The 124,277-nt window shown below is 42.3% G+C and overlaps 9 protein-coding genes across 22 annotated transcripts; 5 read left to right on the top strand and 4 right to left on the bottom strand.

Annotated features, from left to right (window-relative positions):
* Positions 1-642: 642 nt before the first annotated feature.
* On the bottom strand, positions 643-39,340 carry exd3 (exonuclease 3'-5' domain containing 3). Of its 6 annotated transcripts, none has more exons than XM_047570168.1 (21): positions 39,231-39,333; positions 37,806-37,868; positions 34,153-34,217; positions 33,294-33,455; positions 32,969-33,154; positions 32,811-32,864; positions 32,581-32,720; positions 32,393-32,499; positions 32,240-32,313; positions 30,525-30,563; positions 30,239-30,405; positions 29,433-29,586; positions 29,109-29,307; positions 28,907-29,016; positions 28,347-28,530; positions 28,021-28,184; positions 26,613-26,831; positions 25,922-25,975; positions 25,646-25,777; positions 1,844-1,910; positions 643-1,744 (listed from the first exon to the last, which is right to left on the bottom strand). In XM_047570168.1, the coding sequence occupies exons 2-21, from the start codon at positions 37,834-37,836 to the stop codon at positions 1,362-1,364; spliced, it is 2,691 nt and encodes an 896-aa protein (XP_047426124.1). In that variant the 5' UTR covers positions 37,837-37,868; positions 39,231-39,333; the 3' UTR covers positions 643-1,361. The 6 variants fall into 6 exon arrangements, with proteins under 6 accessions (XP_047426124.1, XP_047426127.1, XP_047426125.1 ...); XM_047570169.1 differs by having other exon boundaries at positions 1,556-1,744; positions 25,922-25,971; positions 39,231-39,337; XM_047570171.1 differs by lacking the exon at positions 1,844-1,910 and having other exon boundaries at positions 1,524-1,744; positions 25,922-25,971; positions 39,231-39,339.
* Positions 39,341-41,887: 2,547 nt separating this feature from the next.
* cdc37l1 (cell division cycle 37-like 1) lies at positions 41,888-50,201 on the top strand. Its single transcript, XM_047569626.1, has 7 exons — positions 41,888-42,254; positions 43,156-43,455; positions 43,623-43,716; positions 44,467-44,582; positions 45,181-45,303; positions 45,493-45,663; positions 47,265-50,201. The coding sequence occupies exons 1-7, from the start codon at positions 42,150-42,152 to the stop codon at positions 47,379-47,381; spliced, it is 1,026 nt and encodes a 341-aa protein (XP_047425582.1). The 5' UTR covers positions 41,888-42,149; the 3' UTR covers positions 47,382-50,201.
* Positions 50,202-51,088: 887 nt separating this feature from the next.
* Positions 51,089-58,228, bottom strand: ak3 (adenylate kinase 3). Its single transcript, XM_047569627.1, has 5 exons — positions 57,857-58,228; positions 56,191-56,310; positions 55,793-55,965; positions 53,080-53,198; positions 51,089-52,302 (listed from the first exon to the last, which is right to left on the bottom strand). Exons 1-5 carry the CDS (start codon positions 58,002-58,004, stop codon positions 52,212-52,214), a joined length of 651 nt encoding a protein of 216 aa, XP_047425583.1. The 5' UTR covers positions 58,005-58,228; the 3' UTR covers positions 51,089-52,211.
* Positions 58,229-60,178: 1,950 nt separating this feature from the next.
* rcl1 (RNA terminal phosphate cyclase-like 1) lies at positions 60,179-69,237 on the top strand. Of its 2 annotated transcripts, none has more exons than XM_047569987.1 (9): positions 60,179-60,390; positions 60,874-60,945; positions 61,075-61,250; positions 61,831-61,905; positions 62,038-62,162; positions 62,748-62,873; positions 62,987-63,143; positions 67,927-68,030; positions 69,066-69,237. In XM_047569987.1, exons 1-9 carry the CDS (start codon positions 60,261-60,263, stop codon positions 69,217-69,219), a joined length of 1,119 nt encoding a protein of 372 aa, XP_047425943.1. In that variant the 5' UTR covers positions 60,179-60,260; the 3' UTR covers positions 69,220-69,237. The 2 variants fall into 2 exon arrangements, with proteins under 2 accessions (XP_047425943.1, XP_047425944.1); XM_047569988.1 differs by lacking the exon at positions 60,179-60,390 and adding an exon at positions 60,456-60,570.
* A 61-nt stretch (positions 69,238-69,298) lies between these two features.
* On the bottom strand, positions 69,299-74,764 carry anxa3b (annexin A3b). The gene is made up of 14 exons (XM_047569989.1): positions 74,637-74,764; positions 74,277-74,310; positions 74,132-74,179; positions 73,712-73,799; positions 73,016-73,110; positions 72,814-72,927; positions 72,554-72,644; positions 72,345-72,424; positions 71,859-71,915; positions 71,526-71,619; positions 71,038-71,133; positions 70,888-70,946; positions 69,807-69,929; positions 69,299-69,674 (listed from the first exon to the last, which is right to left on the bottom strand). Exons 2-14 carry the CDS (start codon positions 74,286-74,288, stop codon positions 69,618-69,620), a joined length of 1,014 nt encoding a protein of 337 aa, XP_047425945.1. The 5' UTR covers positions 74,289-74,310; positions 74,637-74,764; the 3' UTR covers positions 69,299-69,617.
* Positions 74,765-76,075: 1,311 nt separating this feature from the next.
* Positions 76,076-87,206, top strand: si:ch211-282j22.3 (ER degradation-enhancing alpha-mannosidase-like protein 3). Of its 2 annotated transcripts, XM_047570411.1 has the most exons (21): positions 76,076-76,383; positions 76,523-77,004; positions 77,116-77,161; positions 77,913-78,013; positions 79,143-79,182; positions 79,304-79,416; positions 79,562-79,715; positions 79,903-80,037; positions 80,172-80,277; positions 80,363-80,460; positions 80,638-80,763; positions 80,873-80,956; positions 81,625-81,708; positions 81,910-82,034; positions 82,121-82,286; positions 82,436-82,593; positions 82,677-82,794; positions 83,490-83,663; positions 83,851-84,016; positions 84,111-84,302; positions 85,074-87,206. In XM_047570411.1, exons 2-21 carry the CDS (start codon positions 76,841-76,843, stop codon positions 85,346-85,348), a joined length of 2,625 nt encoding a protein of 874 aa, XP_047426367.1. In that variant the 5' UTR covers positions 76,076-76,383; positions 76,523-76,840; the 3' UTR covers positions 85,349-87,206. The 2 variants fall into 2 exon arrangements, with proteins under 2 accessions (XP_047426367.1, XP_047426366.1); XM_047570410.1 differs by having other exon boundaries at positions 76,076-77,004.
* A 1,826-nt stretch (positions 87,207-89,032) lies between these two features.
* On the top strand, positions 89,033-109,314 carry npdc1a (neural proliferation, differentiation and control, 1a). The gene is made up of 9 exons (XM_047570209.1): positions 89,033-89,358; positions 99,329-99,469; positions 106,218-106,307; positions 106,477-106,665; positions 106,882-106,948; positions 107,556-107,646; positions 107,843-107,922; positions 108,040-108,139; positions 108,241-109,314. The coding sequence occupies exons 1-9, from the start codon at positions 89,244-89,246 to the stop codon at positions 108,310-108,312; spliced, it is 945 nt and encodes a 314-aa protein (XP_047426165.1). The 5' UTR covers positions 89,033-89,243; the 3' UTR covers positions 108,313-109,314.
* Positions 109,315-112,706: 3,392 nt separating this feature from the next.
* On the top strand, positions 112,707-116,590 carry pou5f3 (POU domain, class 5, transcription factor 3). Its single transcript, XM_047570308.1, has 5 exons — positions 112,707-113,873; positions 113,995-114,106; positions 114,473-114,603; positions 114,947-115,111; positions 115,191-116,590. The coding sequence occupies exons 1-5, from the start codon at positions 113,118-113,120 to the stop codon at positions 115,458-115,460; spliced, it is 1,434 nt and encodes a 477-aa protein (XP_047426264.1). The 5' UTR covers positions 112,707-113,117; the 3' UTR covers positions 115,461-116,590.
* A 905-nt stretch (positions 116,591-117,495) lies between these two features.
* On the bottom strand, positions 117,496-121,616 carry fut7 (fucosyltransferase 7 (alpha (1,3) fucosyltransferase)). 7 transcript variants are annotated; one of them, XM_047570313.1, is made up of 4 exons: positions 121,458-121,615; positions 121,299-121,349; positions 119,843-119,953; positions 117,496-118,973 (listed from the first exon to the last, which is right to left on the bottom strand). In XM_047570313.1, exons 3-4 carry the CDS (start codon positions 119,843-119,845, stop codon positions 117,906-117,908), a joined length of 1,071 nt encoding a protein of 356 aa, XP_047426269.1. In that variant the 5' UTR covers positions 119,846-119,953; positions 121,299-121,349; positions 121,458-121,615; the 3' UTR covers positions 117,496-117,905. The 7 variants fall into 7 exon arrangements, with proteins under 7 accessions (XP_047426269.1, XP_047426268.1, XP_047426270.1 ...); XM_047570312.1 differs by having other exon boundaries at positions 121,299-121,352; XM_047570314.1 differs by lacking the exon at positions 119,843-119,953 and having other exon boundaries at positions 117,496-118,883; positions 121,458-121,616.
* Positions 121,617-124,277: the final 2,661 nt, after the last annotated feature.

Genomic DNA, 124,277 nt, shown 5'->3' on the forward strand with positions numbered 1-124,277 from the left:
ACTCGTTAAACACCGCGGTGCAACCTCAGGGCGGTTATTCAGGATGCCGTGGCAGTTCTGGAGAAAATCTCAGACTTCTTCCAGCAGCTGCTGTGATTCAAGCACAGTCACAGAAAAAACACATGTACCTCAGTGATTCACAGTGCGACCTGTCTTTGAAAACCACTGTGGCTCTTTTGATGCAAGTTAAGCGATCAGTGAGGTAAAGCGCACATCTGGGTCACGTTAGTGACGTTTTCAAGAACGATCTGAACCCCGGCCTTCTTCTGATGTAGCTTCAACAAAGCGCCTCAGAAAGAAAATGTCTAATTGCAGAAGTTTCCACATTAGGATCCCTTTGAAGTCTTTCGGGGCGACCTCGTTTTTCTGCGATCACGCAAATTCAGTGCGGGATGTGCGAACAGGAGGGACGAGCTATGAGAAAATGAGGGATTCTGCTGGCATGCGCCGCGTTCTTCTGTGTCCCAACAACTGTGGAGCCTCGGGGTAGGAAACCCCCATGCTAGTGTTACACCTGACAGACATCAGCGAAGCTTAGATGAGCTCAACAATCTGCCCACCCTCTGCCTTTTTACCGTCTGCTTTGTGAATTTAGGAACATGCCAAAGAGTGAAAACTGCTCACAATTATCTTGTCTCCCACTTTGAAATGAAGATTTTTTTTTTATTTATGACCAGCTAAAAAAAAAAAGAAAGAAAAAAATAAGAACATCACAGAAAATGAAAAATTACAGTACCACAGACGCATGCTTTCTTCACAGCTTCCTTATCAAAATCATTTTTTAAAAATATATATCCGTGATATATCCCCACGTTGTGCTGACTGGGACACACTGAACAATGACGCATTTGGCGACTGCATGCGCTTTTACAGATGTGTGACATAAATCCCCATTAAGTAGTCGAGGGATTTGTTATACAAGGACCACAGTTAAAATGATTAAATCACATTTGATGCGATTTACAGCAATCTACAACAAAAACAAGTCAAAACGTAATGCAGTGACCCGTCTTTGGTTCACTGAAGTTAAAGCAAGTTTGAAACTCTCGATATAATTAAAACGGTTGAAAATATATACATCTGAAAAAAAAAAAAGTTTTGGGATTACAAACCCTTTAGGGCTTATCATCACGTTGCTAACAGTGCTGGCTAAAAGTTATCCAACGTCAGAGTTTCAGTTTTAAAAAAAGATGTCACAGAGGACTAGTAAGCTTACCATTTACTGACCTCTTACTTTTTTACCAAATAATCTTTTACTTAAAATGAACTTGAAGCTTCTCAACAGGAGCTTGTGCGGTCATCTTATTCTATTTCATAATTGTTTTGGGGGGTCTGGTGACCTGCGTACAGCTCTACATCAGTCAGCTGTGCTGCGCCGCTCTAACGGCCACCGCCGGCGAGTCAGTGTCCTCGTCCGTTACATGCAAGACCTCCTGAAACATGGAGAGGACGCGGCCGAAGTGGGAGCCTTCCCAGAACACCTTGCCACATCTGGTGCAGACATAGAAGAGCGGTATCCTCGGCAGGAGGCCAGGGGGCACGGTGTGGAGCTGAATGGGCGCCCCCCCGGGAAAGGTCAGGGTGTCGGGGTCCAGCTCTGAAAGGGTGGCCCAGCGACACTGAAGGGCATACCTGGGGAGGCCGGGGGTCACGCCGGAGGTCAGAATGTCACCGGGCCTCTCCTCTTCCTGTTGACAGGACTCCTTCAGTGTTTGGCCAGCGTCGTCGCCATCCTGCAAATATCCTACCAACCAAACAACAACATTATGACTTAAATCTCCTTTAAAAAAATGACTTTATTCATGATAATAAATATTAAAACCTTAATAATGGTTTAACACACCCTTCTCTTTAAGCATCTTGGCCATATCCTCCTGGGGAACAGCCACATACTGATCACTGTTACATGCCTGGACAAACAGAGGAACATCACGAGTAGCAGCATTAAAAGAAGCTCATACAAAAAAAAATCTTGAAGAGAAAAGAATTAGCAAATTTACAGTAATGAGGAAAAACTAATGGGTTCATTTAAAAAGAAACGTTGAAGACCCCTGATTTATTGTCCCCGTGGGGAAATTCTTTTTCACAGCACCGTCTCCATTCCACAAGCACATTTTAGTTCCACTGCGGAAATAGATTTTTACCAAAATAAAAGAACTTTGTTTCAAAACCAGCCTAGGAGAGTAACAATGCCATCACGTTATCCAACTCAGTCTCCAACAGAGATACATGCTAAGAGACTTCATAGATTGTTGAGTACAAGTCAGTGTAAACCCGTCTTTGTGCATATTAATGATCCTCTAAAATCCTTCCAGATAAAATAATAATTAAATTCTTAATCCTCTCATTCACGGAAACGATACGTATGAAAAGCGCCTTTTAGCAACGTCAAGGTGACTTGCGTTAGGTCATTCACGCTGACGGCAAACAGACATTTTCCCAGGTTGTTGCTTTGGTGTGAAAGGGCATAAGTGTTACGGAGAGATCAGATGAACGTGTGAGTGTGCGTGTGAGAATAGACGGCGTTTGCGCCTCACTAACGTTCGCATGTCCGTGCCGTCCTGCGTCTTCCCCATGGTAAAGGCCTCCCCGGTGGGACATTAGCGAGCTCTCGCTTGCCGGCCCCCAACGTGAACACACACACTTGTCTGTGAGCCATCCTGACAGCATGTCAGTGCTAAAAGCCTTGTCAATACACCTGAGCTCCACCCAGCAAACAGCATTCCACTTAGAAGAGGGTTGTAAATCAAACCACTCTCACAAGCCCGACCAATCCTCGACCGGCTCATTTAAGGTTGCCTCTCTTCACCTGGGAAAAAATCAGGAGCGCACACAAACCCCACACATCAAACCCTGTCCTGCTCTCCACGCGCACATTCATAGAGCGGCGTCTGGCTCCGCGGTGACGGAGGTCAAGACGGGAGAAAGCAGAAGGAGACAGAGGAGGTGTGGGAAAAGCAGAGGTGTAATCTCCTGTCTTGTCTATGGGAATGAAGCTCATCTCTCCCTCAGTACATGCTGTATTCTCCTCTTTGTGTCCTGCCTCGCACGCACGCGCGCGCGCACGCACGGGGACGCGCAAACGCGGACTCTGGAAAAGCTCGGGCCGCGCAGACAAAATACTTTGCGACGTGCACGGGCTGCAGAAACCGCATGCGTCCGAGGGCTCCCGGCGCGTACACATGGCTCGCATATACGAGCGCGGCGGCAGCCAGGAAAACAGACCGAGCTATTTGCTCAGCTCAAAGTTTCCCAGAGTAGAGCAAGCCAGAACCTGCTCTGAACTCTCAAGGCTAAGCCACGGACAGGCAGGCACACACGCACACCGGCTCGCACACACGCAACCTGGATGGAAATGGTTCTATAATTAACCAAAACACTCACAGATCCTGCAGTGGTCTATTAATATAAGTTGTGTACTGAGTGAACGGATTCACATGTGCATGGCAACGCCACTTGCTGTAAACGATATTAACACACTTAGCAGATGAAACGTGTTTGTTGAACGGTTGGCTCTTGTTTATTCTACAGCATGACTGAGGTACTAGAGTTTTCAGGCGTGCAGCTGTGACGGAGAGCGAAGTAGCACGAAGATATGCAGCTGCGCTCTCTGAAGCTTTTGAGGCTAACAATAGCGTCAAACCAATTCAACTAAAAAAAAATGCCCGAACCGTCGCTCGTATTGCATTTGAAGTCTCGTCAGTCGGCGCAGCCTGCAGCTCGGTTGGACGCCTCTGACATTGTGACGCCTGCAGCCGCTCCACGCTGCTATCTCATTGTGCTTCAAGGTGTGTCCTTCGGGCGCGCGTCTCCTCCACCTCGCCAGATTCTCCCTATGGCGTTCAATGTTATGACTAAGTTGCGGCGTTACTGGTTTTTCCTCAGTCTGACAGAATTCGTGAGCGTGCATCTGCCGCGTACGAAAGGGACGTATGTGAGCGAATAATGTTTCAACATTGGCTGCGAGTCGCCGTTCTGGCTTCAGGCCTGGTAAAAAAAAAACAATGAAGTCAGCAGACGTAACAAAATATTTAGCAGTAGGTTTATTTAACCCTACAAGGCTTTAGGCAGTTGCCACACTTCCTCGGCCCTTTGTTCTTTCGGAGTTTTTCTGAGACCCTCCTGCATTCTCACACTCCGATCGCTCCTTGCCGTGACAACAAAGGCTATCTAAAGTGTGATACTGTGTTTCAAAGGATGGGAGGTGGTGAAAAAAAAAAAAAAAGAGGAGAGAAAGGAGGATAGCCGAGAGGAGGTGGGAGGGGGGTGGGAGCCTCACCCCCCTCCCACCCCCCCAAACGTGCTCAAACACACACACACACACACACACACACACACTCACACGCCAACACTGCAGTGGCTTGGTAGGCAGCTCCCATGGGAAAATCCTAGACCGATCTCAAAAGGCGGTGCTTTTTAGGGCCGACCCGGGTCACATGGTTAGAGCAGCCAATTGGGCGCTGCTGATTTGATTCAAATTGTGGTTAAGTCAGGTAAGGGGCAGCGTGGGAACTGGAGGGAACGAGAGTGAGAAGGGAGCATGAACTGCACCATCGACTCCCTTTGAAAAGATTCCCTCGTGCGTCTCTTTGTAAACTTACGCGTCCAAATAAAAGGTTAAAAATACTCAAATGTCCACTGACCGAGGTCGCTGTGGTCGAAGTCACATACACTGCATATAAGATTTACTACAGCGTCCCTTCCAAGGAAAGCGAAAGAATATACGCAAAAGTAGAAATTCATTGTTTGCTGTGATCTTCCCACGTCTGGAACGTCTTTGATTCTCCTTTGATTCTGCTGGGCAGATGTAACATTTAGCCGCCGCTGGGAAATGATGTATGCTCGCTGTAAGTGGGACGACATGCTTAACTGGAAAAATCTGCCTCATGTTACCGTGCTCCGCTACCGTAGAAATAACTAGGCAGGAGCCATCGCGTCAAAAGCATGACGGTTTTCTTGCCTCGCCGCAAAGTTCATACTGGGTCACTTGGACGGACGTCTCAGGCGTGATACAAATTTCAGAAAAATTACGTGCTGGGATTTTCTTTGGCTGCGCGGAAGAAAGGAGTGGAAGAAGTGGAAACTCTCCCACAGGAAAAAAAATGTCATCATTTTGAGTGTTAATCATTAAATCTTCTTGTTCTTATCTTGCCGTGGAAAAATAAATCTTAGGCACCAGTCACCACCGGTGTGAAGTGCAGTGAACTACTGTGATGAGAGAATACCACAAAATTAATATGTTAATATATATATATATATATATATATATACGTATGTTAAAATTTCCAATATTATTGATTTAAATTGATAAAAAAAAGTATGTCTACAGCTAACTTTTTCACAACTTGCCATGCTAGCTGTTTTCTCTAACATTTGCTAGTTTAGTGGATCCTTTTAAAAAATACTCTTCTTGTATCTAGACACCTAGAATGTGGGTCACCTTACAGCTGCCACCTCAGTGAAACACTTCAGTGACCAGCTAAACGTACTTTCCCACAGTATCCTGAGGGTATCTGGCCAGCATCTCGACACGACAGTCTGAGGTAATTGCCAGCTCTGCTAACTAACCACTAACACCTGACAGCAACCTGAACTTGGACCACAGTGGAGCCTGCCCGGGCTTGACATCACACACGCCTTCCTCTGACTCACACACATGTACATACACACTCGCACATACTGCACAGACATGCAGACGATGTAAAAAACTCAAACGCAACTCTCTTGCACGCCCTTCCCTGACTCACGCTGCACCCACTCATTTTACCTGCTGAAGCGCAAACCATACAAGTCACATTATGTTTTTCCTGATTTTCCCAGGGATACAAATCATCGAATGCAACAGGGCTGCCTAATCCTGCCGTTAACTGTATATTGAGCAAACCCTCTCTGCATTTGAGCAATATGAGCTGCCGCAAATCCAGTGAATGTATTTTCCAAGTCAGCCAAGACTGATGTGCCCCATTGATTAAACCAGTTTGCTTTATTTTTGCAAAACAACCTAGTGCTGTTCTCAATAAATAGTTGTGCAGTCCTAGGCGCTGTTGACCCCGGAGGGGCCCGCGCAGTTCCACCTAGTCGGATCTCCGATAGCAGCTTTTCAGCTGATTCAGTGGAGCACATCGCTGAAAGAGATCACTTTGATTGTTGAGTTTAACAAACCGATGCCCAAGAAGAGAAATAGGTGGGAGGTAAGAAATGGACAAAGTCAAGACGAAGGGGCTTAAAGAGAACCTAGCTGCCCTTGCTTTAGTTTTTTTTTTAGGATATACCACAAACCTTCACAGACGTACTAGCTAGTTTTAGCTGCTCCGATGTTTCCCTTCAAATGTCGGACACAGCCTACCTCCAGCCGACAGTTGTTTGTTATTTCCTGTCATTTAGGTGCAGAATGTACAGTGTTCGCTGTCTGGCCATATGCTGCAGTCTTCAAGCGCAGCTTTTACAGTCCAGACACAGGCAACGTCACGGACGGCCTTCGAAGCCAGTACTCTGATGTGGGTTTGGTGTTTTCAGGGCTTTATGGGATGAGGTGCGGTGACCCTGTCCACCACCATCCGCCTCCTTCCAGATAGTTAACTTCTTTCTCAGCTGTTTCTCTCGCCATCTTTCTTTAAACACACCTTTTTATATTAAACTGCTGTTGAAGCAGCAGAAAGCTATGCATGCTTTTATCTTTTATTATCATTTAAATCACTCATGTCCTGTGTGATAACGTATCTACAGCATGCGACTAAAAATACTTTTTCCAGACCTTATACACATTTACGTTTTTTTTTTTTTGAATAATAATTTCAGTAGTTTACAGCTGTTTTATCCCATAAGTAGTTTTACTGCTTTATTAAATTTCTATTTTTGCACCTTTTTACAGATTTGATTCAGTGAAAAGATAAATTCCTTTATCCAGTTGTGTTTAATCTGACGGATCAACATTACGTTAAAGCTGATACTCTCTATGATCAAGTAAAGTGCGGAAATTTAATATATTCACGATATCGCTGCTTCTCTCCGCTTCATTATTTTTGACGTGGTTGTAATAAATCAGTAGCTTCTTCTGCTGTCAATCACAATATTCAGGGAAACCTCTCTAATTTTCTGTGTGTTTAGTCTCTCCTCATGTTTAACTCAATCTGTTCTTGTTTCTTTCTCTTGTCAACTTTGTTTTACACTTTCCACCAGTTTCTCACCCTTCACTTGGCCTCAACAATTCCTGCCTTTTTCCCCCCTCCCTCCTTTGCTCCCCGAGTCCGTCTTTATTGGTGTTCACTAAAGGGGGTAATGAGGAAGATAATAGTCTAGAGCCTAGCAGATAACAGTCTAGCCGTCGCACAAATAGCTCTAATGCTTTCCCTTGGCTTGGCACAGTCACTTCATTCTGTTTTTTTTTTGTTTTTTAACACACTCAACCTTCAATCTCAACCTCTATCGCTCCCTCTCTGTCCTGATGTACCCGCGTCTCCTCTCTTCTATGTCTTCCTTGAAGCTCCATCCAGCCCCTTGCAGTGTTTTCTTCATCCTCCCTCTTTCCTTTTTTCTCTGGTCGTCTTTCACCTCTCACCTCTTTCTTTCTCTCCTTCCCCAAATACTCCTTTTTTTTCTCTCTCTCTCTCTATCTCTTTCTCTCCAGACGCCATATAGCTGGGGCCGGCCTAAGCCAAACAGCTCAGGAAAACAAGGAGCTGAAAAGGTCCGTTGACAATGCTGCTCACCAGGGAAGGTGTTTTGAAGAGGGATAAAACAGCTCATCTTAAAAACATAAAAAGTTGGATTAATCCAGTGGCAAACGTCTATTGATATGTTGGCGTTTTTTTTTTCTAAGGACTTAAAAGTTAAAATAACCAGACTAAACACTCCAAGTTGGAAGGGCGATGAGGAAGGAAGGTGGAGCGTGACATAAAACACTTGGTCTACTGAGTATTAATGCTGGTTAATTACTACGTCTGTGTGGATTCATCACAGCTGGAATTTGCTCTGTGCTGCAGACATTCAGATGTTTCCAAACTAAAACAACCCTGCAGAAAATGATTCTGCAACAACTTAGCTTGACCATATCAACAGCAAAAATGTCAAAATACACTTGCTGTACTTCCTCTTGTTTCAATATTTGCAAGTTTTCTAATTTTTAAAAGGCAGTAAAATGAAAATTTGAGGATTTTCAAAATTCTCCTGTCATTAGAACAGACTCTTGAGATAAAACAAATAAAACCGCGACCACATGCAGCTAAAAACGTTCCTCTGCAAACTCTCTGTGACATAGGACTGAAAAGCTGCACATCCAATCCCATTCAAACCAAAACCAATTTACACAACGCAATCATTCGAAAGCTTCCAAAAATCTATTGGATTTGCAAGCTTCCCTTTATCTACCGCCATTTTAGTCGCAGCCCTCCTTCAAACATGTCACTGAAGCACTTTCAGTAGCTTGTTTGTAAGAAACAAATGAGCCGTACTACGCAAATACTAATATAAATATGCTAATACAAATATGCTAATACAATACACTCTAGATTCACTCTCTGATACAAACAAAAAGGCTCAAAGTCCGAAAAACCTATTCACATTCACATATTTGTTTTCTATAACAACACAAATTACAAGCCAGGGAAAAAAAGTGGGTCTTGAAGTTGACATCACATCTGGTTCACATTCTTGTAGCTGTTGTGCAAGCCGCTCATTTATGTTACAGTAACCCCAGCAACATGCTTTACTTTTCTGCCCATTTTCTCGTGCCTGTTGCACAACTGCTAAGACAAATGGTGGGTTCAGCAATGGTGGCGTGTGGGTCATCAAGACAACTGGCTGTGTGAAACAGAAAGCGTCCACGCTGTTGCGGGCAGGCATTTGTCTTTTGTCGAGACAGACCTGGCTGCTCCAAATGTTTTCACCCCGGTTCGCCGCAGCCGTGTGACGTTTACGCACTAAAACTGCCTAAATAAACTAATTTTTCCCATGCCTCCACTGCACCCATTCAGCCCCGACGTTACGACATCCACAGCTTTCCTCGACATGCGCTAACACTTCTCAAACTGCCACTACACCCACACACACGCTCAAACTGAAATTCCACCCGTCGAATCCATCAACCTGAACTGCATCTGCGTGCGCACACGGCCTCGTCATGGGAGAGCCACCGGCGGATTCCTTCGCTCGAAGTTTAGCGTCGCTGCCGCATATTTCACCCTTCCCGCCCCGCTCCTCACCCCTTCTCTCACTTTTCCTTTTTTTTTTCTAATCTCTTCCTGATGCAGAGGCACGCAGGGAATGTTATTGTAATGTTGAGTGATTCATCCAGGACTGTAAATATTGACAGTGGTGGCTGCCGTGCTGCTGGTCGGGGCTGTTCTCTCCCGAAGAGTTGTGAGGGAACGGAGAGAAAACCTCTCTCCCACGTGGCCCTTTATCAGATCGAGGTGTCAGTGTTGGATTGGGGTACCAGCAAATCATGTTACATGTCAGGACACGTGTCCGCCGGTTCGAAAATTTAATGCTCGCGTAAGCAGATGTGGGAGTTTCTAAGCTGCACACACACACAGACACACACAGACACACACAGACACACACACACACACACACACACACACACACACACACACACACTGCGGTGGACCGTGTACTGTCTCGACAGGTTTTAAGAAAAGCCCCAAATATTGGACGGCGGAGAAATATTACCGAGATGATCTGTGATGGAAACGCAAACACTGCCTCAGACAGAGAGCTCAGCAAACTCGATTCTCCCGTGTGTTGATTTAGAGTACAGTTAAGACAAGTGCCACTTCAAAAGTGGTTTATAATCTGAGTAATGTTGTCTCTCATTTCAGCGCAGTCTGACCGATGAAGGTGTAAACTGAGTTATATTTGTAGACTGTATATAAAGTGGATACGGCCTTCGAGTGTGAAGGGTGAAGTTAGTACAAAAGTGGCTTACGCCATTAATGGTCGCTAGGTGCCAAAAAGTCTCAGCAGACTCCCATTATAAGATCGTCAACTTCCATCATGAACAGAAAGTATTTTCCACGTCATTTTGCTGTCATTAACTCAACTACTAAATTCACTTATCCAAATAATCCTATAATTAGGCAAATATTAGGTCTCAAACGTAAGTAAGATTGGAGGCGTGCTTATAAGTAACAGACAAACCGCCCCCATCTCCTCCCTCTCATCAAAATATGGTCATATTTGGCTTCAGATTTGTTAAATCCTGCGAGACCTTTGGCAGCGTTTCAAGGCAAAAAACACAAGAGCTCTGCGGTTTCCAGTTTAGTAGGCACTTAATTACAACAGAACGTAATAATCAAAAGCTTAAATGTTTGTTTATGGTGCTGCGTAAGGTGTTAATTCATATCAAGTGCTTTGCACACAAAAATACTCTATGGTTGGGGCCAGACGACTGTAGGAGAGCTGTTTATCTTACCGTGTGTGATGTTCACCGATCAGGCATAACATTATGACCACGTTCCTAATATGGTGTAGGTTTCCCTTGTGCCTCCAAAGCAGTTGTGACTCATTAGATAATGTACATGGGCCTTTTGAGGGTGTACAGATACTTGATCAGTTTCGGATCTAGTGAATTTGGAGACCAGGTCAACACCTTGTTCTTCATGTTTTCTTTTTGGTTTAGTTGTTCCTAAACTGTTTTTGTGTGTGTCATTGCTATGGGGTGGGGATGCCTGGTCTAGTCTAGGTGGGTGGTATATATCTAATACCGCTTCCACACTGAAAATAGTGTGTCGCCATGGGATTTTCTGATCAGGATGAACCCGCCTTGGTGGGCACTAATGGGCTTTCAGGCCATGTCAACATACATACAATCTTTTTTTCTTAGTTTTTCCTTGATGTCGTTTTGAGAATTTCTCCATAAAGGTCGATCCATTGAAAAACTAGCATCTAGTTGCAGAAATGCTGTAGTACATATCCCAGGCCTACGCATGGCACTGTTTATTCTACGGAACGCAAGCAAAAAAGATAACAGTCTGTAATCACCCTGGGACCTCGATTCGAAAAGATGGGGTTCCAGTCACCGAAGAATCCGACTCTGTCATGACGGTCGACTTAAATGTACAAGATTTATGTGGTTTCGCTCGAAAATCTTATTCGTGTGGGCGTGGCCTCACACTGCCAGGAGTCACAGGTTTGACCTCTTGCTGTGAGAGCGAGTTTTTTCCTTCCCTCCCATACGTCATCGTCACACATTTAAATGCGGCAGAGCACTGTGAGGTAAACAATGGACAGCATGGACATCAGCGATAAAAATGGGGTGTATATAAACACTGTCATGCATGCCCAGTTCACATCAGGTTTCCCCGATCGGTGGGATTTCCCAAGCATCACGTATGTGATTCCACTAAAGATCGTGTAGCTACACATCTGATTTATTAGATTGAAAAAAATGGAAAAAAGAAATCTCTGCCCTTCAGAGAAGCTGATACATCAGTGTCATCAGGTAATTCTGTGGGACAACGCGGGATGCGTTTCACGCTGCAGGTAAGCCAAGCCAAGCCGCTAAACTCCCAGGTTGCTTGAAGGGTCATTTGACCTGGGAAGAAATGCCGGGGCAACCCTTTCACACTGCCGAAAAGACAATGCAGGACTTTTGAGCCGTGTAAAAGGGGCTTAATAACATCCACACCAATGCCAGGTCCAGAAGTTTCCCGGCAGAACATTGTGTTGTCACAAGATGGACAATGTCATTGGTTTTAATGTTGAGGCTGATAGATAGTATGTTATATGAACTGCATTTTTTTTTTTTCTTAAACAGCCCCAACAACACAACATTCAACATTCAATTAGCAAATTCAATTTTTAATCAAAATCTCAGCAATACCAGTAGATAAAAAAAAAAACTACAGCAATACAAAAGAAAAACAAAATCTGTATTGCAGAACAAAGGATAGAAACCAGTATTCAGGTGTGATTTTGTTGGGACCCACAATGGCAAACTGGTCCAGGAAATAAGGGAGTGAGATGCTGTGCAAGATAGCCTTATAATTAGAGCTTCAACCTCTCATCAAACCCCTGCACAAACACTCACACATCTATCACATATGTTATCAGGACGCACAACTCACAGTGGACGCGCAAGCTATGCGAGGGTGAGATAAAAGCAAATAAAAGAGGTAGAGGGCTCAGGGTTAAGTGGCAATAATGATACGGGATAAGGCATCTGTGTGCGTGGGTGTGCGCGTGTGTGAATTCAAACTCACTTCAAAGTGTCTCTGGGAGCCTTGTCCATGTCAACAGGAGACGCAGGAGAGGCTCAGAGCATTCGGAAAAAAAGCAGAGAGGTGCAGGGTGTGGGGGTAAAAAGGAAGCAGTACACGGTGGTGAACAAAGGCCGAAGGGAAGAGGAGGACCGAGGTGGAGGAGGGTAAAGAAGGGTTAAGCAGAAGTGGGTCGGAGGTGAGGTTGGGGTACTTGGGTAGACGGGAGGGGTGGGGCGGGGGGATTCACGGTTTCAGGGGTTCACCTCTAGCGTGAATGTGGTGAGGTAAAACCAAAAGACGACGGAGAGAGTTCCTGTGTCATCCACCCTCTTTAATTCCACCCTTCCTTTCCTCCTTCCCCTCCTCTCCTCTGTCCCCTTCCCTCCCGCCACCGCTGCACCCTCTCTGCGACCGGCCTCAGCAAATTCCCTAGGGCCAGGGGCAGTCCCCTTTCAGTCTCCAGTGACACAGTAATTAGAAGTGTGGGAACTGAATCCGTCCCTCTCTCTGAGCCCCGCACTCCCCCATCCCATCCTCCCTCCCATGTTCGCTTGCTCTCTCCTTTCGCTGGCCCTCACCCCCTCCCCTCCCTCCCCAACCAGCTCTCGGTTCCTACCCCTCCTCTCCACTTCCTTTGCCACCTCAATCTTTGCACCCCACCTAAGTTTTTGATCTCAAGAAGTAACATCAGCCGTCAAACATAAAAAAGAAAAAACTTTCACCGGAACAGACCTCAGAATGATAACGACCACAGATTAAACACACTGTCTGCGCGTACATTTTTAATTTTTAAAATGCAGCACGGCGGACGCCTTCTAACGGACCGAACTGACCTTTTAATTGATAATTAAAGAATAATGAAGATATGAAAACCACATAATGGCAGATTCAATTAAAGAGCACCCGCACTGGCTCAATCCTCACTGGCCACCTGTGATGTCGATGGGAGCAACGCATCGCGGACACTCACACACGCTGAACCCCATACCCTTCATCCACCCCCACCCCGACTCACCCCGACTCACCCCCGCCTCCTCTACAGCCACATAGTCCCCTATCTCTTCGAACAGAGCAACGCTGTCTCTCCCGCTCTCTGTCAAGCCCACCACCACCACCACCACCCCTTCACCACCCCAACCCCCATTCGCTATCTCCGCGGCGATAACCATGGGAACAGCAGCACTGTGGGAACGGGCCACCAGTTGACCAAAATAGACAGCAGGAAAATGGAGGGAAAGAAAGAAAGAAAGGGCTCCCTGGGTCCAAGGAGGCCTGTGAGTGTGTATTTGTGTGTGCGTAGGAGGTCCATGGGATCACTCAGACAGACAGGTACTCAGGCACTCCACTCACCTCTGGTTTCCACCAGCAACAAAGGGGACATCGGGTGGCTTCAGCTGTTACATTAATTACTTATTAGAGTTTGGCTTTGGGTTGGTGGGACACGCTGACAGCTCTCCTTCTCACACACAACGACGGCCCTTTAACGGTCATACAGTTACTAGATAGCAGTGTCCTACACAAAAAAAAGGCTACACCCTTACCACAAACACTCACACCCAAAAAAGCAAAGTAATATTGCGCTATCACACACCCAGTCACACCCACAACCACGCACCTCTAAAAGCACACGTGCACACGCAGGCATTCGGCCTGATGAATGAACAAGATCACTGGAATGGTTGGAATTCAAAAACTGTAAAGAACGCTAAAAGGACTACTTACAACCAGTAGAAATCGCAAAAAAAAAAAAAAACTAATTAAATCAAAATGCCAAAAATGACTCATTAATGACATCACAGCTCAGCTGTAATTTCGATTTATGTTGCTTTTTCTTTAATGTTTTGATTTCTCACCATCAGTTCAAAGCTCAGCGTAGGTGTCTGATGTGTGATTTACACTGACAACCATCTCATGACAACACGCTCGTAGATACCAGGAACACATTATCAAAAATTGCTCATACTTGGTGTTACTTGTGTTTTATGCGTCGCAAAAGCCTGCGGTCTCCAGAGAGCAGGCGCACAAACACGTGGAGACAAACAAACTCCTCTGGCTTTCTGGCTTCACTTAAAATGCGGGGATTCAGTTCCGATGAGAAACACTGGTTTTCCTTGGCTTCTGAGAGGAGGAGAAGGAAATGGGGAAAAGACGCAAGTGCTGCATCATTTTTTATTTATTTTTTACCTTCTGCGGGCTCTAATTTTCCATTCCATTTATATCCTGCATGCTTCTCGATAGCCCTGAAGACAACCGAGTCTCGGGCTCCACTCTTATTTCATCTCTCCCCCCAAACGTCCAGCTCCTATCTCTGTCTGATTATTAAGTTCTCTCTTCCCTTTTCTGATTTCGATCAGCCAACATGACTTATTTCCTCCCCCTCTTTCCCTCTGCGGTTTTGTTCGTCATATGTGCCTTCTTCTGTGCTCCTTTCCCGTTGGTCTCCTCTGATTTCTATCAATCCATTTACTCTATCTATCCATCCCCAGTGCCCCCCCTTTGCTTTTTCAGGCCGTTCCCAGGCCAAGCCGCCTGACCCCTCCAGCCTTCTACCTCTTCGCTCCCAGGGGTGAGGGGGTGTGTGCCTCTGACCATTCCCATCCCGCTTGGACTTTCACTTTAATCTGACTCTTTGAGCAGCAGAGGAGAAAGAGAGAACAGAACAGAGAAAATGTGGGTGTGCGTTAGTGTGTGCGTGTGTGTCCGTGTGCACGTCTAGGGCTGGAGCTCCCAAAGCAAACAGACTTCTAAACTCCTGATAGCATCACATCACGCAAACTGCTGGCTCTGGGAAGACCTACACCAAGAAACAGTTTAAGACGTTTTAAGGCTGAACCGGCCTCGCATTCCTCTCGAGACCTACACATGCACGTACAGGCAGCGTACACAGATCAGTCAGTTAAACGACGTTCACACCATCTGCGGATCTGCACTCAGATCAGTCACGATGATGACATTCGCAGGGACAAGTAAAAACACAACGGCACTACATCACAGGAGCAGCAATTCTCAAACACAACACACACATACAGAATGCTGTGGTTTTGTTCACAAAACCACAGACTGTGGGGGTTACCATCTATTATCTCTGTCTCCATGAGGTTTAAATTTAATTGTTGACATAACTCATTCATGGAAACTGCACACAAGAGCTGCACTAACACACAGCGTGCACGTATGTAAGGGATGGATGGGGTTATTGTAGTTAAGACATGTAGGTCAGCGGTTCCCTGTTTCGCTGGATTCCTATGCTAGCATTTACTTTAACCACGTTCACATGACACGATAAGTGTACATCAGCTGTATTTTTAGCTAATAGTTTGCATCAAAAATTGCTTTTCACACCAGAAAGTACTTTAGCAAAATACAAGTCTGGGAATGTAAGCGTCCACAGGTGTTTTTTTTAATATATATATATATATAACTTCTGTAGATTTCTGTGTTGTTTTTGTGTCTTAACCGTCCCAAAAGCCTATAAACAAGAGGCAGGAAGACACATACAACCACAGAATTTCAATACCCCTACTCCCGTCTGACTGTAAGACCAGACAACAGACCACACACACTCATCATGCAGAGAGACGGCAATCATGAGCTGAACGGCAGCTAAAATTATGCAGTTAGTAACCTAACATTAGGAAAACATAATAATTTGCTTCTGAGAATTTCTTCACACCGTAGGGGATGTTGTTACTGTGAGCACAAATCTTCCAAAGACGGGCTCCGTGTCTTTGGAATCTTCTCCGAGATTGTTGTATATTTGGGAAAAGGCAACTAGACCTAATACTGGCAGCCATGCACCAGTGCATCAGTGAACCTTTAGTTTATAATTTTGTTATTTGGAGCCTAATACATTGATTTAGTTTTGTGTAATACAATCCTTTAAACTTGACATCTATAGGGTTATAGATCCACCACGTGAGTCTGTTAAGTCAACAAGAAATTGTGCAACGTACAATGAAGTTGTTCTCTTTCCTGGAATTTGCAGCAATCAGACCAATCCCCCCAAAAGCCACTTGGGAAAAAAAAAACAGAAAAAACAAACAAACAAACAAAAAACAGGGTAAAATAATGTGCCCCAAAGAAGCAATTTGTCGCATGTCGAAAGCATATCCGCCTCACAAGGATGTGGGGGAGTCGGCCAGGCTCCTAAAGTGGGCCCGCGCGCCGCAGAGTTGTGATAATACAACCCTACACCTCTCAGCTATTTCTCACCGGCAGGTATTAGCGTTACTGAGAAGAAGAGTGTTTTATCGCCCCGTCTGTGTGCAGCGCAGGCAGAATGAGCTCGGGACGGTTTGCTGCGTGTTGGTGTGTGCAGAGTGTGGGAGAATGATCTATGATTCGCTAAGCTGCAAAGACCAAAGATCACATTTCACTATCACAAGGGAAACCAGTAAACCATGACCACAGACACAAAGGCAACCATACCAGCAGCATCTGGGAGAGGAGAACGCGATTGTTAGGGCCAGTTCTCACAACATCTCTCTAAAGTTACCTATTTGATTTCAAGTCCATTGATTGCAGCAAAACTTGCGGGTAACTCTCTAGACAAGATAATTACACGGGCAGACACATTTTACATAAACACATTCCAAGTGTTCATAAATACTACCAAAAACATCCCTGACCTACTTTTGCAGCTGGTTTCATATATTTAAGATTTCGGTACTTAAGTTATGCAATACTGTGTTTTAATGTAATTTTAATGGTGTAAGATCTGTTCTCTGTGTGGTATTGTGGTCATTAGCTGACCCAAGGTTTGTTATTATACTGCAAGGAATTCTGTCTCCCTTAGGAGACTATTTAGAAGCAGAGGGCAATCACTCACAGCAGCACAGTCTGGCTGCGCAGCTACTGTGCTCTGCAAAACATGAGAAACTTCCTCTTTCTCTGCGTATGTTTGAGAGGAAGGCATCAGTAAGTGGTTCCCTCTCCCCGAGCGGCAGGGGAAAGTAGACCCTCTCGAGTGCCTCTTGGCTTCCCCCACCTCCCCCATGAGCCAATAACGCAGTCAGACAGAGACACATACACGCACAGACACACAGTGTGGTTTCTCCTCTGGAGGGGAACATAAACAGGGCTGTCTGTCTGCAAGTGGAGAGCTAGTTCTCATGACATCACCACCCAGCAGGAATGTGCTGCTCTGCCACGTCAAAGCCCCTCCGCCGGCCAGCAACTCGTGCGCGCGCGCACACACACACGCGCGCGCGCGCTCGCAAAAACACATGTTAAGTGATTTATGCACGTCCACATTTTCACAGGGAAATGTGCCGCACACACAGCTCGCACCCAAACGGCATTCTGGGCCATTTGTCTCTCTTTGCCGCGTCGCTCTTCGCTTCCCACTGCTCAGACGTCCCCTTCCCCTGCAACCCCTTATCTTTATGTTTTTGCTCATCCTTCCCCATAACTCCTCATCCTCTCACATCTGCATCGGCCGCGCAGTGTGCGGCGTCAGACCACACGCAGACCGCAAAGACACTGACAAAGCATGACGGGGGAAACGCTGAAGTATATTGAATTCGCAGGAGAAACATTTAACACCTATGAGAAACTTTGTGTATTTGTGTGTGCATGTTGGTGATGAGGGTGGGAGGGTGGAGGGGGGGAGAGGGGGAGCATGGGAAATTACGCACTACTTCATTGTATTGGTGTTTGGAGGAAAAGCCCTATTGAAGCTCTCCCTCCTTCCTTTTCACCTCTCTTCCTCCATCTCAAACTCTCTCCACCCTTTTCCATCCCTCCATCACTTCCTGTCTCATCCTTCGCTTCCTAGTCATCTCCCCTTGCTATTTTTCCCCCTTCTCATTCCACCTTCTTCCTTCCCTCTCTCCATCCCAGTCCGTCCCTGAACTGTTTTCTCACAATTTCTCCCGCACACACCACCACCACCACCAACCCCCCTACCCCTACCCCCCTCCTACCCATTTTTCGTTTTTATCCTCTCAGGCTTTTGGGGAAAGCAGTGACAGGAAGCAGCTTGGCTCTCAGACAATGGAACACATCAAAATCAAAAAAGCAGCACCAGTCTCACCAACTTCACGCACACACACAGAGCAAGACAAACAGGACATTCCAGCTGCCGGCTGCACCGGATTCCTCGCCTTGGCTAATCTGAAACGGAGAGTGAGACTGGGAGTGGAGCAGAGCGGAGCGGAGCAGGGAGGCAGGGTGAGAACTGTGTGTGAGGGAGAGCAGGGGAGATGGAAAGTGAGAGGGCCAAACAGAGGGTGAGAAGGAGAAATTGATACAGAGAAGGGGAAGAGAAAGAAACGGGCCTAGGAGGGTACATTTTAAAAAAAGGAGCGGGATTAGGGAAGGTGAGGCGCAGCGGAAGAGGGATTCGGGACCGACAAACCTGAGTCTGTGTTACTCTAGGTAGAAGTTGCAAGAAGACATACGTTTATTGCGTTACGCATACATACCGTTATATGCAAATCAAATTATACCCAGAGTACTTGCTAATGGACAACAGATGGTGCGTTTCATTTAAATCTACAAGCGTGTAACTCCAGCTTTTTTTTTTATTCTTTGCTCCTCGGAGCAAAGAAAGGGGAAAGCATATTGAGAAACAATGTTAAGACAAAGAGGGGAGGTGGAGAGAATAAGAGGAAAAAAATTAGACAGGGAACAGATGAGGAGGGAAAACAGCAAAGTCAAACAGGGCTAAAGGCAGAAGAACTTCCAAAAAAAGGTGCCGTGCCGGTTGTTTCGTGTATTTTAGGGTGACCAGACGTCCCCCATTTGACCAGGCCTGTTCCCCGTCTAAAGCCGTCCTTGAAAATGTCCCCGATTTTAGCTTTTTATGAATGAGAAAAACATGTTGCACCCAGGCTACAACAACAGTTATTACGGTAGCTGGTCACGCTGCTGTAGCAGTTTAAATATGAATAAATATGTCAAAATAAATGAAAACGTAATAGTCCCCCTTAGTTTCTTCGTTTCATTTTGACAAAATCTATTATTTATTGTTTTACTCGTTAAATGTCCCCAGATTTCATTTCAGAAATTGCAAACACATAATTATGCATGAAACAAATAACTTGAAACCGTTAGAATTTGAAAAATACAGTGATATACATTTATATCAAACTACGTCGCTTGCTGTTCAAGCTGAAAGGCCTTCTTGTTCCTCTTTTCGATTTATTACCACCATCTTCATTAAAGTCCTTGTTTGAACGCAAAGCCCGTTCTGAAAAAAACTCCAGTGGATGACTATTCTGCCTAAGGGAAAGAGCTCAGATTTTTTTTCTCTGGGATCATTTGTGCTCAAATTACGCACTTATTTCTACACCACTGGAAAAGAATGACATGACTGACAGCCAAATACGCGCCCCCTTAATCTTGACTCATCTGCTCTTTTTTTTTTTTTTTTTTTAAACACATCTTGCAACAGAAAATTTGTCTGAGGTGTCAGGTGGTCAGCTCGCAAGTGCGGTTAAGTTGCCAAATCCATTCACACACTGATAAGCAAGTGTGTGCATGAGAGATAAAAAGAAAAATGGAAAAATGCTTTGTCTATTAACCCCAAATGCACCATATGATGTGCAACCCATTTATCATTCAGACATCACTAGAAAGTAAATCACCGCGGGGGAAACCGGAAATAGCACATATCTGGCTCCTTAACCGATTATTATCTCTGGAATCCATAATTAAACCTTTAAATAAAAAAATAAAAAAAGCGACCTATACATTCATCCACCCCTCTGAGTGAGAGTAAGAGAAACTTAAGTGGCGTTTCAGCAACTATATATTCTCCCACAAGCCCGAAAACAGACACACAGATACACATCATGCGTGCACCCGCACACACAGGTGTCATCAAGTTGCTATGCTATCCCGGGGCCAACTTGACTGTGGGAAAAGAGAGCAGGCCTGATTTCTTAAACGCTTGGTGAGTGATGGCTCATCTTCTTTCTTATCTACCCGTGCGTATGTGTATCTGCTATTGTGTCTGTCCAGACAGCTGCAGCTTTTTTTTTTCTGTGGGATTTTCACACCGCTTCCAAAAAAACTGCAGACTAAGTGCCTGTTGCGGTCATCTATTGCGGCCCAGATAAAAATATCTATCCCACGTAATTTCTCGGAGGAATAATGGAAGAACAACAGTATCATAAGGCTTCAACCTAATTCACATGGGATTAGCATCACGCGGGCATTCACACAGGATAACCGCACTCATCGTTTTACATGAATCTGCTGACGTTATCCTCTGATGTGGTGTCGAGGCTCTGCTACTTTCCACTTGCAATCCACATCATGTCAGAGTTAAAAACTGTACCGGACCGTATTGATTTGACCACCTGACAGTAGATAAATAATACACACATTAATGCATCAAAACCTGCATAGTTCAAAACCCTTCTATCTAAATGTGCTGCCGTGCACATCATCCCTCTCATCACTCATTGAGATTTTGCTGATGACTTCGAAAAGGATCTTTTTTTGGCGACTGTGCCTCCGTGCGGAGATGAGACATCCTCCTGAATTTCAACAGAAACTTTTCACCAGACTTTCATCTGTATTGAAATCTGTAGCCAAGGCAGCGTTCTTAATGCTTAAGAAAAATCCTTTCTAATCTTAAAACACACTCCAAACTACAGAGATCTGACTCGCACGAATCTAGTGTCACCTCTGTATTTGAAGAAATATGGTTTGTAATTTTTACAAAATTTTTACCAATTCGAATCATTTTTTTTTCTTTTTTCTTTTTTTACATTTGACATTAAGAAGCTTGCTCCAGGCACCTCAGGCTACTCAGCTGGGATCCACTGTGACAATAATGACTTCCATCACTTTGAACAATCTGGCTATACCATCACATTTAATTTTAAGCTAGTACTTCTGTACAGTATGAGAAATACAGTAGTCTGAACTGTAACGTTTCCTCTCGCATATGACTAATTACCGTGAACAACCGCTTCCCCTTTCAAGAATTTCTTTCAGTGAAGCACGAAGGAAAACCTTCAGACGAATAATGACTCAACTTTCTATTCCAGTAAAGAGGCCATAACAAAAGCAAATTTAAGCCTCTGGGTAAAGGAAAAGTTATATAAAATTTGTTGTCATGTCTGACTTCGCTCATTCATAAAGTTTCCCTCCCCCACCACAGACGGAGCGTCGCTCGTCAGGCAGAATGAAAAGTACGTCACTCACGACTGCACCCACTTACTGTGCAGACGTGTGTGTACACCCCAAAGAGAGATTGTGAGAGTGATATGTGTTATGTGTGAACATTTGCAAGTTCACTTCTAGCACTTTCTCAAACTGTGTGTGTGTGTGCGCGCGTGTAACAGGAGACGCAAAGCCAGCGCCACACACAGTGGGAAATATTTGGGATGGTTTCCCTCGGAATGTCTTGGCGTGCCTATGGAATGCCCCCCACCCCCTCCCCACCGCCCCCACCCCCCTCCTCTCCCTTCCTCGCTGTGGCTCCCCTCTCGTCTCTGGACAGGGGGGGAGGAGGGGGAGGAGGAGGAGGAGGAGGAGGAGAGTGGGAAACGGCAGGACGCACAAACGTGACCCCTGTTTTGTCACCAGAAAGGCCGGTACATGCACCGACACAGAAAAGCTGAACACATGAGAAGCTCATGCAGGCTTTATGACCGCCTTTGTGTGTGTGTGTGTGTGTGTGTGTGTGTGTGTGTGTGTGTGTGTGTGTGTGTGTGTGTGTGTGTGCGCGTGCGTGTGTGTGTGTGTGTGTGTGTTGGTTGCGTTTCGTATTCAGTTTACGTGACAAAAAGGTGACACTGTGCGTATTTGGGGCCACGTACAGATGTGTGTGAAATTAAATGTGGTAAATATGAACAAAGGTGTGAGAGTCTACTGTTCTCTATTCTAGTGGATACTTTTCTCATGTGGTGTGCACATCCTGACGCTGATTAACCCTATTTCGCTCATATATTCACGCGTGCGCACACAAAAAGACAGTGAAGGTTAACATTAGACGTGTCTCAACCTCTCACATTCCTACTGTTTCTCAGCCCGCGGCTGTCTTTGTAGATCAAAGAACAGACAACAAGTCTTTCTATCGCCTCGCTCTTTTCCACCCCTCCTCCTCCTCCTCCTCCTCGTCCTCCTCCACTCTCTCTTCCTCTAGCTATTCCTCAACAGTTGTAGGACTCAACAAACACTCAGATTTCGCCCGGATTTTTTTTTTCCTCCCCCCTTCGCACAATCGCTCAAATGCGCCTCAGCCACTCCGTGCCATTTTGGTCTTTCACCCTATCACCGCACTCGCCTGCTTTTTCTCAACTGCTTTAATTGCAGCTCCCTTTCTGTCTCTCATCTTTTTTTTTTCCTTTTTTTTTTTACCTCCTTGTCTTCACCTCTGTTCACACTTCTCTCTCTTTTTCCCTCCCTCTCCTTTTCCTCTCCATAAACCCCCCACCTCCCCCACCTCCCTCACCCCCCCCCCCTCTCGCAGTGTGGCGGTTCCTGTTGCTCTTGTTTTCACTTCCCCAGTAGTCTGGTGCGTGGGAACCAGCGTTTCGGCTGCAAGAGCGTCAACGACTGAGGCTGAGCGTGAACGCATCTGTGACCAAGTCTATGTGCTTTCAGCTGCAGGTGACTGCGTGCACGATGGTGTTCACTACGCGTCTGTCAGTTTGGGGTTTTGAACGCGTACCACTGCATATGTGAGAGTGAGTTTGCTTGCAACGCGTTGCCTCTATCTCTCAGGCGATCTCCCTATCTCTACATGTCTATAAAAGGCCAGAGTGGCACATCGGATGGAACTGTGCAAGCGAACGGAAGTGTGTGTGTGTGTTTGCATGCATGGATGGAAAGTATAGGCACAGCAGGCATTAGCGGTGGGAATAGGATATAGCTGAATAAGGAAACTGTAATGGACCAATAACCAACTCCACCCTGGAAGAAAACCTCCACTGGGATTCACACAGATTAAATTTGAGGACTACAACAATGTTTAGTTCTATTAAAAACATAAATAAACTGTGATAAATACATAAAAGTCTTTTTTTTTATTACAACTATAGCCTATTTTCTGACGTATGTGCAATATTCAAACACATGTGTCGCATGTTCCCACCTTGTGATTTTCACCGGGTGTCAGAGAGAAGTTGCTAAAAACTAGATTCTTCTCAGCTGACAAACTGTAAAGAAAGCTAAAAATAATTTAGAGAAACAACAATAACATAGTCACACTGATGACGAAGTTGGAAATTCATGTGTCAAACAACGTACGTGAGTTTCTCCACAAAAATCAAAACAAAAAAAAAGAAAAAAAAAGGAATTCAACATTTTTTTCATTGTGCAACTATGCAGACAAGTTCGGATATACACAGGAGGGCCTTCAACGTCTCGCTTTCACTCCTGGGGTCTCTATGGCGGACGCACATTCCTATGCCTCTAAAAATCTGTGTGGCCTATTGATACGCAGAGACAAACATTAACCCTTTCCCTGCACCGGCCTTACATGTGCACCAGCGCCGGCCTGCGGATAATCTCTTCTGTCTTTTTGTTTTAAGTCCCCTTTTCTCGTGACATTCATCAACGGTGTATGTGAATGAGGGAGAAACACAGAGAGACAATGGGAGGGAAACTAAACCATCCATTGCTAATCAGAGAGCTTTACAATCAGATAACAAAGGGGTTAACTTTGCCTGGGTGGGCTGTGGAGCAGCCCCCAGGGGTGAGACCCTCTCTATCACATAAGTATCAGTGAATGCAGCCATTTCAATTAACCACATACCACATTTCTCCTTTTAATATCAGAACTTGCACCTATAAAATCCAATCATTCGTTTTTAAACAGATATTTCTTCCCTGGTTGAGGTAGGACCCACATCACAGGAGAACGTTCTCTCAGGTTTACAACCCAAACTGGTTTTAAACATCTGTGACTAGTGATGTGAACCACTTAATTATTTTAGAGGACACATTTGTCTCCTCCTTTGGCCATAATATGACACAGTGTCTTCCCCTAGACGGGCTGTCAGGAGCAACCAAGAGCCAATATGTAGATGACCATTTGGCCAGTGGCCGCCAGTGTCATCAGCACGTCATCAAGACAGGAGGCAGCAACAAGGTGGTCCAGGTTTGTAGCTTTTTTGGGGTCTGAAAGAAATGCAGCTGACGGTGTAGCTTGACACATTTGGGGCCCCCCTACTAGGATCTGGCCAGAACACCCAAGTTTAGGAACTGTACTGGAAACATTCCCCCTCTCAGTCACCACCACCAACACAAACACAGCCGCTGTAGCGCACACAGTTTTCCTAAAAAGCCACCCACAGAGGTATCTACAGGTCAGGTGCCATAAATCACGTGGTTATTGATAGCAACCTCTCAACATATTTTCAAGGCACCACGAATTCTATCAAAGAGGAGTGTGATAAATTAAGGTTCTCGTTTTCGTGCGCGCATACACAACAATGCGATGTTTATGTAACTGAAGAAAAAGAATGTAATACTAGAATATTGCTCAGTAAATGAAATTATATACAGTTTCATTTCAGTTCTGGCTCCTTCAAGTTCCTTGTTTTACGTTGCATCATGACCGATATCCCCTGCTTAACTCTCCTTCTCGGTTTCAGTCTGTTTATTTTCTCATCAACCCATAACCCGCCTTTATCTTCTTATCTTCTACCACCTGTAAGGTCGAGAGGCTGCGGTGGCAACCCAGACATCCTACTTTCCTCCACATTCTCCAGGTCCTGCTTGGGGACCTGAGGCATTCCCAGACCAGATGGAATATGCGATCCCTTTGCGAGTCTCCCGGGTCGGCCCTGGGGTCTGCCCCCATTTAGACATGCCCAGAATACCTTCACAGGGAGGCATCCAGGAGGGATACTAATTACAATGGCTTCAATTGGCCACCTTTAACATGAAAGTACAGCGGTTCAACTTCAAGCTCCTCATCTTTGACAAAGGTGAAACCAGATACCCCCACCAAAGGAACCTGTATGGGGGCCGTGTATCTCATTCTCCAATCTGGACCAACATCGAGATAATTATCAATGCCACGCCAATCTGATTGCAAATTATTGCTTTTATGCAACACTCGAAATACAGAGCCAGTGTGGAGAGTAGAAATGAGATGAACTCAATAACCATATGGCCTTCCCATTATTATGGATTAATTGCTTCCTCTTTCACTCTGGATTAGACACTATACCACAGTTGCCATAAAAGAGGAACTTGAGTAGATCAACAGGTTTTAAAATAACAGAAATATTTCCCAGAGTATTAACATTGCTTGTACTTCTTGCCGATACAGAAACTAAAGCTTTTCCTCTTTCTCACTGTAAATAAGTGCGTAACTAACATGCAAAAACACAGAAGTAATATGTAAGTGAGTTATGGAAATCATTTTACCGAGAACAGTGTCAGATAACTCAGCTTGTGGTGAAGTTTATACAATTTCCTCTAAGAGGGTGAACTTCACATCATTCAAACAGAAACATTTCCACACACAGAAGTACCTGACAGCGGCTGAATATATCGCTGGGAGTGGGTTGGACGTTGAAGTGTCTGAGGACCCGAATAGCCTGGTCTCTGGCCTTTTCCGAGCAGTCGAGGGACAGGCAGCGACCCTCGCCCACCTGGGAACGCAACTATATTGGGAAACAGAGAAATCGGTTGTATACTAGCGAATAAGTACAAATGCACACAGCTAAAGGCAAATAATAATACATTGTAATTTACAAACAATGCACTGTGTAGATTTTAGATTTGTTCTTGTGTTCATTTTTACTTACACTTTGGAACGGCTGCCCACACGTGAGTATGACACGACCTTCAGCGAGTGCTAACTGACACACAACAAATTCACATTAGAATAAAAGAGGACAGTATATTCACACAGCATTGGTACTGATGGTTGCCTATAGTAAATTGTGTTGTGTCTTGTAAGGATGTCACAAGGACCAAAAAATGTGAAAACATGGCAGAACTTGAACATGTAGCAAGCTGGCAGCAAGTGCAGGTGCAAGTACAGGTCTGCTGGGACTTGTGTGAAAAGAACCCTAAGAGGGAATAATTTCAGCCGTGTGATCAGGGGCACGTATGTAGACAGCCAAGTCATTGAGCAAATGTAGAAAACACCTCACACTCCAGTTAACTTAAGATTAAGGAAACAACCGAGTCACTTCTGGATACTTCCCTCTGAAAGCAGATACAAGACCCTGGGGTGCAAAAGGGTGCACTTGGTACCTGCTGCCATAAAGAGAGTGACCCATTAAGGGAACTACACATGTTGAATGAGTTGGACTGATTCACTGTATTTGGTATCAAGAACTGCAGCGTTTCAGTGAAACTGCCTCCCACTACAACATTTCGTAGTATCCCTGCTGCTTTGACTAACTTTGTAAGTTCTTCTCGTATGTGTTTATTGTCCGTGTATTAAAAAAAAAAAAAAAAATCACATGTCCCGATGGATTACTCACTAACCTTTGCTGCTACTCTATGATCATCAGTGTTCTCCAACATGACCACGTCAACTCCTAAACAGCGCAGGTACCTCCCGAGTCCCTGCAGCATGTTGTCACACACCACCCTCAACTGCTGGGGGGGTAGCGGGGGGATGTCTTCTGAGGCCTTCTCACCACACAGGAGGCCTTTCTCTGTGTCAGAACAAGGGGGACTGCCCCTTTGAGCCCCCTGACATTCCTAAATGGACAGAGACAATAATGCGATACTTAACTGATCCCCATAGGGGGATTTTCTTTTCACTTGCACCACAGTTCAGGGAGGTCAAAGCACAGGGTGAGTTATACAACTGCACCCCTGGAGCTGATAGGAACTACTGAAGTGTCTTGGTCAAATGCATATTGTCCCTCCCTGCAGGCTGGATGCTCGAACCCTGGTTCTTCGGTTGGGAGGTTCTCACTATTCATTCACATGACATGCAAAAGGTCACAGGTTATCACAAATCTAAGAATTATTAAATTTTCGCAATAGCTCTTCATAAAACAAGGTTTCAGTTCATGGCTCGTGGTCTGTGAAGCTCATCAGAAATAACCCTGCCCCCTGGTGACTGAAAGCTCGGTTGTTACAGACACAAATTAAAGAATAAATCTCTGCAGCCTACATTGTATGTCTTTTTGAAATGTCATCTGCAAACAGTAGTGTGCGAAAGGTGAGGTCGTAATACCTTTCTGTAACAACTGTAAACTTAAGCAGGCATTAAGTTTTACATAATTGGGGCGTTCCTTCTGCATGTGTAACTAGCTAGACTGGATTTGGAGCTGGAGCATCACGATGAAGGGTCAGTTACATATTCACATTGTTGGTTTGTCTCTGTTGCCTTGACCAGCTAATGGTAGCGGCAGCCATTAATGCTTCACTGTGATGCTAGGTAATACATCAGACCCTAGGCATGTATTTCTGTTTAGCTTGATGGATGCTATACACATGCAATCTGCTACATAAATAAAAGACTAGTTACTGGTCAAGTGAACTGTGTTTATGTTTGAGAGCCAATAGACTCTTTTTCAGAATTACTTCATTGTTGCTCAAGCTAACCGTTGCTAAGCTGGTGTTGAGCATGTGTATGTGTTAAATGTGCCATTTTGAAACACTTTTGATTAAGGTGACCATTTCATATATAGATTTTATTTGCATAATTATTTATTTTATAATTACTTGTTAATTTTCTCGACACAGATTCTCACAATTTCCTATCTGAAGACTAGAGTGAGATTTCCCGACATGGAGTGTGTTGACAGGGCTTCTACGGTAGAAAAATTATCTTAGCATCTCAGACCTCAAAGCAACTCATGTCCATAAAAACTCAATGACAAGTTAGCACTTTCACTAATAAGCATGGATATGAAGAAAAAGACAATTGACCCCTAACCTCTTTGCCAAGGGCCTCTTTCGCCTGCTTTCCTTTCTGCTTCTTTTCTTTGCTCGTCTCCGACTGACTTGACGAGATGCTGCGCAGGTCGGCCGGCAGCCCAAAGCATGTTGGGTTGCTGGAGAGAACAGAGTACACATGCAGCAAACAGTAGGCATCTGCCACTAGAAGGTTCAGAAGCGAGAGAACGAGAGAGGAAGAGGGGGTGAATTTATTGGTTTGCGGTTTGTCAGGGGATATCAAAATAATCTCCGCTGCTCTATAGAGAGGCGAACAGGGGCCATCTGTCTCTGTCATTGTCTGTCTGTGCATGCATAATACCTTACCTGCATATCTAATTTGGCTGATGCGCAGTGGCCGCTTCTCCCAGTTGGACATCTGCTCTGTCTTGTCCAGGGGCCTTCCAAGGACCTGTTGTACGAGCAGACTGAGGCCTTTCTCTGCACAGTTCTCTCCCACCAGTACCTCTCTAGGGCCGTTCTGAGGCTGGTTGATCTTACTCCGTTGGATCTATAAGGCAATGCAAACACGTCAGAGTATTGAAATAAGAGTGTTTAAGAAATCTCTCAGATTCCCTGTGAAAAATATTAATAATGTAATAAAAGGAATCCAGCAGATGAGGAATAAACCTCGCCATCAGATAATATTTCAGCTACATTAAATTTACCTTTGGGAAACTATTATATAGTTTTAGACTGGAAATAGTGGTCAATTTCACATGAATCTGTTTTGCTTTGTTGAAAAATTGTTAAATTGGACATCATAACTGTAAATAACAACCATACTCTTGATAAATTAAACCTCTACTGATAAAGGAAGCTCTTAAATCTGGATTTAATTTCAAACTCATACCAGTGAAGGTATGTGAATGAAGAGATAATGTTACCTTTTGGTGTATACTAAGAAGATCAAGCATCCCCTCCATTTTCAGTGGCTCCTCTAATAACTGGTCCCAGGTGGCAGAGAGACACTTGAGATCCCCAGCTGTACCATAACCTGAATGTCAATAACAGGGAGAGAAGTGAGAGGTCGTGGTGTAAACAGAAAACCCTCTAATGTACTTGATTTTAGATTTGTCACTTGCTAACCTAGTTTCAGGATATTTCGTTCGGAGAACAAGTCTCTGATGAATCTAATAGTGTCTGGGTGTTGACAGAATCCAGTTGCACAGAGGTCTAGTAAGAAAACTTGGTCAGAAACTGCCAGCTGGATGAGGGAAACTCTTTGAGATAAGATACAGCCGAACGTAGGCTGCCACTCCATGTCAAGTCCTACTGTAACACCATCCTAGGAAAGGAAAAAAAAACAGAAGGTGACATGTCAGCGTTAACAAATATTCACTCATAAGTTTAACTGTAAAAATAGTGAAACTAAATTGTTTTCTTGATTATGAAGCATTTTTTCCTCAGTACCTTGAGCACAATGCTTCGACATGGTTGTAGAGATTCCGGCGTGTCCACAAAGTGAACCTTGTCTCTGGTGAGTGGCACCTGGTAGAACTTCTGACAGTGAGACTGCGAAGGCACCCATCCCTCAGTTTGTCCCGAGTTACTCATACAAATCTGTCTGAGCGGAGGGGAGACGGGTGTTCTTTGTGTGAGCGTTTGTGAGTTCAGGTATTAAAGACGGCTTGAAAAGAGGCACAAAGCTGTTTAATTCCTATCCTATAATACAATATGGGAGAGGTTCGACATCAGACAAAGGGTTTTTCTGTCTGTAAATATTTTAAATTAGAGCTTAACGTAAATGTGGGGACAGTGCTGTAGTCATCAGTCTAAAAAGCTCCTCTTCTCTGACTGTTTTTGACGATCAAAACAAACAGAACAGCTTGCGCAACTCAATCAGGTATTCAAATTGAGAAGTGAGGCAATGAAATATTGCCAAATAGTGTCAAAGTCCTTTATTTTCACAATCTCAAATTAAGTCTAATAGTGAAATAGAAACAAAAATGCAAACAGTCAAAGAAAAACAGTATAAAACGCTTATTATTAGTCAGCGCTGAACAGATGCTTCTGCAGAAGGACGATCAGTCTGTTACAGCATGTAACAACACACTGACGTGTAATGTGTGAGAAAGAGGATGTGGCAATGTCCAAATCGTACATTAGGGATAAAAACGCTGAGGCTCTTCCTGTTTATACTTGTACAGAGAGGTATATCATGTGAATACCAAAAGTAGCATAATAGGATGTGTCTATGCATGTTTTGGCCAACTCACTGGAGGTGCGGCGGCAGACTCTGCTGCGTTTCCCATACCCCAAAGGGAAGTCGATATCTGGGGACATTGTATCTCAGTGACCACTGGGCAGCTTTCCTGACACCGCTGTACTTTGTCAGTATCTCCACCAACTGGATCTGCAGCTCGAGGTCATCCGCCACTACATACTGCACATTCATAAAGTGCACACAGATCATCAATCATCCTTTTCTTATTATTGATCCAGCCCCAAACCTCACAGTGCACATACAATGCAATCTCTATAGATCAACATGCACATACATACCTGTACATGGTCACACCAGTTCTCTTCTGTCATGCTTTTCTAAAAGAAAAATAAACAAAAAAATCTTTTTAACGATGACACATTTCACATCATATCCTTCTTCTCAGTGGCTGCTGGGTAATTTCAACTGGCCATTCCTACAAGTTCTTGCTGCCTATCCTATAGCCTCACTGTCAGCTTTTGAATGTGACAGTATATTAATTATCTTTATTTATTTTGTCTGAAAACCACAAGCCCATGTCTGAAAATCTTTCTATATGTTTTTAGTCAAAACATTTGGTGTATCCTGCACTATAAACGAGGCTCCACTGGCATCCCTTAGAGCTTTAGCTTAGTGTAAAAAATGTAATTTAGACTATAATGATATGTAATTAAGGCTGACATGTATATATAAAGCTATAATGCCAGATATGCACAGAAAAACTTGAAAACTGGGAATAAACACATCCCTGACAAAAATTAAATTTAGTTTAGTCTGAACTGCATTTATGTTATAAGATGAATCCATCTTGTGCTGCTTTGATATGTTGGACATTGTGCATGTTTTACTATATCTGTTGTATATCATGTTTTATATATCAGTCACAGCTTATTTAACATCAGAATCATCTAGCAGAATAAATCCGAGGGCTCTGCATATATTACTATGGCAGCGTGGGAGCCAACAAGGGCTCGCCAAAACCTCAGGATTTAAATATCTCCAAATTAAACTTTGTTTTTTTTTTCTCCTCCACTGCATCACGCAAATAGCTATCCTCTCTCTCTCTCGATTGGAAATCGATTTTCTCCAGCATATATACGCTTTATGGGACAACAGGGTAATATGATGCAACAGGTCAACCGGAAAGTGGTATATCCCGCTGAAAAGACACCTAGTGTGTAGGAGGACCACACTTCATCTTGCGGGACCTGAAGTGGGCCTCCCACATTGATACTGTTAGAAAGAAGGCCCAGGAGAGGTTGTACTTTTTGCGTCCGCTCAGGAAGTTCAACCTGCCCCAGGGGCTGCTGATCATCGATTACTCTGCAATAATCCAGTCTGTCCTTACTGCATCTATTACGGTCTGGTTTAGATCAGCCATCAGACAGGACAGGGACAGACTGCAGAGGACAATCAGGTCTGCAGAGAGGATTATTGGTACTGTCCTTCCCTCCATCCAGGACCTGTACCGGTCCAGGGTCACGGACTGGCTGGTCCGGGCTGGTAAAATCTCCCCTTAGGCCAGCGTTACAAAGCACTTTACGCCAAAACCACCTGGCACAAAAGTTTCTTTCCCCGGGCTGTTGCTCTAACGAAATCTGAGCAGTCACAGAGCATGTGACCATTCCCAGTAACCACCTCATTACATTTCTGTACATACTACTGTTCATATTCATATTCATGTTTATAACCTTTTTCAATTTGTGTTCATATTCAACTGTATATACTATATACAGATGCATAGATTTATATACATATAAATACTATTTTTATTCTGAAAGTCTATTTATGTTGTACAGTATTTCTATTTTTGCGTACAGTTTATATTTTTATGCTTATTCAAGTTTTTTTTTTTTTTATTTTATTTTCTTGTACCATTGAGCAAAGTGACCGGAGGCCAAGTGGTACAATATACCACGATTTATAAAGCCGATTCTGATTCTGATGTTCCCGTAACAACGGAAGGAGCATATGTTGGACACCAAGCAAGGCCGCTGCCTGCTCCATCACTTACCTCCACAAATCTCTTGTACATGAGGAAACGCAGAGAGTCCAGTCTCCTCTTGTGCAGAGCATTGGGACACAGGGCTGCGTGAAGAAGATAATGATCATTTCTGCCTTAGAAATACATTAAAACTATGCATGAAGAGATACACATGGCTACTACCTTGATCAATCTTGAATTTCTCCACAAGTCGTGCAATGTGTCTGATGAGCATTTTAGGCTGAGTCTGACTCACGCAGTTTTTGGACAGCGAGAGGGAAGGGAACCGCCTGTCGGTAGACACATGTTTAGAAAGTGGCAAACTGACACCAGCATGAATAGGTTGCAAAACATTCATTTAAGCACCGTACCTCCTTATCTCTTCCACGCTGAAGTTGGGATGGCACCAAGAGTCTAGCAGTGCGACCAGTTGTCGCTCTAGATGCTTATGGCCTGTGACAAATGACTCTGCCAATGCCAACTTATCCTGCAAGATTAACGGCACGCAGATCTGTGGAAGAACGTTATTACGAGATTAAAAAGTTTGATTCGAACGAAAAACACACACAGAGACACGTCAACAGAGAGCGTTCTGCCTCACCTCCTCCATATCTAATTCTGTTTGTATTTCCAGTTTTGTGCTGAGCACTGCAGCCTGTGGAAAACAGAAAGTGTACTTCAGTGTCTCAAAAAATTATCAAACTGAAGTTCTAAATCTTTCGGTTGTGAGACAAAGTCGACTCAAAAACAGACACCCACCATTTTGTAGCAGCCAAAAGCTTGCAGCTCTTTAATATGCAGTCGGAGTGTGGCCGGATCCAAGGAACTGAGCTGGTAGATGTTTACGAGGCCGTCTACGAATGTGGGCTGGTTGTCCGTTAGCAAAGCGAGGGCTCGCTTTTGAAGCGCCACTGCTTGCTGCTTGGAGAGTGAATGCAGGTTGACCTGTTTGAGGGACAAGTAAAGATGAGAATATTGTGCAAGGATCACTATGTACAATTTAAAACCAGTACAGGTGACACAGGTTGGACAGGAGCAGCAGAAGCATCCGGAAGGACTGAAACAGCCGGCTCATCTCATGCACCTGTGGATGCTCCTTGATCCACGTCTGGAATTCCATGAGGACGTGGTGGCCGAGGGTGTGGGTCCGACCCTTCTGTTTGCCCGGACAGCTCTCTAAAATTGTCAGTAAGGCCTCCAGAGGGTCGGACAGCTTTGAGAATCCCTGGAGGGTTGCCACACGTAGCTGTGGGTGAACAGGACAGGAGAGTGTAAGGACTGTATAAAACATTAGACTGGCACTGTATGTGCGACTCATTGGGACAATGTTCAGAGTAATTGTTTTGAGACCAAGACTTATGTGTAAATAGTTCAAATGGGAAGGTTTCCACTAAATAGCTTTCTAGTAAATCATCATCTGCAGACTTCCACTTCAAACACTGTGCTTGTTTGGTGAAACGAGGTGACAGTCAAGTGATTTGCAGAATACCCACAAAGCAGCTGATGACAACAAGCAGCTTCAGTAACTTCCCATTTTTGGCCCATGCAGACGCAGAGGCTCGCGAAGCATTCTGGGCCCTTACCTTAAGAATGCAAACTCTGACATTAGAAACTTCCTACGTGACAAAATAATATGTGCGCGAGAACGCCTCGCGCTGCGCCGTGATCCGCAAAACAGATGTCTTCCACTTAATATCCTCCTCACACTGATCTCAAGTTCATTCAGAGCGACGCAAATTCCTTCCCCCTGACAGACAGCCTGGTTTCCTCATTAACACACGCACAGCGGTCGCACGCCAGCGAGCGTCTTTTAATGACGCCGGCATCTCACTCTTCGGCTCTCCATCCCGTGCAAAGGGCTTCACGCAAGCACACAAAGGCTCCATACCGCCACCTTCGCGAACGTGTATGGACGCGATGCGTGGCGCGAAGTTGACTCTTACCATCTGCAGATCTTTCTGATTCCATAGCTCGAAGAGTTGATTGCTCAACACGGTAGGGTCAAGACCTGGGGATGACACACACACACACACAAACACACACAGGTGAGGTGGAGGTTCACTCTGACCTTTGACTAATCCAGGAATCAGTTCTACAGTTATTGGCACTTTATTTGTCAGGTCCTTCGGGCAATTAACGTAAAAATACTCTTTGATTCTTAAATATGCAAAGTCGCTAAGAATAAATGTGTGTCATTCATAAAAAGACCATGCAAGCAGATCCAGTTCTTTCAGTTCGAACCCATTTCTTTCAGTTCAGTTTAAGCCCCCCAGTGTAAAAGCAATTTATTTTTATCTCATTTGCATAATTACCTGCTTTGAATAAAAAGATTATTAACGCTTCCAGACGATGTAACTGACTCTAACGGCTCACCTTGCTGTGTAAATATAAGGATCCTGAAAGTCGCAAAGCCGACTTGCCCTCATTCTACCACACTGGTTGTGTAAATAAAGTTTCTGATTCGTTGCCAAACCTACTGGAATACCGTGGTTTGTGTCCCAACTTAATCTCGGCTTATCTGTAATGCGATACACTGGAAATATTGTTTGCTAAAACAGGCATAGCTGAGCAGCCATAACGTCAAATATTACTTCTTTAACAGGCATAGCTGAGCAGCCATAACATCGGATTAACAGCTGAGGCTGGTTGGACAGTGGAGGAACCCAGCATTAGCTCTGCATTCCAGCTGAATGTGCAGCCAAAATACTTTAGAGAAGACTCTCAGGGCACATTTTATGAATGCCGCAGTGGGTAGAAGAGCTCAAGAGGAGTTGTGAGCGTGCATGTGTGTTTTTCGCGTTTTTTTTTTTTTTTTTTTGTCCGTCTCCGAGACTTCCCAAAAGCTCCGGCTTCTTTCTGTGTCGCTCATGCTGTGTGGCCTCCACCGTACCTGCCCCCCTACCTCCCTCCCTCCTTCCTTCCCAGGGCTAGTTTTCCTGTTCGGCTCTCCCTCCCTGCACCAGCTTCTCTTGATTTTGTCTCGGATTTCCCCAGGAAAAGGCTATGCGCTGGTCATGGTGTAAAAAATACAGCCTTCCTGATGCATAGCCTGGGAAAGCAGACCAAAAGACCTCTCCCTCTCTTTCTCTCTCATTGCTGGCCTCGTTTTTTTTTTTTTGTTTTTTTTTTTTACCGTGTCTCTCCTAGTCAACACTTTATGACTCTTTCATGTTGTTTCTTAAACACAAATTTCAGTAAGTTTTCTCACACCTATTACAAATAACACCCTTCTAAGAATACTTATGCGTTACTTCCGTGGTGATTGTTTCTGTGTTTACTATCTGGTTGTTGTTCCTCATTTGGAAAAAAAAAAAAAAAAAAACATAATTTTTTTTTTTTATAAATAGTTTCCTGACTTGGTTCCGTGTTTTTATTTTTAAAACGCCAGTCACTATGCCGTGCCAATCTGTTTGCATGTTATGAGCCATCTGGTATAAATCATGCATACTCTGCATTAGCATTAGTTACAAAGAGTCCATTTTTCTGTCCGTGCATTTCCGTCATTCTTTCCTTTTGGTATTAAAATACATTTTCATTCTTAGAAGTTGGTTGAGAAATAGGCTTTTGCGACAGATGCTTAACTGTTGCAGGGTAATACTTGCAAATGAACCTTCTCTTCGGTTCCAACAGCCCAACGCTTTGGAAAACAGGCAAAATGCACATGATATGAATTAAATAGACTAAAATGTCTTTAACGAGACAAAACTCCTATAGTTCACTCAAACATCCTTTGATTTAAAACATTTGAATGGCTGCACAGTTTCCTTTGCTCCCTTTCTGTCCCTGCTGCTATACACCCCACTCCAGCCAATTCATCCCGCTGATGAACATGCATAGGCTACGTGCACAGGGACTCACACAAACACAAACAGCACGGCCCACTTCAGTCTAACTGTTTGTACGAGAAGAGGAGAGAGGAGAGGAATGTTGAGCATGTAGCTTCTTTACAATCTTGGCTAGTGGGTGAATGACAGAGCTAGAGGCTCCCCATTCATTTCAACATAATAACCCTATCACCACATACAAATACATGGACGCACAGAGAGTACATGCACTCATTCACCTCTGAGGGGTGACTTTTTTTTTTAACCGTTTTTTGGCACGGGAGAATTTGAAATGTGAGAAAATACTAGAGGTGGATTTTAAAGTAATCTGACACTATCTTGGTTTTCCACTCTTACAAAACGATTTCAGTAAAAATTAGACAGAGATTAAATCCACAAGCAGGCCTGAGTGAGTGCTGCCAGGCAGCTGCCAAAATAAAGGAAACACAAAGATCAAGTGTCTAAATGGGGCATTTGGTGTCATTACAGCACCAGAACGGCTTCAGTGTGACTTGGCAGTGGTTGTGCAAGTGGCTCAACTCTGCTGGAAAGGTGCCACAACATTCTTCTACAAGTACTTCGCTCCTTTTGTATTTTTTTTTTTTTTTTTTTTTTTGTAGGTGCAAGAAAAGCCTTTCAACAGGTGCCATTACAGAATCTGAGAAGAACACCAGCACTTGCAGAATATGATGCTTATTAAAGCCGTGTTAACATGTTAATTGCCTCTCCATAAGTGACCTACTACAACCTGGTTTCTCCGAGTGTGGAGGGCCGATATCATTATACACCACATGAACTCTTTGTGCAGTGGTCAGCAAACGAATGTTGCAAAGAAACACATATAGACTAAGACTGAAATCAGAGATAAGTCTGGGATTCTTTGCATTTTAATGGTATTCTTGCTTGTTGAATTATAACATAATTTAAAAAATTCAAAGAGGAATTGTCACATAGTCAGGCAGAAATATTAGCACTAATATGTTGTCTAAAACTGAGTGTGATACTTCTGTAGTGTTGATTTACTGTGCTTTAATCTCCTGAATGGTGATATTATTTGTAATAAATGCATATGAATACATATGCCATAACACAGGAAAAATGGAGAGGGCATGGTAGTTGTAGCATCATGTTGCAGGAGTGCTTTACAGCAGGAGGAACCACTGCATTTCATAAAATAGGATGGATCATGAGGAGGGAACATTATGCGGATAGTTGATATATTGAAGCAACTCTTTGGAATCAAACTGTTCTTCCACGTGGACAATGACCACAAGCTACTTCTGAAGTTGTGCTAAAACGGCTTCCACTGAATAGCAGATTTGTGGGCAGAACTGAAAAAGTGTGTGCAAGCAAAGAAGCCTACAGTTTTTTTTTATGAGGAACTGCCTAAAATTCTTCAACTTATTGAGGAAGGCTATCTGAACCTTTTGACCCAAGTTTAAAAGTGTATGTAGACTGCTTACCCGCTGGGAATGCAGTGAAAGAAATACAAATATTTCTCTCTGCTACTATTCTGACATTTCCCAGTCTTAAAATAAAGCAGTGGTCCTAACTGATCTACGACAAGGAACGATTAGTAGGGCTAAATGTCAGGCATTGTGAAAAACTCAATTTTAAAATGTATTTGGCTAAACTGTGCATTGCTCTGCAGGTATTACTCAACCTTTGGAGTCTATATAGTCATTATAAACACTACAGCTAACCCCAAGTTAGTTATTTTCTATATGGCATCTTGTCACAGGTTGCATGTGTGGTGATTCTGTGTTACAAACCTGCCGCTGCTTCTGAAGTAGTACGACTCATTTCTGTCCACAGGATGGTGCACTGCTATTACTCTGTGGATACAGAAACACAGGACCCCAGAGTGGTATAAATAGGAGGAATATCCCACCACAACAAATCGTTGCCACAACTTTATCTGACACTTTAGGGAACAGTATGGAATAGTATATAATAGTATACGTAAAATAAGTAATGGCACATTCATAATAAGGTCTAGGTGAAGATAAAATACCATACATTACAGGTGTCAAACATATGGCCCACGGCCAAATGCGACCCGTCAGAGGGTCTAATCTGGCCTGCGGCATGAAATTGCGACAGTGACAAAATTACATAGAAGACTGCAATTTTTCAATGAAAATAACTGCTATCCCTAAAGTGTCAACTGATTTAGAAAGAGAAGTGGACAGAACATAACACCGAGACCTGAGGACTAAACAGCAGACAACAATGTGCCCAAATAGCATTTTTTTTAAAAAAGAAATTTCATTTTTTACAGGGAAATTTATTAAATGTAAACATTTTTCTGATTTACTTTTTCTTCTTTTTTTAAAAAAAATTGAAAAATCCAAAAAAATCCATAGGTGTCGTTACTTATAGATTATTATGCTGTTTAAGTTACTGGTCCAACTCACTTATGACCAAATTGGGCTATATGGCCCCCGAACTAACATGAGATTGACACCTCTGCTCTATATGCAGCATGTTTAGGTTCATGTCTATGTATTAGGACTCAACTATCTTGGGCAACTATCATGTCGCCGAACCTAAAAAAAAAAAAAAAAAAAAAAAGTGAAAAACAACCCAAAATGAGAACGTTATACAAACATCAACAGGGGAAACCTGTGGGAACAGCAGCCTGAGAAAGGGCAACATGCCAGCTGGCTGCGGAGCCAGATTTCAGACCAAGGATGTTTTTTTAGGCCTGAAGTCTGGTTGTTTCTCTCTGTCAGTATGACTCTGGCATTCGGCACTGTCCGGGAAACAGCGCTATTTCAGGGGATGGAGAGAAATGAGACAGGGGACACCTGCAGCCCAGTCCTCTTTTATCCTCCATCGCCACCTCGTGGTGAGAAAATGCAACGTACTTCCCCTGGACTTGATTTCACAAGGTATGTTAGCAAACATGAGCCTGTTTGGTCCAGTAAAATCAATAACACAGTCAGCTGACACCGCGTGAAAATCACATTAGAAATCTTAAATTTAACAGCCACAAAACCCTGCAAGTGTTAATGAATTCTGTTGGTCAACTATGTTAATGTAACAGACTCGTAGCTCTCTATAAGCTACCTCACAAAACCTCAGTTCTAAGCTATCGCCTTACTTTCCAACACAACGACACTATTAGTTTCAATGTGTTGTGTAGAAACGACTACAAATCAACAACTCACCACATACCACTTAGTTTCACTTACCAATCATCAAGTAGACGTCCTCGCGTTTTACTTCTGGTTAACGTCAGTTTGTTTGGTCCACGGGCTTTTGGAGAGACAAATTTTGCCCTGTGTTTTTGTCTCAGGCATCGCTTACCCTTACACTGTCCACCAATTAGCCATGTTTTGCATGACTTCCGTGACAACAGCTCCTCAAACATACTATAATTTCTATCTTAAACATTAATGTCTATCATGACATATAATAATTGGGGGAAGTTTGTCGTAAGAGGTACATCAATAAAGCTGAGTCTGCCTTTAAATCTAAGATCAGGGAGAAAAATTCCCACGTAATTATTCTTCTTCGACTGGTTAGTTAAAGCGCGCTACCGCCACCTTCTGGTCATTTACGCATACTGTAAATGCCGTAAATAATGCACTGTAAAACTTGTCCCTCCTCACGCTGTATATTACAGATTTAATCCATGTTTAATCCAAGGAATCCGTGTTTGAAATACCTGTAAAAGTTAGGAAGTCCTGTAAAATAGAGATTGTATCCGTAGAGTTTATTGAAAGTGCTCCAATGGATAACTCTGACAACGTGAAGAAGAGTTAAGTAACTGCATTACTGTATTTTTTCACACAGCTGCTTTAAAATATTGTAAATCCATATACGACCTGCCACCACTGAGTTTACAGTTTCAAGTTTACAGTTTATGTTTTATTTTATTTTTCTTATCAGTTATATATATATGATATTCTTTTTATCTTGTGTGCTGTGTGGAATCATTTCTGTTTCTACTGTAGTATTACAATACATTTCACTGTGCATTGTGCTATGCATAACTGTGCATCTTATCTTATCTTCATCATCATCTGCAGATAATGCACAATATTTAGTGCATTTATGACTGGCTGAATTAAATTTATTTCGAACATTTCAAACTTAAAAATATTTGACTATTGGTGCACACAAAAAAGAAATAAAGAAATAATTATTATAAACCAAAACAAAACAACAACAACAACAACAAAGCCTGGCTGTTTGAAAAGGAGTAGGCAGAAGCAAATACTAAAAAAAATACTAAAAAAAAAGTCCTACCCCTTTTCAACTTTTTTGAAGTTTGTATCATTATTTATTCTTTATAAATATCCATATAAATGGAAATTGGACTTGGACAACTTTGTGCCACAAATAGGAGACACAATAATAATAATAATAAAAAAAGTATGACACAGTTATTAACAATAATCACTGCAGGAATCAATAAGCAACTATTCAAACATTAATGATCCAAGAAATATACACTCAATGGCCACTTTATTAGGTACACTTGTTCAATTGCTTGTTAACATCAGCCAAACATATGGCTGCGATGCAATACATTTAGGCATGAAGAGGTGAAAAAACATATCCAGTGAGCGGCAGTTGTGTGGATGAACATACCTTGTTGATGTGAGAGGTCGAAGGAGAATGGAGAGACTGGTTGGAGATGATAGAAAGACAACACTTACTCAAATAACCAGTCATTACAACCAAGGAATGCAGAATACCATCTCTGAACGCACAACACAACAAACCTTGGAGAAGATGGGCTACAGCAGTAGAAGACCACACCAGGTACCATTCCTGTCAGCTAAGAACAGGAAACTGAGACTACTGTTCACACAGGGTCACTGAAAGTGGACAATAGAAGATAGGAAAAACGTTGCCTGGTCTGACAAGTCCCGATTTCAGCTGTGACATTTGGATGAGAGGACAGCATGAAAGCATGGATCCATCCTGCCTTGGATCAACAGTTCAGGTTGGTGGTGGTGGTGTAATGGTGTGGGGGATATTTTCTTGACACATTTTGGGCTCCTTAGTACAAACTGAGCATCGTTTAAATGCCACAGCCTACTGAGTATTGTTGCTGACCATGTCCATCCCATTAGCAAGATAATGCACCATGTCACAAAGATCATATCATCTCAAACTGGTTTCTTGAACATGAACGTGGGAGATTGGCATCATAGATGTGCAACAGACAAATCTGCAGCAACTGTGTGATGCTATCGTGTCCATATGGAACAAAATCTCTGAGGAATGTTTCCAACACCTTGTTGAAAGGAAGCCACGAAGATCTGAGGCAGTTCTGAAGACAAACGGGGGTCCAACCTTTTACTAGCAAGGTGTACCTAATAAAGTGGCTAGAAAGGTGTACGAACAGGCCCTGGCTAAGCAAGCAGACATAGTGGTGATGAACAAAGAGCAGAAGAAGGTGGTGGTGAAAGATGTGGCGATAACAGCTGACGCCAACATCAGAAAGAAGGTACAGGAAAAGATTGGGAAGTATCAAGGGTGGAAGGAGCAGCTGGTACGGGTGTGGAAGATTAAGGCGAGCGCAGTCGTAAGAACAGCTAAGATACTGCACAGGACCCTCAAACTCCCAGCTTGAGGATGACACAGGTACCACCTGAGAGGGAGACAGGGATGTTATGATATTGCACGATTTTGAGAAGAGGAAGTATTAGCAGCAAATGGATATAATATATTGTATTGCATCGTTTAGTTATATGGTATTTTTTTTTCTTTATAATTTTTTACCACGCTTTGTTAATGTTAGGAATTTACTGGAAGAGGGTAGAACGGAGTCGAAAAAGATGCGTAACAACCGTGGTACGTCATGGGTCACGTGGGCAGAGTCGTGTACCACGTGGCCTTGCGCGTCACGTCTTAAAAGCACGCAGCCAGGCAGAGTGTAGTTGTTGTCATTTGTAAACAACGTTGTGAGCTATAGGTGCAGCTGTCCCCTCCTGGCACCGTACACCCCCACCCCCGTACTGCTCGGTGGGCTTTTCAGACTTTAGACAGTATAGTAATACACAGCTCTGGCGGAGTGCTGCACATACACAGAGAGAGCGACACTCTTTCTGGCTCCTCACAACACGGCTAGCTTCAGCTAGTGGCACTTAGCAGTCATGGAGTGGCTGGGCAACGGAGCTTCACTTCACCCCGAGGAAGAGTCCACTAGAGACCCGGCTTCAGAGGCCAGGGGCTTCACCGGTGTTTATCCTCAAAGACAGGTAATTAACTTAGGCCAAGTGGTTGGGTTATTTGCGGAAGACGTCTACCTCGAGCACCACAGGGGTAAACTTAACCGTATTAAAAATAACTAGCTGAGCATGTCTGGAGATCGTTGAGTCCAAGTTACACCCAGTTAGTAACGTATGGGGCGGCGTACGTTTCTAAACAGTGGCTTTATTCAGTGGCGCAGTTTCCCACAGTCAAAATAGTGCCATCATCTTGTCGGCTAGCTTGGAGGAGGGCATCGGAGTCCAGGCTGCATGCCAGAGTCGATGCTAACCCGATGCAAACCCGGAATTGCGCAATTGAGCCAGCGCCACTCCGCGTCGTCTCTAAGGTAACCAGAGAACTTGCGGTGGCGTCAACTTGTTCGGGACACTGCTGAAATCAGCGCAGGACGGAGGGTCCACGCACATCTTCGCTGGGATCGTAGGCCACAACAGGCAGCAAGTCACGTCCCCTATGTCCCCCAGGTCCCCCGTGGTCCTCCATGTTCCCCCACACTGACAGCTGGCTGCCTGTGATGGCTGGTCTTTAATGGGAGAGGCATTTGCCCTGTTTGGGTAGCCATGTAATCATAGACTAAATGGAAACATGAATTAGTTTATTTTTAGCCTTCCCTCCTTGCCCTGTAGCAAATGCATCATGTTTGTGGTCATGGCAGCTCTAAAGCTACATTTAGCTTGTGATCCAGCAGTTTGTTGGGGTCAGCTGTTTCAGATATGTTCAGGTCATACAGAACACCAAGGACTCTCTTGATGGTGTGGTTTCAATGACTTTTGCGTAATTAAAATTTAAAACGTGGCACAAGATGCTCCGCAGGATTATTTTTGAGACAACGCATGAGCTGATAATTACACTGCAGTCACCCGCTTTTCCTTCCCATTTGCCTCACACCAGCCCCCTCCACCGCCCCTCTGTGACTGTCCCATGGCGTCACTGTGCCAGAGCCAGCAGCGCTGCGTGAAGGCCTCCATCGTGTCCAGCTGGAGACTAGCCGAGGCGCAGGACCAGCTGTGTTCGTTAGGGGTCCACAGCTCCGAGTCGCTGGAGCAGGAGCGCGCTCGGACTCGGGTCTGCCCCACGGAGCTCACGCACACCGAGGAGGAGTGGCGTCGGAAGGAGAGCATGCTAGGAGGTCAGGGACCCAGCCGCAGTCCGGTGCTTGGAGCCGTCGGGAGTTGGGACGTTTTTGATAAAGTAAGTCTGAGCAAACGCACCATATGTTATGAGCAGAATATTTCAAGAGATACACGTTCTAAGAGGCAGTGTTGTCCTTTAGTGGTCCGACTTTATGCTCCAACACTGACCAGATAGTCATAAAATCATTAACTCACTTAAACAGTGTCTCTTTCTCTTTCTTCCAGAGTATCATCAATGTCGACAATCAGTCTGTAGAAACTGATCAGGACAAGTGTGAAACGTTCCTCCAAAAGTATGAACAAGAGCTCAGGCATTTTGGTAAGTCTAGTAAGAATGGTATCACCCTCAGATTAATGAGGGGGAAAAAAAAACATGTTTTAATCTAAGTTAAATTAAATGTCACATTTTTTAGTAGTTACACTTGTTTCTTAGTGATTGTCGCAGGTTTAGGCAGGATGCTCCTCCCGCATCTCTGGAAGACGCATTATTTTAGCTTTCGTGTGTGAACTTTATCTCTTCATCAGCTGTGATCAAAAAAGACAAGCCAGCCTCTATCTGGCATCACATCCCTGGCTTATGTCAGTTGTAGTTAGTGGGAGAGTGGAGAGGTCTGTTTTTTTATTTAATCTACCTTCATTTACACTGACACTTTCACTTGTCTATTAAGTTTCGTTTCTACAAAGTTGTTTTATTGTGTTGGTGGCAGCAAACGTCTATAAATAAGAAATCAGTCTTTAAACGCGGATTGCACATTTCAAGTGCTGGGTAGTTTTAAAGTATAATGAAAACAGTTGATGAGCTAATTGGAAGAGTCACACACCCCCTATGACCTCATGACCTTATATCCATAACGATTTAAGTGTCTAACAGTGCATCATTCCCCATGTCATGTTGTGTATATGCTAATTTTGTGCATCTGTCTTGTCATATTTTATATAATTTCATCCATTATTATTACCAGTATTCTCGTCGGGTGTTTCACCCTCTGTTTTTATTAAATAACTGCAGTAATGCAAAGTCATTCACTAGTCTTGATGGAAAAAATCTTGTTTCGTTTTTGTTTGTCAGGTATGTTGCGGAGATGGGACGACAGTCAGCGATTCCTTGCTGACATGCCTCATCTCATCTGCCAGGAAACGGCGAACTACTTAATTCTGTGGTGCACGAGACTACAGCAGGAAGGGGTAATGTGCCACTTGTTGTTTTTTACCTCATTATTACAATCAACAGCGTCGCCTCGAAACTGAAACTACTGACGTGCAGCATGTGTAGCTGAGTGAAGGCCTCTGTGGAGCCGAATTTGTCCAAAAAACTCTAAAAATACATGCATTTTTTTTTATTCCCATTCTCAGATTTGCATGTCTTGCATGCATGTTTAGCAGTAGCTCATATTCCCCTTGGTGTAAGGTGAACGAATTTCACTTCCAAATAAAGAAATGGCCTCAACTGCTTTGTTCACCCCATATCTGGGTCATAATAAATTATCATACGGAGTTGCACTATATTTAAAAAAAAAATAATAATAATAAAAAAAAACTTTTACGCAATAAATTTAATATTCTGTTGTCAGGACTCACTTGTTTCTCTAAGGTCAGGTGTCGCAGAAGGTTCATGGTCCTCAATAGCTGTAAATAAACTGAATAATGGTGCATATTGCTTAGGTGTCAAGTATTGGAAATTCAGTGATGATATTTGAGTGAATTGAAGTGAGTATTGTTAGAAGAGCCTTCCTGCTGACACAACCAGATGGTCTGAACCAGCTTTTCGTTTCGTGTCCCGTAGAAAGAAGCTCTCATGGAGCAGGTGGCACACCAAGCTGTAGTTATGCAGTTCATCCTGGAGATGGCGTCCAACTCTCAACAGGATCCTCGTGGCTGCTTCAGAGAGTTCTTCCACAAAGCCAAAGTAAGACACACACCTGATGGAGTGTGGCGAGGGCTCATAAATTTGATTTCTAAAGGTTTTTCTGTTGTGGTTAGTGAATATAGAACTTTACACCTGTCTATAATTTCTCCATCTCCATTCAAACAGTTGTTCTCTTTAATCGATCCTGCGCTGTGTTTTCCTGATACTACTGATTTTGTTGCTTTGCAGGAAGGACAGGACGTCTACTTAGAGGTCTTCCATACAGAACTTGAGGCCTTCAAACAGAGAGTTAAAGAGTACACACTCAAATGTAGGGCTGACACATCCAACATGGAACAGCAGAATACTGGCACAAACTGCAGACTCGACCCCAAAGAAGCACTAGACTCTTTACCACCAGTGAGTATTTCTCTAAATTTTTCTAAGTGCGTTTACCCTGCGTAGCTGTGTGGTGGCAGTATAGAGCTGTTTTCTGTTGGTCCTCCATCATGCTGACACACATGGAAATGACTCACTCACGTTGGTTTGGTTGAAATAGGAGAATGTACATTTGAAAGTGCACATAATTTATGCAACAGATATTATTATTATTATTTTTTTTTTTTAGTCAAGATGCATAGATTTACAAACACTTTTCCAAGTGCAAATGATTTCATTACCCCTCCCATCAGTGTCTCTTCTTATCTCACTAACCCATGACAAAGTGGAAAGAAGTCTTAGTAATTTTAACTCAAATCAAACATTTAAATCTGCTATTAATAAAAGTATTCAATTCAGCATTTACAGATGTGTGTATTCTTGGGTACTTACCTGGGTTCGGGAACTTTACTTCATCTTTCCTGACAGATCTGTGGATCTCCATCTTGAGGTCTTTCCATAATACTCTGTGGAGTTTAAGTCTTGGTTTTGATTGGGGCAGTCAGTGACGGCCACAAACTTGTCCCAAAGCAACCCCAGCTTTATGTTGGCAAAGGAGAACTGTTTTCTCAATCTGAAGTCGGCAGACTTTGAAACAATTTTTTTCCCCCAAGTACCTCCTTGTGTTCAGCTGAATTCATCGTCCCCTCACATCCAATCAGTCTCCCTGTCCTTGCACCATGGCATGATGCTGGCACCACCATGCTTCACTGTGGGGGTGGTATTAGCCACAGGATAGGCCATAAGGATATTTAATGAATTAACGCATTTGTTTTACTTATTTTGACAAAAACAAAAGCACTTTAAATAATTTTACTGAATTTCTAGAAAAAAAATATTTCGTGTCAAGATTTTATTTAATGCATTTAAAATAAATCAACCACATATTGCGAAATAGAAATTTTCTGCATCCTGTCTAGGTGGGGCTTCTGGAGGGGAAAAAAATAAAACATGCTGAAGCCACGTAACAAATGTGTCATGATGTGGTCACAGAGCTCCAGGCTGGCTGCCTCCATATAAATTTAAAAGGCTTAATTGTATATGATACTGTAGACTAGTGTATAACAGAAATGAAAGATTTCTATTTCGAGAGTAGTTATTTCAACATTCAGGTTAATTCATGTGTGAAAGTTGCCAAATAGCACAGGCTTCCTAGTAAACTTGATCGTTGTGGTTTGAAAGGCCTTTGTAAGTAGAGAGAATGGGGCTTCCTCCCCTCTAGTAGCCCCACAGCTTGTATCTCTGCCAGAACTCTACTCGGAGGGAATAAACTCCTCCCCTCCAAGGGAAGGATCGCGCCTGTTGAAACTGAAGCTGCTTCTGCTTTTGGTGTTTTCCTTCTCATATGGTCTCAATCCACCTCTTTTTGACCCCAGTCAGCGTCTGAGGAGGGATTGCAGGATACGTAAATTGCCAAAAAAAAGAAAGGTTTAGTGCAGATCCAGAGCTGGCATTTGCTTAATCCCTCAGTCTTTTTAACTTGCATTTGAACCTTCTTTTAATTTCTATTTGTGCAGGACATTCGTAACCTGTGATTATCTTTCGATACACCTCTCACCTCTGTCTTCACTTTCCTCCACCAGGTGGCAGAGTATCCTGTGAAGCGGTGTTTAGATGCAGGACTTTGGACAAGCACGGGGTGGTGGACAAAAGAGGACACTACAGAAACAGACGACATGCGTATGATGGAGACCTCCTAGGGGACGCCCGAGTGGCCCCCTGCTTTTCTTCCATCTCCATCGTCTCATTTAGGAACTATTTTTAAGAAGCAGACCAGGCTTGAAAAACACGAATGCAGATCAGGAACAAACAGGACGGTCGATGGAGAGCCTGCAAGATACAACATTGTGCTAATGACGAACGTTTCTCAATGCTGCTGTTGGTATGATACTGTGGTTGGCCTCTGGCAAGTTGGCTTCCTGCTTGACTACTGCGAGCTAAATGCATGTGTTGTGCCATAATCATTGTTTCACAGATGCGAGTTTATTCCAGGCTAGCGCACTGAATCCAGACAACACAAAGAATACTAAACCCCTAAAGTCTCTGGACATAAATCAGATGGGCACCGAATCCAGTGTCTGAAGCCGGGGGATTGTCAGAAAAATCATGACAGGAGACGAGCACAACCGAGACAGATCAATGTCTTCGTATCCTGTGTGATACTATACGTTTTAGTCGATGTGTACAGTACTGCAGTCTGTATTGCGAAGTCAGTTGTGATTCTGTTTGATTTGCAGGTGCAGAATACAGGAACTACTGCAAAGCGAAGGCGGTTGTTTTGTAGGTGGATTATTTAATTTTAATAATTGTTAAAGAAACAAAACATGTCAGTGATTCAGAATTTCCAAAAAGGTGTGGAATAGAATCAAATGGGGACAAATGTCTTTGACAAATGTCTTGACTCGTAACGCTTCCATTTATGCGACGTATAGTAACGGTCGAGGAGCAGGCTGCACCTGTTGATCTCAACACGTAGAAGAAGAACGCTGCGTTTGCAGTTGTCTGGATTCATGTATCTAGACGTCAGTTTAACAGAACAGATGGAAAGTCGGACATTTTTTTTTAGGTTGCATGCAGGTCGGATTTTACGTGTGAAGGAGTTGCACGTAGCCCCACGGGTCTCTCAGGTTAACGATAGGAGAGGATAAATAATGCAATATGTGGAGGTGGTTGTGGGCTACCTGATGACGAACAATTAACCACAGATGTTTAAAAGATGGTCGCTTTTGGTGCAAGTTTTAAACTTTTGCCTGGCTGACTCTTCATTTACCCACCAACCAGAGGGCTCCTACTGTTTGTTGCTGTTGCTAAGTTACGCAAACAACATCCTTGTGGGAGCCTGTTGCCACGGGAAAACCCTGAAAACTCGTAAATAGTTTTTCTTAAAAAAGCAAAAAATGTGCAGTAGATGAAATACTTACACATAAAAACTGAAATCTGGTGAAACGGTTACTAACCTTAGCTGTCGCACCTCCACCCCAACTATTATTAGGGGTTTACAGTGTTTTTTTTTTTATGTGAATGGACCCCACATTGATATTGTTTGCCTGGCCTAGCAACAGTAACCAGGAAGTAGAGACTTGACTAAGAGTAGGAGCCCTCTGATTTTTTTTGGCCAATCAGAAGGCCTACTTCTTGCCCTGCTAGAACGGCTGGAGGTTTAAGATTAAATTAAACAGAGAGGGTATCTGGCGCTCGTCTAGAATGATTAGCAACGTGGCCTTACAGCTTCAGCTCTGAACAGAAGGAGGCTGGTAAAAGCACAAATAGCGGGAGCATCTCACTAAAAGGCATTGAATTTGGATTTTGTGTAACCACTTTCACGAAAAGTATCCCTCCGTGTTGTCTGTGCCGTCATTGGAATCTAAACTGTCAAGCCAACAATAACGCCGCATAGCTAGAAAATAAATTACTGTCCGCATACACCGCAGAATATATACAGTGAGTTCACGAAAGTTATCGTTGTGCACAAGAGCTTTGATACGTATGTTTACATTTCTGCGTAGATATTACTCAGAACCTGAAAGTCCTGAAAGTAGGCTAAAAGAACGCAAACAAATGAAACAGGAATATTATGTCTTGGTATTTGTTTATCTGGGAAAATGAGCCAATATTGCATATCTGTGAGGTTCAAAATGAAATGCACCTTCAGGGTTGCAAGTTATCTTCAAGGCCATATTTTGTTGGGAAGTGTTTACAAATGATGCCGTGAGAAGGGTTCACCGAATTCACCTCACAGATATGTTAGAAATACGAATAAACAAACACACATTCCTGTTTCATTTGTAAGTCAGAGATGAATAACAGCGTGTTTATGTGAGAGAAGGAATTCAGCTTTTGAAGCAAATGTTTCTTTTACAAAAGGCTAAACCAGCTCAGCTTTAGTGTAACGAGGGTTCACTGTCAGCCAAATGTTGCTCCCGCAGGAACCTGTTTTCCTCACCCGTTCACATTGCCAGCGTCTTTGCTTTTAACAACCCGATCTTTATCCGGCACCTGAAACAAAGTCGCAACCGCCAGTCTCCTCATGTTAATGCTCTGCGCACTCTGCTGTCAGTGGTGTGTCGGTGAAACCTTTTGACTCTGGGATGCTTTAAAAAGCACCAGAGAAGGAGGAAAGAAAGAAAAAAAAAAGGGCTGAGCTCGAGAGGCTGCCGGTGTGCAGAAAGGAGCTCTCTGCATCCGAATGTGTCCCACACTTTATATTTCACGCCTCAAAACAAAAACGGAGAGAGATCAAAATAAGAGTTTTTCCAAGTACTTGACTCATTCATCCTCGTTATTGTTTGTTGTGCTGCATCTAAATTTCTGAGCATTTTTATTTTGCAAGCTACATGAGCTTGTTAATCGTGTGACATTTTTTTTGTTTCGTATGTTTGTGTCGGCTGCTGAACTTATTCTTTTTCAACAAGGACAACAACAACAAAAAAAAATAGGTGTCTGCAAAAATCCATTCACTGACATTAGTTCATTTTTACGTTTCTTTAATAATACGATTAAAAGCAGTGACTTAAAGTTGATTCTACAATGCAATTATTATTCTTATAATATATACTGTGTGTGTGTGTGTGTGTGTGTGTGTGTGTATATAAATGAAGTAAAAGGCATTGTAACTACTGTAAACACAGGTATTGTCAGGGGGAAGCTCAATAATGCTGTAGTGGACTTCAGTGTTGTCGTGTCCTACTTCTTTGTTTTATCCACAGCGACTACTCAACTATGCAAAAAATAATAATTGCTGAACTTAAATCCGCTGTGGCGCCGATTCCCGCGGCCGCCGTCTGTCTCTGGTGTGTTGACCTCCTAAATCGTGTGTCAGATTTCGTGTGTGGGGACTTGCGCAATAGTTTCTGTCACTTAGCAACAAGCTCCAGGACCTTGCAGCGGCGAGCGTTTAGCTTCTCTGGCCCAGCGGCTGTGTCACTCGCCATCACTCCTTTGTAGACCTGCAGCACTGTATCTACACGCTGTGATCCTTTTGACATTTAAAACCTTGGCACCTTGAAACGGCTTTGTCATTTAAATCATTATCTCCACTCTTTTTACACGTGAAAGTCTGTCTTAAGGTCTCGGAGAGGACTTCTTATGTAAATTGAAGCTGTATGAGGCCTTGTTTGGTTCTTTGTAATGTGAGATAAATGAATAAAAGCCTGACTGTGGTGAAGACAACAAGGTTGAAAGACAATCTTGGGGGTGTGGGCTTGGAGAAACATGAGCCTAAACCAGACCGCTGAGTCCCTGCTCCGGGCTACAGGCTCAAAGCTCTGATAACACGCCAAAACATTATGACCATTCTGCAGCGCTGTGATTAACGTGAGGTTAAACTGACAAAATACTCATTTAACTGCCTGGAAAAAGTCAAAAAATGTTAAAAAAATAAATAATAATAATAAGCGGGCATCTGTTGTACAGTATGAGAGGTTTATTTCGACTGATAAATACTCGACACAGCTGCAAGTCGCCACTGTACAGAAGATTTCACAACATCGTATTCAAGTGTTGAGTGAATGCACACGGGTCGTTCACGGCATCGGTCTGTGCAGTACATTGCAAGGCAGCGTAGTATTTCTGTGGCTTTCGCCGCGAAACGAAGTGCATAATTGCGGCTCAGATGCTGCGATATGTTCTAACGACATGGCGACGCTGTACAGTCTGTGTTTGATGCACACATATCAGCCTAAAGAGTTGGTCACAACAAGGAATGTCTGGTTCGAATGGAAACAACGGCATTAAGACGTCTGGTGGTTTAAAGACGCTGTTAAACAGTAGTGGTCTGTTGTGATGATTAAAAATATTCAATATAATAAGCGTGGTCGGCTCCTGCGTCGTTTGCTCCGATGATCAATATGTTACACAGTCAAGAGCAGCAAAAAGGCACGGGCGAGTTTACAGTGATTTGTAGAAAACGGCACATTTTCCCTTTTAGGTTTAAGAAACCCTCCCAGTAAGGCAGTTACAGACACATTTGTTACGCTAACGACGAAAGGATTTGAAGGATCTCTCTCTTGAAGAAGATGCCGCTTGGATTTTTCACTCTGGCCTGCGCTGCTGAGGTCGGCTATAATAAATCACAACTTCTAGAAAATCTAAAAAATTCCAACATATTTCTGCTCCCTAAAGCAGACCACATACGTACACCAGGACTTTTTTTGCAGCAGCTCGTGCAAACACCTTCACATTCTGTTGATAGAGATGATATAATTTTTTCCTTTTTTTTTAAAGGCACATTATAGAATTAACTAGAACTAATCTTTAGAAGATGATGCATGCACACCCTGAGAGGTTCCTGAACTAATTTTAGCATCGCTGAGGAGTGCAACAGTGGTAGTAATGAGTTATTCTTTAAAAAATTGAGTTATTCAAATATCTGTAGTCTATTTACATTTCATAAACTATGTGAGCTTGTTCCTCATTTTGAACATAGCGAATATGTTATCCTACAGGTGGTTCTCCCTTTGTTTGAATTTTGATCGAACGACGCACACGGAGCGGTTTCTGCTGGTAAACGTTAGGACTCCTGCTGAGGCTTTTTAAGACAGTTTTCTGTGGAGGAAAGCCTCAATGTGTGGCCATATCTTGTTGGTTTCAGTCCCGGAGAAGGTCTCTAGCACACCTTTACTCCTGGAGGAGCCAAACACACAGAAAAAAAAAAAATTGTTACAGACAGTAAACTGTTACTTTTCAGCGTTTTAAATCCTCCACTTCAGACTCTTAGTTGGCAACACGCATCCTGACTGATCTGAGTATCTCAGCGTAAGTATGTGTCCACACCTGGCATTAACATGGTTACCACACTGGTTTTGAGGTGACATACTTTATGCAAATAAAAGTCATGTGGGACACATGAGATTATTGTGCAAACAGCTCCTGCGCCAAATCAATGGGATGCTAACTATAGTCATTTCAGAATCAGCTTGATTTATTTCCTCCCTGGCGTTAGGTATTTTAGAGCCCCGCACAAAGTTTGCACAAGTGAAAGAAGAATTTCAAGGCTATCTACTTTCAGCGTGTAGTTTTCTGTACTCATTGCAGATGATAAGCAGCTTTTTGAGCACTGTGGCCAAAATAAGTGGGACTGGGACACAAGCCACGCTCATCCCTGCAGTTTAAGGGCATACATTTTCCTGATTAATTAGTTTCCCGAGTTTTGCTGGTTCTGGTAAACCCTTAGGATGCATGATTAAATACTTGTGTGATTTGGAGGAAGTGCTATCTTAGTGTGTCCTCTTGGAATGTGGTTCTTAAGTAGCTTTTCCATTCAACTCTGATTAAAGGCAGATCAGTAGCACTTGGTTGTGACCTTTAACCTATAGTGTGACTTGAAGTTGAAAATCTACCCCCTTTTCGAGTCTAATGTCTCTGTGAGGGGAAATAAATTATATAACTGCAGTTCTTTACCTGTAGTACTCTAAGACGGGCTCTGTCTGAGTTTCATAGGACTTTAGTCTCCGTGTGACCGTCTCTGGTTTGTCGTCATCCCTCTGCACCAGAGGCTCCCCCGTGTCATCATCGATGCCCTGGGGAAAGTTCATAAACACATGTTGGCGCTGATTTAATTACTAGAATAGAATAAAATAGAATAGAATGCCCTTTATTGTCATCATACAATGTACAACGAGATTGGAGAGAGTCTGAGATAGCACATTTTACTGCAAGCCGGAAACGAATATGAATTTTCCACGGCTGATGAATAACGGGCATAAAATGCTACACCGTAAATGTTAATCGTAAAAATGGGACAGAGTTTATGCCCTTCACCACAGCTTTGATTGAGTTTTCCAGTCCAAACACAGCACGAAGGCCTTTTGTCTCAAACCAGTTGAGCAGGTGAAACAGGGGGTAAAGGTGAATGAAGCCAAAAGACCGGAGAGTTGGAACTTTTTAAAACCTTTTTGATTGCAGGCATTTTGAGTTGTCGCTGCTGAAAGTATGACTTTCTAGTTAAACATTGTATTTTGTCGCAGGCCCTAGCACGGGGGTTGTTCTCAGGCTATGAGCTAAGTGCTAACAGTAACATGTTCACAATAACAATGTTTAACATGCTGATGTTTACCGGGTAATCTTCACCATGTCCATCGTCTTATTTCAGTGTGCAAACACTGAACACAAAGCAGAGGTTTATGGGTAGATGGGACTGCCATAAGGGCTGCAGGTTTATGGCTATAAACCGAAGTAATGAGACCCAGTAGCACTAAGGGAAACAGCGAAGAATCAACAATGTCAGTGCACTTCATCCTCTGGGAACCATAAATGATGGTTGAATAATCATTTATAGCCATCTCTGGAGCCACAACGCTAACATGGCTAAAATGTGGTAAAAAATATAGCAGCGGGGGGTATCAAAGGGAAAAGTCAACCTGTGTATATATCTCAACACTATCTCAAGGGAATATAAGTAAATACATGCCCCACAATGCATTCACATGTCAACATTTTGACAAATATTTCCAGCTGCATCCATTCACAGGATGAGTCCACGTGTTGTGTATTACACGCAGATAATGCTACGAAACGGAAAAAAGAGAGCTGTACGGATATGTCCTCCGACTGCGTTCACTGTTATGGAGTTTTTATCTAAATTAAAGGAAAAAAACACTTGCTAACGTTAAGGGAAGACTGAAGCTCATCTATGGAGTGGAATGATGCCTGCTTAAAACCACAAAAACAAACAATAAGCACAAGGTTTTAGCTACTTCAATGTAAGTGGTTGTTGAAAGTGTACATAACACCTGTCAAGCTCCACCGTGTCTGCTAATATTCCAGATGTGTGCACCAAAAGTTTGAGTGAGAAAGGAACTTGATTCCGAAAAACAACTGTGTTCACTGTTGCTTTCTGCAGAGTGGACCAGGAGAAAGAAGTAACGCCGCCATGTCCTTGGACTATTTGACCTGACTCGGTCTGTTCCTGATTCGCCGTCCTCTCTGAAACAGGACCGTGAGGAGGATTAAACCGATGCCAATCATTAACCACAAACGTGCCGTTCCCCCACGCTGTTCGGGAAATCTGGCAGCAAACCGGTGCCACGGAGAAGACACGTGACCGAGGGGACGTGAGCCATGAACCATCCATCGGTCACTCAGAGACTCCAAAGCATTTGCACGGCTGCACGTTTTTAACCTGTGACTGCGCAAACAAATACCGCTAATAACTAATCAAGATTACATAATAACTACACACACTACCTTCAGTATATATATTATATTACAAATTAACAAGCCAGTCCACAAAGCTAGGGGAGTGATAAGGATTATCGCAAGATCAACAACTTTGATCAATTAATTTGACAATGTTGATCATTAAGTATCTTAAATTACACATCTACATACACAGGTGTATAAAGGCAGGGACAAGCCTGAGCTCCTGTAATTAACTATTGCGTGCAACTAGGTAGTGCAAAATGTTTCTTTTTGAGCAGAGAATGTCCCATCTTTCCTGTTTGCATCTTATTATCTGCCTGTCTGACAATGTTTCTCTGTATCTCATAAAGTTCTTTGTCTCTCTGTGTTTTTTTTTTCTGTAGCTTGCCTTTATTTTGTTGGGGTTAGCTCATCTGCTTCCTGTCCTCCTCTGTCTAACTATGGATCCACCTTCCAACGTGAGGTGTTGGGGAAACCAAAGCATAGAAAAGGCTTTTTTTAACCGGAACATTAGGTCAAATTTCACGAAGGAAGATCCCTTCTCACCTTCTATTCCTATCCCTCTATTTCTTCACTTCATTCATAATTTCAGCGTCACTTTATTGTCGAAGGATCTCTTTTCCAATGTTCTTAAGTTCTTCAATTTCACTGTAATTCTGTTTGTCCTGTTGTCTATCCCACCTCTTCATCTGAATTCTCCATCAGCATTCCACCACCAGCAATGCCTTCACACCGAGGGGTCCTGTCCCCATCCCCCACCTCCATCTGGAACTACCCTCTGTGTGAGTGTAGGCACCAAAAAATGTACTGCTCTCACAAGCTTTTTTTTTATATTCAATAAAACTTCACTATTTTGCTCCCCAGTCATCCGTCCTTGTTGAACTGCTAATGTCGGCTTACAGAAATGTCCAAGGCTGAGACGAAACTGTGCAGCACTGGATAATAAATAAGAGATAAGAGAGGATGTATTTACAGCGACTTTAGGCGGGTTGAAGTCTGTGTTGTAGACTCTGCCGCTCGGGAGGTGAGTCCAGCGAGAGGTCAGCCTTTGCTTGATGGTCTGGAAAGGAACGTTGAGGTTGATGACTGTGTCCACAGTGTAGACGCCGTCCAGGGCCTCCGCTTGGCATACTGTACGAGGAAACCCTAGTAAAAAAAGGCAGAATGAAGTGAGGAACGAAGCTGGATGTGACGACTGCCAGGTTTTCACATAAACAGCCTGAGGTCTGGGTAAATATTTCCTCTCAGTGGTTCATCTATTTTTAGAGAATTAACTGGGACCCCGTTAACGATAACGGCTAATGACTGACCTCGCTAACGATCAACCAAGCAATGGGGAACAAGTGCTGACACACGCGCGTGACCTCTTACCATCGAGCAGCCAGCTGCTCCCCTCTATTGTCCTCAGGTCACTCAGGATGAGACGAGACATGACGTCATCAGGTACCAGCTGACCCTGATCGATGCAGGCCTTCATCAACAGGCCGAACTCTGACAGACGCAGAAAAATAGTTAATCACACTATTAAAAAAACAACTGTGTCTGATTTTCAAAAACATCTGATGACTATATAATCCTTATAAAGCTAAAGCTTGCATGCATGTTTCAGCTGTTTGCCAGCTTAAGTAATGGGCCCAAGGTCCTAAACATGTTAAGCGTGTCCTGGAGTCACTAAATGCCACAGAACAGATTAGATTTGCAACTGTATCAGACGTCATTGTGCAACATGATACACCCCAACTTTTTTCCTGTCACTTCCACTTCAACTGGCCAAGGTCCAACTGAAGAGAGGAATTTCCTGACAGGCTTTGCAGAAATGACCTGACTGTGCTAATTCAACGATCTGGTGTCACAGCAAAATGGAGCAAAGGGTAAAACTCGCAGTGACATAAAAAGACTCTCGAGTGAGTTTTCTGAAAGTCTTGTAAGTGTCACAAACACAAGGGCTGCACATCAGCGAGCCTGCACAGTGAACTGAAAGAAACGGCTTTGCTGCATGGCTAACGTTGCGGCAATGCAACACTGGAGGATTAGCCACCCACTGGGGAGTATATTAAGTCAGCTCTGATTAGGTTTTAACTCAACAGTTTTTTTTTGTCAGTTTGTCCAATGAGAGGGTGGGGCTTTCTCAGGAAGTGCAAGGACAACAGGGGGCGCTTAGAGAAATGCAATTAGGGGGAAAATATTAACAACTGTTCTGATGACCCACTTCTCAAGAGAGGCTGGTCAAGTATCAGCAGAGCAAACAAAGTCTTTGGAAAGGTTTGAGGTATATGAATAAGTGTTGCCATTGTCTGGTAGAAAAACAAAACTCTCATAGCTATAGCAGCGACATGCAAGAAACTCTACAAAATATACAAGTGAAATAGCACAGGTGAATGCATTTAGTGGTGGACAGTAGTGAATAGAACGGTAAACTGGTATGGCATAGCAGCATTGTTAAACAGTAATGTAAAAAAAAAACACAGTTTTATTAATAATTGGAAGGAAATCGAGATTTGCATAACAAATAATGTTCGAAATCTTAAGTACACATTGCAGAAGTCTTCACACAGACTTCAAACCCATGGCTGACACTCCACTGTTACCTGGTCATGCAGCTATAAAAACTTCCTTATCTGTAGCCCCTCCTCTCAAAGGAACAAAAGTTCACAACTTCTATAAACTTTACACCTCTCCTTATCTGCCTTCAAGGTGATATTGAGCTGTAGTGGGCCTCCTTCCAAGCTTCAGGTAAAGTTGGGCCAACTGTTTGCAGTACAAACATAAACCAGCACCTTCTTCAACCCAACCACTTTGACCTTGCGCCTGAGGGAATACAAAATATTCTCATTTCACAAAAAAAAAAAAATCAGACGGTTGCAGGAACGGTTCTCTTATCTCCAAAAAAAAAAAATGTAATAATGCGCGCATACGTTAAGCATGATAACATTTGCAGCTACTTGTAACATTTTTTTAGGCTTTTATCATTTTTGCACACATGCCTGAATGCTGACCTACATCGGCACTAGTCATTGTCAGAGACAGGACCTCTTACCGGTTTTTGCGTTGATGTTGGCTCTCAAAATGTCCCCACTAGAAATGTGTTTCAGCCCAAAAGTTTTGGTTATGCGCGCAGACACCGTTCCTTTCCCGGAGCCCGGAGCTCCCATAATGACAGCACGGACAACTCTCTGCAGAACCATTTCTACGCGAATGCGTCTTTAACTGTAATTTCCAGAAAACGATTAGGTCTTTCCTTGGCGTTAAAAGTCCCGACTCTGGATGCCCAACCGAGACTGAGGCAGGTTTTAGCCCCCTTTCCTTCCCTAGTGCGCAACGTAACAAGGAGTGGGCGCGTCTTTCGCAGCCTGCCTCGACTCTCACTGGAACTCGACTCTCATTTCCCCTAAACACGGCACGCACTGAAGGAAGAGGAGGAGAAGGAGGAGGGGAATGAAGATGAGAGCTGTGCAGGGGCAGATATCAGGATCAGGATGCACTCCTCCTGGTGAATCACACCTAGCAGCAAAAATCGTCTGCTTTCTCCGGCGCGTTGAGAAACTTATTCGTCCGTGTCGTCGTCTACGCTTTGCTGGAGATGTATTTTTTGTATAACATGTTATGTAATTGGTGTGCTGGAGGAAAAAAAAAGCTTGTTGGCAAGGTAGCGCCGATTAATCCCTTCCGAGCCTCGATCCTCTCAGCTGCAGACACAGATTAGCAGGCAATCCGAGGTGAACAGCAACCAGTCTGCTCTAATATTCTAGGCATAGTCTAGAGTGTGCACTTGTACACTTGTGTTTGGAGAGATATGATCTAAATACTGTATGATCCTGCAATTTTCTGACATGTAACCACACAATGTGCGAGGCAAGCAACACAGAAATGACCCGTCCCAGCAGCAGATTCATGGACTAATGTGTAAAGCCTGTAACAATTCATCCTTGCAGACGATTTGAGTGTATAATGAACCTAAGTACATACCAAGGCATGACCAGAGAGAAGAGGAATTCCATGTCAAAGATTCTCAGCTCTCAGATATTTAGTTCACTGATGGTACAACCATGTCAATATGTATACAGTGACACCTAGTAGCGGGACAGTGACATTTCAAGCAGGCATAAGCAGGAGGACATCAAGAACCAGCAGCTCATTCAGACATTGTTTTGTAACAAACCTATTATACAAGAGTGGAACAGCTAGTTGGCTGAGATAAGGTGGTTGAGAAACACTGAGATCAACACTGGCTTGCAACATGTCACAGCATATACTGGCGGTTAGAGGAAACAGCCTCTGTAATTATACAATTTAGTAAAACTAATGAAATGATACACCAACCAGTCACAACGTTAAAACTGCTGACGGGAGGAGTAAATGACACTGACCATCTCGCTATAATGCAATGTTCTGCTGGGAAACGTTCGGACTTGACATGTGTGGATGTTACTTAGACATGTACGAACTACCTAGACCAGACCAGACACTTCCACCCCATAGCAATGGCACTCCTTGATTGCAGCAACCATCAGGGAGCCAAATATGGTTTAAGAGCAACTTAAAAACAAAACAAAACATGAAAAACAGGATAAGATGTTGACCTGGCCTCCAAATTCACTAGATCCCAAACTGGGACCAAATATCTGTGGGATGCATGTCCATTCTTTGATGAGTCACAACCGTTTTGGAGACACAAGGGAGACATACGTAATATGAGGAAGGTGATCATAATGTTATGCCTGATCGTATTACTGTAACTATCAATGTTTTTAAGGTTTTACCCTAAGTTCTTATGCTGGTGTAATAGTTATATAGATACCATTGCCAACACATTCCACTATAATGTTCCTATCATCAGTGATGCAATAAGCCACATTTCAATTTTTGCTAATTTACCGCCTAAGGCGGTATTTACCTGTTAACATGTATTAGATGTCTTACTGGAAAGCCAAACAGTTAAAAAATACACCTTAACATGTCATGACAGCTTCTACATGACTAGTCATAACGTGTCAGATACCTACTTTTTAAAGCATTCCTGTGTCAACGTGTCTTTACATCTTAATGTGCAACAAAAGACAACAATTACAAAAAAATCAAGCCTTTGTTGATAACGAAATGTAACCTGTTCCTCCACATTTGTGAACTAAGCCTTACCATTTAAAAAAAATAATAATTTAAGCATAGTAAATTCATTAAAATTAGAATCTGACACAAGACACACTATAATCGTAGCGGTATTACCCAAAGTTTAGTGATTTTATACCATTCAGACAGGTCTCCTCCTCAGTCTTTTAAAAAAAAGTATCTGGCGACATCTAGCGGCCCAGTTTGACCATGCACCCCGAATAAATGTATAAAAAAAACTTCTTGGCCCTCTTGCGTTGCCGTCATCGCTCACTAACGCCTTCCTGAACAAACACACGTGGATTTCACTGACGCCAGGCACAAACAACAATAACATGGAGAGCCATGGTCTCACATACGACGGCTGCAATTACTTCAGGCAGCGGCTGGTTTTGTCCACACTTAGCGGAAAGCGTGTCAAGATAAAAAACATAAGATCTAAGGATGACGAGCCGGGGCTCCGCGGTGAGTTGCAGCTTCACTCCGCATGTGGCGTCGCAGTTAGCTTTGTAGCTAACGAGCTAGCTGTTACGCAGTTGGGAGTGTGTTCAATTGCTGGGCGTCAGGGGTGGGAAAATGATGGGTCAAGTACTGAAAATGTAGGATAAATTTACTATTATGTTCCTGCACTACTTTGTGTCACTGGTAAGCTTGTTTTCACAAGTCAGTTTACAGGAATTAAGATACTTTATTTTGGCATATGTAAGAGAATTTCTTGAAGTTCCCACAGTCGGTACGATAATACTTTTTACCGACTATTTGGCTTTAAATAAATTGTTACTGCATGACAAGTATGGAAAAAAAACATCAAAAATATTCTCTGATATAAATTTTATATTAAGATTCTGCTGTTAATCTGTAAAACTGTTACTTTAATCTATATATTGAATTGTTGGAGGATGTTGGATGCGACTCTAAAAATATATTTTTTTTGTGTGTCTTCTTCAGATTTTGAGGCCAGCCTCATCAGATTGCTAGACAAAGTGACAAATGGCTCCAAAATAGAGATCAACCAGACAGGTGAGTGTTAAAATGGGTGTTAGTCACACAGACAAAGAGAGAGAGAGAGAGAGAGAGATGATAGAGGATGCAAATACAACTAGTCTGCTATGTTAGAGATGCCTTCACTGTCTTTCCCTTCTTTTTCAGGTACCATGTTATTCTACGAGCCTGGCTTGTTGTACGGCGGCTCTATAGAACACGACTGTAACCCACAGCGCTCCATAGGATACTATCTGGAGGCTCTGCTCATGCTGGGTCCTTTCATGAAGATGTCCCTGCAGGCCACTTTGAGGGGAGTCACGAATGACCCCACCGACCCGACGGTGAGCGCACACACTCACAAATACGACCACGTTCTAGCTAATGGTCATTTGACTCAACCAGGGTGGAGCTGATCCTCACTTCAGCATGGAAGAACTTTGTTGTGTGGTGCACTTCCCAAAGCCATGGACACTGCCCTCTTGTGCACAGATTGTAATTTGCATTAATAAGACGGCTGAGATCAGCATCGGAACATGAGTCAGTCGCATTTGCAACAGTTTGGAGGTTCATGACTCAAGAAGTGCTGTAAACGTGGCCTGTTTTTTTTCTTTCTTTTTTTTTTTGTATGTTTTATGTGTCGTTATTTCTACCGGGTAATTTTTTTTAGCTTATTCCTGTGAGTTGGACTGTTTCAAATTGAAAAATGTCAACAAACCAGACACAAGAAAGCAGCAAGAAGTATGAATTGGAGACATTGGAGAGAGGTGTTGTCATGGAAACAGTGAACAGCGTCTCTGTTTGGTGCTGCGATGAGAATCGGTCTATTGAAGGCTCTTGCCCTGGTGTTCTTTTGCAAGGTAGCTGACATTTTCCACCGTCTGCAGAGCGAGTTACTGGATTTAATTGCTGTATTTCTTACAGATTGACCTCCTGAAGTCTACAGCCCTGCCCCTGATGAAGAAGTTTGGCATCGACGGAGAGGGCTTTGAACTCAAGGTGAGGACAGTATAGTAACTGGTTGACAAGCGCAATATAAAGTTATGAGGTTTTACATAAGAATGTAGAGCTTACATGTGTAAACAAGTGTTTCTCAGTCCGCGTCTCTCTCTGCTGCTGCTGCTCCCTCAGGTGGTGAAAAGAGGGATGGCACCTGGTGGGGGAGGAGAGGTAGTTTTTACTTGCCCCGTTCGCAGAACCATCAAGCCAGTACAACTGACCGAGCCAGGCAAGATCAAGAGAATCAGAGGAATTGCGTATCCTTGTCATGAATACTGGAAAACAACATCTTAATCCCTGTTGATTAATTAGTCCTTTTACCTATAAAATATCAGGTAATTGTGAAAAATGTATTTGTCACATTCATAATCTCCATAAAGTGGTGATCTAGGTCCTGTAGTACCCTAGAAGTGCCTTAAGACATAGCCATCATTCATCAGAAATGCACATACGTAATAAATTTATTTTAAATAATTCAGGAAGTAATGTGGAACAATGGGCCACCACAGTGAGCTGTTGGATGAAGAGCTGCAGACGACAATCTGCAAAAGAGTTAATCATTCCTGTTCATAGGCTTTCTGCAGAACAAAATCAAACTGGTTGTTGAAGGAATGATGAAAAACGGCCAATTGTTGTCTGATTGAATCCTATAACCAAATGCACTTCCTATTATAAAAGAAAAATGCCAGTTCATCCTGGGAGAAAACTGAGTGAGGATGTTTTTTACTTGCTAATCAAAAAAAAACTAGCCTCCCTAATGTGAAGTCCATTTATGAACTGATTTGAATGCATAGACTAAATATCCACACTGCTGCATCGGCCCCTTGACGTTTTAAATCCAGATATTCGGTGCGAGTTTCTCCTCAGATGGGCAACAGGATCGTGGAATCGGCGAGAGGCGTCCTCAACCAGTTCATTCCAGATATTTATATCTACACCGACCACATGAAAGGACCCAACTCTGGCAAGTGAGTATCTCTGTGCGCATTTTTAATAGCTGCTACAACATTCTGTCCATTTCTGTATCACTCAGTGGTTGTTCTCGATATGATGGTGAATAATTTGCGCTGGTTTACCACAGGTCTCCAGGTTTTGGTTTGACGCTGGTAGCGGAGACGCTGAATGGCTCCTTCCTCAGTGCTGAAATGGCATCCACACCGCAGGGGCAGGGAGAGCCTGTACTGCCAGAGGACCTCGGCAGGAAATGTGCCCATCTGCTTTTGGAGGAGATATATCGGGTAAGCGCCTGAAATACACACAGTCGTGTCAGGGTTTTTGAGATTGCCAAAAAATTTTTTGTTTACACTTCCTCTGCTCTAATACTGCTGCAGACAGCCGAAGCTCCATTCTTTACCAAACTGATCTTAAAAGAAGCTGCCTTTCTAAATACAAAGAATGTCCTGTTTTATTTGCATGATGCAAATAACCTTGAAAGTGCTTTACTGCACACGCTGATGTCTAGCATGCCTGATAACAGGGTTACAGAATACCTTCCAATTCAGATGAGGCAATATGTCAAACACAAGGGAAGGGAAGTAGTCACTGATATCAAATGTTTTGTTTTTCTGAACACCAATCAAATAAACCGCCGGGCTGTGTAGAGTTTGGAAAAGCACCTCAGACTAAAGGCCAATTAATGGTCTGTGTGTCTGTGTGCATGGGCAGATACAGACTTTGAACTTTGTTCCATTTATACTACAAGGGAACACCCTGGTCTGCTTCGTGTTGCCGATTGAAATTCAAATAAGAGACAGAATGTCCAATCATCTGATTGGATGAGTGAAGCATGTCATGAAAAAGAGCCAATAACATAGTCATATTGATATTTATAGTGTGTTGAATGATTCACAAGATGTGTAGTGACGTGTAGTGATCAATATGAAAGACAACTTGGAATTTGGAATGATTTCAAAATAATCTGTGCATCTTTGTACTTTTTTTCATGACAAATTATTTAGCTGTGGATACAGCAAATGCCATCGCACCACAGCCTCTTCTCAAAACTCTTTTTGGAACATCAGTCTTGGCTCTTTCAGTGCGTAGAGTTGCCGCAGACACAAATTTTAGATCTCGCAGACATTTGAAAAGTGGGACCAGTTGAAAGTCTGACATTAATAGGTGCTGATGACCACTTACTTTCAAATATTATGTGGACATAACATTAAACCATGCGCTCATCATGCTGGGGTCCATTTCTTTTGCTGGTCTTACAGATATAAGCAAGGCTGCAACGCATCAGGGTAATAGAGGTTTAGAAGCTACAGTGATGTTGTTTTGTGTCAATACAGATGGAACACTTTGAGGAAAGGTTAACTGAGGAGTTACAAACAATTGTATGAAAAATTTAGTTGAAAATGAAGCAGGAAGTAGAAACACAAATTAACCCGACTGGCAAAAAAGACACAGCGCCTACCAGTGTTTGGGTGGCGTCTTTACAGAGTGAACCAGACTGAGGAGTGGACAAGTGTAAATGGCTCGCACCAGCATTGTCCACATGCGTAAGTTACGGCATCTCGGTCCTGCAGTCCTCTAAAAGAGACTTAAGCGGTTGTTACGATTACGTGAATAGGATTTGTGTGGGATACGTTTTGGAAAAAGAGCAGGAACACTTCAAACAATAACCTTCTCAAACAGACGCTTTGTAAAAATTTAACTAGTTTTCAACAAAAAAACAGCTGTTCAGCCGTTCAGAAAATAAAAAACCTCATTAGATTTATGTTGAAATTATGTAGAGAGAAACAAACTGTTGAGGAACAAGTTATTTAAAGCCCTAATTCCAACAGGAAATTACTTTGCAGATATGTATCACGGTGACATTGGTCTAAATTAGCGTTACAATGAAGGATCTGTTTGTTTTTTTCTGCCCATCACTGGAAAAAAAAAAGTCTGAATTCTCGGGGAATACCTGACACACACCACCGAGACACATTAGATTCCCATCACGCAACAATGATTCGCTGCCCTTGTTTACTCGCATTCCCTGGTAATGACCCACGCCTGCAGTTCAGCGGAGAAACAGTTTGAGCCCCAATGTCGAAAAGCATATAACTGATAACGGGCTTTTCCTTTGAGGCTCTGATGTTTTTTTTTTTTTTTTTATTTTAATGCGACTAATGCTTTATCTCTATTGACAAATTATCATGTAAGTACTGCTTTCATGTGGAAGAAGTGTTTCAGTTCGGGGCCTGTATAATGGGAGTCTTTCATTGTTGTATTGATTTTTAAGAGTCGCTCATCTTTTTAGATTAGAACGTTTACGTGGGTCGCATGTAAGCAGCAAAATTTCCCAAAAGTCTGTTAACTCTTTAGGACGTTGCTCTCGGACTGTCACTATAAAGGCCCTAAATCGACCAACTTATGATAATTATTTATAGTTGGGGGGGAAAAAAACAAAAGAAATAATTAAAATTAACCTAGGCTTAGTATTTTATACCAATTAAAAATATCGTATATTATTATTTACTGATCAGTATTATTACTTACTAAGAATAAATTAAGTAATTAAAAGAGAAAAATGCTATTTTAAATTTGGGGAAACATATTTTTCAAAAATAATAATGTGATTTTAAACAAAAAACAATGGATCAGAAAAATAAAGAGATACTGTTAATTTCTTTAAAGTTTATTCAGATGGAGTCATTGCCTACTCAGTCACAGCTAGGTCAAATGGATTAATGTCCTTTATTCTTGAAATACACCAGTGCTTCATGGAGTTTGTTCAAACAAGGAATTTTTAAGGGAGGAGAAAAGTTTTGTTTTTTTTTTTGTCCAAATTTGTCTGCTCTTATGGTTTGACTGTAAGACAAGCGCCTCAACAGAATATGTACAATGAGATTCTGTGACTTGAGTTTGCCTCCACATGTCCCTGCCTCTCAGGTCTCTCTATTAGGAGCCATGTGAGTCCAGTTAGCTGGTCAGGGTAGTGCTCATTAACTCTGAAAGAGGAATATTGTTGGGTACATCCTCTTAACTCCTTGGTCAGCGTGCGAAGCTGACGTTTTCTCTTAAGCTGCCTCGGTGGACGGGTGCGTGGCGGCATAAGAAGTCCTGTACATGTTTTTTTTTTTTTTTTAAAAAGCTAAAGCTACTGGAAGAGCACGTCGATTCACCGGCCAGGTTTGGAAACGTAGCATTTGAATAATTGCTGAATGTAATAGTTAACTGTTGGAGGTTTGCTACAGCTGAGAAGAGAAGACGCTAGAGTAAAATGGATGTGAGGCTCCAAATAGTTGATTTTTTTATATTTTTTTTTAATCTGAGAAAAGGAGGTGAATTTCCTCAGTTCCCATTAAAGGGAAACGTGGGTGCTCTGTATGCGCGCGTCTGTTTGTTTTCTGGTTAATCAGTACAGTCTTCTAGTAGTAAACCAAAGCTTCACCATGGACATTTTGTTTTTGGGAGCAACATCAACACAAAGCAGGAGCTGATGTAAGTGGTGCACTCTATTTGACGCTGAATTTTCTATTTAGTGAGAATTTATTGTTTTATATATTTATTTATGCTGCTTCCTCTACGAAATCTTTTCCTGTTTTAACATGATATTCTGTCTGAGAGCTATAAATAAAAAGGGGAACCATATTAGCGGTCACACAACGTGTCTGAAGACATTAAGAGTCCAAAGTTTGACATGAAGTCTTTTGATCAGTAATAGGAATAATGGTAAACTGAGGGAAGAAGCATTTTTTCTTGAGCAGCCATCAAAAATAAAGCTTGATTTTACTTAATATTTTTAAAATTAAATTACTAAAGTCTAAAGTTTTGGAAGTTAACATTCAGTTTACTTCATTACGTGTGTGTAATTTTTTTTTTTTCGTTCTTTTGGCTTTTGGGAAAGAGATAGTGTTTCGCTCACGGGGTTCGAGGGATTTTTTTTTTCCACGAGGCCGTGTGGTCGGTTGTAGGTTACTGGCCTCTTGGGATACCTCAACTGTCTCTTGAAGGTGTAGCATGTAACTAGAAATTAGGTTATTGTGCGATATTTCTTAGTTTATGCTACAGTTAATAAGATTAGGCGAATGTGTGGGGGGAAAAAAATAAAGTTACTTTTGCTTATTTGTCCAGATGAGCAACCAAAAAACAAACAGTTTTCAAAAGCCGACTGCTTTTTAAAGTTTTAAACTCTGACATAGCTGTGGTGAGGTAAATTGAGTTTGACTTCTTTAGTCCAATATAGTGAATTTAATATTGAATTATCCATTAAGTGTATCAAGACAGTAAGGAAGTACCCATGGGAAACATGTTTGCTAATTAAAATGCTAAAGGATTAAAAAAAAAAAAAGATAGAAATCTATTGCGATGGAACTTTTGTGTATTACATTTATTTTCAGAGCTCACCAAGTTTGATCCACTGCCAGCCCCATCAGCAGTAAAACAACAGCATATTTTCACCATGGTTTCAGTGATCAGATCACATAATTGAATCATATTCCTGCTGACAAGCTGTCACAATGCCACAGCGCTGCATGACAGGGCCACACGAGAAGGGGCTGCGGTTCTAACTGCAGAACCAACGGGCTCCGCTCATCACTTGGTAAAAGACTGTTCAGTTTTTAAAGGAGTCTAGGGTGTGTCCTGCATAGGCCTCTTCATATGGGTCGACAAGTCTCGCATAACTCTAGTTGAGTAATCACAGTGGAATGTGCATAGTGAAAGTGAATCCTCTGTCCTCTAAATTTGTGGAAGAAATAGGGAACATGAGGCAAACGCCTAGAAATTCAGATGGGGCAGGAAAAATTAAGCATCTGGGGAAAAAGAAGGAAGAACATTGTAGGGAGATGAGCTGCTCTTATGACTAGTAGCCAAACAAGCTGCTGAATCTAAATCACTTTAGATGTTTTATGTAAAATGACAGTAAAATGATACAGTTCTGCTTCTGAATGTTTCAGTGTCTTTGGAAATGCGTTTTGTACTTAATCTGAACTCGGGAGTTCATCCCTATCAATAGGGCGACCTCCATGACATATACTGTGAATGTTATTTTTGTTGCTGAAAAACATGGCCCCTCCTCTTTGACTGTTTTAGGGCGGCTTCGTCGATTCAACCAATCAGAGCCTGGCGCTGCTCCTGATGACCCTTGGCCAACAGGATGTGTCGAAGGTTCTCCTCGGTCCACTCTCTCCATACACGTAAGCCGCTGTCATTCAACACACACACACACACACACACACTCTGTGTGTGTGTATTGAGCTTCACAAACAGCCCCATTGGTTATTCATAAGTTAATGTACAGATGACAGAGTGCACTCAACTCTGCTTTTAGTTATTCTTCGACTAGTTCTTGGCTACTGATAATATCCCACAGTTCTCGTTCCACTGCAGTGTAATTGGAGGCTGAATAAGTGACAAATTATCAATAGTCTTAACTATTTATTTTAAATAGTTTTGTAGAGTATAAAAAGATGGACAAAACCCTCTGTGACTCCACCCTAAAGAGCAGTTTTGAAGTCCAGTACCTCTGCTTGACCAGAGAGTTTCTTTGAAAGCATTTTTTTTAATAGTCTCAAGTTCAAATGATAAGCTTCAACACCCTCTTATTATATTTTTTTATATTCTTTAGTAAACATGCATTATCACAGCACTCAGCCAGCTGTGTGTTCACATGGTTGTTTACACTGTAGGTTCATACACGGGTCAAAGTGTGATGCCGTGAAGATACTCACATTCGAAAACACGCGTCACCGCTGAAATAATGAAAATAATGAAAATAACCTGAGCATTAACTTACCTCCAGACACGTTGGGTCATCGAGGATAAAGAGCGAACAATGAACTGTCCATTTTCAGTTATCATGGTACCGGTGCTGTGTACCTCTCAAGTACAGTACTATGATAACTGAAGATTGGCAGTGCCATCACAATGCACTCTTCCTCCTACTGGGGTAATGCTGAACGTGGACCTTTTAAGTCACTGGTGTGATGTATTGGTTTTATTACAGTCATTAGATTTTAGAGCTTTTTTTTTTTTGCTTGATAAATGAGAGGACTGATGACTTTTACCAGCATCTCAACACGAGTCCTGGAACACTTAGTTCTGGTGTCCCCAGTGTGTGTTCTTCATTAACAGTTGGTACATTATCCATTATCTTTTGGGACTGCGATGTGTAAAATGAGCCAAGGAAATAAGGCATTAAACTGAAATACGCTCTCTCTGTCTCCCTACAGGATCGCGTTCCTCAGACACATTAGAGACTTCTTCCAGATTATGTTCAAGATCGAGGTCAAGAAGCCTTTAGAAGACGAGAGGAAAGGAGGAGACAAAGTCATGATGACGTGTGTAGGAGTTGGATACAGCAACTTGAGCAAAACCCTTAAATAAAGTATATGTTTTTTTTTTTTTATAAATGTTGTGGTGTCGTTTTGGACTTCTTTTCCCATCCCCATAAAATAGAATGCAATCACTTTTCAAATGGGAAATTTAATGACATTAATTGTTAGTTACAGATATATCTAGAAGCTATCAAGAAGGCACGGAAATACATTCAATCTCCATATCTGAGTAACACATAAGTCTCGTTGAGTTCCGCATGAAGTGTGTGAAAATTTAGTTTCACACCTTTTTAAACGTTGCAGAAATTCCACATTATAAAGCGTTTCTCCAAGTTCGTTCCGCCCATCCATATGATGCTGCAGCAAAGGTCAGTGACGTCACTAGCTGTAGATCTTCATCTCTCGTATTGCTAAAGCTGCACGTCACAACCCATGATCTGGATAGAGTTAGTCATCGCCACACAGATGTTTGAGGGTGTCGCCGTAATTCCCCGACACTTCAGACTACACAAATATGGAGGGAGAGAAAAGCAGGACGTGGTTTGACATGTGAAAAGGATGGATATCTTCTGTGTGATATAATTCTTGTCCTGTGTATTGGGAGGGCATATTTACTCTGGTGGGGTGTGCACTGACCTCTAATTGGGAGTAGAGAGAGCACCCAAACAGCTTCTTGTACTCTGTTCTGATGTCCAACAAATCGATCTCTGAGCGACTGACGATTATCCTGGTCAGAGTGGACTCTGTGGTCCCTGCGCCCTGGACAAAGGAGGGTAAAAAAAAAAGAAAGAATAATAAGATACTGCAGCTATCCCTCGTTCACACTATCCTGCAAATTTTTTTTTGTTGTTGTTGTCGAGTCTGTTGACACATTTCAACCAATGTTGCTCATGTAACTGAAAAGCGTCAGCAATAAAACGAGGCTTAACATTCCTTTCCGCACCGCTGCTGACCAATACAGTCTGCTGTGGCTAAAAGGGGAATCCAAACAATATGTGGAATTTGTTTAGTGGCTTTTTTCTTTCCTGGAGGGCTCTAGGGCATAGGTCTTCAACAGGGGGTCCGTGACCCCTAGGGGGTCCATGGAGATACTGCAGGGGGTCGCAAAATCTTTGGTTGATTAGACATTTTTCTATTTTTTTTTATTTTCCCTACAGATTTACATTTCTTTAAATACACATTAACAAAAATCCAACCTATTTTAGCAATGGGATAAATAGAGGCAGATGACTTTCAGTCAACAGTGCACCATTTCATGCAGAGTGCTGCGCTCGCTGAGACCTGTCAATCAAAGCCTCCTGCACACTGCAGGCCCCGCCCCTATCAATGCTGAGCCAATCACGAGGCCGCATATTACACGCCAATCCAGAAGCACTCTGCAATATTAGCAGGAGAGAAGCTAACACTGCATGGTATATATAGGTATGTTTATGGCAGTTGCACGACCACTACTATTGTACTTGTTTGAAATAAAAAAAAAAAAGAATATTTGAACCTGCATATTATTTGAATAGCTTAATATTAAATGCAAAATGATAATGTATATTTATAAGCACTAGGCTGAGTTTAATATAGGAACACATAAAGTAGGTAGGGGATCCCTACTTAATCTCTCCATCAGTTTGGGGGTCCTTGGCCTGAAAAACATTGGAGACCCCTGAGCTAGGGTTAAAAAAGGGCCTCATGATGCAGATTCATTTGAAATTACAAGGTTTACCTTCATGCTCTTGAAAAGCCTCTCAGCCAGGTATGCAGGGACATTCTTCACACACTTAACTAGGCAGAGAAATAAGTTACAGACGCAACTTATTGATTTGTTCCATGCGATGATGAAAATGCGACACAACGAAAAACATCTGTTTCTCACCGACAGCCACAAGTAGATCCTCCAGGTCTCCAGACATCTCACTCTCAATGCTCTCCTGTAGAGTCTTTTTGCTAATATTCTTGTACTCCACCAGAGCTGCCAAAATGCACAGGATACACAGATATTAGCACAGCATGCACCATCATCAGGTCAAATCTACTCAATCTATTCAATTTGTTTTTACTATATACCAGAAAACTAATGACGTTTAACATCAGCCACATGCTTTAGCGCGTTTAAGCTAAACTGAGATGGCTAACATGTTAGCATTGTCACTGTGTCCCTTATAACTTAGCTCTGCTCTGCATTCTTAAATTATTAAATCCTCAAAAAATACATCCCATTTTCTAATTTTTGCTATGTTAACATGACTGCATTGTCCCAAAATGTCAGGATGCTAACATGCTCTGCGTTTAGCTCAAAGCGACACATACATTTTACATTTTACCACATGGGCAACTACAGAAAATGTCAAGAGGTTGACCCACTTTGTCGAAGTTGGGGAATGCTCCTGTGGCACAGGATGTCAATAAACTTCCCCTCATCGGTTCCCCACTTCTTCTCTCCTGCTTCATACAAGGCCTGTGTGCAATGAGAATGGGCTTCAGAATGTACCGTTCACTGGCTACACTTTTAATCTAGAAATAAAGATGAAATCAGCATGCACTGACTGCACTACTATTATACGTAGTCACATAACTACACGGGCTTGTTGGCTGTACTGAGTGTCAACACAATACACAAGTAGGAACACAAGGGCTAAATTTGCATAGAAAAACAGATGGCGAAACCAGTGAAAGATCCAAATATAGGAAGTATACCTTAGCATCTGCTTTGGCTTTGGCAGCGTCCACATTGGTGCTCTCATCTCTCTTACCCTGTGAGGTAGAACAAAGTATTTTATGATGCTAAATTAAAAAAATATATATAATATATTTGCTCCAAAACATGTTGCAGACATGTCTGTAAAATTATTCTTAATATCCTCGATGAGAAGCCTCCCAAAGAGTATCAACTGTTGTTGAAAACATTTTTTTATCCTCTAACTTTTGAATTGAATTTACTCTATTCAATTTAACATTTAGACATTTACGCTATGTAAAAGCCGCTGTTGTAGATCAGAAATATGAATCTTTTTTTTTTTTTTTTATTTGGACATGAACAAATCCAGGTGTTTGGACTGTGCATTTTTGAGATATGTTAGGAATGTTCAGAGCTGTCTGGCTGCAAGAAGTGTACAGCTGTGAGTCTGACTCTCATTTGTCGTAAATACTAGCACATCGCTGTTTTAATTTAACATACAGTACCTCAGCCAAGATGAGAAGTGCTTTGCCGTAATCCCCAGACACCTCAGACTCCAGATCATGAATCAACGACCTTCCCGTTTCTTGATGAAACAGCACAACGCAAAGAATTATGCAATGACTGATAAATGTTGCTTCATCAACAGCTATAACTTCAGTAACTTCTGCTTTCTGGCTCATGGGTATGATATTTTGAAGTTGGAGTTACCTACCTGCCAGGTACACTTCAGACAGGGCACTGATCTGTCTGTTGGATCTGGAGGCAAAGATTTCTGTGAGCGTACTCTCTGTGGTCCCCGCACCCTGAATTTGAAGGGTTAAATAAACCATTTAAGGTGAGAGTAGAAACTAAAGAGTAGAAACAAGACTAAAAGTCTGTCACCAGCTGGCACAACTTTGCATCTGCATACCAGTACCGATTCCTGAAGTAGGACACATCTAATAACTGGAAGGCATTTTAACAAAGTCTCACCTTGATGGCTTTCTGGATCTCGTGACAGTCAAAGACAGCGGGAGGTGTCACCAGAGCTACTAACAAGTCTTCAAAGTCTCCATGAGTGTCACCCTCCAGGTCAGCTACCAAAGTCTGATGGAGAACACAAGTCTTACTACAGCACGTTGGTCTATGATTAAGATGATTAACGTTTACAAATGTTTAAAAATGAGGGAAATACCCTTCCTGTGGCTTTCTCATAGGCTCTAGCGATAAGCTGTCGCTGAGCGTTACTCCTTTGGGTCAACACATCGATCAGGGTCTTTTCTGTTGTGCCTAGGATGAGGACAACATCAAAAAGACTTAGAACACAGTTAAAAAGATTACTTGGTTTCTTTATTGTAGGGGAGTATGAGGTACTTATCCATAATCAGTACACTACTTATGTCCCTAGTTTGGAGAAGCAGGAAGGAGTAGCAGTCTAAAAGCGGGTTATATACAGCAATACGTATTCAGTAATAATAATAATAATAATAACAATAAGCAGCTACTACCATGTTATCTGAGCTACAATTAAGTTGTGTCTATGATGTCTGGGGGCTTTGAATAGAACAATATTTTGGCTGAAAAGACCATCTATTAAATATAATGTGCACTAGAACTGATATTGACTTTTTTTTAGGTGGCTAAAATACATCTTGCTGCTTGCCCCATCCACAGCAGTTCAGTGTCTGGCCTCCAGTACTCCTGTACTAACATACTGATGAAGGATAAGTACTTCACTGAACCCCACTTTACTGAAACGGAACTATTTATTTAACGCATCTTTATAAACGCCTCTATCAAGGAGCTCTCTTTGCTTGATCCTGCACTTGTTATTTTGTCTCATATAGTGGACTATGTAAGAAATGAACTAATAACGGTGTCATTAACTTACCGAGGCCCTCAATGGCTTTCCTAAGGGCAGACACATCCTCGTCCACTTTGAAATTTGCTTGGTCTTTCACAGTTCCTCTCACTGTGGACTGATGACACACAGAGTCACATTCACCGGCTCAAACATTACAATGTTAAATGATTCGCACAATTGCAACACATTTCCCCATAAGGTACCCTTTCTAAATTGTCATTATTAAAGCAGAACCAACTATAGGCCACAGACTTTCAATGTAACCATCGTCTGCAATTTGGAAATACCTTGTGCAACACTTTGCTTTTAGGCATCCTTTACAAAAACATCTATTTGTAGGTTACAACAGCAACTAAATTATTACCTTGAAGGACTAATAAAGTTTTCTGATTCTGATCTGTACAACATGATCCTGAACACTAAAAGATAACAGGATGGAAGACTTACTGTCACAGTCAGGGAGGAGGGGGAGTCTAAGAGCAGGTCCAGGTCATCCTACAATACACATCAACACATATGCTTAGTGACCAACTGTACTGTATCATATTATGAGCCTACCACATAATTTTAAACTCAGTCTGCAACTACTCACCCAAACAGACATGTTGTCGAGAAGAAATGTTCAACTATGGGGGAAAAGAAAAATCACATAATAGTATTTCTCACATTATTTGCTTTTGATTTTTTTCTCAAACTGAACATCTGACATGCCCTTGAAGTTTCATTTTACAAGTCAAAGGAGTTCATTAAGGACCTGGCGCTTTTAAGTAGACTGAACACGTGTGCGCAAACAAGACTACAGCAAACTAAGTCTGTAATGTTTCAATGTCGACGGCTGCAGTCTAACATGATGCAAAGCAGTAAGATCATCAAACGCAGTCAAATGCTAATGACGCGTAGCTACATAAAGATGGCGGCTAAAGGCATAGAAATATATATGTATATTTCTTACCCGTGTGAAAAGTTAGGACTGATATTCCAAGAGGAATTTCACAGTTGGCCAGAAACGCCACACCTTTGCGGGGAGTTGAGAAGTCAACGCCCCTCATATTAGATGGAGGAAGTTGAATCACAGGATGATGCGTTTGTCAGAGGCTCCTCCTTTTATTTTATCCTGTTATTTCACTGCGCAGTCCCATTAACAGCTATTTTCCTTAAACAAATGCTCCCTTACATTAGATTCCAGTTAAAAAAATAAAACAAGAGGAGTAAGAGCTACTTAAATTTTACTTGTGTATGAGTTAATAAGTATTGCAGTGTACAAAGTAAACATCCTTTACTTTGAAGCACAAAAGTGTAAGTAATTAAATCAAAGTAAAATTTCTTATATTTTATTTCAGATGATGGACCATAAACTGAGTTGAGGGTAAACTAATAACGTTATATTATGTTATATTTTTCTTGTCAGTCAAAGTCTACAATGTACATAAAATGAAGGCAGTGCAGAAAAAAACGTATAAATAATAAAAACGAGAACGAAGTAGCACCGAAAGTAAATGAGAGTACACGAGTTAAGTAGGAGCACGTTTACTTCGTTGCTTTCCAACACTGGACCCAACCCAATAGTGTGTCCCAATACATGTTTGTTCTCAGGGCGGGTGCATACATAGACTATGTAGCTATGAGTCAGAGAGAAACAGGAAAAAATATTTTCTTATCTGATTTGATCACTATGTAACTTCCCGGCGAAATGTTCAAGGTCTACGCGTGCCTCAGTCTTTTGTCAAGTCAAAACCCCAAAACGTATTTTTGATTTAGAGAGATGCTTAACAGTGCGGAGGATGGCGTCAATTCGATGTCACCATCCTATGACAAAACACTAGATGTGCAAAGAACTGCGAAAACTAGGCAAGACCATCAAACGGATGTCAATGTATAGCAAAAGATGGATAAAATCCAGTTGGTGTAGGTAGGTAGGGAAGTGATGTACTGAGAGGAGAATGACAATTGCGACATCTTGTGGCTCAAAGTTGACACTACATGCCTGACCTCATTTGACCTGTTAAACCATACAATTAAAATAATGTTAAGTGTCTGAGTCTCAGAATTTTTCCGCCGAGTGACACAGCCTCAGGGGTCTGGCAGATAATATTTCTTATTCTTATTCTAACAAAGCATCTCACCAGAGTCCACCTACTCAGTGACGCCTGTCTTGAGTTTGTTTGCACCCTCAGTACAGCCTGCAAGGGAACATCCCCGAATAACAATCCGGCGTCCGTTACTTTCTCAGTCTGCTCATTAATGAATTGCCCTAACCTCAACCTTATGCAATCCTAAATACATCCAGATGAAGGAGAATGGGTGGTAATCGAGGAACATGTCACAGAGAAACTTTCGCTGTACCTTACGTGGCATACGCTTTGCCTGCCAGACAAACTCAGGGCAGAAGTTTGTCCTTGCACGTACAGCCCCGGTAGCCTGGTAGCCGATCTTTGACAGCTCAGTCCGTACTCGACAGCAGGGCACTGTAGTAGTGACACTTGGCGACGTGTCATTGTATTTCTGACAATTTGACAGCCATTTAACGTGCCCCGAGGCCCGTTAGTTCTCAGACCAAAATTACGTTTTAAACTATTTTAGTTTCTGTATTTAGCTTGCTAACTAACTAGCGCCTTGTTAGCGGGCTAGCAGCAAGGATCCTCCCAGCGCTGTGATGGCTAGCGAGCTTTAGCCACACAGTCTCACCGTGTCGTTAATTGGTAACGACTTTATGTTTATTTCACATTTCTATATTCGTCTAGAAGTCCGCCGCTAGCCCAGTGCTGGGCGTTTTCCGGCGACACGGTGCTTTGTGTTCAGCTTGTTTTTTTGTTTTTTTGTTTTTTTTTTCTGTACAAGGAAGCTAACGTCAACAGTGAGCAGCTCAGCTGTAGCTCGCTGCCTCTTTTGTTTACATGGATTGCGGTCATCCTCAGTCGCCTGCGAGCATGTAACAAGACTGTTTCGACCCCACAACAGTCAAGGTGGAAACGTGGGAATGGAGTTAGGAGGTAGCTAACGTCAGGTGACGTTAGCCAATGCTCAGCTGTTTCTCTACTTAAAAAGAGGAGGATGACCTGGGATCTAGTGGAGGACAGCTGTGCAGCCTGCCGGGTTGTTTGACTTTGTGTGGGCGTTGGATTAAGAACAGGGGTTTGCTCGTCCACATCAAAGCCGATGCAAGACTACCTGAAGAGAATCAGAAATAAACTTTGCTGGAAACTGGACCGACTTTTAGGCATAGGCATGATGCTAAAGACATTTCTGATCATCAGTCTTCTTGGCTGGACAAAATGTCAAGAGAGCCAGGTCATGACACCGGAGGAGAAGACTGTTATCAGGTGAAAAATGGCTAGATAATGATGTTAATGCTCATTATGTTTGCTTGTGCGTGGAAGCCTTTATTTGTTTTGTTCATTTGAGTAATCTTAATTTTTCCCATTATTTTACAGGCAACAGATTGTTGAAATGTTTGATCACGCTTATGGCAGTTACATGGTGAGTTGCTCAGAAGAAAGTTTAATTAGTGACTAGCTGAACAGATAGATCTTATTTGTTGAAGTTTGCAGAAAGTAAATAACACATGAGCCAAGACAAAAAGGGATCTTTGGGTGCCGCAAAAGTGTGGTAAAAAGTTTGGCTGGGGAGTTAAAGTCAACAAAAATCAGAGTTAAAATTAGATCATGAATGGTGGCTGAACACAGTCTGTGCTTCTAAATTTTGTGTTCCTCTAAATGTGTTTGTGTCTGTATAAGTTGAAAAACAGGATCAGGCAGAGACAGGGTGTGTGTCAGTAGAGAGAGTTAGTGTGTTGTAGAAGTGAAAACTGGAATAAATGCTCAGAGGATCTGATATAGGTTATTAATTGCAGGGTGTAGAAGAGAAACAGAGTGAGGTGATTATTATTATTATTATTATTGTTAATTTCATTATTATTATTAGAATCAGATATGCCAACTGCATCCCTTTGTTAAGATGTCTGACAAAGTTTTACCTAAACAGTTTCTCGATATGCCTTCGTTTAAATATCTGGAATTTCTCAATCTCATTCCTGCACCAGCTGGAATGTGTAGCTGGAGAAATTTGGGGAAAACAGTCAGTGAGAAAGAAAATAAAATTCTTCTACGAGTGAAGGAGGAGTTGTAGAAGCATTTAAGCTCCATTCGTGCTTTATAAATGACTCGTTTCTTGTTGGCTGTTGAATAAAAACCACTCTGAATGAAACCGATCTCACTTGTTTCTGTTGCAGAAATATGCCTATCCAGCAGATGAGCTGATGCCTCTGAGCTGCAGAGGGAGAGTGCGAGGCCAGGAACCCAACAGAGGGGACATAGATGACTCCTTGGGAAAGTAAGTTTATCATCCATTGACATTTGAATACTTGAAAGATTCAGCGAGTTCTATAGACTCAAGTCCTTTCAAGCAAACAAGCCATGTATTTTAAATTGTTGGTACAGACCGACGTCATACGCACATTTCAACATGCTCACCTTTAGAGCATTACTTGATGAGGTGTTGCTACACTCATTTCTTATTAAATGTATAACTTGCTGACCATATTCTGCTTGTCTCCTCTCATGTCTGTTTAAATGTTAAGTCTAATCTGCGCTGTTGTGTGTTTCTCTCATTTATAGCCCACTGACTAAAACAATTAAACATTACTATAAACGACCGAAAAATGAAAACACGGTTTAATCAACTACTCTCTTCACTATTAAACAAATGCTAAATGCCATAAGCTTCATGAAGCAAACCTTTTGGTGCAGGACTGGTGTATTGAAATCTGTTTGTTTTCACTGGTGTACCAAATTAGCTGTGAGTGTGAAAAGTTGTTCGGATTTACTGTGGCACACAGTTTTATTCTACTGTAAACATAGAAGCTGTGGACTTGGGATAGGTTATCTGGTTTGAATCCACTCTACATCCATGGCTTAAGTTTAGTAAACAAGCCACCCAAACCCCTAAAAATGTTCCCCAGGCACCTTGTGTAGCTGCCCACTTCTCCAGCTGTGCTCAAATGTGTACAAAAGATTTTTTTTTTTTTTTATAAGCAGGATAATTCATTGTACAATTAACAATTAATTTTTTTCTTTTATAAGAATGAGGATTGTCATCTCTACCTATAAAACATTTGCATCATCAAAGAAGACAAGGACTCAGTAATCACTGCTCGCTCTGCTTTACCAAACAGGCTCAATTTAACGTGGAGCAGATGCCCTAGTTCTTCAGATATGTGAATTAGATGCTAATTAAAGTAAATAAAAGCTGCAGGAAGGCATTAAAAATGTGGCCTTTTAATGCAATGGATTAATTTATGTACCTCACACATTGCGTAACACATAGCAAATTCAACAGATATTTAACGGTATGTGTTTCATTGCAAATTTATCTGGATCAGTGGAAAAAGTGGGACACAGGCTCCGCCGTGCTGTGTGCAAGCTGTCTTCATTTCATAACATATGTTCCACCTTTTCCTTAGGTTTTCTCTCACTCTGATTGACACCCTTGATACCCTGGTGGTGAGTACTTGCATTTCTTCTGTTTACAGCCATACAAGCGGTTTGTTCTACTGTCATATTTAAGACGTTTTTATCTCATTAGAGTTTTTACCTTCAATTTGCTTGCCGTGTGTGTACACAGGTGTTAAACAAGCTTGATGAGTTTGAGGACGCAGTGAGGAAGGCCGTGAGAGATGTGCGCCTGGACAACGATGTGGTGGTGTCAGTGTTTGAGACCAACATCAGAGTTTTAGGGTATGAAACCTAATGAGTTTTATGACATTCCTCTAGTTAATCCTGAACTTATTACTCTGACCAGATTCAAATGCCCTAGTGTTTAAAACATGTCAACCTTCTAATTCTGCTGTTCTGTTTTAATTTTGCATTTTATTCTCCCCAGTGGGCTTTTAGGGGGCCACGTGATGGCTGACCTACTACGGCAGCGTGGAGAGAGGATGCAGTGGTATCAAGATGAGCTCCTACATATGGCCAAAGAGCTGGGCCATCGATTACTGCCTGCTTTCAACACCACAAGTGGCCTTCCCTACCCTAAGGTATTTCTTATTTTATTGTTGAAAAGGACTGGTCTTATTTTGCATGTGTGATGTGAAGACAGGGCAGACAGTCTCATCTTAATGAACAACCTTTAAAACTGAAACCAGCACCTGAAGTTATTTTTAAAGGATTTAGGCCAGAAGGAGTCAAGTGACAGTGATTAATTATTTTTTTCTGGTTTACCAGGTGAATCTGCGGTATGGCGTCCTTAACCCACTTTCACGTACAGGCACTGAATCGGACACGTGCACAGCATGTGCAGGAACAATGATCTTGGAGTTTGCTGCCCTCAGCAGACTGTCAGGAGAAGCTGTGTTTGAGGTATTAACTTCCTCCGCCTCTAGAAACAATGCTCTATTTTATATTTAGAACTTAAAGCTGACTATAACTGTGACAGTTGTTCAAATATAAGATTATATACGTTGTGTAATAATGTTTTTACTGCATGTACATAGGAACATGCAAGGAAGGCTTTGGATGTCCTCTGGGAGAGGAGACAGAGAGGAAGTGACTTGGTGGGGACGGTTATCAATATCCATAATGGAGAATGGGTCAGAAGGGGTAAGACTGATCAAACACAAACATTCCTAGTGTAAAACCAACCTCTGTAAAGGTACAAGTAGTAATTTGACTTCCCTCTTTGCAGACAGTGGAGTTGGTGCCGGTATCGATTCATACTATGAATACCTGATGAAGGCCTACATTCTTCTAGGAGACAATGTTTTTCTGCAGAGGTTCAATGTTGTAAGTCCTGCTTCAGTGCGTCACAAAGACAACACGTTACATTGTGGTGTCTGGTAGCCACTGTATTGTGCTCCCTGTGGCAACATTATTGGCTCCAGTCATTTTTTTTTTGTTCATATCGTGGTTGTGCGAGTTAAAAGCCCTTTTCACTGCTAATGCATTTTCTTTCTATTATAGCACTACAGTGCCATTATGAAGTACATCAGTCAGCCTCCTCTGCTGCTCAATGTACACATGCACAACCCCACTGTGAGCGTGCGGAGCTGGATGGACTCTCTCCTGGCATTCTTCCCTGGCTTACAGGTCTGTGTGATTCCGTCTGAAGACGTGCTTAATTGATCACCTTCCTATATTTAAATACAGTAGAAGGCATAGATATCGACGCATGTGTGAACATGTATTGTTCGCGTAGGTTCTGAGAGGAGATCTGAAACCAGCCATTGAGACTCATGAGATGCTTTACCAAGTCACCAAACAGCACAAGTTTCTTCCAGAGGTAAAGAATCACTGCTCTTTTTTTTTTATCTCCGTGTAATACTATGAAGGAGGCAAAGGTGAAATATCTGTACTACTCAGCGTGGCTGGGTAGCATGGATGAATAAAATGAGTGGCCGACTTCAGCCTTCAAGATGGCTGATAACAAAGATGCAAAACTGAACAGCTGAAACCCAGAAGTGCTCTCATGTGTGAAGTTTCAGCACGTCTTCTCGAATAATCATCTGAATGTAATAGTTTGCTCATTTGCTTGTACTTTCTGCCAAGAAGGCTTTCTGGTTTCAAAACATGTGGGTCTATTTGAACACAATTGATCTTTTTCTAAACCTAACCGTGTGGTTTCGGTACTCAAGCAAAACTGAAAAACCAAACCGAAAAACCTCCACAGCTACATCCTCTTATAGAGTTTGTCACTCTTTAAACTACTTTGCCTTACTGAGGAAACGACCTTTTGTTTTCCAGATATTTTATTTATCTGCGCATGATAAAACAGTGATCTCAAGACAGCAAAATAACTACATTTACTGCTATTGTTCGCTGTGGTTCTTTTAATATATAAGTTATGACATACTTGATGATATTATTCAGTGATATTTACCGTATTCATGGAAATTAAATCCGTTAATCAGCGTCAACAACTCTGTCTTTCTTTGGTTTCTCTCCCTAAAGGCTTTTACTACAGAGTTCAGAGTTCACTGGGGCCAACACCTACTAAGACCAGAGTTTGCAGAAAGTACATACTACCTCTATAAGGTAATAAAACCTGACAAGGCTGCGTGATTCACGGAATTAAATAAAGTATGGATAAGTGGCTTCTAAATGTTCAGCTACCACAATAAATGAATCAATTACTACACTTTTATACTAAATATACAGCATCTGTTTCTTTTCCTTTTTTAACCAATCTGGATATGCCTTGTAAGAGGGGTAAAGATTATATTGTGATCCCTGCAGGCCACTGGCGACCCCTACTACCTCAGAGTGGGACAGTCCATAGTGGAAAAGCTCAACGCCTACGCCAGGGTGCCTTGTGGGTTTGCTGCTGTGCAAGATGTTCGCACCGGGACGCATGAAGACAGGTACTGTGTGAGACAAACACTGTTCAGTTTAAATCTGACGACTTACATTCGGATTTGTGATAAAATGTTCTTGTGTTTGTGTACAGGATGGACTCCTTCTTCCTGGCGGAGATGTTCAAATACCTGTACCTGCTGTTTTCGGATAAGAGCCAGCTCCCCATTGATATTGACGACTACATCTTCACCACAGAGGCTCACCTCCTGCCCGTGTCTCTCTCCACCACTCAGCCACCCTGTCAAGGAAACAATACAGTGAGAGCTCTACCTCTATCACACATTTGGATATATTTTGATATTTCATCAGTTAGTTAAAATGCTAACTGAGCCTTGTAATATTCATATTTCTCATACAGTAATCAGTGTGTTGTTGTTAGACTATAACTGCGTGTCCCGTTCTCCAGGAGACTGTTCCTGTTTCTCAAGAGGAAGATCTGTTTACACACTCCTGTCCGAGCACTGAGACGTTATTCCCCAACAACCCTTCATTTGCCAAAACCATCCGGGACGGCTACAAGTACCTCACTGGGGTGGGGCGAGCCTTCCACCCTCTACCCGTCAGGTGTGCATATTCACGAGGGTGTTTTGAAAATAGTCTTCGGTGGAGTCGGCTGTAATTAACCTGAGCGTGTTTGCACTTGACAGGGAAATTGAACTACCGCTTCATGATAATGGCATGGAGCCAGTGGAGTTCTTGAAAAGCATGGGCATTTCTCTCACTCCACTGAATGAGGTCAACGCAGGAGACGGCGGAAGCCACAGGGTATTTTGGTTGCTCCTCACATCAGAACCTGAATTTTGTTTTTACACTTTGCTCTTTGTGTATAGGTTTCCAAACCTACACCCCAAAATTTTCACCTCATCTCTAATCTGGTTTTACATAATTCCCTTTGAAACTCGTGTCTCTGTTGAGTGACTGGACCACATGCTGAAAGTCAGCAGATAAAATATATAAAGGTTTAAAGAACTTTGGTTGCTGACTGGTTGTTTTAAAGTTGCTACCACCCATAAAGACTCACACTTTACTATTGACTATTGATTAAGGTCGTCACTGAGTATGTAACTAAATAAATAAAGGAACTAAATAAGGAAGAAGTGCTCTGTATGCAAAATGAGTTTTCAGTTCCTTATTTTGGACCATTTGGTTCCAGTTATGCACTGTCCACTTTGCACAGTGCTATAAGCATTGGTGGATCCATCTGAACAGGTTAACTGTTAAACAACATTAGCTACTACAATCAAATAATATTTTGTTTTATTAAATCTTTTAAAACTATGTCTTCATCATCTTCAGTCGTCTTCATCGTCAGTTTAAACTTTTGTAATAGAGTATAATAATGTCCAAAGATTTCCTAATATACTGCCGTGAACATGATAGAATGGGAGCCCCATGCTTGGCATTACGTGAAAATGATGAATGTAAATGAATGAATATTGTTTTTTTTTCCTCCCCTGTAGGAGCATAAAGGAGTGTACAGGGTGAGACTTGTAGCAGAAGTAAGCCAGACGGTGGAGGAGGAGGTGGTGGTGCCTCATGTTGTTCAGCTCATATCCCCCCCATTTCTGGGCAGGACCGTCCTTACCGCGGGACCTGCTAAGTTTGGAATGGACCTGACTAAGCAGGAGCACGGGGTGAGATCATAGGCTAAACAGTATCATCATCAACGCCAGTGTCGCTTTCATGCTTTCTGTTTTTCCCCCCAAACTGTTTTGCTTTTGTGCAGTTTTTCATCTCGTCTCAGTTTTCTGCAACTCGCTCTTTCACTTTCATCCTCTTAAATGCAAGAAAGGTAACACACACAACTCTCATGTGTTGTAGGTGAAGGGCAGCATAGTGAAAGCTTCTCCCTACACTGCATGTGGACCAATAGAGAATGCGGTGGAGCTAAAAGGACATATCGCTCTGGCACTGCGCGGTGACTGCATGTTTGCTGCAAAGGCTCGTTGGCTGCAGCAGGCAGGAGCCATAGGGGTCATCTTTATAGGTGGGGATCATCACCACGTGAGACGCTCTGCTCGTATTTGAACGACCCCCAAACGCTGAAATGACACGTTTCCTTTTGTGCCCATGTTCCTCAGACCACCGCGAGGGAAGTAACAGCGAGGAAACTCCCCTCTTCCAGATGGTTGGAGATGGCGACTCCACTGAAGACATCACCCTGCCTTTGGTCTTCCTGTTCAGCCGCGAGGGCGCCCTCCTCACAGCTGCCCTGGAGACACATCGCAATGTGGATGTGCTGCTGCTGCCCAAAGAGAAGCAGCTCGGACACGGTAAGGATCAGGAACGATAAGGCTGGTGATATGCTCCATTGTTGGTATTTGTCAACGATAAAAGTGCAAACAAAAGTGTTGGGTTCTCTTTCAACACATTGTAATTTCTCCTACAGACTTCATGCACTGCTGAGTATTAAAGAGCATGTACATACTGAATTTAAGAAACCATCACCCCTCAACCATCATACAAAAAAGCTATGTCATTTTGTGGCTGCTGCACTGAAAACACTTTTCCGTAGGATCGGTAAAAAATCAAAAAATCAAATATCTGATTTATCCTTCAGATTAATAGGGTATTGTCCGTTTTGTAGTGTACTATTTATCTCTCTTTGTAATGTTTTGTATGTTGTTTAGGTTTGTTATGGAAAGGTTGACTGCAAAATGAATTTCCTCTCTGGGACTAATAAAGTAATCTGAATCTGAATTAAGTTAGAATGAGAATAGATTTGTAGCCTCTTAAAAAAAAAATCAGCCAGTGAACGCCCCCTTATGGACAGAGTATACTGTGCTGAGCTTGTCACCACACATGAATATAATGTTATAGTATTCTGGGATTTCAACAAATTGTGTTGTCTAACCAACTAAATGCTTTGTGACTCGGCACTGCTATGTTGCCCAGTATTTGGACGCTTTTTATGAATCTCTTTCCTTAGTTTTTGGAATTAAAAAATTGACTAACTATTCAAAAAAGTGACTTCTTGTTCCAGGTAAAGACAACATTATATCATATGTCAAATCTTAATTACATTGTCTGTCCTCATTGCTTAGATAAAACTGACAGACCCGTCAGCATGAACATAAAACTGCGCCTGTCGGAGGAGGGGGCGCTGGAGGGAGGAGCGGCCAGAGGACCCACCCTGGAGTTCGTCTTGGAGAATGAGGAAGTGCTGCTCAAGGAGGAGGAGGAGGAAGAGCTCGGAGGAAAACGACAATCGCAGCGGCAGTTCTGCTCGGAAGCCGCAGAAAATGAAAGAACTGAACCGTGTTCGGCCGACGCCTCTCGAACCCCAAACTCCAACGGCGGATCAAAAACAAATCCGTGACCACTGCTGATCCTGATGCAAGTTTCCAAACACTGGTCCCTTGTCAGTTTCTGAATGGCACGTGCCTCAGAGCCCCTCACTGCCCTGCAGCACTGACACAGCCTGCATGTTTACAACTGATGGAGAAGAGTCAAGGAATGACCACGCCCTCATCCTGTGTTGACTTTGAGCCCTGAAGACGGCTCTGTGTTTGTTACTCCATTAGAGTATAGATTCTGCTCTGTGTTGTGCAGGAAACTATGGGGACTATACTAGGTAGTCAAAGGCCAAAAGCTGTAGGTTATGAAGGTAGGTGGCTGCTGCCTAAACCTAGATTATAGTGTTGCTGTTGTAGGCACATATAAGGTGTCAGTGGACATACGTAGATACGTGACTAGAGCTTAAATGATCTTGAGGAAAACATAGCTAAGGTGACAAAACATGTTTTATGCAATGCAATTTGCTTTTTTTAATCTAGATAGCACCTTTTCCCTTAAACGAGTACTGTTTAAACATTCAGCAGTGGCGAGTGGAATACTACTTGGCCAGTAGGTGGTGGTAGCTGCCCTAACCTCTCAGTGATACAATGTGAGCAGATGAAGGAGATGAACTGGCACTAATTTGGACAGTTTATTTTTTATTTTATACTAGTGAGCAACTTCAGGGAATTTTAGGAGTGAATGCAGTTTTTTGCAGATTTGACCCATTAGAAGAAATGTGTGCGTGTTCTGCGTTTTCTTTTTGCTGTACGGTGAGCTTGTGCGTGTGTGTGCATGACGTGTAATAAGTTACATAACCAAGATATCATCTCAGTCAGTCCCCCGTCTTTAAAAGGGTCATCGTGCAAGAAATAGATTTGACCACCGTCATACTTTTGAATTATTATTTCTTTGTAGGCATATTGCTACTTATTTCCTGAATATCAGTGTGGTAAATTTGTCATTGATCACCTTGTATACAAAAACATTTGCTTGCAGATAACTAACTGGTTGTGGTTCGTTTTAGTTGCAGCATTACATGTTGGTCCGCAGTCCCTGACTGCTATGCACTTTGGAATGACTGTCTGCGGCAGATTCAAGAAATGATCATTTAGCCTGTCCTTGCATTTGCTTGTGTTTTACAATAGTTAATTTAGTTGCCAACAGTCACTTAAATCACAGTTACACTTTGTAATGATGGTTATATTCAGTCTGAACACAAGGAAATGTCCATGGGGTTAGTCACGACAAACTTACTGACCATTAGATTTGCCATGTAGTAAGAAACTGGAAAGGCCAGTTAAACCCTGTGCATTCTTACAAATGTATGAAGTATTTCCAGGGTGCATTTTTGTCAAGATTTGAGTTTTCCAACTACTGCTCTGTCTCCAAATTCACTAAACCACGTCTTAGGCATTAATATGCGAGACAACATAATGCAGCACTTCAAATCAATGCATGGCTCATGGCTCTTCATATCCACATCTTTATTCTCACTAATAATAGTTTGCCTGATTTTTGACGTCTGTGGTACAGGGAAGAGTGAGCTCTTGTTTGCATGGGGAAGAACTTGAGTATGTTTCTGTCTGTATAGTGGACCTTTTCCTGATGCTGCTGAGCTAATTTAAAGTCTTAATCCAACACGATCTCTTCTTATTCTTTTGGTTTGTATAGGCTTTTACAATCCTTATACCTCAGGACTGTGTGTGTGACACATATAAAAGGACCATGGACAAGAAACAGATGATTCTTTTTTTATTATTATTATCATTTTTTGAGCTATTTAATAATCTATTCAGATGTTCTCTGAGATCTCAAAACGTGCCAAAAGAGATCTTTTCTGTACTTACATTCTGGGATGTGAGCTGAGGCCATCAAAATAAAATCAAAGTCATAATTTCCACCTGTTTTTCTGGTTTGTGTTTGTATTTGAGGTAATATTCAAGCCATACTGAGTACTAGATTATGTCCAAAAATATATTGGATGAATAATGAAATGTCTTCTCAGAAAATTCTGTCCTGGATAACAGAGAACCTTCACCTACTCTACACTATGCTGAGAACTATATCTGTATTTCCAGAAAAAGACACTACATCCATAGTTCCACGGCTATTTCCGTCACGGCAATTTGAGACAGAATTGAAATATATTACGGCAAAAGAGGTCCCAAAATAGTACCGCAATGATGACGACGCTTCTTATGACATTATTAATGGTGACGCTGGCGAGAGCAGCGATTCACTTGCTGGAATATACTGTGTATAAAAAAAAAAAAAAAAAAGGCACAGTTGAAAGCTTTATGGCTAAATGGCACTGCAAACCATTACCTGTAATGGTTTTTGTTAGGAGATCATCTTTCAGCTTTCAGCAAGCAAATAAGCCAGCTCTGCCTCCAGCTGCCATTCACCATTGGGCCTGTGTTTGAGAGAGATAAACAGCTGTCTTGGACAAAACAGACAAAGACATAATGAATGTTGTCTAGCCTATATATTCATACATCTTTACATAGAACCAGACATACAATTTACTGCACCTGTTGCTGCCTGCTAAATAGAGTAAAGCACTTCCCTTTATTTGCTCATTATCTTTCTCCCTCTGCCAATATGTGCCTCCATTAGGCTATTATTAGACAATATGCTTCTTAATGAAAGACTAATTGGTAAAAAATGAATACATGAATGAGTACAAACTCTCAAGGATTAACGTGAGATGTCTATCAGTGCATGTCGCTGTCTAGAAATATGCTAAGTATGAAGACAAGCGCATCTCATTCTCAAACCGGTTCCTATACGTCATCACGTCTCAGGTACCTCCTGCGTAGGTCCCCGGTTAATCCAATGGCATAATCGCTCCGTGAACCGTTGCCTTCAGGTGCTGTGGGAAGTTGGAGACACGAGGTTACGGTAAGGACAAAACATCACATTTAAAAATGGAAAATGCCACCGATGTCATATTTATATAGCAATTATACCCAACTGTTTTGATGTCATTTAACTTTCTGCCTTTAGCTGTCACTCGTGGTCGCCTTTTAAATTCATTCTCGTATTCCCCGTAATTTTTGCTTTAATTGCGTGCAACTTTATTCTTGGAAGTGGAGCCGAAAGTTGGCATCTTAGGTTAGGCGATAACAAACATCACAGCAAACTCCATCCATAGAAGAAGACGCTGTGATGCAGGTGAAACCTTCTTGACGGAGAAACGTGGCAACTGAAAATATAGCATATGCCATTTTTACCTCACAGTTTCTTAAGAAAAAAAACAAACAAACAAAAACAAAACAAAATAAAATGTAATATATATCGATATGTGATTATGCCAAATATTCATTATCCCTGTTACCCAGTTTTTCATTTTCATTCATTTAGTATAATGACTAAATGAAATGTGAAGATGAAAAGTTTAATACATTTAAACTTTCTGCTTAAGGGACACCAGACAGGTAAAATTTTTATCAGCTACTACACTCCTTGTCAGCAAATTGCTTTGTTATTGCGGTGATTGAGAGACCTGCAGGAAAATTACTCATTTTGCATTAAAGTGCATTTCTTTCACGCTTAGAGTTTTCCCGTGTTCTTTAAAATCCGCATTTCATTTAAAGAGAGAACAATTATTATTCCCAGAGAAGACTGTGTTTTTATTGCTCTGTTTTACAAGGAGTCACTGAAGGCACCACGCCAAACACTCCCCCGCCCCCTCCTCCGCCTGAAGCTCCGCTATCTTTAGCACCGTGGTGGATTACCGTGCGCAGTGTGGACAGAAGGACGGACGGCATCCTGCTGCTACCTGCTCGGCTTATTGCTGTGTTTACATTTGAGCCGAGGTTCGCCACTTGCATTGGAAAAAAAAAATTAATAATAAAAGAAAGGAGGAAAATAAAACTAAAGTGATGAGGGAATGACAGCAACAGCCGGTCCTTCGTCCCCGAGAAGACCCAAGGATGCTGCTGCTCTCCAGCCCGCGGTGCGGACGCCAGCGCCGGGCCTCGCCGCTGCCGCTGCTGCTCCTGGCCGCCTTGTTGCTCTGTGTCGACCCTGTCAGCGCCAGCCTTCCAGGTAAATACAACACGCTCAAGATTCCCCATAGCTGTCAAGTCTGCAAAAACCCTGAGAGTTTTATTTCCTTCTTATTTCTACCTTTTACTGAAGCACCTGTCACTTAAGAGGTCTTGACAGTGGGAACGACAGAGGCTTTTTTTTTCATCCATTAGGATATATTTTAAAGTAGTCGCATTTTATGTGTTTAGTTTTTTATTTTTATTTTTTTAATTGTAGTTTATGGTTTCACTTTTTAAAGCAGCGCACTGGTATGGGACGTCCCACGAGTTGTTGGTTTTGGACAGGTTTAGCAAGTGTGTCTGAGTGAGAATAAGGGAAGACAATGGTGAATTCCCTTCCTTTTCCGATCACTCAGTCCATTTCCTCGTGTGCAGACAGTCTTGTTTTTTCACTCTTTCATAGTCTGATACTGATTTTAAAAAAGATATTGAGCGTAGTTTCAGAACAGCAGACACAATTTTTGGAATAAAATCTATTGCCTGAATGTGCCACGTTTAAAGGATATCTACAACAAGCAAAACTTGAGTTTATTAACTGGTCTATTCTTGTCTGAGTTACTGGGTGATCTACAGATGGGGAAAGGTTTGATTGGTTATGCCACTTTTTTTTATGTAACTTTGGGACTCTACAAGGTGATGGTTGCTGTTGGGGAGATAATCTGCTTCTTGGCTTTTAATACACAGACAGTGGGAACCAACAGCTGGGACGCTCACATCTAATCTTTAGCTTTTATCTGAGGCGCGCACACGCTCACTGCTGTGTGTTCATGCTTTCAGAGGACATAGCGATGACTTGCACTCATTTCACGGGGATTTGCTCCAACCTTAATCTTCTACGTCTCTAATACTAATTCACCCTAATGTGATGACACGTCTTCATCGGAAAAAAAGTGTTTAGATCATGGAGACTTTGCTTTTGGCACCACGCAAATCCGTGGACTAATTCTTGTAAATTTACTCTGGGTGTAATTTAGTGTTTTCCCAAACGGAAACCCATCCACACAGTGTTCAGGTTGCTCACTTCAAACTGCTCAAGTGTGAATGTCACGTAATCACAATGGCGTGTGGTTTCAACTGGCACAGCAGGGAGGAAGAAGAAGCAGTGACGTCCGTCGTGCTTTTTTTCTTTTTTCTTTTGAGGCTAAATCTGAAAAGACCCATTTCTCATTACCTCTCACGTCCAACTTCAGCCTATTTGGATGTCACTGTTACTTTGATGTTTGAGCTGTAATGACGCAAAGTTTGACACTTAATGACTGACTTTTTCCTCGAGTGTAGGATGTTTTCCAGCAAGGCGGATTTGTCTCATATTTTCCCTATTTATTGTTCCTCTTGTGCCGAGGAAACAAATCCTAACCTATTATAAAACATACCTGACAAATATATATGTATATGTTGTTTCACATGACACACGACTCTATTGGTGTAAAAGAACCGTTTCAAAGCCATCTACACAACTACCGACACAATAAGGAGAAAATTTGAAAAGTGAGGTTAAAAGAAATCTGCTTAATCAATGAATATGCAGACGGGGTTTCCACGTCAGCTCGCCTTTGACCCAACAGATAAGTGATACCAATGAATTACTGAGAAATCAGTACGTCCCCAGTTATGTTGTAATAGTTTTGAAGCAAGAAAATTGTATATTGGTGCAACTTCATCTGCTACTGAGGTGCATGGAGGAGGAAAATAAATTGTAAAAAGACTCGCATAAAGAATCAAGGCCACGAGCCGAAAAGTCTAACAGAGTTATTCCAACATACAACAAGTGGGATGCGCCAAAGTGTCTCCAACCAACAATTCCAACTGGAGCTTGAAAGCCGTGTTGGATCTACAGTGTTTTTATATATACAGTATCATCACTGTAGCTCTAGCTTGTTTTACAGAAGAAGAAGAATATGTCTGGTTTTATCGGTGGCGATGTTTTCAACACAACTCCCCGTTACATTTGAACTCGGCTTGCTCATAACAACGTGCGACAGTGCGGCAGTATGTGGGCCATTGTTCGCGTAGGCTGTGTTGAATTCACGAGTCGAGTCAACATGACACCTTTTTTTTTTTTTTTTTGTTCCAAAGTAAATCTGATTGCATAATGCTGCCGAGCAGGAATTCTGTTGGAGTTCCATCTGCATGGAGCAGCCAGTGTGCCGCCTGCAGAGATCTCGAGGAGCGTAGTGAGAGGGGAGATTCACCTGGGCTGTGGGAAAAGCAATCAGGTGATTGATTCAAGGAACACTGACACGTGTAAAAATGTGCCAGAAAGCTTTCGCTGAACATCGAGATCTTGAGATGGAAGTAATCCAAAATCTCCATTTAACCAATTGATTGTATAAACTTCTCTTCGTCTGCCGGCCACAACAAAAAATCCAAAATTAATTAAACTAACGAGCAGAATTTGTTGTGTAATGCAAGTTCAGTGGAGCACTCACCCAGCAGCTTTAATTGCAGCAACAACTTAGAAAACATCTATTTTACAGCCTGATGTTCTGATTGGGTCTGATCTCTGCCGCGCTGCCACGTTTAAATGCCAGGTTTGTCATTCACAGACTCAAAGGTTGCTACGTGTGATTATTATTCACAAAGCCTCCGCCTCAGGCCCCTCTTTCTTTCACCCTGATTAAGCTTTAGCGATTCATATCTTCAGCGGCTGTCTCTCTTCACGCAGCCACGGGCTTTAGTGGATTTTTTTTTCAATAACCTATTATGCCCCGCAGCAAAATTAGTCATCTGTGTCGCAGTCGGCATTGAGAGCAGTGACACTGTCAGGTGGAACAAATTGTCTACGCGGCCAGGGGACATCAAAGCCACAGAGTCAGTGACTGGGTTCATACGTAACGACGGGACTCCTCGTAGGACTGGAGATTTAATAGAGCTGACGGATGAGCACACTCTGTCTGCACACTTGAATGAAACCGAAAGACCACGTATGAGCTGGATGACTTAGATGATTTTGTTTATTTATTTTTATTTTATTTTCCAATGGGTTCTAGAAAAAAAGGCAGGTTTCAACTTCATGAGAATCCAGATCTATTTATAGTAATAGTTCAGGAAACTTCAGCAACGAGCTGGAACGAGGAACAAGGTAGTAGTTAACTTGAAGGGGCTGATCGGAACGATGGAATGATAAAGTACGGTTTCATTTTTGAACTTGACACACAACTCTTATTACTCACTATGGCTAGTATTTACCATGAACATAAATGCCAACATAAAAACCACCTCAGTCCTGAGAGACTGGTCCAGTTAGAAGGAATTTTTTAACCTGGATCAATAGGGGTGGTGTAAACTTTAGATAATCTGTTCAGTAGTCAAATATTAGCTCCAGATAACCACGTAGGCGCCTGCCCCGATTGTCTCTGTGGCGGTTTCTGCGCCGTGGTTTGCTCAACGTGGTGTGAACATCGGGTGATGTCACAGATTTCGCAGAGGGACAGAAAAGCGTAGGTGGCAAAACCAAGAGTTGCTTGAGCGAGTGTTGGAAAAGAAGAAGAAAGCTGGAATTGATGTGGGCAGTAAAAACTGAAAATGTGGGTTGACGTCCGTACGTCATCTTCTTCTTCTTCTTCTGCTACTGGAAGAATTCAGAGTTGACGATACAGCTGGACGACAGATTTGATCCTCCGCAGAAACACTGCACATGTCAAAAAAGTTCTGTTCTGACTGTTAATGTCTTAATGGATAGTCTAGTTTGTTCATAAGTAGGAATCTCTTCTTTTTAAGAGGCATGAAGGTGGATATCGTTCATGGCTGTATGGGATTGCATTTTTTTCACCACTGTAACTAATATTTTGTCATGTATATAGAGAGCTCAGTGCTTCCAGGAGGTAATTTAGCAAATGTGTTTTAAAGACAACAACAAGTGATTGCAAATGGACCTTTGGGGTATCTTGTGTGGTCTTTCAGAGGATATGACGTTAACATTGTTTCGCCTGACATAGAACGGGTAAGTGACTAACCCAACTACGTCGTGGGCAACGCCTATACTGAAAGTATGTAACAGCCAGGAAATACTTACCAATACTATTGATCCGCCTCACTGTGGTCTTTGCTTTCACAAATTGAATATCTAACATATAAGCGGTCAGCCAGGGCCCTGCTGCAGCGGCTTTTTCAAACCAGCGCTTCACTTATGCGTTTGAGAATATACTCCGGGTCACCAGGCCTCTGCAGGAAAAGAGACGACCACAATCAATCAACCTACAAGGCGCTTACATACGTGCGGTCGCACAGCACAGTTCAATGCATCTACCTGCGCTCCCTTTTTTTTTCTTTCTTCCTGTCCTGTCTTGTGTCAAAAATGGTCAAGTGATGTAGTTTTTTTCTAATGTCAGCATGCACAGGTTTGCACTTGGTGTGTAACCACATCCTTACCAAGAACATGTGTATTACCTCAGCTAAACGGCAGTACTAATCACATCCGATCCGTTTCTGTGTATTTGTAGTTATTTTAGAAGATGTTGTATTTAATGTGGGGGAAAAAACAGGTCACTAACCTCATAAATGATTTTAAGGACATTTTAAGGCAAGTGAGAAAAAAAGAATCCGCCCCCTACACAGTGCAAATCGCTTTAATCTCTTTAACATTTGCTTTGTTTGCTGCAGGGTCTGCTGCTCTGCCCCCACTCTAATAAAAATGTCATAGTAATTGTCCCCTGTGTTATGGATTAGACTCATCACTGCCTGACATGACATCATTTTCTGCAAGAGAAAAGACAAATGGAAGACATGAATATATACAGAGGAGAGAACGATAAGGCACAGGGGACGTCAAGAATAAAACAAAGCCTTGCTCTACTTCGTTCTTCGGCAAGATTTCATTCCGTTAAGGAAGAAATTCTTAATTTTTTTTTTTTTTATTCACTTCCTATTCACTTATGTCTCTGGCAACTCACGTAACCACCAGTATGTTTCCTGTGTCTGCCTTTTCAGTATCTCTCCCTTTGAGGAGTTTGCACATGTATGTTAAACAGGTGCTAAAACGGGCCCTTTTTTTCCACTGCAAATTTTACATCACATCAGATAATGGTGGGGAAACTAACACCTTCGGTACTTGGCTGTAAATAATGCCGATGAGGTAGATTGTCTCTGCAAATGTAGTGTTTTAATTTTGTCTGCGGTATTTCTGACGTGTTTCCCTGAATCAGCTTTTTCGATTACATAGTCTGAGCAATTTCCTCAGTGAAAACAATGACTAACGCCTGTAAAGGTTTTCAGTCAACCCAGGTCTTGGTATGTCCTAAAAAGAAAGCTTAAACTAAAAAGACAAAGGCAACTGGTCTTTTGAGTGTTTCTACAAAAGCAAGTCAAAGCAAAGGCAGCTGCACTTTTTTAAGACTGTTAAAGGGCGGTTGAGTAGAAGTAGAAGTATGGTGGAGTCTATGACTGAGAGTTACTGATGTAACTTGGGTTCTGTGAAGTCACCGTCTCTCTTGGTCTGGCATAATGAAAGTGGAGTCTAGAAAAGACAGAGTGAAATTTCTCACGCTCCAGATCAAAAAACAGATAAACAGGCAATGAAAGTTGAACTGAAGGACCAAAAGGGATGAAGGAGAAGTTAAGAAATATTGGAAAAAAAAAGAACACGTGACATGTTCATGCAGTTGATAAATAACAAGAGATTTACACATTACATCTACCAGTTTATAAATTATTTGACTCGCTCCCACAAGACGTGGCTTGCATATTAAAATTGAATCCACTTCCTAGCAGCAGTCCCAGCCGATGCCAGTGCAAACAAACCACTACGAACAGGTTCTTCTGTGTTTGTTTGTGTTCGCCATTCGAGAGTGTGAGGAAGGGTGGATAAACAGGAGCACAGAAATACAAAAAGCCACACACACGCAAACTCGCTCGCAATTAATCTCCGTCTGAGTAAGCTCCGTGTCCGTGAAGTGAAGGGCACCAAGCAGAGCCCTTTAATGTTTCCACTTGATTTAGAGTGTTTGGCTTACTTCCTGTTTGCTATCACAGGGTCAGGAAATGAACACAATGGGAGTGTATGACCCTCCTGGCTTACCCATTTCCTTTTTCCTTTCACTCTCTTGATTTTTTTTTTCTTTTTCTTTTTGGTATCTGTTGAACCACTTCAAGGCATAATGAAATCGTGCGCTTGCATATATGCGGGGAGTGTAGGTGTTTAGCGGGCCACGTGACAATGCCTCTGTTTGCTTCTCATTTCTTCCCTGGCACTGGCAAAAGCTGCTGCTGAGCACACAGCCTGGCAACAGCAGCAGCAGATGGTTAGTAAAGTCATATTTCACTCCTTCCAAGGACTCGTTTCTGAGTCGCATCATTTTTTTTTTTTTTTTTTTCACACCTCCTCTGTCTTAGCTGCGAGAAAACGTCCCGATCTACCGCAGGAAATTTCCCCTCGTTTCTTTCTGTCTCTTGCTTCCCTTCTTTTGTACCAATAATTGAGCTCTCTAATTAGCAGCAACACTGCGTCGGAGGCATGCTGATGCAAGACCACCTCTTGTGGCGACTTGACATTTGCTGTTGTGACTCCTTTGTCACGATGGTAAATAGATTTGAGCTGCTGCGTTGCGGGCTGATCGTGATGAACGCCTTAATTCGTAAACTAAGAAGACATCACTACGTTACTGAAAAACCAGGCACAGAGACGTGTTTCTGAATAGATATCGATTCAGATAGGTCTTAAACTGCAGCGTGCTGTCATGGCCACTTCATTCAGCTGTGTGTACAAAAGTGCCAGTGAGTGGCCTTATCCTCACCGCCACCAAAAGCATAGTCCTACATCGTATGACTAAAAGCTTTTAACCTGCTGATGAATGCAGTTTCTATTTGACTGCTGATCCTCCTCTTTTTATCTTCCTTGGCCTCCTTTTTTCGTCTCCGCGGTCAACCTCACACTTTCGTAACAAAGCACAAACGGGTGGTGTGTGTCTGGGTGAGTGTTTGTGTACGTCTCCAAAAAATGCCATCTTACGTATTTATAAATAATATCATACAGTTTTCTATAATATATTTTACATTATATATTTTTATATATTTGTTTTAGCTGTGATTTAAGATAAGGATCACTATTGTGTGATTCCCAGCTCAACATGTAAACACGCGGGGTTCGTGTCCGACATATTTATTTTAAAATTAGACAATCCTCACAGCGAGATAAAGTCAAACCGTTTTAGTCAGGAATGGGTTTGTTTGATCTGTGACATGAACGCAATTATCTGCACCTGACCCCGGCTTTATGTGGCACTCGATCAAAGAGGGTGGGGGAATAATTTGATGACTGACCTCAAGGGAAAGGCGAGGATAATTAGAAGGGACAGACAATCAGAGGCAGCTAATGAAAGAAAGAGGACTTTAAATTATTTATTTTTAGTAGAGGCGGAAGAAGCGTGAAGCGTCACGTGTCTTAGACCCTGGCTTGCTGTCTCAGATGTACTTTTAAGGACAATTTTAGTATTGTCTCAATGTTGGTAATATTACAGCTGCACAATTGGCCCCTTTTTTTGTCCTTCTAATTTGCCTCCTGATGACCAACCATAGGGTTTTTACCCTTTGTGAAGTCCCAACAACTTATATTACTGCTGCTAGGTTAGGAGACTAGAGACTAGTCCCATAAGAAAACATCTGTGCTAATGTCAGACTTGGGGGTAGGAATCCTCTATTTGGTGATGAGAAGACCATAAAGGATTAACTGGTCTTTAGACTAGACCACAGGTGTCAAACATGTGGCCCGCAGGCCAAAAGCGGCCCGCCAGAGGGTCCAATCTGGCCTGCAGAATGAATTTCCAAAGTGCAAAAATTACATTGAAGACATTAACTGCAAATTTTCCAATAAAACTAACTACCTTTCATACGTTTCACACAATTTTAGTAAGAGCTGTGGACATAACACAACATTGAGACATACAGAAATTGCACTTCTTTTTCTCGAGAAACATGGTTGTTCATAAAAGATTTTGTAATAGTGCAGTTCATTAAATGTAAACACTTTCATAATGTACTTCTTTGTGGTAAAACAAAGGGAAACATTTGAAGTTGTCATTATTTGAAGGTCTGGCCCCCTTGAGATCATATTGTTCTGTACGTGGCCCCTGAACTAACAAGAGTTTGACACCCCTGGACTAGACTATTAATTTTACGCTCCATGTAAAGTACCACGGAGACAGAAAGAGCCAGTTCTAGTGACCTTTAATCGGGGTATGTTAAACGACAACTAATCAGACAAAGGTCGGACATCTGGAGGGGAAAAGGGGAAATGAAAAGAAGGGTATGTACCAGTCAAAAAAAAGGGTCTTGACAGAAAGCAGAAGCAGGATAAAAAAAGAGTGATAAATGACGTGGACTGGGTACATGTTATTCTCACACGGATATGTTATAAATGAACACGTGACGGAGGTGTTACCATCCCGTGAGAACAGGAAGAGACTGAGCGTGACCTAAAACCTCTAGCGACAATTAAAGGCGCTCTGGGATGTTCAGGGAGTTATCTGCCTGCGTGTCAGTCATGAGGCAAGCGCTTCACACCACTTGCTTAAATATTTGCTTTTCTGCTCATAGATTAATAAAAGATTCGCTGTTAGCCACACATGCGGAAATTGAAAAAGACAAAACAACGCTCATGGTCTGCCGTCACTAACCTTTAGGTCTTCCTCTATGTTTTTGTGGCAAACACCTCAGAAAAATCTCAGATAACACATGCGTTGCTGCGCCGCTCGCCCCCTGAGGCAGGCTTGTTAGTGACATAAGTTGATGTGAACCCATCTGGCAGTTGTGTAATAGTGACGTGTGCCATAAAATGGTATGGGATGTGACTGTGTGGTGGAGCTGCTCTTATAAATACAGAGGTACATGAGCCGATACCGGTCTGTGAAGGGTCTCAGCCGTTTGAATTGAAGAACCTATTTTCAAACTAGCCTTTATTGTCAATTTTCAGCCCTTGAGTAACTAACAGGTGGGTGATCCAGGTACTGTAAGTGCAACGTTATAAGAAAGCAGCCACATAGGAAAGATAAAACACCAAGAATGTTTTCCCTCTCTCGATTGCTAACTCACATCTTTCCGATCATTAGAGTCCTGATGTTACAGGCCTCGTTGCCACATAGATTCCAACAATTATCTCTGCTAATGTTGCAATTGAAAAAAATCTATGTAAGAGGGAAATAGTGACTGCACTCAATCTCAACAAGCTATTTTGAGGGGATGGAAAGATGTATAGATGAATGATGGGATTAATATCTGTTTTTTTTTTTTTAATATATATATATATATATACATTGTATCTATGACGTGCTGTGACTTCTTTTCACGGCAATGATCTGTCATCTATACACTTGACCCAGCTTCACTTTTCGTTCCCACAAAACCGTCCCCTCTATTCACGTCTTACATCACCTCCTGTCTCGTACGCCTGCATCGACACCCGCTGCGCTGTTCACCTTAAGCCGGCCCACTGCGCTGCACTGCTGGGCTCATTATCCGCTCCGAGTGCGCCCCACTTCTCCACTTGGCCCCTTCTACCAAACACACCCGCTGTGGTTCTGTGACCCACTGCCTCCCTTTTGCATCTGGCAACCTGTGCGTGTGTTTCTATCCTTATTTAGCTCCATCAAACTGGTAGTAATCAGGTCAAATGATTATCTAACATGATTGTGAAAGAAACATCACTCTTTACTTTGGTTTGACCTGGTTTCGATTGGCAAACAGGTGGAGGCCGCCACTTTAGAAGTCGCAGAAACGGTTCGAAATGCTGGTCTTAATCACTTTCTAATATTCTTTCAAGTTCACTTAAAGCAAATCATAAAACCTTTGTAAGCATGATGTAACTCTGACGTCAGCTCTTTTCTAGGGCAGGTGTTTTATTTCTCAACAAAGACAAATTGTGCCGGTCATAAAGGCAAAGGATATTGAACTCTGAATATTTACTTGATTAAAAGCACCCTTTGTGTATCACATTAGTGTGGCTGACTGTTTTTTTTTTTTCTTTCTCTTGCACGCAGCTCACAGAAGGTGCCCTCATCCTGCAGACTGTAACAAACAGGGACGCGACCACTGCCGGTCCGGCTCTACCCACTGTGGTCCGTGCTTTTCCCATCTGCAGGAGAATGACGAGGGACGCTGCGTGAAGCCGCACCAAAAAGGTACGAAGAAAAATATATTACATGCATGTGCAAACTCACGCATGCATTTGGGCGATAAATACTTAGTCGGGCCCTTCGCAAGATTGTCCTTTATTGACACTGAAATCGTTAAACTTTGCAGCCTAAGTCACTGTGACGTAATTATTGTCCCTATTAAGATTGGACATGAAACACGTAGTTGATTAATATGTTATTGGAAATAAAAGATTAGTTGGCCACTAGAGGGCGTTCCAGCTGTGACAATGCACTATTTTTTTTTAGATATAACACAACCCTACTACAATTAAAGACTTAACAGATCAAAGCTGTACGTTATAGATCACCAAAAAGTAGCTTCAGAACGAGGTTGTTCAACGCCACCGTTCCCTCTGGCTTTAACCGACTTTCCAAGCCCCACTATCCGCATCGTGTATCTGCGGATAGTGTACGTTGCTTCCATGCGCTAGACGTTTGTGGAGCTCCGTGTTTGTGTCGCAAGTCAAACACTTTCAGTGCGCCTCAGAGCTGACATTAGTTGGATTCCGAAGGTTTTTCCGCCTGCCTTCGCCACATTGGATTTCATTAACATTCCATGGTCTCTGGTCCCCGCATCGCTGCTGGCCTGTTCCCGACTTTACACCCCTTTAATCATGCGTGCCACTCTTTTAGCAAACATGTGCTGCTACATTTTACGATGAGTGTGTTTGCTGAGTTAAAAGACAGAAAAGACGAAGCCTGACGACAGTAGATTGGAGTTTGACAAATCGCCAGGCTGTGCTTATTCTGATAACACCATCGGTTAAAAGATGTGCACAAGTGTTCCTGCTCCCTGGTCATAAACACATCACTAGAGTGTGTGTAAATGTACTGACTCACTTGTTGTTATTCTTTCTCGGTTCCTACATACACTCTGTCAGTGGCTCTTTTCTCCCCAGTTGTGGTCATCGCTCTCCCTCCTTCTTTGCCGCCCATTTATCTTGATCCGCTGCCTTTTTAATCCGCCCCTGCCCCTGCTGTGACTGCAGCACGCACGCACACAATGCCCCCGCACCGGAGGCCTTAATCGCCGACATAATATGCATCTCTCGCTCCGTCTCCCTCACTGAATCTAGCATCTTTCAGCGAAAAAGCCAAGCTGCGAATATAAATCACATTTGAAGTCACCGCTGAAACTCAAGAGGGAAAAGGAAACATCTTGTGTGTGTTTAAGTGTCTGTGTTTGTGTGTATCTATGTCACGTGTGCGTTCCACAGCGACATTAATAGTTTAGATGGGTTTTGTGGCAGAAGAGGTTCCGGTAAAAACTTGGCTCAAATTATTTGCGTAAACATGATTATATGAAGATGAGTGTCCGAATGTATTGGAAGAGAGAGGTCACATTATGCAGAAGGAGCAGATTTGTTATTTGTATTTCAGTGCACAGGATTATTTTTGCTTCTGTGACTATGGGATGTCATAGTACATGCACAGGGATGTGGTGTTAGGATTCTAGTCCTTTAAGCTCCCAGCCGTTATATAAACCCCTGAGAGACAACAGGACACGATGATCCACATGGGAGACCGATTCTGTCTCTTCTTCACAGCGAACAGACAGGCATGTACACAAAATGTCGAAACAAACCAATTAAACTAATGTAACTCTAAAGTATGCGGTTTATCTGGTTTGTCAGGAGCGATGCGCTGCCCTTAATCCATCAAAACACAATAAAAAGCTGCAGCCCAGCTTCTGCTTGGGCAGTTCGACAACATTACTGACCACAAACTGCACCTCGCTGCCACGTTTTCACAACTCTGCGTTGGACTATCTGAAAATTTGATTGATAAATCATGAGAATACTGACATGACGTTGCTTGTCAGTGGAATGACCTCAGTGATGTGAGTGAGCACACATTCACAATTAAGGCTCTGACATGATACCGCATTAGCGCTTTGTATTTTTGACTGTTAGGGGCTTGGTCACTGGCCTGTTAGCTTTCACACCCCGGTTCACACGGTTGCCCTCTAGGGGGAGCTACTGAAAAACATTTTATTTCCGAGAGCCATCACCACCCTGAACTCTCACGTGCAACAATCAACGTAACATAGGATGCACAATAACAGACCTCTAACTGCGTTGGTATATTTTTTGCTCCTATTATGTCTGTCCTGCCTGTTTCACAAACCTTGTGCAAAAAATATTTACACTTTCACCACCACTGCCACAAAAAACAAGATATATTTTATCATGTTTGTATATTTTCAGTATTTTTTTAGTAGTAGTATTTTAACTTGAGCTTGTAAATCTTGTTTTGTCTTTCGTCCTTGTCGTGGTCAAGCTAAACTTTCAAACAACCAGCTTCAATCTAGGAACCGTTGCTTCTGATGGCTCGTTGCAGGACTGGACGCAAACGTTTTGAATTCCCTTAACAGGCTGATAGTCCTACACTTTGGCCGAGACAGAGAGCAAACAGACATCAACATCCAGCAATATACTGGCTTTTAATAGTATCAATAGGAACTTCTGGTATCTCCTACTATCACCTTTCAAAGCTGTGATATTATGTCTATACAGTATATCAGGAAAAATGCACATTTCACCTCCTCACCTCGTACCACCCAGAAACCTAGCTCATTTCTTTCTTCCTTCTGTGGTGGCCTGAAGTCACTTGCATTAGCTTTAAAATCCCACAAGCTGTATATGAGCCTCACTGCTATGTGGCTGGTTTACTCTGTAGCCTCTACGCTGCTGGACGCTTAATGGGACTGTCAGCTAATCAGATATCAGGGACTTGGTTGATCACATTTTTTTTTTCTAGGCTTTTAGAGCACTATCTGCGTGAGTGCATTTATCGACAGCGGCACGGGAAAATAAACAGTCATTTTTAAATTGAATCATTCATTAGCCAAATTGTGAGACTAATGTAGTACTCTCTCCTCCCTGATATGTCATGTTTCATATTCTCATCGTGGGTGTGATTACTCTTCCATTCCCGTCACTGTAGTCACAACACCCCCCCTCGCTCGCTCCGTAACAGCGCCACCCAAAGGCGAGTCGGATTCACTTTTATTTCTACTTCCTGCTGCACATTAAACAATGGTCTCCGGAGTCACACCAAGTCTCCTCAGTTAACCAGACCTTTATTGATCCAAAACAATCAGTTTGGAAATTATGGAGACGGACACGCAGCCTGAAATACTAAAGCGGAAACATGTAACAACCAAGTGGACCAATCACAGCTCTTACGCTCTGCATCTACATGCCACGTAGTTACATTTCTGGGAAGGTGTGTGTCATCTACAGCGCTAGGGTCTGCGCTGTCAATTTACAAATAAGTCTATAGTATGTGGCACAGGGGTTTTACATTATTCGTTGTCTGTTATTTGCCATAGTCGGCCCAGCGTGGATGAACCTGCACGGTAGGTGAACAAGTGAGGCCAGCAGCACTGTGTATTGTAAGCCTGTGTTTGACATGGAGGCGTGCACTGCCATTGGTAAACACACAATATGCCTTAAAGCCATGTTCCTTCAGAAGAAGAAGCACAAACAGACATGGTATGTATTCTTTATATGCTGTCATTACGGCAGGTCTGTCTCCATTAGGGCGTCTTTACAGAGTCTCCTATCACAGGTCTCCATCTTCCTTTAATGCAGCCGCACACATAACTAGACTTAACTACTCTTTTGAGTATGTGGACATACATCGCTGATATTTCCTGTCGCTGCTCCTAGACTATGGAACAATCTACCACTGCACATCAACAAGACCCCTCACCGTCCATTTTTAAAACGCGTCTTAAAACCAATTTTTATTCCTCGGCGTTCAATCTATTTTGAGAGTCTGCCCTCGTTTGGTGCTTTTAGTGCTTTCTGTTATTATTATTTTATTGCTTTTTTAATGTTTTTATTGTTTTATTCCTTTTAATTGTTTGTTTTATGTCTCATGCTCTTATTTTACCCATGTGCAAGACTTTGTCTCGGCTGTAGCTGTTGTTTAAAGTGCTATATAAATAAAGTTGAGTTGATATGAAATGAGGAATAATGCAGTCAGTAACAAAAAGACCCTAACATGCTGACAGCTGTTAAAGCGACACACAACTAAGCTCATATGTTATTTCTTTATAGTTGGTGTTGCTAGTCAAACAATATATACATATATTACAATTATTCCATTTTGTGAAACTAATGAGTGAAATAACTAATGTAACATGTAGTTCAGACAGTAACGTGGTGTAAACAGTGTATATTAAAATATATAAAAAAAACAAGGACAAATTTCAGCCCTGTTAGACTCTGAATGAAAGACAAACGAGGCTCTTTATGGGGTTAAAGTATTGCTGGTCTGATTTCTTGACCCAAAGCTGTGCCCTGAGCTGTGACTAACTTTTAATAGCAGGTAAGGGATTTCATTGGCAGGATGTCTTTTTTTTTTTTTTACCATGTGCCCATCCCTGATCTAATAACAGACAACCTTATTAAATAAATGCCAGTCTCTGATTACACAGTGACCTTTTTGGTCCCTTTCCTGGATCTTAACAGTGTGGTGAACTCAGACCTAGTAGTGTCGGTCTACTTTTTTCCTGCATACATTAAACTGTCCACTAGATGGCAGCAGAACACACTGGACACATATACTGTGTAATGATAATCTGTGTGAGAGGGCTCAGTTTGTCCTTTTCTTTCAGAGTATGGTGACATATTATAGTAGGTTTAATAGTTTGGAATAAACAGAGTGTTTTGCTGATGAGTTAATAGATAATAATGATGACAAATGATTTAAGTTTGATTCTCGTCAGCTAAAGGAGCAATTTATCCCTTGTCTTTTATGATCTCTTTAGACTCCAGTACCTTTTAGTTTCTTCTAATCAGTATATTGCATTATAAAGAAGACTTTTTTTTTTTGAGGATACAGTTTTATTTGCCTTTGTATGACTTGCATTTTTTTTAATTTAGGGTGTGCAGAATTTGTGCACAATATCACAAGAATCTTCGAATGTAAATTATATAGAAGCAGAAGCAGAAGTGTCACCTTAAGAGGTGATGTTCTTCTTCAGAATTGAGTTATCTGAATACATCTACTTCTACACAAAGATAAGCCAGCAAGTTGCATAAAAGTGGCTCATCTGGTTTATCAGGGGTTTTTTTTTTTGAAGAGGAAGTGAGTAGACGCGTGTGGTCTGGGGGAGGAAGAATTGTGAATGGTTTTTAAGTGGGAAAAGAAAACAGCACAGATGTGTGCGACCTACAATCGCTGTTGGGGCGTTTAGTGTTTGTTTGTTGTACTCAGCTGCCCCCCGGGTGCTCTCAACAGGTTATGGGTCATTATCAAGCTGGTGGCAAAACTCTCTTATACGAGGAGAGGTGTGCGTGCTTAGTGAGTGCGTGACAATCCACACACTTTTATCAGCTGGGGCCCACAGTCGAGATCCTGAGCCTCTCCCTGGACACGATCATCCAGTTTCAGGCCTTTTTTTTTTTTAAACATTTTGCTGGAGATTTTCCGTAAACGCGCACACACCTCCTCTGAAATGTAAACCCGCCCGCGTTACCACTTGCTCCTGGCGAGCGCACAGGCACAGTTGGCGCTCACAACCACCTGCAAAGTGCAGATGGTGCATCCCGCCTCCACAGACACCTGCTATGGAGCGCACTAAATGGCCATTAGTAGAGGGGGGTAAGAACATAACAAAGCAGCCAGTGAAAGTGCTGGCATGTCATATCGTACGCATTAGGTCGGCCAGATGGCCGGCCTTCTGGAGTGAGAGTGACACTGTAATCATTAATGTAACAACACATTTGTTTAGACCGGGTTACTGGCGCTGGTCATTTTTTTTCTTTTTTTCTTTTTAACACTGATTTTAACATGGATGTCGTACAAAACAACTGTTCACATTTTGTGCCACGATGTTGCATGAATGATGATCTCATTCTGATGTCTTATCAGTGTTCTGGTTATGCAACCACTTGTGCCCTTTTTGCACTCAAACGTTCTCCTCGCTAGATTTGACTTTCATTTGATATTTGAAGGAAACTTTATAGAGGGAAATAACACTTTGATGACCTCCATTAGCTGTGAGCGATGGGATCTATTGTGACTGTGGCAAGCGAAGGCCGGTGAAGCCTAGGTTTGGCTGATTGCTCCGGCCCCCCCCGCGGTGCTTCCTCCCCTGGCCACACACACACACACACACACACACACACACACACACACACTAAGGTCCCTGGTCGCCCCGGAGACCTCGGCCGCCCTGCAGGAATGTGGCTCCCTGTCTGGCCCAAGGGGCTTGTTAACAACAGTTTATATTGTCTCTGGTATTTTTTTTTTTTTTAAACAGTCCTCCAAACAAACAATTCACACAGGCACACTCCACCTCCCTCACTTCAGAGAGAAGATCCCGAAAACACATGTAAATTCACGTATGCGCGTCTAAAACTTATGCACGTCTGTCCTGTGCACACAACAGCAGTTACTCAGAGGAGCTTCCGTTGTTTGTGAACAAAACAAGAAAAGGTCAAATTCGAGCTCCTGGGAAATGGGAAGGCACGATGAATAAGAAACGTGTTAACGCTAGCTAGTGTTTTTTCTTAATAAAATGAATTAATTGTAGAGGATTGCCCTGTGTATAAATTGTGCTCGTCATTCCCAGCATGTAATTTGCTATAATTTGTCTTTAACTCTCAATACGTTTGCTATAGCCTCATGCAGGTATTTTAATCATGTTCTGTTAAAACCAATTCAGTTCATGAATTGATTTTCTTCATTTAAACTCTGTACGTTGTCTGTCCTATAGGCAGGGTGACACCATACGCCAGCCCGGAAGAAGAAATCGACTTGATTCAGTCTTTGATCGAAAAACAACAAAAACAGTCCCCATTTTTTGGTAAGAAACCCACGATGGAAACAACACGTTTCCTGTTTTGAAGATGTGTGTGTTTTGTCTGCGTTTTAAGCAGTTGCAGGGAGTGAGACATTAATTTCTCTTTATCTGATGTTGTGTTTGTTCCCGTATTGTGGCCTCTGATTCTACCTTCTACACTCATTTCTTTTAGCCGCCATCACCCCCCAAACAAATGCCTCCAAACCATCACAGAGGAACCAGGACAGACTTTCAGATGGAGCCGGGCGCAACGCGACGCAAATCCCCAGCACACCGACCCCCCAGCCCAGAGCCACCGGAGCTGATGGCCGAGGTGGTGTTATATCCGGGCCAGCACCCAAGACCGACAGCATTTTTGTCAGTGAGTATGACTTCATGTCCTCGGTGCGCAGCTGTGCTCAGAGACCTGATGCCTGCAGCAGTTTGAGGTTTTTTTTTTGTTTTTTCTTTTGAACCTGCTGTTTATCTGATCAAATTCAAGCTTGTAGTTCAGAATATAGGTCAGGTTGTGAATGGCACGTCTCTCTTCCCCAACAATTCTTATCACTTTTGTGTGTGTCTTTCTGTCACTCCACAGTTGTTATCTCGGTGTGTGTGGCGGTGGGCACCGTGGCAGTGATCCTGGCTACTATTTGTTACGTCAAGTGAGTATGAGCACAGTTAATCCTTTTGTAGTTTTGCTGTTGGGTATAATGTTTCTTCCCGATCAGCCACAACATTAAAACCACTGAATTCAGTGTTCTGCTGGGAAACTTTTGGACCTGGCATTACATGTACCTCCCACCTAGACCAGACCAGTTACCCCCACCCCATAGCAATGACACTCCTCGATGGCAGCAGCCGTCCCCCCACGATGCAGCCTCATACAGACACACACACAAAAATGGGTTTGGAACTACCCAGAAAACATGGAAAACATCACAAAGTGTTGACCTGACCCCCAAACTGATCAAGTTTCGTGGGATGACAGTATTAGGAAGGTGGCCATAATGTTATGCCTAATCAGTGCATTAGAAAATAGCTAAATATTATTTGTAATATATTTATCTAAAAACAGAACTCATGCTTTAACTGTTTAATTTCAAGGTATTTTATTATTATTCTTTTTTAAATTTGATGTGATTGAAAAGCTGTGATTTAAGCCGGGGTTCAAGCACGAGGAGCTGCCAACTTCAATCTAAGGAACTTTTCTAATGGCAGAAGGGAAACAGTCCTTCAGAGACTCACATTCATTCATGTTGTGTCCTACAGGTTGCAGAAAGAGTCGCGCCTTGCCGAGAAGGTAGACTACCCTGCCTACGGAGGGGCAGGGGTGCCTCCTGCCACGGGCAACGGTACTTCGGTAAGAGGACACCTTATGTTTGCCCTGCTGCTATTGATAGCGCTTCATTTGCTTCCATTTCTCAGTTCTTCTTCTTCTACAGTAACCACGAGTAGAAAGCCATGTGCACCACAACGACTTCTGTTTTTTTATTTGTTTTTTTTTTTGTTTTTTTTTAGTGAGTCACACACTCTTCCTCCTTCTGTTTTGCCCACAGATGGGAGATAAGACTCTGGCCCAAAGTGCTCAAATGTATCACTATCAACATCAAAAACAGCAGATGCTCTCGATGGGGAAGTAGGTTCTAGTTTTGTTCACCACTCTAGCCCACTTTCTTCTCCATCCTATTTTCATTTAGACCATTTTTGAACCACATCCTCTGACCTCGTGTTGAACGTTTTTATTTTTCTGCAGTCACAAACCTGAACAGAAAGTCACCGACAGCGAGGTCACATCAGATGAAGAAGAAGTGGGAGGAGACTTCACAGTATACGAGTGCCCTGGGCTTGCACCAGTGGGTAGACTCATAAAGATAGCAAGACACACACACACACACACACACAACCGTTATATACGTTCACAACTGATATTCATTTTTCTTTTTTTCTCTAACAGACTGGAGAGATGGAGGTGAAGAACCCTCTGTTTGATGATTCGACTATACATTATGAGACGAATCCCAAGTGAATGCTGAGCACTTAACATATACGCGCACACACACACACACACAAACTTGTACACACACACACATATGCATACAGAGGCACACTGGCCACTTCTCTGGTAGAAACCTCTCGGTCTCACACTGCATGCGTAGAAACGGAGGATGCTGGCAGAGGAGGAGCTGATAAGATTGTCTTCATATCCGCCCTTTACTCTCCCCGCGTCCGTGCGGCTTTTTAATACTACAAATTGTACGTTGGGTTCCTTGTTAATTTATTCCTCTCACTGTTTTGAGGCACTGTCTTTTGGCACGTTAACGCTTTGAGGCCTGTTAGAAATTTTCCTGTACATGTTGTCATACTCTAAGTTCAGACTTCGTCCTCCCTGCGCTGTTAATTTCCTTCGTCTCTGCAGCTGTTTCCAAAGAATATCATAACAGAAATATGTACCAGGTAGACATAAACACATACGCTGCAAACTAAGTGGCCTCCATTGTTTTGTCGCGCAAACTGGCGACTAACAGGAAACCTTGAATGATAATCTGCCATATCTCTGTAAAAGCGCCCTGACAATACACAGGGCACTGGACGTGTGCACTATTGTTGCACATTTTATTTCCTCTCTCTCATATAAGCTGCACATTAAGGTTTTAAGATGATATATATTTATATATATATATGATCAGTAGTCGACAGTGTCTGTTGCATGGTTTGACTGTGCTGTGTTTGAATCATGCTTCTGCCTCCTGCATGCATGCATCCTGTTGCAGCAGGAGGGATGTACAGTGAAAGTGACTTCTGAGCACTTAAATGAAAAACGAATAGATGGCTTACACTGATGGATGTGAAGGTGGTTAAATATGGTTATCTTGTATTGGCCCTCTTTCCTTTCTGTCCTCTCCTTGGTCCCTGTTTAACCCCGTGCTGCAAAAATGTACATAAAAGAGTGATGGCGTTCACTTTTTATAGATATTTGTACATGCAGACTAAAGATTGGAATTAAATAATTTTTACCACGTGAAAAAAACACCTTGTGGAGCCTTTTTTGTTTGTTTTTGTGCTTGTGTGCTTTACTTTAACGAATGTTTTTGTTTGGTGGTGACAGAGGAGAAAATAACAGGAAACCGGGTAGAAAGATGCAAGATGCAGACGTCTCTGCTCCGAGTCAAACCAGAGACGTTCACGTTTGGTGTCTTTGCAGCACATCAGGATATCACGGGACAGAACGTTGTCGGCGCTCAACATCTTTAAGTACAAACACAAAGGGCCGATCAATGATACTGTCTTCAAGGAGGGTCAGTGCAGGGACTCTGCAACTTCATTTCCCACGCAGGTGAAGATACAAACTCTCTAAAATTGCAGATGTGCTAATAAAAATAGTATAAAAACAAATAATTAAATAAGGTTACACTTAAAATAGTGTGTTTCACCAGCACACTTCTGTGTTAAAAAGATTTGATTACGCCCCTGGTTCACCTTTCACCTTGTGATGTGACACATTCGAAAGCAGCCTGCTTTCGGACCTTCGAATACATTCAGACCACAAATGACTACACCCAGAAAGTGTGCATGGTGTGTAGCAGCGGGGAGGGGGAGCAGAGAGGCGGCTTACACATACCTCCGTGTGGGTTTTTTTGTGTGTATGTGGCCGTATGACCGTGCGTGCTCGGGAGGGGATGGGTCAGTCTCCTCTCCCCATTGAGCCACATGCCAAGGGCTATTAAAAGGCATTGTGCTGGTGGACACAGGGAGGAAGGTAGTCATTGGCCCTCGGATGAAAACCTGGGTGGGTGTAGGGTCTGCGAGCGTGGGGGTCAAAGGCAGGGCCGTTAGGAAGAAAATCAAAAAGCCATCAGGCTTGTTTGTGGGAAACGATTGTGCTGCTCGGTGGGAGGGGCGCGGGCTGAAGACTGGGGACGGAGATTTATGCAATTCAAGGTCACAAAAACACAATAAAGAATTAAAATCACTATTTAGTCGTGTTTGATGATAATACCGTGCTTCATTGTTAATTTTTTTTAAGAATCACACAAAAATGATGTCAATCTTCTGTGGGTTTCAAACTAAAACATCTTCTCAGAAGTGATTACGTAGCATCTGCTTGAACCACTGAGTGAAACAGAGTGTAACTGCTGAAGATTATTCCACAAGTGCTGCAGACAAGAGGAGACCTCTGCAATACTCTTGTGAAGAGTGGAGGATGTTGAATAAAAGAGACAAAAGGAGTCTTAAAATTTTAAATACATCAGTATCACAAACTCAAAACCTCACATGCACGAGACCTATAAATCAGAGGTGAGATTTTTTTATTTTTTTTTCTTGCATTTGGCAGTATCACTGTGACTGGGGGGAATTCAGTGAAAACTTAAGACATCTCATTCTGATATGTCACCTACGCCTATTTCCAGTATTGCTGCTGAACATATACGCCGACAGCGAAAAGAAGAGGTGCAACCTTTACACCCAGTGAAAGACGGGATGGAAACCGGTGCACGACCCGATACTTTCATGTTCGCTATGGGCATGCCGCCTGAGTCAGAGTTCTCTTCTCGGGTGTGACCGCCACTTTCTTTAATCTCCCAACTTTCTCCCCTGCTCTGTTTGATTGGACCTGCGCTGAAGATCTCTGGGTCTTGAAGAGGCCACTTAAAAGGAACAAAAGAGAAGATCTGAGACATCTGGGGGGGGGGGTTTCCAACAAATCCTCACTGTACCAAGCTATTCAACACCCGCACCCTCCTCCCTCTCCCTCCCTTCCTTTGGACACCCTGAGAGATCTGTGCTCTGTTGTCCCTTTCTCTCTCAAGCCCTGCCTAAAGTCTGCTATCTCGCTTGCTGTGTCTTTTGCATGACAATTATTCTCCCAAGTCCATGGCCCAGGACAGCCCTTGCCTGGTTGGAGTTTGATGTCTTTTAAGGCCACTGACTTTTCGGGCCTCGACACAGCTCTCTGGGCATGAGGTCCATGAGATGTTTTGAGATGTTATAAAGTAATATTTCCTGCATCTGGAGGATTTTAGCAAGTTTTTAAATTCAGCTGCCTCCCCTGTATGATAATGAAACTGCAGAATCTGCAAAAGCATCCTTATTATTTAATCATATTATTTAGATTCTTGTACTGCACGTGGCCAAAATGTATTCTGCAGGCTTCAATGAGTTTAAGCGCTCATTCAGTCATGCAAGAGCAGCAGCTAGTTCAGCTTGGTTATTGCACCTGCAGACGCCACTTGGTTCTCAAACCGGTTTTGGATCTTCATCAGACTGGAAACCCTGGAAGGTCCTGCAGGCCAGACCAGACCAGAGCGAAACTCCAGCCTGGTGTTTGGGGTGGTGGGTGTGGGGCGGAATCAAAGGGTTGAGACGCATTGTTCCAGCGTGAAAAGGAGCTAATGGTCGACCATCGCAACTCGGGATCAGAAATCCACGGGGTGCCCCGGGGCCAGGCCGCACAATGGCACCCCCCCTCTCCCTTCCCGCGGTGCGTCTTCCTGCCGCAATCTGCGGCCAACGATTCGCGCTGGGGGAGCGCATCTGTACCAACTGGTGCCGCAGCCGCCCGGGCTTCTGATTGGCTACTGATCGAGAGTGAATGGGAGCAGTTTACTCGTATAATATTGATGGTTTTGAGATTGGCTGCCCTTTTTTTTCTTCTTCTTCCAATTTGTAGGCAATAAAGTGTAAATAAAATCTTTACTGGACATGTTTTGGTAGAACTTTGGATAAACTACGAAAAGTCTGGTAGTGTTTTAGTTAATTCGACGTAAAAAAAAAAAAAAGAAAGAAAGAAAGAAAAAAAGCCACATTTCAGAATCGAAGGATTCTCCACATTCATAAAATTAAAGTATCAATTTTAAATGCTTTAAAATAAAAATATCCATTTTCTACAAACTTTTTACAACAAGGCCTGCTTAAATACACTCACAGGCGTTTCAAGTACACATCCTTCTTTCTTTTTGTGTATTTTCTACAATGTATAATTTCTGAATAAATGTAAAGTCATGAAATAAACCCTGTCCCTGTTATTTTTCTTTTAAACCTGTTTCATTAAGTTAATTAGTTTGATCACTTTGGATCACGGTGTTATTATTATTATTTTTTTAAACGGATAGATTTGGTCTCAGTGACAGGAATTTTAATATCAAAGCCACGTCCTTAGAGGGGAATAATTTAAACAAACCAAGCATTATAATTCATGTATGAGCCGAGCAGCGGTGTTACAGTGGCCTATGTATTTACAGGAGCAGCGGCCCGTGCCTGTTTAGCAATTTAAATATGTTTTACGTCTTGACATATTAGGAAATATTCCATTTCACGCAACTTGTCTGAAATAAATCTCCCCATGGTGAAACTATAAATCGTCTGCAGCAGCAAAACACGCCCATTGCTTTGGGAAGAATCAAGGTCATTCACAAATTCACCATCAGCTGTGCGCAATTGTCCGCTCCAGCCAATGAGCGGAGAGAACGGGTGATCTGTGGCACACACCGCTGTGATTAGGAAAACCTGTGGAGCAGGAGCAGGAGAAGAGCATTTGAGCTTGAAGGTGATGTGAGCGTTGTTGGTAAAGACGGGGCTTCATGGAGTAGGCCGTAGATATATTGGTGGATATGTTGCACCAAAACGCCAGCTTAGGCCGTGGCTATATTTTTGCATGATTTATTCCAAAACACTGGTTTATTTATTTTTTTGCTTCTCATCCCTGTTTGGGCCTAAAACTCGAAACGGATGATAAGTTTTAAAACCGGTCGCTATTAACTTTTTTTTTTTCTTTCTGTGAACTTTCTGATTTTGGGAGCGCGCTTGTTAAGAGGCTGCAACACCATTTGCGACATGTCTGAGAGGTCTCAGAGTCCGGAGTGCCAAATCCGGCCCTATGACTTCAGCCGGGACCAGTGCACACAGATTCTGGCTCATGAGGGTTTGGGCGGCGGCGGCGGCGCGTCATTCCAGCTTCCTCACGGTGTCCTGCCAGATCCGAGCCTCCTCTACAACAAAGCCGCTTACAATGGCATCACGTCTGCGTCCGCGCAGACTTTTTTCCCGTTTCCACCCGTCTCCAGTGACTACAGAGGATCCGACCCACAGGCTGGGGAGTTTGTGCAACCCAAACATTGGTATCCTTTTGCTGCGCCCGAGTACACCGGCCAGGTACCCGGCGTAACAGCAGCTACCCAGCCTATCAACCTGAGCCCCCCTATAGCTGAGACCCGGGAACAAATTAAACTACCCGAAATAAAGAAGAGCCCCGGCAATGACTACTCATCGGAGATAAAGATTCAACAGTACCCGGCGCCGCCAACCTCGGCCGCTATGCCCCATGGAGTCTTGTACTCTGCGGCCTGGAACCCGTCCTTCTGGCCCGGGATCCCCCACATCACACCACCGGGAAACCAGCAGCAAAACCCCTCAACATCCTCCACATCTTCCCCGTCCATGTCCCCATCGCCCCCAAGCAACGGGCTTCCAGGGAACGCTTTTTTCAACGTGAACACAAACCAGGCTGCCACCGAGCCCCAGACACCGAACCCGGCCTCCTCCACGCAGAGCAGCGGGTCCTCCAGCGGCGGGTGCAGCGACTCTGAAGAGGTAAAGAGTCACATTTACAACTTTCACTTTTTTTTCTTTAATGAAAATATGGAGTCTGTCCAAGGAACTATTCTACATAGTTTCTGGTCTCTATTTAATTTCCAGTTTTGCTGTTCTGTAGGAGAACCTTTCCACAGAAGAACTGGAGCAGTTTGCCAAGGAGCTGAAGCACAAACGCATCACTTTGGGTTTCACCCAAGCAGATGTTGGCCTTGCACTGGGTAATCTCTATGGTAAGTTCATTCCAAAATTGGTATAGTGATTTATATTGTGCTTGAGGTTACTTTGTAAATCCAGGTACTCTAGGAGTTATGTCCAGCAAGTTCGGAATGTCACATCCCACACAGATCTGAGCAACTCCTTCTGTTGATCCCGAATCCCGGGAATACAGGAGCTAGAAGCTAGCACTGGAATTTTAATTTAAGTGTAATAGGCACAATATTTGTAGTTTGACAACTAGTAGGCCTACCTATTTCTCTTGAACTGTCAGGGGACATGTGTAGATATCTGAAAGACTGGGACTGCAGATAAGACGTGGTGGTTTCATGGTTTTGTTTTTGGATTTATTGGGACTTAATATATTATTTGTTTGTGTGCAGGTAAAATGTTCAGCCAGACAACCATTTGCCGCTTCGAAGCTCTACAGCTGAGCTTCAAGAACATGTGCAAGCTGAAGCCCCTTCTGCAGAGATGGCTGGATGAGGCAGAAACCTCAGAAAATCCTCAGGATGTAAGTTTGTAACAGTGACATCTGCCAGCTAGTTTACAAGACAACAGGCCATCGCCAAGTTTGGTGGGATTGGTTGGTCTTTCTAGGCCTGGCTAAACATCCTGCTGAGAACACCCAAACCAAAGCCATCTGCTCTGATGTATAAAAGAAAAGAATAGTTTTATTGTCATTGCACGTCACCATACGAGATGGCTTTTTTCCCCCTTTTTTACAATTTAGTTGGTCAGCGATCAAATCTTATCCAAAGCTCCATACATGATATAAAAGAAATTCAATGTTTGCTATTGTGATGTTTCATGATGGAGACACAAAACCTATTTCTAACATGTTCCTGCTTCCTCAGATGTACAAGATTGAGCGAGTATTTGTTGACACCCGAAAAAGGAAGCGGAGGACCTGTCTGGAGGGAGCAGTTCGCTCTGCTCTGGAGTCCTACTTTATCAAGTGTCCCAAGCCCAACACCCAGGAAATCATGCACATCTCAGGCGACCTGGGCCTGGAGAGAGATGTAAGTACAAACTCCCAATTGAGTGACTTTCCAAGTGTCTAATTAGTTTTTCCAATAGCAAATACCATTTGTGATTTAGGTGGTACGCGTGTGGTTCTGCAATCGAAGACAGAAAGGAAAGCGCCTGGCCTTGCCACTAGACGACCAGTGTGATGACCAGTATTACGAGCAAAGTCCTCCACTGAGCATGGCCCCTTCCCCCATTTCCAGTCAGGGTTGCCCAGCTTCCAGCTACCAAGGAGCCCCTCCTCCCACAATCTATGTGCCCTCGCTTCACCGGCCAGAAATCCTGAAACATGCCCTGCAACAAGCCCTGCAACCCGGACTAATTAGTCATCTGACTGGTTAAACCGGCGGTAGTTCCAGCCAAAACCACAGATTGTCTTCCCAAGCCCCTGGCCCCAACAGAAACTGGAAATGATCTCTGAAATCGATAAACGGATCCAGCCATATCATCATTGGATCATGAGATGGAAATGCTCCAAGTGAGGAGACTGAGGTGGTTTCTTGTTTCTGTTATGGTGACTGCCATGGGCCACCTCTTCAAGCAACTGCCCTGACTTTAAATCAAAGGAAATTTTAAACTTGAATCTTGAATGTGCCTTTCTGTTTTTGTTTTGTGTTTTTTGCATTGTGCATAGTAAGTTATTCCATAGGCTTTAATCGCTGCAGATTCAGAACAAAGTTGGGCATATAGTTGTTGTAAATGCTCACAGGGTTAACGAGCTAGGGCATTCCTTCTAGTCATGCTAAATCCAGCAGGTTTCCCATGGTGCAGATGACTGGAAAAAAAATCTGGGTTATCAATGGAATGACAATGAGGATGCCACCTCAGACGGTATAAATTTGACAGTATGGTCAGTATTTGTGCAATACTTCTGTCCCATCTAAAGCAGTATTTTATTTTTTTTTTTCCAATCACTGAAAATGTATTAGAGTGGAATTTCCCCATTTGTTTTTGCACAAAGATCCTTTTGTAATGTTGGATACAATGTTTTTAAATATGCCCTGGTTGTATCCTCAGATTTTGTCACTGACATCTTTATGAAATCTTTCAACATGGAATGGTGAGATTTTAAAGTAATTTTGAGGGAATGTGGCAAATGATTTGTTAGCTGCTGATTGTACAGTGTCACTATTAGTGTCTCGGGTGAAATATAAATGTCTTACCTGCTGATGACTATCAATATTTCAACTTTTTTTTTTATTATTATTACAAAGGGTTTCACATTAAGTCCTCAGGGAAATATCTTTGATTGTACTGCTGTAATTAATCAGTATTAACTGATCTTGTCTTTTGAGTTCATGTCTACTTAAAGTGCAGGAGTGCAATTGTAGTCGTTTGTAAGACTGTAAATTGATTACATTATATTTGAACATTGTCAGTGATGAGCGTCAAGTCAAACTGACTTTTATTTTGTAACATTTGTATAAAGCAATCGGCTGAATTGCAAGTAAATCTTTCCACAGCCCATCAAATGTTTATACTCGTGTGTATTTTGTAGTTTAATAATGAGCCTATTCCACAAGGCAACACTGGTTTGGTTTTACTTAGTCAAATGGTAAATGCACGTTGGTGAACAGAATGATTGCGGTTAGCAGACGCCTATTTTCAATATAGGCCTACTTGAGGAAGTTGCAGTTAGGTCATATGTAGTTCATTGTTATTACATGAGACTCTTGAGACTTTTTATTTTTTATTAAAGAAACACTAGATGGGTATGTCAAAACTATATTACCAATCAAACACAGTACAGGGGGGAAAAATATTTTACATTCACAATGAATTGTGATTTTTTTTTTTTTGAAATTTTTTTTTGAAAATTTTGAAAATTCAAAAGGCAAATATCCACAAATTTGTCACAGGAGTTTTGACTGTGAAATTAAATCGGTTATTTTCCAACCTGGAGGCATCATTGCCAATAATGAGCTATGTAATCAAATTTAACTAGCGTCATTTTATCATGCAGACTTGTGTTCACTTTAGTTTTAAATATATTGTTATAACTCTTTTCAGGTTACCAACATCATCCCCCGTGCTCCTCCATGTACAAATATAAAGGAATGCTGACTACATCGATGAAGATATGATGTAAAAAAACCAACTAAACAAAATTATTCGAGGAAAAGTCAGGATCAGAAATAAAAAAGCACTGCTTTAAAGAAATATTCTGTTAACAAATAAAAACATTAAAATAAATCAAAATAAAATTCATACAAAAATAAGCATATATATATATATATGTATATATACACAATTAACGGAAAATGTGCGTCTCTCCACTATATACCCCCTTTCCAGGTACCTTTTAAGAATGTAGAAGTATTAGCCCCACTTTACTTCATAGAGATCCACTCTACCCAGTTGTTCATGACATTTTTTGGAACACTGCAACTTGTGCCATCTCCACAACCCACTCTTGCAAAGAGCGTACTCCCTCCGACTCCCATCCCCTGTCAAGTATTTTTCTGCCAATCATAATACTTTTGGACAAAGCTTTTAATGTAAATCAATGCATGTACTTTAATAAAACAAAGGACAATTGGTAAGCGGTGTCTTGTCCAAAGGGAACAAAATCCACCTCTTCCACTGACCAAGGCTATAGCAGCGTCCTCGTTTCCAGACATTGCGCTAAGCTAGCATGCGGCTAGCAGACATAAGAGCGGTATCAATGAGGCAATGTGCAAATATGTTTTTCACAAAGTACTAGGATATTGAATGTAATACTGGAGACTTTAAAGTATCTTTCTTATCTTCTTTTGATCCTATGAGCCATTTATTTTACCAGCGCTGTTAAGTGCTTTTCAGATAGGCCCAGGCCTCAAGGTCTGAGTAAACTTTCTGTTGAGGTAAGCTCTTGTATTGCAAGCAAATCTTACACAATCTCTCCCTCCAGTCCTTGTACAGTTTCACTTTCCACTGCCGTTTCCAGGCAAAATATTCGTTGTAGTGTTTCTTGTCCTTTGCAAGCTGCTGCAGAAACGCTCCAAGTTCTTTAACCGATGCAAACTCGTCAACGTGGATGAAGGAATGAGGCGGAGCCACAGCTTCGTAATCGCTCGTCTCCGGTCCCAGGACAACCGGCAGGGCTCCTCCCTGGTAAGAATTTCTCCACAGCTTCTCTGTGATATAATCTTTGGCGACTGAGTTCTCAAAAGCTAAATAAAAGTAGCAGCGAGAGATTACAGGCAAGAGGTCTCTAGAAGGGAGATGGGCATTTTTCCAATTCCCGTAAACCTTCACAGGAACTGTGGCACTCAGCTCTTGGTACACTTGGCTTCTTTTTTGCTGCGTCCCGTAGTTACTGACCACCCAGCACACCAGAGAGCTCTTATTCACAGAGTTGTCTTCCACAACATAACCTTCGGTCTTCTCCAGTAGTAGCTCGCCATACGGCACAGACACATCAGCGTCCCTCCTGTAGGATATGGTCATGTTGAAGATATTCGCATACTTCTTCAAGTTTCCATTATTAGCAGGAGCCTCTAGGGACATCCACGCCCACCTCTGGCCCTTTGGCCGAGGGAGTTCGAGGGGAAGCTCCTGGGAGCCATGCGCCAGCTCTGTGTTGTGAAACACCACTATGTCAGCTAAAGGGAACAAGGAGCGCTGGTCCACCAGTTTACAGTGAGGGATGCGGTAGCGATCCCAGCACACGTCACCTCTCAGGCTGAGCGGCCTGCCGAAGGGCCAGTGCCACAGCAGGATGGTGACATTTCCACTGCCGTTGTTCCTTTGGCTGATGTCAGGGATGGGCGATGGAGAGGTTTTCTGCCACACATTGAAGAGACACAGCAATAAAACACAAAAGCAGAAGAGGTAGAATTGTTTCTTCATTGTGCATTGAGTGTTATCACAGCCCTGTAAAGAAAAAGAATTAAACGTGACACAAGGTTTCAGTGGAGTTTCAGTCATATGTGCGCAATCTAATGTTACAGTGCACAGACTCTGAACACGATGTACTGCAGTTATTAACACATTACGAGAAATTACGAAAAGTAACTTCTGACAGAGAAATTATGTTTTGCTAACAGATACTTAAGTGAAAAAGATAACAGCATCAGAGTTGACAGTAAATATGACATGAACTTCCTGTGACTTTCTGCATTTATCTTTTTTTTTTTGATGAACTAACACCTACTGAACTGAGAACAACAACAACAAAAGGGCTGACTTCCCTAATCCTGAACTATCCCTTAACCCTTTAAGTAAACCCGCTTAGAGCTATTGTGTTTTGACAATGAATTTGAAGTTACTAGGCAATTATAAATCTACAAAAAGTGACTTAAGACTTTGACGGGCATTGTAACCACATGGTTGATCTTTTTTTGCACTAGCAGTAGTAGACAGTTAAATACTTAATTTCTATTTCTTTTTTTGTACCCACTTTCTAACCATTGCTAGTTATTCAATTTGTGAGATACACAAATTTGCCCATGTGTGAACTCATTATAGATTTACGAATATCCAAGCTGTGGTTTTATACTTTTTGAAGCACAGCGCTTTTGAACAGGTGACCACAGCTCGGAAATATACATCATACAGCTTCAGTATTTACATTGTATGAATCTGTACAATCGTGTGAACATTTTAATGATGCCATGTCAAAATACTCAGTTTGCAGTGTACGCTACACAGATAAATATAGATTAAATATTAATGATGTTTAATCGCGATTAAATTAATCGTATATTAATCGCGCTCAAAGTATTTGAGAGGATAGGACTCACCATTAGTTTGAACAGCTCATATCGATGCACGTGGTATGAAGGTGATACACCTACTCAGCGCTTCTGCTCAGTGTGTCACAAGAAAAACTTGTGACCACTCCCTTTTTTTTCCTATCAGGACAAAACAAAAATTGCTTCAAGAGAACAGTACGGCCGCTATTGCCACATCCTATTTGCTATTAGTTTTCTTCGGAAATCACCGATCTACAATAAGAAGAGAAGAAAGCTGTGGTGCAGATTAAATCATTTTGTTAGACAACAGTCCCCAGCAACAGATTTTCCTTTATCAGTTTTTAGAAATAATTTCCAGTATGTATTTTCTTTCAAGAAAGCATTTTGTGAAATGTGCAACAGATGGAGGATCAGAAACTAGAGGGTTTCGTTCAGCGTAAGGCGTGGGGTAAGATCTGTGACCAAAAATGGGAACCACTGATACACACGCAGGAAGCGAGAAACGCTAAATAACTGAATTTTTACGAACATTTAAAAAATAAATAAAGAATGTGTGTGTTATACACGAAGGAAATAAAGACACTTTGACTGAAAGTTGTTGTGCTTGTGGAAACAACAGTACAAAATAAAATACTATGGATTTCATTGATTTGGACAAAAGTAACAACAGGTGCATTTGAGATAAATTTGTATCATATCAGCTGTGAACCTTATTACATTTGGATGAGCTGGAAAAATTCATTATTCTATCCACCATAAGAGTTTGTATTTGTAGACTTTATGCGTGAACTAACGCACTGTCTATTGCTGTGATGTGCTATAATGTAATCATTTATTATTCTCACATCACTTTGGTGTACTCTGTACACATATTTCATTACATAAATTAACTTACATTTGATTGAAAGCTAACATTAATATCGACACTTACACTAATACTCATTTGCAAGTACAATGTGTGACTCAATATGTGAATACAAGTTGCTTCTGCCTTTCCATTCAATATCTGAATTATTCATGTGAATCATCAAAGGCTGCGTGCAGAATAAAATACCAGCCTGCTAAACCAAGTAAGGACTAAGTTTAAGAACAGAACAGAACAGAACAGAATGCCATTTAATTCTCTTCTTTTTGAAAGATGTTCACAGAGACGCTATTCTTTGCAGAACATGATAACCACAAAATTTGCTCATGATTAAAACTGACTTAATATTCTTAGATTCTATCTGTGTCTAAATTGAGAGCAACTCTGAACAGGATGTGGTGCAAGATTTATGGTGGCAGCGTTATAGTTCCCCTCACTAGCGTGCAAAGATGATAACAAATTACTTGAAGCCCTGAATGCATGCACGCACGTCAAAGCCTGGTTTGAATGCACTGGCACTTTGTTCATTCTGTCATAAAAAACAAACATTAAAAAAGTTTTGACGGCAAGAAATTCGGAAGTCAAACCACAATGGCCAGAAAGGAACAAGCAAGAAAACCCCACGCCTCTTTCACTAACCTGGGCACAAGGTGCTCTGTCCTCTGTCATCACCAACACCATGTTTCACTGCTGCTGATAGGAGCAAGATGATGAGGATAACACGTCTGAAAACCAAAAACTACACCCTTTTGTGGACTTTTAAGGCGTGGCACCTGAGAGACCGCTAAATATGTTTACCGTAATCATCGTGCCAAAAGTGCTGCTCCCCTCTGTGACTCCACATCTTCGGAAATTCCTGCTTTCTGGTGATTGTGAGGCTGCTCTGCTCCTCTGTGAGCATGGCAGCACTCACTCTGCACGAACAACTGAACATGTTCGGATGATGTTTGCTGCGTGTGTGCGCGGATGTGGAAAGGGGAAGTGCTGAATTTGAGCTGAGATGAAGATTGGAGTGGTATCCATTCATGACATATATCTATGAGCTAGGACAAATATGTGGTGGTGTGGTATAGTTTCAGAGCATGTGACACGCTAAGGAAAGAACGAAATGCAACGCAAAGAGATGATTATGATGTGATATATGACACAGTGAGCATTAACCAGAAATATGTTGATGTAGCATCGTGAAACATAGAATAACGTGTGTCTCATGCCCTCACAAGGGCACGTGTGATTTAATGCAAGGGCACATATTATGTTGAAGATAGTCACACTTATTGCACTTGGTAAAATTCACAGTATGTTTGTAATAAACTTTATTATTTATTTATTTATTTTTAAAACAGACTTAAAAAAGTTTTGATTGGGACATTCCTGCGCAGGCAATATTCTTCTAATTTAAACCGAATTTAAAAGAACTAAAACAATAAATCAAGTTGCTCTTGCATTAAACAAACCAGAAATCTCATATTTCACCCTTTCTGTCTTCCAGATAATTTTAACAGAAAGTTTATACCCTCAGTAGATGGAGGCAACATGATTAATCCGGGGTATCTGCAAGTTTCAACAAGTTAAATTTAAGACTTTTTAAGACCATAATGAATACAATGTAAGACCCGTTCCACATCCATACTGGCAAAAGGGAGGTCCGGAATTACTTGCAAATATATGAATTTATTCACACTTCTTTCACATTGGATTATAACATGCTTAAGTACTTTAGTTCCGTTTTGTAGTTCCGCTATAGCATCCTCAAAAATTGAAACATTTAAAAGTGATACTGACGTTGATACAATTGTTTTTAAATAAAAGTAACGTCAATACATTTTTAAGACTTTTCAAAATCGTGTTTGAGACATTTTATGAGATTTTAAGAGAATTGTAGACATTTTAAGGCCTTAAATTCAAATGACTGGATTTTAGACTTATACCCTGTAATATTTGGATTATTATTCACACATGCGATGGATGGATGGATCAGATTATGATCTGGTGTTGTTAGCATCATGCTTTTATAGTGTTAAGAAATGAATACCTTGGCGAGCAAGACTTGCCCAACTAAAATGAAGTGACAGAAAGATAGATTACTTTATTCATCTCCGAACGGAAATGAGGTATGGCTTTAAGTTCCAGTTATATTTACTTCTGTTTATTTTAAGTAGGTTTCATTGTTTATCTTGATCACTGTAAGGTCGCACCGTGGGCGATACGCGTTGTCTCAGGGCTGCCAAAATGTTCTTTAAGCACGGAAAGAGCAAGTCTGCATGTGAAGGTAATACAACTGAACAATGAAACAGCATGTAGTCATGGAGAGAGCGTAGGATTAGCTCACCCTCACATAAATGTGAACAATTAATCACCAGTAGTTCAGAAAGGCGGCCTAATTATCCGTGGAAAGGCTTTCATCATCTTTTGCTGCCTGTCGCACCAAACCCTGAACTCCACCTTAAATACACTTTTTTTTTTTTTTTTTTGCAGTTATGTGTAGTACACTAGAACACCGCAAGAGGGCGCAAGGCAGTGAAGTGATATGTCTTTTTTTCTATTTTTTTTTTTTTACTTTTATTTTTCACCATATAGTCATAGAACACCCCATTATTACATATACTGAGGGCAATATAGTTTTATATACTATATATTTCTGCATAAACTGTATTGTTTTAAGTCCTCTTTTTACACAGAACTGAATAAGGCTTGTCAGCACGGTAAATTTTATTTTTTACATTTACGTGATTGACTCTGCCGTTGTTATTTTTAGATAACCTGACTTTCAGACGCCTACATACTTTCTCAGATGTCCTTAACAGTTCCCTTTCACATTTCCTGTTCACCTTCTCCTTTCCTACATTACCCCAGTACTGCTTTACCTCAACACAGTGTGTTGCTTAAGTCCAAACTATGTTGCAGTTCTGCCCTGTCATTCTTCATGTGGCCTGTTCCTGCTTCCTACGGCTGTATTTTTTAAGTACTGTCTGATATGTTTCATATTTTTGCTTTAAGGTCACATGTTAAACAGTTGCTGAGCCACAAACCTCTTTTGCGAAACTTACTGTTTTGTGTTACATACTCTCCATCCTGTCATATTAAGCCGACAAACGGCCGGTTTTAAATAGTTGAATAGTTAAGTAGTCTGACTGTTGAACAAGCGGAGAGTATCAAACTTCATCAACAACTTCACCAAGGACAATTCACACCCGGGTTCACGGCTGTTTGAGCTGTTGCCCTCTAGGAGGTGCTACAGATGTAGCAGAGCACGCACAAACAGACTGAAACAGTTTCTTTCTGAGATCCACCACCACCATGAACTCTCACATTCAACAATCAAAGTAATATAGGATGTGCAATAACAGACCTCTAACTGCATTGATATATTTTTTTTACTGCTATAATATGTATCCTGTCTATTTGACAAACCTTGTGCAATACATGTTTACACTTTTACCACTGCTACTATAAAAACACAATATATACTTTATAATTTTTGTATATTTTTAGCATTTTTAGCAGTAGTATTTTAACTTTAGCTTGTAAATCTTTGTAAATATTACTGTTTAATTTTTGCACTGAAAATCTCGTCGTAAGCTGTATAAAGACATTAAAGGGCATCCCATTCCGTTG

This window comes from Mugil cephalus, chromosome 19, assembly GCF_022458985.1.
Source record: "Mugil cephalus isolate CIBA_MC_2020 chromosome 19, CIBA_Mcephalus_1.1, whole genome shotgun sequence".
Taxonomy (NCBI): Eukaryota; Metazoa; Chordata; class Actinopteri; order Mugiliformes; family Mugilidae; genus Mugil; species Mugil cephalus.

Coding starts and splice junctions, on each gene's coding strand:
- si:ch211-282j22.3 (XM_047570410.1), top strand. CDS start 76,841: ATGCAAGACTACCTGAAGAGAATCAGAAATAAACTTTGCTGGAAACTG. Junction 77,005..77,115: donor GAGGAGAAGACTGTTATCAG/GTGAAAAATGGC, acceptor ATTATTTTACAG/GCAACAGATTGTTGAAATGT. Junction 84,303..85,073: donor AGAGAAGCAGCTCGGACACG/GTAAGGATCAGG, acceptor CTCATTGCTTAG/ATAAAACTGACAGACCCGTC.
- rcl1 (XM_047569987.1), top strand. CDS start 60,261: ATGGAGAGCCATGGTCTCACATACGACGGCTGCAATTACTTCAGGCAG. Junction 61,251..61,830: donor ATGACCCCACCGACCCGACG/GTGAGCGCACAC, acceptor TATTTCTTACAG/ATTGACCTCCTGAAGTCTAC. Junction 62,163..62,747: donor AAGAGAATCAGAGGAATTGC/GTATCCTTGTCA, acceptor TTTTAAATCCAG/ATATTCGGTGCGAGTTTCTC.
- npdc1a (XM_047570209.1), top strand. CDS start 89,244: ATGCTGCTGCTCTCCAGCCCGCGGTGCGGACGCCAGCGCCGGGCCTCG. Junction 106,308..106,476: donor AAAACAGTCCCCATTTTTTG/GTAAGAAACCCA, acceptor CATTTCTTTTAG/CCGCCATCACCCCCCAAACA. Junction 107,647..107,842: donor CCACGGGCAACGGTACTTCG/GTAAGAGGACAC, acceptor TTTTGCCCACAG/ATGGGAGATAAGACTCTGGC.
- pou5f3 (XM_047570308.1), top strand. CDS start 113,118: ATGTCTGAGAGGTCTCAGAGTCCGGAGTGCCAAATCCGGCCCTATGAC. Junction 113,874..113,994: donor GGTGCAGCGACTCTGAAGAG/GTAAAGAGTCAC, acceptor GCTGTTCTGTAG/GAGAACCTTTCCACAGAAGA. Junction 114,604..114,946: donor CCTCAGAAAATCCTCAGGAT/GTAAGTTTGTAA, acceptor CTGCTTCCTCAG/ATGTACAAGATTGAGCGAGT.
- anxa3b (XM_047569989.1), bottom strand. Junction 72,928..73,015: donor ATGAGAAAGCCACAGGAAGG/GTATTTCCCTCA, acceptor GTTCTCCATCAG/ACTTTGGTAGCTGACCTGGA. Junction 71,134..71,525: donor CATTCCCCAACTTCGACAAA/GTGGGTCAACCT, acceptor GCATTTTGGCAG/CTCTGGTGGAGTACAAGAAT.
- exd3 (XM_047570168.1), bottom strand. CDS start 37,836: ATGAGTCGTACTACTTCAGAAGCAGCGGCAG. Junction 29,587..30,238: donor AGTCTGCCGCCGCACCTCCA/GTGAGTTGGCCA, acceptor CCCTCCGCTCAG/ACAGATTTGTATGAGTAACT. Junction 25,778..25,921: donor GTGGGCAGCCGTTCCAAAGT/GTAAGTAAAAAT, acceptor TTCCCAATATAG/TTGCGTTCCCAGGTGGGCGA.
- cdc37l1 (XM_047569626.1), top strand. CDS start 42,150: ATGGAGTGGCTGGGCAACGGAGCTTCACTTCACCCCGAGGAAGAGTCC. Junction 42,255..43,155: donor GTGTTTATCCTCAAAGACAG/GTAATTAACTTA, acceptor GCCTCACACCAG/CCCCCTCCACCGCCCCTCTG. Junction 44,583..45,180: donor CGAGACTACAGCAGGAAGGG/GTAATGTGCCAC, acceptor CGTGTCCCGTAG/AAAGAAGCTCTCATGGAGCA.
- ak3 (XM_047569627.1), bottom strand. CDS start 58,004: ATGGTTCTGCAGAGAGTTGTCCGTGCTGTCATTATGGGAGCTCCGGGC. Junction 55,966..56,190: donor GAGCAGCTGGCTGCTCGATG/GTAAGAGGTCAC, acceptor TTTTTTTACTAG/GGTTTCCTCGTACAGTATGC. Junction 53,199..55,792: donor TCAACCCGCCTAAAGTCGCT/GTAAATACATCC, acceptor AACTTTCCCCAG/GGCATCGATGATGACACGGG.